We start from the raw sequence: 137,383 nt of genomic DNA on the forward strand, positions 1-137,383 counted from the left end.
TAATACTTTGTGGCCATGCAGAAGACATGGGCTTGATTCCTTCTCCTGGGCTTTCATGCCCCCAAGGTGGGACTGACACAGCACACGCATGCCAGTGGGGTGTCAGGAGTGTTTTGGGTCTCACCCATGCTGCTGAAAACCCAGTAATGTATCCATTCAGGAGTCCCCCTGCAAAGTTGCCTAAACCAGGAACCAGCTTTCCCATATCCTCCAATGGTACCAACCAGACCAGTACAGAATTCTTGGAATGGAGTCCGAAGTGGAGTGTCAGCTTGAACACATTTCCATGCCGGGCCAGGAATCACAGAGTGAAGAAAGGATGAGTTATGGTGAGACACAGAGAAATAATTCCATGAAAGGAGTTCTAAGGACATTATGAACCCCTGGAGCAGAGCTTGACTCACTAGAAGGCCCAGTGATGGAATGACAGAGTAAATAATGGCAGGGGCCACCCAGAGACAGAGGGAAATAATGCCACTGACAGGCGGTGAGCAATTGAGCTACAGTTCCCAGAATGAACCTGGAATTGACAACTAGGATTGTGTTATCTGATTGACAGAGTATGACCATTTTCCCTCCACAATTCTCAATGGTTTCTTTTTCCTCATGCATCTCAGTGTGGTGAAGGCTGGAGCCACAGCATGGCACCAAGGACAGCTGCATTAGAGCCCAAAGGAGAAGTCTGTGTTGGAAGCTTAATGAAGCCAGGTTAGGGGATGACAGGGTTGGGACTCCCTTATGCTGATGGCAAGCACAGGATCACTGGCACCAATTACTTGGCATGTGTGTAGTATTCAGATGTGCCAAAGGCGTTTATAATCTGGGGAGGGCTTGGCACCAAATAACCCCCCACCAGGGGGCTGACTTTAACCCTCCCTCCTTCCTCCAGCACTGTCTGTCTGTCCATGTGACAAAAGACCAAAGCAAGAGTCTGGTGGTTCTCTCCTATCCAAGAAACACAAGGACTCATGGCACCTTCCCTAGTACTGTCCCGTCTTCCCTGGGACAGTGAGGTGTGTAAGCCCCACCCTCTTTCTTTCTCTTTCTCACACACACTTCCCAATGGAGATCTCAGGGGAGAAATCTCAGGCCCTGATTCCTAGATTAAAATGGTGCAGATGCTGGTGAGGTGAGTCCCAGTTGTTATCACACAGGTGTGTTCCCCTATTGGGAAGAAACCCTACATGTGTATTCCCAGCAGAGATTCTGGTGGGTTGTGGGGAGAGCTCCCACTGATCTTATGAGGGTTGTTTGGCATTTTTAGCCTCTCTCCATTGGGATTTTCATGACCTGCTAAAACTGCCCCCTAAAGGGAAAAGAACTGGAGCAGGTAACCTCTTTCCAAGAGCCATAATAATAGGCGCATGCTAGATGCAGTGTCGCTGTATCCCACAGACTTTGCTGAACTGAGCATGTCTTCTTTAGTCCGTGAGGTTCATCATTAGGCTAACAAGAGCCTGTGTGAGGGATACAGGAATCTCCATGGAGAAGAGGAACAGCCTGAGGGAGGGGGAAGGGGTCGTCTCCTGGTCCCACTGGGAGGTAGCCACAGCTGAGAAACACTGGCCTGATTGTTCCCCTGTCTGCGGCTAATACCAACCTGGGATGGGGGAAGGGCAAAGCAGGATACAATAAGATGGGGCATTTGTTTCCCATCCCTCCAGGTGCAGGTTCCTGCTGACCTCAGGAGACAGAGAGAATGGGGAAGGGATGTTTTTTCCCAGGAGTGGGATTACAAGGTCCTGGTGGCCAAGTGGTAGGGAATAAGGAATCCAAGGATTGAAGCGCCTGCTCTAAGAGAACCCCACTTAAATCTGGGGTGGGGGGAAGGTGGGACTGGAGATCCCACCTCTTCAATGCTTATGTGTCCCCAGGGATTTGAGGGTGGAGAGCGTACTCTGACCTTTCCTAGTGTTGGGACAAAGAGACAAAACCAGAATGAAGCAGTTCTTTTAAAGCATGAAATTGTGGACCATCACTTTGTTTGTTTGTTTGTTTATGTTGCAGTAGCACATAGGGGCCCTTGTCACAGACCAGAACTCCAGTATGCCAGGTGCTGTACAAACACATGACAAAAGGACAGTTACTGCCCCCTTATGTTGCGGTAACACCTAGGGGCCTCAGTCAAGGATCAGTGCACAATTACACTAGTCACTGTATAAACACATCCCCAAAAGCTGGTCCCTGCCCAAGGAGAGTTTACCATCTAGGTAGTTTCTGCTGAAATGTCATGTCAATGGCACCTCCTATTAAACTGGGAAAGGAATTTTTCTTCTTTCTTCCTCTCTCCCTTCCCCTCCTTTTTCTCTTTCTTTGCCCCATCTCTCTTGGTCCATCCTTCTTTTTCTTTACTTCTGTGTCTTGATTTCCCCTCTCTTCTTTTTCCTTTTGCTCTTGTGATTGGTTTCCAGTTCCCGCTGTGTTCCTCAAAGGCTGGAGGGCAGCACAGGTTTTGCAGCCTAATTTCCTGTCCTGGTAACTTTTCCTATTGTACCAAGGCAGCATGGTGGGAAGTAGCCAAGGGGATTTTCCCTCGGTCACTGTAGCTGATGCTGTGGTACGATTTCTCCAGTGGAGACGAGAGGACGCAGAGTGAGAGAAGAACAGCGACCGTCTCTCTGCGAGGAGTTGTGGGTGACACTTTTCTATCTACAGATGAAAGTTGTTGCCTCTCTGAGGAGCTCTGGAAGGGTATGTCTAGACTGCAGCTGCAAGGTGTAATTTCCAGCAGGAGCAGAGATACTCACTCTAACTCTGATCGAGCTAGCATGCGAAGAACAGACGTGTAGCTGCTACAGTGTGAGCAGCGGGATGGGCTGTCAGCCCTGACTATGATCCCATCCAAGACCATACGTAGCGGCTAACCCCTCCGACTGTTTACATTGCCACGGTGACACTTCTATTTTTAGCACTCTAGCTTGATCAAAGCTAGCACGGGTTTCTATTCAAGCTGGAAATTACACCTTTGAGCTCCCGTGTAGACCTACTGTATGGCTGAGAAGCCGCCCACCACATCCAATGTATTTCAGCACTGATCTTCTTTCTAAGGATAAGGGTCCCCTGGGTTCTGCACTGGGTACCTATGGTACTCAGGCAACAATCTCTTCCATCCCTTTTTCCCAGTTAAATTAAATTTTTTTCATTATCTCTGTAAAGCTACGATCTCCGGGTCCCAACTTCTGGTTTTAGACTAGGAAGGATAGTCCAATGGTTAGGCCACTAGCCTGGGACTCAGGGGACCCTGCTGTGCCACACACTTCCTGTGTAACCTTGGATAAGTCACTTAGTCTCTCTGTGCCTCAGTTTCCCATCTGCAAAATGACGATAATAGCACTTCCCTGCCTCACAGAGGTGTTGTGAGGATGAATACTTTAAGACTGTGAGGCCCTCAAGTACTACAGTAATAGGGGCCATATAAGTACCTTAGATAGATCCCAACTGAGAGGGTTTCCAAATCCTCCCATATAATGACACATAAAGCCAGTGGTTCCTCTGCTTAATCCTTTAAGTCTGAGGTCCCCCAGAGCCAGTACTTGGCACCCATCCAGTTATACCTCTTTAATAATATCTCAACACACACACACACATCCCATTGTGACGCTTAGGTTGAATAAATGGATGCTGTTTGTTTGGGGGCTCCTCTTGATAACCTCCAGTAGGGTGCAGCTGTGACAGCATGACAACTCCAGGACTTAAAGATGTGACAGTCAATGACACCCTCGCTCTGTGATCTGGGCTGGTTGTGTGTTTCATGCTCCTTACTGTTACATACAATTCTCTAAATAATATAGGACTGGCCTGTCTAGGGGACCTTCAACCACTATATGTCCCATCGCTGCACTTAGGATTGTCAGGGTAGGAATTACTGGCTGACCTGCAGTACAATCTCAAAGAGGGAGACTGGCAGGTAGGCAAATGTCCATCAAGAGCCCATGGCTTTGAATTGCTCTCCCATGGGCTATGACTCTGTCTATTATTTTAAAGTGCTCCCCCGTTCCTCTTTTTTTCATCCTGCCAAGCTCTCCATGCAGGAGGAGGCTCCACGGGTGAATTGCATAGCACTCCAAGCTCTTATTACCTTCCATTCCCACTGCAAGGGAGTAAGGTTAGGCACCAATGTGGGATCCTGCTTTTAGCCAAGCATTAAGGGTCGAGACAGGAAGAATAGGTGAGCCACTGGCAAGCCAGCAGGAAGGGTGAACGTTCCCAGGAGCAATCTGAAGGCAGGATCCAGGCTCAGTGTAACTGTGAGGAGTTACAGTGCAGTAATACATCAGTGAGATACCAAGAGGCCAATTCATCTCTGGGACAACTCCATGGAAGTCACTAGGGACGAATTTGGCCCAAAGAGTCTATATGGTGTGTGACTGGGAAAGGAAGGTCAAGAGTTCCATTGGGGTGTGACTCAGGAAGGAGGAAGAGTCTGTCTGAAGGAGGGGATGGGAAGAGAGAGTCTCCTTGCAGAAAGGAGGTGAGGGGAAGAAGAGCAACAAGTCTGGGGATGCCCTCTGTTTTGAAGAAAGCTTTGGGTGCCCCAGGGCCGCACTTATTCTTAACTGACCTCTAATTCGAGCTCCAGAGCGAGCTTGTGCGTGTGATCACATACGCACCACAAATACCTGAGCTGCTTCACCCCAGCAGCAATCTGGGTAAAACAGACAGTGGCTGCTTTTGTGCCATGTCCCTTCTCGGGGGCACAGGACTGGTATTGTCCTGGGACCGCATGGGAAAATGGGAGGGGCTCACAATGAAATCTTTCCATACAGTAAAACAGCGTCAGAGTGGGGGGAACAGACACTGGAAAACACAGACACACAACAGCCAAACAATAACGCCAGTGTGCCGAGGGAAAGGGAGACCCATGAATTGGAAGTTTGATAAGGGTTCTCTCTTTCTCTCTCAACAACCCCTTCAGTTTCCCTCTACACCCCCCTCCCTCCCTTGCCTGCTTTCTTGTTTGGGCCTTTAACAGTGCGCTGTCTTTGTTTGAGATACAGGTGAATGACAATCATGTGATTAACACACACACACATAAAAAGCTTTTTAAAAGCGTCCAGCTTGCCTCAGACCCAAACAGGAGAGAGGAGACAGGGCTAGCCGGAGCAGAGAGAGCAACAGCCGGACTGCAGGGCAGGGCAGTGCTCTTTTGCTGGGAACCAACTCCTCTTTGAAATGCCCAGACCCGGTCCTGCAGCCGTCGTTTGGTGCGTTCCCTCTGGGATTGAGGACACATGCTGCTTTTATGCGAAAGAGGTGGGGAAGCAGGAAGAAGAGTTGGAGAATGTAGGGTGGGGTGGGTTTTTATCTTGCTGGGTCCCTCTCTTGTTATTTTTGTTCTCCTTCCCCCACGCTACCCTCCCCCACGTCCCATTGGCAGGGGCAGTGGATTGGCATGGATTTTGGCTGGCTACCTCTCTCTCTCCAGTGATATCAGGAAGCCTCGATGGAGCTAAAATGAGGGACCTTCCCAGTGCCGTATTGGGGGGGATAGCAGAGACAGCTGAAGGTTTGTCCTTTCCTTATGTTGCTAATCTGGTTGAGGGGGACCTGGGGAAACAAAGGTGGTAAGGGCTCCCCCCCGTTGCCTCTCAGGGGACAGCAGTGCCTCCCTCCTGTTTCCCCCTTTGCCTATCCAAGCTTCAGTAATACTCATGACCTGCCCCAGATGCCACCGAACACATCGGCTCTGCCTTCACAGGTGTGCGATGTGCCGCCTTCTGACATGACAGAAGCAGGTGTGGAGAATTCCACCTCTTCCACGGTGCCAGGTGTATGGGGGGAAGGGGAATCATTCTCACTGGAAAGAGGGGAGAGTGGAGGGGATATAAGTCCAGTAATCATGGGTGGGAGGAGGATTGAGAGGTGGATTCCTTCTGTCTTGTGCCCCACTGGGGAGAGAGCAAGGGGTGGATGGCTGGAGGGAAGATCCTAGACAGAGAGGACGTCAGACATACCCTGGATATCCCATTGCCTCAGACAGAAACAGAGCATCCAATATACATAGTGAGAAGTGAGAACTGTTTCTCCCTTCCGGTGTGAAGATGTCACAGGGCAGTGCCGTGATATCATACCACATCATTATGGAAATGGCTGTGAAGTCAACTACACTGCTCTGTGACATCACTGGAGGAAAAGGAGGCCAGAGAGAGGAGTATAGAAAGAGAGCCAGAAAGGTTTCAGTGACACACAAATAGCTGCATAATCATGAAGGCAGTCAAAGGGGAATGCCAGGAAGGAACCCAACAGATTAGCAGGGTCTCAGTAAAATATGCTCTTTGTTTAAAGCTGGTCTGAGAGTGACACTCAGAGAGAGGGAGGGAGAGGGGAGGAAAAGAGTCTCTTCTTTATTATTCTTGTAAAATGACACTGTCAAATCTATGGATCTGATTCTGCTCTCATACCAGTTTGACACCAGTGTAACGCTATTGACTTCAGTGAAGTTACTCTCGATTTACACCCAGGTGAGATCAGAATCAGGCCCTATCCATTTATAGAGCCCATCACCACAGTATCTAAAAACAGCCTCTTGCCACTGCCCCACCACCATCTTCTTCCGGATCCCTCCCTGAGCAACGGCCACAACCCCTCAGAACATTCACACACTGGTTCTGATTTTCAAAAGTCCTTCCCAATCACAGCAGAATTTATAGCATCCCCATGTTTATGTTGGTCTCCAGGATGATGCAAACATTGCCGTGTTGTGAGGTGAGTCTTCTGTTCCAATGGACAGTTCCAGAGTGGTAGCCAGCCTGGAGTCTGATCAACCACAGTTTGTGACAGAATCAAAGATATTTTTTACCTGACATTGGGGTCCCTGCAGATGCAAGGCAGCTGTAAAAGTGACAGACAAATTCTGGTTTGTTTCATTCCAAATAATTTTTGGCAGAACCCACTGGTGCCAGTCCCAGAGCTTCTCAAAGGCACCATTCAGTTCTCCCTCAGCCACTGGCCAAGCGTCAGTAGTCTCAGAGGATTCACCACAGGAGAGTCACCCAAGCAGGCAACAGTAGAGGGGAAAAAACAAAATCCTTGACCTGGCCACAACCACTCACTCTATAACAATTTCTGGTTGTTGGCTCCATGTGGCTGAACTGCAGCTGTCTGTGGCATTCCCTCAAGGGAATTGCAGTAACTGTTGTCATGGGGAATCAGGGGCAAACTAAAGGCATCTTAGGCATGGAGGTTGTTTACCATGCAATGGGTTAGTTATTTCCTTCTATTAGAAACAGCCCCCTTCGTGCAGCAGGCCCAGTGGCTGAGGGAGAACCAGATTGCATTCCCCATTTGAGTCTCTCACTTTCTGAAGCACCACAGGGTCTGGGAGGTCAGTGGTTCCTGGGCCCAGTTAGCAGTTTGCACTGCCCCACTGATCAATCAGGTTCAGGCCCCAGTTCCATTCTCTCACTAATCTGGGGCGGGCTGGCACTGGGAATGCTATGGAGTCTTTTCCCCAAGGACTCATGAGGATTGAGGGTGAGGTACAGAGCCTTTTTACCTTTAGGTTACTGATTCCAATCTAGCCCCGGGTTATTAGAAACGGAAAAATGTTCATCATTTCGGATTGTTCACTCAACCGTGTGGAATGAATAGGGGAGGAAAGGGGCAGGGGGTCTCAGCTCAGTTGCTACCAAGACAGGTGTCCCCATCACAAAAGCATCTTGACCAGTGACACTAGTTGTTCTCTTTGTTAGAAGTCCCACCAGACCAGCCAAAGATGGAATGGGCCACAAAGGCAAAGCCGCCCTCCTAGGCAGGGCTGAGGGACATTGGTGGGGCCGGATGGGCAGGAAGCTGGCACGGCTGCTGCCAGTGCTGTACCTGCTGTTTTGGGATAAACAGAATACTTGATTCTCCAGTGCTTGCAAACTGAAGGGGTGGGTTGCTGAGCAAAATACTTCAGAGAGGAGCTGTAGGGGACCCCGCTAGAATGGGAAACAAAAATCAGTCTGGGGATCACCATACAGACCCCAGGCTCTATATCCATCACCTTGGTTATTCTAATATTGTTTTGTGGGTTGGTGGAGGTTTTACAATTGCTAAATAGGACAATTTTCCTGCATTGCTAGGGTCTGGGAAGATCAAAGAGGGAGCCGGGCAGAGCACGTCTGACTGCTACCTGCTTTGACAGGTGGCTCTCTCCGCCTTTCATTCGCTTGCTATTAACCCCCTCATGTCCTAACACAGAGATGTGGTTTCCAGGTATTGGTCAAAATGAAGCACTACAAGGGTAGGGGTTGGGGAGAGAATCACCAGTTTTGCTGCTGCACTAGCTGCAGCTGGGTTTTCCGTATCCAAACTGATCTACCAGAGAGAACTTAGGGGTTCTTGGAGGTGGTATTTCTGTGCAACTCAGGGAATTCTTGGAAGGGGGAAGAAGGGGGTTATCTGGTAATGGATATAACATAGACAGTGGGACCCCTCCTGTCTGAGCCTCTTGTTGCAGTGTCATTTGGTGAGCACAGGGGGTTCTATTAAAGGAGAATGATGCGGTACTGGGGTGATCTCTCTCCCACTCTCTGATTTCTCTGCTGGCCCTCTGGCTACAGGGAGACTCCTAGGAAGTCAGGGGAAGGGTTAAGTCGGGAACTCTTCAATCTGCTGCCTTGGCCCCTGTAATTCCTCAAGGAGAGTAGGAATGGGAGAACAAGGAGCCCATTCTGTATGCAGGAATTAATAGCGAAGAGTCATCTGGGGTGTCATTCAAGCCCTGATCAGCTCCCGGAGGAATGTGAGGGAGAGAGCGAGAAAGAGAGCAAGGCCTGAGGCTGAGACGTCAAAGCAAGGGCAGAAACAGTTCTATTGGTAACCAGAGCTACCAACTGGCATTCAGACAGTGGGACATTCCTTCTTTTAACCCCCAACCTCCAGAGTCCCCTCTGCCCCACAGGGAAGGGGGCTATTTCCAGTCCTTTTGCCCAAAGCGTCACCACACCAGAAAGGGGCTGTTTACATACTGTAAGTCCCCAGTTTTCTGTCTGTTTCATGTGAGGAGGGGGATGTCTCCATACCATGCATCCAGACTCTCCTCTGCCTTAGGCTAGGAGGGGCTGTGTCTCTCTCTGACTTGAACCAGCAGTGCGATACCAAAGGGGATCTTAATACACACCAGAATCCCTTCTGTCCCTTCTCTTTGCTTGAACCACAGTATGAAGACCAAAGGGGATCTCATATACAAGTGATCTCCTATCACCCCAAACTCAAGCATCCAGTTGGAAGGGTGGGCTTGTTTCCTTCACCCCAGACTCACATGGGATTTAAATTCAAGGTTGTTAACGGAGAAGGTCCTCTAGACTTTAACTCTCAATTATATTCATCAGAAATATTTCCAGCCTGGGACACGGGATAGCTATGGGAACTGAGAACGCAATACGGAGTATTTCACCTCTTGGGCATTTGTTCCAAACTGACGTCAGGCAAGGGCCAGGCTTGCTACCGAGCTGAAGGTATTATTATTTTTCAGGATAATCTCAGTTTTGATGCAACTATTCCACATCCTACAGGATCCTCTTAAAAGATGATTAAAAGGTCAAGAAGAAAAATTCAGGCCACCAAATCAACGTATCAGGTCTTCACAACGTTGCACCAGAACCTCACGAGATGGCATTGTGATGTTGCATGGGGACACAACAAGCTTTGGCTGAAGTGGTAACCATAACGGATGAGAGGGCAGAAGAGATACTGAATCAGAGAATCATAGCACTGTAAGGCTGGAAGGGACTTTGAGAGGTCATCAAGACCAGCCTTTTATGCTGTGGCAGGACCAAATAAATCTGACAGGTGTTTGTCCAACATCTTCTTAAAAACCTCCAGTGATGGAGAGTCCACAAAGTCCCTTGGAAGCCTGTTCCAGAGCTTAACTATCCTTATAGTTAGAAAGTTTTTCTAATATCTAACCTAAATCTTCCTTGCTGCCGATGAAGCTGATTATTCCTTGTCCTACCTTCAATGGACATGGAATACATTGATCACCATCCTCCTTATAGCAGCCCTTAACATATTTGTAGACTGTTATCAGGGCTCCCCTCAGTCATCTTTTCTCAAGACTAAACATGCCCATTGTTTTTTAATCCTTCTTCATAAGGTCAGGTTTTCTAAACCTTTTAACGTTTTTGTTGCTCTCCTCTGGACTCTCTCCGGTTTGTCCACATCTTTCCTAAAGTGTGGCGTCCAGAACTGCACATGATACTCCAGCTGAGGCCTCACCAGTGCTAAGTAGAGTGGGACAATTACCTCAGGTGTCTTACATACAACATTCCTATTAATACACACCAGAATGATTTTAGACTTTTTTGCAACTGCATCATGTTATTGACTCATATTCAATTTGTGATCCACTATAACCCCTAAATCCTTTTCAGCGTATTACTGCCTAGCCAGTTATTACCCATTTTGGAGTTATGCATTTGATTTTTTCTTCATAAGTCTAGTACTTTGTATTTGTCTTTATTGAATTTCAAGTTGTTGATTTCAGACCAATTTTCCAATTTGTCAAGGTTGGTTTGGATTTGAATCCTGTCCCCAAAAGTGCTTGCAACCCCTTCCAGCTTGGTGTTCATCTGCAGATTTTATAAGCATACTCTCCACTCCATTATCCAAATAATTAATGAAAATATTGAATTGTACTGAACCCAGGACAGACCCCTGCAGGACCTCATTAGATATGTCCTCCCCGTTTGACAGCAACCCATTCATTTCTACTATCTGAGTATGGCCTTTCAACCAGTTTCCCGCCCACCTTATAGTAATTTCATTTATACCACATTTTTTTTTGTTTGCTTATAAAAATGTTGTATTAGACTGTGTCAAAAGTCTTATTGAAATCAAGATATATCACGTCCACATCTTCCCCCCTCTCCACTAGGCTAGCAACCCTGTCAAAGAATGAAATTAGGTTGGTTTGGCACAATTTGTTCTTGACAAATCCCGGCTGGCTATTACTAATAACCCTATTATCTTCTAGGTGCTTACAAATTGATTGTTTAATAATTTGTTCCAGTTTCTTTCCAGGTATCAAAGTTAGGATGACTGGTCTATAATTCCCAGGCTTCTCTTTATTCTCCTTTTTAAAGATAGGTACTATATTCTGCTTTTACCTCTAGCTCACTGGTTCCACTCTATCCCATGCTGGTAGTGAACAAAATGTCCATCTAATAGTTGGTGGATCAAACATTCAGTGGCGTGTGTGAAGTGAGATTATTTAATCTATCTACTATCCAGGTATTCCTGATTCATAGATTTCAAGGCCAGAAGGGACCATTATGATAATCTAATCTGATCTGCTGCATAACACAGGCCACAGAATTTTACCCAGTAATTCCTGCATCAAGTCCATACCTTGTGCCAAGGCTCAGCACTTCAGTACATAATGCAATCATCATAACTTAGTATCTGGGCACCAATAACCCATCTGATACCCAACCCAGTTCCTAGCAGATGTCCACATCAGAAAAATGTGATAAAAAATGGCTACTAATTGGCCTCTTTATTGGCAGTTCCAGCAGAAAGGGCAAGAATTGACTGAGAAATGAAGACCAAATTTCACTTTCACCATTAGAGGAGCTCCATTAAAGTATCCCTGAAAGCACATTGGCAGGACAGTGTTAGAGAAAGCTCACTCATTGCCTTTGCTAGTGCTGCACCGGTTCTATGACCAAACTGTAGTCTCTAGGGCTATTTATCGGGCACCTTCACCAGCACCAAATTCACTTAAAACTACAGCTTATCATCAGTTAATACTGACTATCAACATATGTTCGAGTGAAGAGAGACGTCTACAATATAATATGTATATTCCCTCTCCTCAGAGCAAATACTGTATAAACCCAACACTGCCACCACGATAAGGGTCCATTGTCAAGGAAGGGTTAATAAATGATGCAAGGAAAGAGCCCTTTAAGACATGATGAACTTTGACCTTTCATAAATCACACTGGCTGGGTTGTGAGTGTGTGGGGGGCTATATGCAGCTGCGCGCGACGTTGACATTGTTCCCACCATCTCTAAGTGCAACAAATCCCTCTATTGTGTTCCTGGTTTATCTGGTTCCTCTTGTTTATTAGCAGAGGTTGTTTGGCACTGGTTCCAGCCCTGGGCGGGTGGAAAGAGTGCTGGCACGCACCAAAGGAGGGCGGGGGGACGGGGGATGAGAGGAGTGCATCAATGGCTTTATTGTCCCCTCTTTTTTGTTTCTCCTGTAATGATATGTTCAAAAAAGGGTATTAAAAAAGAGAGTGAGAGAGAAAGAAAACTGCCCAGCGGACTTGGTAAGAATTGTTGTCTGGGCCCGAAGCGGATGCTGCTGCAGCTGGGGAGGATGGGCCAGGACGGAGCCGCGACGGGGCTGCAATGCGCCTTTATGTTGCTCATTCAGGTTCTGATCTGTGAGCCCAGTTTCAGAGGCTCGAATCCACAGGTGCCAGAGCTATTCATGGGTGGGTGGGTAGGTCTGTGCACATGCGAGGGGGGGAGAGGGCAATGGTTCTCTATCCTGACCTTCATCTAGTCTGAACCTGAGATTGTGAGAGGTACGGCTCCTCCTCAAAGCACTAGGGGCTCTTTAATTCATTCCAAACCCCATCATGAGCAGTATCGGGGGTTCCTTCTCACATTAGTGAGGCCGTTTACACCTAAGCCGTGTATATGCTGGGATTTTTGCCCCTAAATTTCCCACCATTTCTTGCACTGATGCAGCTCCACTGGTGTTACCAATGGTGGGAGTGGTAACATAGGCAAAGTGCTGGTAGCCACTGGCATTTTCCCCACCATCTTGGCTAGACCTGCTGTGTGCAGCGTTAGACAACAATGTGGTAGAAACTCCAGTGGCCACAGGAGCCTTGTCTGCATTAGTGTTCCCACCATTACTACCACTGGTACAGCTGAACCAGTGGGAGCAATGGTAAGAAATATTCAGCCAAAAACCTAGTATAGACACAGTCATAGCAAAGTATTGCGGATTTCCTTCTCAGACTACCAGGGCACATCTACCTAATCAGAAACCCTCCACAGTTACCCCTCATGAGAGGTACCAGTGTAATATAAAGAGCGGACCTGTAGAAAGAGGGTCAGGTTCCAGGAGGCACCGCATTCAACCTGGCACCTGGGGACTCAGGAATGCGAGATGAGTCCAAACTTCTAACTCTCAAACTCTAAAGCCCATGCACATAACACTGGCCACTCAGTCTCATCTTACTTAATAAAGATCTCTTTCCTGCAACTCTGCCTGAGGCCTCTCTGTCACATCACTTATTGCTAGTGAAGATTTCCAGGTATTCTTGCACCCAGGCTAAACCCATCTCTCATTGCTTGCTCTCCTGCACCTTAGTAGGATATACACAAAATACTGGAGTCTCATATCTGGAGTCTGATTCCCCCTTATCCCACCTCGCCATGAGTGGTATCAGGGGTTCCTTCTCAAACTACTGGAGGCACTTTCATCAGTGTATCCCACCCAGACCCCAACACTATTGGGAGTGGAGCTTAGCTCTGACATAATACCAGCCCTGGTACAGAAGAATTTCGGCTAAAGTTAATGTAACTCTGCCTCATGCATTCATGGCGCTGTTTCTTGGGGAGCATGTGAAAAGTTTTGATACTGGGGCTCTACCACTGTGATGCTTCAGGGGATTCAGGGTTGGTATCATAGGGGACCCCCTTCATACAGACACGTTATTATAAAGCTCTGGAATATGAAATAAGTAATATTTAATAAATGTTGCTTACTTGATTAAAATTAAACAGATTCTCCTCCCCAGTGTAACCTTAACATGGAACAATGAATAGTCCAGGTGGGAACAACGAGATGATCCAAATGGTGACAATGGAAGAGTCCAGTAGTGATTAGCTCTGTAACCTGAGGCACGCTCCCTCGATTCTCGGATTGGAACATTCAGGTCAGCCCCATGACCCACCTCTCCCACCCCATACTGGCTGCTTTTGTCACAGTACTTGTCTGTTCTGCTTCTCCCCATTAGGAGACTCCACCTGAATATGACACTGGCTTCCTCCTGCAGTGACTCCTGTGTGTTCAGCTGGCCCTCTGTCATCAGCTTGACCTCACAGACATGAGGGAGGTTAGGATGGGCAGAGAGTGAACAACTCATGTCTCCTACCCCTATGCTGCCTTCTCATATAGACATCCAAGGGAAATTGCCCTTACCCCCCTCCAACTCAGTGACAGAAGGTTAATGGGGGATTTCAGAGTTCTGATTCTGCGGAGTTGTGGTGTTTTCCAAGGAAGTGTCTGGTTTTGTGGGGAATTTAACAGCAACCTTGAAACAGAGTGGGATTTGGATGGGTGGAGCAGCAAAGGGAGGTGTTGGATGGATAAGCTGGAACCAATGAAAATCCCTTATTACAAATCAATCAATAACCAAAGAGGAAAATTAATGCTCAATATGCACATGAAGGCGGAACACCTTTCTCTGCCCAGATAAAATGTGAAAGACCCTCTCTCAGTCCCTTGGCTCGCAAAATTATTTGGGATGGGTTCAACTCTAGCCTTTCCTACTATAGTCTTTTGGAGCAGAAGCAGGGTTGAAGAAGACTCCAGGAACTTTCTGATGGAGAGATATTTAACCTCTCTGTTTGGCCAAGTTTTCTCTGTCTCTGTGGTGATGTTTCCTCTGCTTTTCAAAGTGTTTGTCCCGCCACAAGTTCCTGTTACACACAAAAGAGAAAATCAACAGAAGGTTCCTTCTAGTGCTCAGGAATTCACCAATGAACCACCCTGGGAGCACCAAACTCAACAGGTCCTAGCAGCTACGGTGAGTAATCATTGGTAGGTCCTCCCTGGGGAATGCTTTGTCGAGCCATGCTGTGTCTGAATTTTTCCAGAGCCTATGGCACTGACACAACTTTGACAACTTTCAAGTGTCCCACTCCTATCACTAGGTTTTGCTCTCTAAATCTAAGGGAAGTTCACTTCGTTGCCAGCATTGATCCGGCAGTCCTTAAATCACTATTGGCACCAGGCTGTAAATTCTTAACCAGAGACTGCCTGAGAATTCCTAGTCACTGATCACACCATCCTGGACATTTTAAATCAAAGACAGCACTGGCCTTGAAGCTCTTTCCTGGAGACAGTGCAGACCTCAGAGTTCTTAACCAGAGACCGCATCAGCATCAAGAGAACGCATGACTAATGGGGATTAACCCCTAAAGCTGTTTAACTTGAGGAAGTTTTGAGGGGAGTCACCCCTCATAAAGACCCGGTCCCCATGCTTGTTACACACAGTGACTAGAAGACCAAAGAGAATTAGCTCAAGGATTTCATTGCTGGTGGGCAGCATGCACTTGAGAAACTCAGCTTGAAAGTGGTACAACTGGACTGACCCATTGCAGGTGCAGGACTCCAAGCAGAGGAGGCAACAGGCTGCTATTGAACTACATTCCTTCTAGGTCTTCAGGAAGAATATCTCCGTATTAAGTTTGGTTTGTGCTCCCCATCATCTCTCCCCACAGGGGCCACCCTGCATTTATGATTATTTGGTCACCCCACAGGCCCAAAGACAGGGGTCCTATCACCCACTCCCCCTGTTCATCATCTGTTCACTTTCAGTTTGAATGGACACATGAACATTTCCTTCTTTCACACAATCCACTCTCTCCCCCCGCCCCCCCCCCCCCCAAGCAAAATCTCCCTCCTTCCCCCTCTTCTCTCTCTGGAACTTCCCTGCAGCTGCAGAGCTGGCCAGACAATCGGGTGTTTTAGAGAAATACATTTTTGGGCTAATTTGCCATGCATAAGTGTTTCTCTTACCCTTTAAAGGCAGGGAACAAAGAGCACATTCTCCAAGCGCTCTGCCCTGTTGTGAGCAGCCCTGCAGCTGTACAGCCTGTGCTATCCTCCGCTCTCCTGCTCCAGTCTCTGCTAGCTTTGTAAGGAGATGGGGCACTGCTTTTACCAGTCCCACCAAAGACCATGCCATCCCCTACCCGCTGTTGTGTATTTCTTTTTGTTTGGAAAGCCAAACAGAGCAGGTGGGGAAGGAAGGAGTGTGATAGCATCATCTCCCCGCGTAGGGTGACCGCATAAACCTTTATTTTAAAGTGAAATCCCTTATTTTAAGAGAGATCCTTTATTTGAAGGCATATCTCTTACTAGTGTCTAATGTCCCACATCCTGTACCAGGTTAATGTTAGATGCAGTTTGCCTCATGTCTGTCAACAACAATCATGCAAAGGATCATATATAGGCATGCAAATGGACGATATTATGCTGTGTATGATTTTGTATCACCAGTGAGTCATGGTGAGGTACTGACCATTAAAAATCAGCTTTGTCCTATATTTTTCAGCGTTGTCCTTTATTTCCTTAAAATGCAGGTAGGCGGTCACCCAACCCCCTACCTTGTTAGTCTGCAGGGAAGGCGAATTTTTCTTCTTCATGTTAGGATGCTGAGTGGTGACAGGAGTTGATCCAGCAGATTGGCACATGCAGAGGAAGAACAGGTTCTGGTTTGAGTGCCTCACGATTGGCTCAGCCCACAGGCTGGGAAAGGGAGAAAGTTTGGATTAGTTGGGATCTGAAGGACCAAATTCTAGATCCAAACCTATTATCAATATTTTTGGGGTTCATTTCAGAACTTCATATCCCTAGAGAGCAGCTTCTGACAAATGCACTCTGACCCAACTGGGCTGGTTTGATATGAGCCAAATGAGCCTCACTTTACCCCAGATACAGCCAAGCCAGCACAATCCAGTTCAACCTCATTGTCCCCAATCCAACTGTGATCCATTCCAGCCCATTCCAGTCCAACCTACATGCACTCAATCCAACCTAAGCCAATTTCAATTCAATCCAAGCTGGACCAGTCCAACCCAGTTTAATCCACCCTGACCAAACTGTGCCCAATGCAAGCTGTTCTGATTCATTCTAAGGGCCTCATCCAAAGCCCATTGAAGTTAAAATATACCCGAGTTAACTGGATCAAACTCCGTCTAATCCAGTCCAAAGCAACTGTGCCTAAAGAATTCCAACGCAGGTCATTGATCCTACCTAGTGTAATGCATTCCAACCCCGTCCTATCCAATCAATGCATTCCAACCCCATCCTATCCAACCAAGTCCAACTCAAAAGTCTAATCCAATAAAAGTATGAACTGTGGTGATTGCCCTGGTTGAAGGACTAAAGCCAAGACAGGTTCAAACTCTGAGATGCTTTAATGTATGTTTATTTATTAAAGTAACCACTTCCATCAGAACCAGGATCTGTCCTGCAGGACTGGATCAGCACGACCGTTACAACATAAGAGATCTAGAGGCTTTCCTCTCTCCCTGATATGTTCAAACACATCAATATGGATCCTCCAAACCCTTCTGGTTACTGTGCTGATACAGCACCCACCACTCCATCTGTAATCCTCTCTGATACATTGGGACTATTATTTCTTTATGGTTTGCAGAAGAGCTCATAGACTCAAATCAGGAGCGGGGCCACATTGTGCTGGGCACCATCCAAACACACAGGAAATGTAGCCCTTGCTCCAGAAAGTTTACAAATTAATTTAAGAGGAGTTGCAAGCAGTGAGTGCAAGAAACAAATGGAATAAATGGGGGAGGACAACAAAGGTAACAGCAATAAAACCAGGGGTCTACATAGGCTGGCAATCTGCACAACTTGGTGTTTTATTTAAAATTATTTAATTATTTCCGCCATGTTGTCCTTGATTGGTTCTGGCACAGCATCACAGAGCTTTCCCGTTTCCCTCCTATTATCTTGGTACAGCGCAAAGGAACTGTCAATCCCTCTCTGATAGCCTTTAGCACAAAGCCCATCTATCTCTCCCCAATCAGTTGTGGTACAGACCCACAAAGCCCGCCAATCCTCCCCAGTTGGTACTGTCACAGCGTAAGGCATCTCATCAATTCCTCCCCTAACGACTCTAGCCTCGTCTCATGTCTCGTGCTGTAGACATTAACCCTTTACATTATATATGTATTTGGAAGAGAGCTTATTTTGAACATAGTTAATAAATGGGAGGTAATCACTTAGCTGCCTCCGGTTTTATAGAGCATATGGCCTCACTGAGAGACTGAGGGGGGAGCGTCTGAATCAGGGGGATCTTTTAGGGAAACTGTTGCTGGATTGCAACCCAGAAGGTTCATCTGGGTTCAGTTCCCACTTTTCCTCCTCGCTCACTGGATGGCTGTATCTGGGCAGCCAGCACTGAATTATGTCTATATGAGACTTTGATCTACCAGAATCTCAGAGTCATGACTTATCCCAATTCCTGCCCCATCAAACTCCTTTCTAGCCCTCCGGCTCCAGGGGGATCCCTCCACCCTGTTCTGTCTGTTATAAGGTGGCAGTTGAATACTGCTCTCCTCTTGCTGGAGAGGTGAGTGGGATAGTAACTTGGTCCTCTGTCATGTAACCTGTGTAACCGTGACCCAAGTCATGTGACTGGGAACAGGAAATAAAGTTCAGCAGCTCCCATGTGTGTTTCAGATCTTTCTCTCATCTCCAGAGTTCCTTCTGTTCTTCATCTTCTTTTACCCACCTGGTCTCAGTGGCTTCTTCTTCTCCCCTCTCCCATCTGACTGTACCTAATTTCTAGTAGAGGAAGCCAAGTGTCGATGTACTCTGTCATTGACACAAACAGATCCATGAGTGAGTTGTCGATGCTGGTTGTGGATCCCTAGAGTCCAATGCTTTGTGTGTAGTTTCCAATTCCAACACCTCTGAACTCAGTAGGGTTGCCTGGTTGGAGGCATCTAATAACTTTGTGACCCTGGGGTCCCATTTCCTAGCGGTCCCTCAGTGGAGACAGGGCTTAAAGTCAGTCTTCTGGGTGACCCCTGTACGTGTAGGGAGCACCATTGTGGGCTTGTCCTGGTACACGGGACCTGGATTTTAGTGATCTGAGGATCCTGCCTTAATCTGCCACTGTGAATAGGTTTGATGAGGGGGTCTTTGGGCTGCTGGAGATGCACTGGGCCACAACATTTCTTTGTTTCCTAACCTGGATCCCAGAAGACTGGTGGCGCAAAGAGTGGAATTTAGTGGCCTTGTAAATGACTCAGTCAGGTGTAAACAGGTAGGTGTAAACAAGCAGTGCCAAGAGAAGGCTGATCTCTGCAAGGGTCATAGAGGCAATCCCCATCAAACAAAGATTTACCAAATTCAGCATCCAAGGTGGGGTACAGTGGACAGGAGCACCTGATATCACTCTCTGACTCACCAGAGCATCATGGATTCCAGAAAGTCATTGAACAGTGTCCTCTTTGTGGCTGCAGGTGTTGACAGGTTCTGAAAGGGAAATTCTGCCTCATCCTCCTAGGGACAGCAGCCAGAAGGCATAATGTAAAAGTGTAGGAAGGGAGATCTTCAGGGCTTCAACGAGGTTTTCAAGGTGGGAGTGGAGAGGGAAACGATGCAGCCCAGGTGGTCAGAGTGGCACAGGTAGGGCTGATGCCAGCTGAGATGTGCCAACAAAAACACCCCAAGGCCCGGTACTAAGTTAGTAAGAGCAGAATGCCATTTCAGCCTCTGTGGTTAGAGTCACGGAAAAAAAGAGAGACAAAGCAGATCATGGGTAGGGCAGAGGCTAGGGCAGGGAGAGGGAGCCTGCATATTTATGTTTCCACATGATTTCCTTGGCTGTTTTCAAAGAGTTGCTATAACATGCTCATACACACACAGAAGTCCCATGTGATCTCTCATTTACGAAAGCAGTCTTAATGTAGTGCGCAGCCTGCGTCCTCTCATCATCCCACCTGACCTACATGTTTCAGGGACACACACTGCAACGCTACAGTCGACTCTGCTGAGGTACTGATGCCCAGGAGGGGAACAGTCTGTACTGTCACATGGTGGGATCTATATGCAGTACCCTGCCTGGCCTGTTGCTCTCCTAGGACTGGCAGGGCATAGAGGTTCTGGTAGGCAAGAAGCTATTGCTCTGCACTGTCATGTGGGAAATGAGGTTTTATTTCTCATCTGGTTGTCTCACTTCCTGTAAGGGGCATACACCCAGGAGTCAGGCTTGCCCTGCTTTCCTAGGGCGTAGTGCTCAGCAGTGTCACATGACCCAGGTTCCTTTCTCTGTCACTCCCCAGGGCTGGGAGTGTTCTTTCTGATCCTGTGCTCGTGGCCCCAACCATGTCTCCCAGTGTCCACATGTGGGATATCAATATGACTTCAGCTTACTCTGATTTGCTTTTTGGATTGTAGGTCTCCCCCCTAGAACAGCATGTGATCAATAACACCTAATGAAAGAGGAAGCTTTGTTGGAAAGGGGTATTGTGGGGTTAATCCACTAGCCTCTCACTTCTGAAGATCTGGTCCTACCAGGGAGTCACTGGTGGAATGAGTGGTTTTGGCTTTCAGTCTAGTTCCAATTTATGCGTATCACAAACGCACAACACTTGGTGAAATTGGTCATCTCAGCTAACAAGAGGTCCAGGACATGCATAGCAGGAGGTGCTGTGTGTCAGAACTGAGGTGCATTAGCAGAACTGTCTGGGAGCTCAGGACTGGAATAATGGCGATTGGAATGGGACCGATTATCATAGAAATGTAGGATTAGAAGGGACCTCGATAGGTCATCTAGCACTAACTCAGTCCTCTGCACTGAGGCAGGACTAAATATTATATAGACCATCCCTGACAGGTGTTTGTCTAACCTGTTCTTAAAGACCTCCAGTGACAGAGATCCCACAACCTCCCTAGGTAAATTGATCCAGTGTTTAACTAGTGTTACCATTAGGAAGTTTTTCCTAATGTCTAACCTAAACCTCCCTTGCTGCAGTTTAAGCCCATTGCTTCTTGTCCTGTCCTCAGTGCTTAAGAAGCACAATTTATCACCCTACTCTTTACAACAACCTTTTATGTACTTGAAGACTGTTATCCTGGCCCCTCTCAGTCTTCTCTTCTCCAGACTAAACAAATGCAATTTTTTTTAATGTTTCGTCGTAGGTCATGTTTTCCAGACCTTTAATCATTTTTGTTGCTCTTCTTCGAACTTCCTCCAATTTGTCCACATCTTTTGTCTTATTGGCAGAGCTGTTTTTCTCTGAGAAGGCCAGGACTTAGGGTGACCAGCGAGCAACTGTGAAAAAAGGGGACGAGGGTGGGGGGGTAATAGGCGCCTGTATAAGAAAAAGTCCCAAAAAACGGGACTATCCCTATAAAAACAGGACATCTGGTCACCCTACCACGACTCCATCATCCTCAGAAAGCCTATCCCGAGGTGGGAAAATTGAGACACTCCCCACACTGCCAAGATGTCTCCAGTCACCTTGCGAAGACTTCAGATGGAAACCTTCCTAAAGAGAATGGCTATCGCACATTTTCAACCTTGCTGTGGTCAGACCACCCAACCTCCTCCCCACCTCCCTTTCTGAAATAACTAATCCTGTCTTTAAAGGGCTGAAAAAATGGCACTGCTGCCCTCCGTAAAATTCTCCTCCCGCTGCAATGCCTGGCCTGCCCCCGCAGTGAGTCACCTCCATGAAGGGTTAATTCAGCCAGGGCCTTTCACTCCAAGTTGTTTTCCAAGAGGCTGAGATAATAGTTCTCTTGTTACAAACATGGCTTCTGGGCATTTGGTGATGCTTTCCCTTTTTTCTCTGTAAACCACAAAGGAATCTTTTGTTCCTTTCTGAGTCTCTCTTACTCCCCCCACCCTGCTCCCGCCTTTTCCCCCATTGGCTGCCAAGTGACTAAGGAATGGCAAAAAATGACCATAGCGCAGTCATGGAGAATATTTCTCCAGCTCTCACTTGATTGGTGCATTAAGGAGCTCCGAGAAGGGCCCTACACCTTCCACTAGGCTTCTCCCAGTGATGCGGGTGGGGGAGTCAGACACACCAAGGTAGGTGATAGGTTGAGTCAGTCCAACATGCTTACAGGAATTTCATATATATAGTCATGGTGCCTGTCTGAGAAGAATCAAACGACAGGGACTAAGAACTGGCAAGAGTCCAGTAGTGGCCACATAGAGTTTAGATTTCTACAGGAACTTTGCATTTATTAAAACATACTGAATGCATAGAAAAGTCACTTTCTTTGTTCCATGCTTATTGTTCAGCTGTTTGGAAACAGGAGCTGCCATGCTTTGTTAAATGGATTGAAATGTCATCTCGTTCTCTCAGAACTCCCATCGGCATCTTTGAATCCCTGGTTGCAAAGCTATTGTGTACAAGAAGTCCCTACAGTGAAACCCTCAGTTTATGCTTTAGTATCCCTACAGATATCTCTTGCTCCTGCCTCAGGGTTAGCTCTTCCATGGCTTCTTACAGATACAGCACCACCTCCCAAGTGGATAATGCCTCAGTGACTTCCCAAAGTTATCCTTCCGCCTCCCACATCAATAATACCTCAGTAACTCATCATGGAGATCCCTCTGCCTCCCACAGTGATAATGCCTCAGTGACTCCCAAGATATATCCCTCCACATCGGATGGCAATCTCAGTGATTCCACACAGATATTCCTCCATCTTCCACAGTGATAACACCTCAGTCATTCCTTAGTTATATCCTTCCCCTTCTCTTGGAGATAGTGCCATAGTGACTCTCCATATATATTGCTCCACCTCATATAGTGACCATGTCTTTGTCACTCCCCACAGACATCCATCTGCCTCCCACAAAGATAACACCGAAAGGTATGTCCACACTACAGAGCCTATGCTGGCAAAGCTATGCTGGCAAAGCTGCCTAGTGGAGATACAGCTACACTGACAGAACTGGTTTTTCCAAACCCCACCTCTCTGAATGACGTTAACTATGCAGACAGAAGCACTCTTCTGTTGACACAGGGCTTGGCTACACTTAAAAGGCTGCAGTGATGCAGCTGTGTCACTGTAGCGCTCCAGTGAAGATGCGACAGGTAGGTAATCCATCACCCCAAGAGGCGGTAGCTATGTTGGTGGGAGAAGCACTGTCAACATAGCACTGTCTAGACCGGGAGTTTGGTCGGTATCACTGCATTGCTCAGAGGTGTGGATTTTCCACACCCCATAGCGACGTAGTTATAGCAACATAAGTTGCTAGTGTAGACCAAGCCATAACTGTTGTATTTTGTTGGCATAGTTATGTCGGTCAGGAAATGTGTTTTTTTCCTTCACTGTTATTGTCTCCCATATAAAAGTCAAGCTCCTCATTCTTACCCTAAACTACTTTGCTTCTTCCTACCACACTGCTCTTTTTGCCTTTCCCTCCCCCAGTTGCTCTCTTCACTCATCTGACTCCCCCGTATCTCATGCCCTCCTCTGTGCCTTCTGTCAGGTAGTTAAATCAGTACAAAAACTGCATGTCACATCACTCATTGTAAAGCACCATGCCCCTCTATATAAGTAATTAATAATGAATAAATAATAAGCCTCTTCCCTGATCTGCCTTGATACTGTCTGAATGAATGGCCTCCCAGATAGAGCTAGAATTCTCTATATTACAGGGATGCCTCAAGGACCCAACACAGGGTGCTAGACGCTGTACAAACACAAAGCAAGAGGCAGGCCTTGCCAGGAGCATATCAGCTAAATAGATGAAGGAGTATTCTCTCCATTTTATGGATGGGGAAGAGAGGCACAAAAAGATGAAGTCATTTGCCTGAGATCACACAGGGAGCCTGTGGCAAACCCAGATCTCCTGAGTCCCAGTCTAGTACCTTAACTGTAAGACCATCCTTCCGCTCTAAGCTATGCCCTTCATCTCCATTGCCCGGTTCCTCATTGAATCTTCTTAGCTATCCCTCTGTCTAGGGATGGTGAAGCACGGAGAGTATTTTCTCCCTGGGTTTAATTCTCCTCTCACTTACACGGGTGTAAACCAGGGGTGACTCCCATGAAGTCAAAGGGGTGACTCAGTGAGAGGCTAATTAGGCCCTCTGTTCATGCTGGAGTGCCTGGGCTGTGCTCTATAAGGCTGCTCTCTGCTCCTCAGGGAGACCGTTAGGTAGGACTGTTCAAGTCACTTTCAGAAGATAATCTGCCATCATTTCATTTCCAGAGGAGGTGGATTATTGATTCCTATTTAGATAATTTTAGATGAATCAAGAAGTGGGGGGGTTGGGGGGGTCTAAATAAAGCCAATGAGATCACATGTTCCGTCTTTTTATTTGCTGTTCTTATTCCGCTTTCGGATAACAAGGCCTCCTTTCATACGGAACGGGAAGGGGATAGGGAGGGCGGGGAGAGGGGGGTGTCACAGTCACCCCAATGGCCCCCGGTCACTTCTCCACACTCCTTAATGTGATGTTCCCACTGTTGGAGAGAGAGAGAGAGAAAACAGTGATCTCATGATTCCAAAACTGACTCATGCAAACAACATCGGGGGGATGGGATGAGGGAGACAGGAAAGGAGCGTCATGTGGGTTGAAGGGATGAGTGTGCAGGGAAAGGGGCAAAGGGGATAGACATCTAGAGGTGAGAGGGATGGGGAGGGAAAGGGCAGAGGTGATGAGGGACAGAGGCAGAGAGACTGGAAGGAGATGGAATGGGGAAGGAGAGACAGGAAGAAGGGGCTGGGAGGACTGGGGTGGATGTGGTTTGAGACAGGGGGTCAGAAGATGAGGGAGGAGGGATGGAAGGACTGTGGGGACAGGGTAAGCCAGAAGAAACTGGGAGACGGAGACAAGGCAGATGGGGCAGAAGCACTGGTGGCACAGGGTTAGAAATGACATCATGTAGAGGAGTTGAGGGCAGGGACAAAGATAAGGAATTGAGTGGTTAGGGATGGAGGGAAGAAGGCATCAGGACCTGGGAGGCACAGAAACAAAGGGTAGGAGGAGATAGGGTATAGGGATGAGGCATGGGTGGGGTGAGGAGAAGTAGATGTGGAACTGTAGGGACAGGAGCAGAAGGGGTAGATGAAATCAGGCTGTTATTTCCTTCTCTCCATTAGCACTACAACATGTAATTAAAATCAGCAAGAGAACAAATTTGCCTCATTCCCTCAGGGCTGGTGAAGCCTGGGAACATTATGAAGACTAGGACTTATTATTACCTTAGGGGGCTTCACATTGTCCTGTGGGGGGCAGGGGTTCTGGATTCCATTCCAATTTACATAATCTCACTCTGGCTGGTGGGAACTGTTTGAGCCTTCATTAGGTACAGTCAAGAACTGTGGTGTGTAGCCCAACCCAACCCAACCCTCCCCCTCCCCCCCCCCCCCCCCGGCACAACTGTCTCCTTCCTTGCTTTTGCAGAAAGAAAATGGGGAAATGGAGCTAGGTAGAGTCAGCAAAAGATGCCCTGGCTCCTGTACTTAGAATCATAGAATACCGGGGTTGGAAGGGACCTCAGGAGGTCATCTAGTCCAACCCCCTGCTCAAAGCAGGACCAATCCCCAATTTTTGCCCCAGATCCCAAATGGCCCCCTCAAGGATTGAACTCACAACCCTGGGTTTAGCAGGCCAATGCTCAAACCACTGAGCTATCCCTCCCCCCACCTGCCACCTTTGCCAGCTCCCATCTGGGAATACTTCCTGCCACCTTTGCCAGCTCCCATCTGGGAATCTGCCACCCAGCAGAGCTCATCCTGCGCACTGAGCGATCACAGCACAGCCTGTGCATTTCATCCCACATTGCGGGGTCAGTGCCTAATGACGCCATGTCACAAGGCCCATCTGGGGACTGTTTCTTTGTCCCCCAGAGCTGAGACTGGCTGCGCACTGGAATCCACCCATGAAAACCTGAGAACGTCCTACGGATTGTGGGACAGAGGTGAGCCCAGCTCAGCAGGGAACAATGGCTGAAAGAAAACAAGGTCCTCCTGAGCAACTACCTTTGGTGCCTGGCACGTCCATGAAGAGTATCCCCATTGGAGTCCAAACTGGCGGGGGGCACCCCACCCCTTTAAGTCGCAGCTGGTCAGGCCTTTGATATCTTCATTTCTTCAAGGACAGAGGTGTAGGGGTGCGGAATTACTCAAAAACGAAACTCCCATCAGGGAGGAAATCCCTGAGCCTCCGCAGTCGCGGCCTATTAAAGGAATTCATTACACTGCAGCCTCCTCCCCGCCACCCCCTACAAGGCAGCTAATAGGTGACCCACTGACAGTCTCTGTCCATCACTCAACTCTGTGCACAATGGGGTAATTAAACCCTGACCCTTTGCTCTTTTTATCCGCTTCCTCTGTATGGAGGAGGAGAGGGGCAGGGGGCTCATGCTAAACCCTCCATCTGTAATGAGGATGTAAAGCTCAGGAAGGCATTGCTTTAAAACGAGACTGAGAGCAATGAGGAGAGACTCAAAGCAGTGCCTGGAATGAAGCAGAGAACAGACTTTCCAAGCCCACAGCTCTGCTGGGGCACCCCAAGCCCAGCCCTCAACACTCCCTGCTATCCCCCACCCGCACCTCTGACAATGCTTCTCAATCTGGGCCATCAGCACCACTGGCTATTCTAGGCTTAGTTCTCCCCCACCCCCATGCAGTTCTGCCAGTGTAGATCATTCTTGGCTCAGCATATTACACAGCTCCGGCAATGCACCTGGATCCTGTCCTCAAGGACCCCTTGTTCTGCCTCATGAAACCTGGAAAGAGGCAGAGAAGGGAGGGATGAGACTTCCCTGCCAGGATGCTGGGGTGTGCACGGCCATTTTGACTTGTCTCCACTGGGAAGCCTTGGGTGGTTGGGGTGCGGGGAGAGAGAGGTTCACATTCTGAAGCCCGGATGAACGAGGATGTAATCTCGGGCATAAGTGATGCTTGAGATGCCAGAAAATGAGGTTCTGGGCCACCCCCTGAAATCACTAGAAATGAACTAGAAACTGCCACAGCTTGACAAATGGGCTGAAATGACATGGAAATAAAAGAGACTGGTTTCCTTCCTACCCTGAGTGGAGAAGCCACCTCCCTCCCACGCACGAGCCAGAGGGGCCGGGGCCACCAGGAGAAGGGCATGATGGGTAGAGCAATGCCCCTGAACAATTGAGCACTGTCCCCAAGCACTGCACACCCCAGCCCTTTGAACAAAAGGCTCACACACAAGAGACCTGACTGTGAAGCTTCCATCCGCTTTCATCACTGACCCCCGGGGCAGCCAGGTCATGGGGTCAACCCACTTAAACGCCAAACTCAGCCAGAAATAGAGGCGGGAAATGGGCAGGGGTGGCCAAGTGCAGGGGTCCCAGGCATTTGAGGGGTTTTTTGACTAAGCCATTTAATTTGCTTTTTGTCAAAGACACATTTCCTCTGTAATAAAAATGGAGGGGAGGTCGCGGTGAATTACGACCCACGCTCAACAAGAGTCTTTTACAGTCTGGAGGTGAAAAAGGGCTGGAGTAATCGGACAAGTTAGAACAGACATAAGGAGGGCAAGCACTCTGCCTGCTTCCCCCCCCACCCCCCAGCTCTGCCAGGGCACGAGTCCTGACCTGCAGTACCCCTCACTATTCCAGTTCTGGGATTGACAGACAACTCTGCCAGTGCCACTCAACCCTGTCCAACAGCACTCCCTGCTATCCCAGTCCTGGACTCCCACACAGCTCTTCCAATGCACCTCCTTCTTGGTCCGCAGATACTCCAGTTCTGAGGCTTCTCCTGAGCCATGCCATACAGTGCAATGGTTTAGTGAGCTACACACATGGAGTGGCTATGTTGACAATTACTTTTGTAACTCAAGCCAGGGCCTGGATTTTCCACCTGCAAGATTTGAGTAACTCCAGTTACATTTGGGCCCCTGGTTTCTCAAGATGATGGGTCAATGTACTAACGTGCTTCATCACGCCCGTCCCTACTACATCACTTTTTCCTTCTCCCCTCTGCCAAAAAAAAAAAAAACCCAAATACCTACAGAACAATTTGTAATACACAAATCCTTGCCATTCAGGAGAGAGACAGGTGCTCTAGATGTGAAGGAAAACAGCAGTGGGTTGGTATGATCATTTAGATAGCTTCCTTGTTAGTAGATGAGTGTGTAGATATCTGTACCTAGTTACACTACTTATGTGGATTTGCTGTCCATGTGATAAACTGCAGACATGTAGATAAAATACATCTATCATGCATCTTGTCCACTTCACCTGCGCTCTGCCCATTAATCCATTTCCTCTGGAAAAGCTTCTGACATTCAAAACCCCTGGGCGGCTTCACAGAGATGAAACTTAAAACAACAAAAGATCACACTGCCACCAAAATACTCACTTTTCCCTGACAAATGTGAAATTTGCTCCCCCTCCCCCCATCCCAAAAACTACACTGGTCTGAAGCTGAGGACAGCAATATTAAGTTCTGATTGATCTTGTGACTACAGAGGGCTAGAAATGGGAGCATCACATGGTTAGAAAGGGGGAATTCCTAGCTTGCAAATGGGACACACAGAACTTGCTTCTAACCTTGGAAGGTCTTGAGATATCAGTCTCTGAAGTCACAAGATGTATATGTTTAGGAAAGATTGTTTAGATCATTTTTAGAGGTGGTTTAAATGTATTTTTTTCTCCTTTCTGAGATGGACTCATAAGCCTACTTTATACACCACATTCTACACTGAAAAGGTCAATGCCACCTTGTCACTGGCTGATTCTTCTCTACACCCTGTAGAGGCTTCTCCATGCATCTGGGGCACACTGGTGGGGAGATGCAGAGACTGGGCTGGAGGAATGAGTGGGTTAGGGCCAAAGAGGATGCTCATCATCTCCTCTCCAGCCCCAGAGAAAATCCCCCAAGAGGATAATACAGCCTCAGAGTTGAGAATTTAGGTGCATAAGTGAGCTCAAATTTGGCAACGCTGACTTTGAGCTGACAGTCTAGGGTGACCAGATGTCCTGATTTGATAGGGACAGTCCTGATATTTGAGGCTTTGTCTTATATAGGCGTCTACTATATAAGACCCCCCACCCCGTCCCGATTTTTCACACTTTCTATCTGGTCACCCTATGACAGCCATCCATCCAAGACTGAGGTATCGGAAAGGCAAAAAGAAATGTGAGACCCAACAGAGAGGGATGGGTCCACTGCAGAGAGAGCGAGAGAGAAATTTGGGGGGCATCAGGATAACTAGTCTAAGGACATAATTTGCTTGCAGAACCTTTATTACTGGTGATTAAGTGCAAGCAGAAAAGAAGCCAGCTTGACTCTCAGAACCCAGCGTGAGTTTGCAGAGCTGACAGCTTGGGAGCATGTGGAAACCGCTTTATTTGTAACCTAACCTGAGCCCATTTGATCTGGAAGCTATAGAGAGACAGTAAAAATGGAGCAGAGCTGCACTTTAAGTCTCTGTCCCTATAGTTAATAATCAGGCCCAGCCTTAAGCACAAGCAATACAAATGGTCACTTTTTGGGACTCATTATCCCATGCAAATTCTGCAACTTGTCTTCCCTCTTAGTAGCAGGACAGAGGAGGAGGGAACATCACACTGCTATCTTTCCAACCCCTTACTCTAGCAGCGAAACCAGGTTGGGAGGGAATTTGTGCTCTGATCTCCTCTTCTGTCAGTTTGGTGCCCTGCCAGTCATAAGGCCTGCTGCGCTAAACATCCAGTAATGCCACACAAAATGATTTTCACCAATGCATTGTGCAAGGGATATTATTCCTCTTGCAATACAATAACAGTCATAAACCCACAATCAGCAAACCATATTTCTTTGATAATGCACACTCGTTTGTCTTCATGGCACCGGGAGTTCTCAGGAGTGTCCACAAGATGGAACTGTTCCCATAGAAATGAAACACCAACCTCCCAGGGGAGGTGGCCTGTCAGTCACCTTTTTCTCTCTGTTATTTGGCTATGTTTCATGGAGCAAGAAGCAACAAGGATCTTGTGTATGTAATAACTTCCCAGTTCACTTCTCTGTAAATCAGGAAGTGTCAAGAAAAGTTCTAACCCATCTTTTTGAATGCATACTTTTTTCTTTTTGCAAAGGTTGCAATTCAGATCCCCTCCAGTCTTCCTTATAGCCCTAAATTTACCTCTAGCCTTCAGATGCCAAAAAAGTTCCCTGCAGTGAGCTTATTGACTAAAGAAAATGGCTTTTAGAAAACACGTTTGCATTACTAGAAGCTAATCCTACACCCTTGCAAGCTATGTGCTCTATTATTTTAAGAAAAATTCAATGTTGCATTTCTATAACTCCTTCTATCCTTGTATCTCAAAGCACTTTACAAGCATGATTCAATTAACCCTGCCAATGCCCCGGTGAGGTAAGGAAGTACTGTTTGCCCCATTGTACAGAAGTGAAAAGAAACAGACAAAGAGAGGTGAAGTGACTTGCTTGGTCGTTGACCTAAGATTGAACAGCAATTCAGTGACAAAGCTGGTAATAGTATCCAGATCTCTTGAGTGTTGTAACAGGTGTGATCATACGTACTACTAGGCAGCCACTTCTCTGGGAAAGGTGTGATTCAGTGTTTCTGAGGGGGACTGGGAACTACGTGGTTCTAATGGTATCATGAAATAAAGCATGATCCAATGAATCGGGCACTGGACTGGGACTCAGGAGATCTGGATTCTATTCCTGTTTCTGCCAATGACTTGCTGTGTGACCTTGCACATGTCATTTTACCCCTCTGTTTCCCATTTTCCTGTCTATTTGACTGTAAACTCTTTGGAGTTGTTAGGTGGTGTGTCTTCTTATGTATTTCTACAGTGCCCAGCCAGGAAAACCCTAGTCGCAGATGGGGTCTCTCTTTGTAACAGTAATATAAATAACTACAATAACACAATTAGCCCCACTGGTCCTACTGGGGTTACTCTCAAGTTAAAAAAAAATCAAGTACATTGTTAAACTTCATTAAACGTGATCAGTTATTTTAACCTAAGAACTGAAAGGAATTTGAGTGGTGAGATTTTAATAAGAAAATGCTTTCCCAAGTAGAAAAGATTCCTCTCATGGGGCCATAGTTTCAGCTGGAGAGCATTGAAATCCATGGAGCTATGCAGCTTTATATCAGTTGAGCATTTCACCTTCAGATTCTAGGGGTGAAATCTTGGACTCATTTAAGTCAATGGTAAAATGCCCATTGATTTTAGTAGGATCAGGATTTCACTCTAGTTATTTCTGAGATGAGAGGAGATTCTGGTCAGAAGTGTGGAGCATCTGCTCATTCTGGTTAACTTGGAAACCAAATCACTTCTCTTACACCCAGGACAGAAAACTCATTCTTAACCTATACTTATTGTCACACATTTACTGCAGCAGTGTGAATGGCTACACCTTCAAGTGTTTTGATCAGTATGGTTACCAGGTTCAAGTAACTGCAAGAAAGACATTATACACTCAGGAAGGGAGAGGTAATTATCATCAAGTCCTTGTTCCTGGTCAGAGAGGAATTTTCAGATCAAAGACTCTTTCTTCTTTGCTTTGTGTCACAAAGTCAGATTTGGTGTCAGAGTCTTCTAGTTCTTCAGAAGTTGGTCAATGGCTGGAAGAAATGACATATGATGCAACAAGCTACTGTAGTCTACAAAATCAAAGAATTCTTTCAATTACTGAACCCTCTCTGCAGAGGTAGATAACTCATTGAAACATCTGACTGTTAAATCCTTCTGCATCCTAGAGAAGAACCTTGTATGAAAACTTGACAATTGCCATTCTACACATGAAAGTTGCAGTAATTTTGCATACAGCTGTGCTGACTGGCTTTCAACACATTTCTCTCCATAGGTCACTGCTGCACTGTCAGCAGCAGACACCATTGTATTAACCAGTTTCAAAGACGTCTCTCCCAGTTTTACACTGACTCTGTGGAGAGATGGCATCTGCACTTTCATCTGCATTATCAATCCAGATTTTTTTCACAATCACTATATCTTTTGGAAAATACCTCCCTGTTAAAGGGAACCATTTTAAATTACCTTTATTTGACATGCCTTGCAAGTGAAAATGGATTGCTCTCTAGCTATTAAAGACCACATCAGAAGTATTGAAAATCATTTGCCACAATGTTCTCACACATTGTGTATCCCCAGTGAATTTCCTTATTGATTTTGGATTCCACAGATGCTTTGGTGAAAGTGCAGTCCATTGATAAATAACTGTGGTAGCAAAACACTAAATGGTGGAAATATGCAGCTTGAGCTGCTGCTATTTTGTCCTCTTTTGTGGAATCTTCAATAGAGATGTAGTTAGCAATATTTTCTTTTGTTTTTATTTAACGGCAGTTGACTGCTTATGTTTATCTGATTTCACGGGGGAGGGGGGTAGGTTAATTAGAAAAGCTCTCCACTCCCAACCAACAAAAATACTCCTAGACATGCCAATACCATCACACCGAGTTATCCATTATTTGAATTCTGATTCCAACATCCACTGCTCTCTGCACATGCTAACAATCCCTGCTACCGTCTTCTTCTGGGACAGCAACATGAAAAATGTTAGGTCACTTTTCCATTTTCTTGAGCTTCCAGCGATCCCTCATACAAATATCTTCTACAACTTAATAAAGACTGAACCCCAATCAATGGAATGATACAGCAGGTTTTCAAAGTAATTTCCACCGAAACCCATTTAATTTCTAAAGCATATTATTTAATTTGAATAGACTGTCCTGTGACAGTGCTAAAAATATAACCTGAATCACTTTCTTCTAACACTGAACAGGAAAGTGCATTAGAAATAAGGAAAGCAGCATTATCCCTACAGCTACTCTGCCTCTGTTCTTCACTGTCCAGCTTCTGTCTAGAGCCTTCCTTAGCCCCTTCTTGCTTGTTATAGATTTAAAGAAACAGTACACATACCCACATGTAAAACTCGATCGTTTTTAACCCTACTCAATGCTATAGCATGTTTTCATAATGGAGTGCAGCTGGGAAACCTGACCACCAAGTGCTTGTGTTGAGCAGAAAGAGGCCAGTCCCAGTTCTGCCATAGTCACTCTTTAGTGGAAGGAGAAGGGCAAGGGTGGAACCAGCTTAAGGATGGGCTCAAGCACCACCTCTTCCCTTATTCCAATGAGGAGCAGCAAGGAGGTTAGAGGTGGGAGCCTGCTTCCTTGAGCTCTCAGCAGCCATGCTTGCATGCTCTCCAGTTGTATTGAGGTTAAACTCTTCAGTGTTACCTGTACTGTGTGAGAGAACAGGGCAGAATATGGCCAACTGGCCAAATCCGCCCAGATTAATCTGTCACTGACTGTGACACAGTCAGACCAGACAGCTGCAGCAGGGTCTGGGAAACAGGTGTTAGCCCTAGAATGCTAACGGCCCTTTTTCCTACAAGCTGGGAAGGAGTTACTTCAGGTCAGTTAGGGACACCTGAGTCCAATTAAGAGCTGCCTGAAACCTGTTAAAATTGCTGGGGGCAGGGAGACAAACTGCTGCAAGGCTAGAGACAGAAGGGAGATAGGCTTCTCCAGTATGAGACTGCACCCTTCCCCCCATAGGGGAGACACCCAAAACCCAGTGGCTGTTTAGGGGAAGGACTGATACACTGGGACCAGTGACAGAATAATACCTGCCTCAGGGAGAGGGCCAGGGAAAGGTATTCCCTTTTTGTTTTGGTGCTTTATAGACTTTTTCCCCTTTGTTTGGCAGAGGAACACTTCTCAGACCTGCCCCAAAGCCTACTGGGAAGGCTCTGAGAAAGAAACCCCGAAAAGGGAAGACAGACATGCTCCAGAGTGGGGGCTGACTTACCCCAGGCCCTGTCCCTGCCAGAGGAGGGAGCGCTAAGCCTGGCAAGGCAGACAGGGTGCCTTGCCACATGACCTACTTGGAAGTATATTTTACTGCATGCAGAAACATGGTTTACCTGATATTAATTTCCTTATATTTTAAAGGAGTAGGAAGTGATAGAAGTAACTTCTCCTGCACAAGGGATATTTTAGCATCCCACCAAGATCAGTCAGGGACAAGGGACATTGCCCTAAAATTTGACAATGGCAGTCCTGCAAAATTTGCGATGGCTGGCAACTCTAGTCTGTATATAATACAGGGACATCATTCCTTCAACTAACTGGCGTAGCTAAGACAGACATAGGGAAGACTTGTGTTGTGTAGCTGAACTTGTTTCACTTATTAGACCAGTACTTCCCAAACTTCTAAAACCTGCCCCTCCTTCAGGAAACAGAAAACCCTCCTCCACTCTGCAATCCTGACACCTATTGTTAAAAAGCCCACATCTTAATTTATACACTTTCTGTGCCGTTGCAGCTAATCTTTTGTTCTCCCAGTCCGTACACATGTTTTGGAAAAGGCTAATGTACAGCTTTGATACTACTACTTTCTTACATGCTTTGCTGAACAGGGTGAAATGTGATTTCAATCAAGAAGTGGAAAATCTTGACTTAAATAATGGATTTTAATCAACTTTTCCATTTGTACTTCAATTATTTTCTAAAGAAAAGTGCATTTTCATTGGTTGCTATAACCATCAAAACATTGATTTACAACTAAATAGAGCCTTTACACTAGAGTTAGTACATCTTTTTGCTATTTAGGAGCGTACACTATATACATTTATTTAAGCAATTTTATAGCTTAATATTTTCAGATTCTTAATTGTACATTTTTAGTATGCTAGAAAATGGCAAATGATACATAATTCTTTGCTCATGATTTGTGTCAAGCTGCATTATGAGTAACTAGAATGTAATTAAACACAATAGTATATAACATGGATTTTTATTAAATAAAACAACCTTGTATGTTTTGGATACATAAACTTCTCTGATCAAAGCAGATTCACATTATCAACTAAATGATTTATTAAGGCAAGAGAGGTATTAACTGTAGACTGTGAATTAAACTGATTATTTCAGGTCAGCCTGGGAAAATTTTCAAATATCCTTAAGTGAAAGTGACTGACTGGAGCTTAGGTTCCTACTCGCGCCTGAGGCTTCAGCTACACTAGAGTTTACAGCAGCGCAGCTGCATCACTGTAAGCTCTCTAAAGTAGCCGCTCTAAGACGACGAGAGAGAGTTCTCCCATCAGCTTATCTACTCCAGCTCTCAGAGTGGCGGTATGCTTATTCACACCCCTGAGTGACATAAATTATGCCAATATAAGCTGCAGTGTAGACATAACCGTAGTCTCTTGAAAACAAGACAAGACTAGGTTATTTAGGCTGTCCTTAAGACTTTTAAAACTAATAGATCCTATCCCTTCCCTCTTCCATTTCTATACATAGATTAGAAGACAGAGACAAGTTTTCCTGCTTTTTCAACTCCCAACTGAACTTCTCAACTTTGAATGATTTATTACAAATGTAAAAAATATTCTTTGTGCCTGCAGAAGAGGCTACTGGTGTTGAAAACTGGTTTAGCACTTCACCACACAGGTTCCAGGTGCTTAGCTAGTGATTTCCACAAGTTCAGTGGTGTGACTTTCTTTAAAATATCAGCAAACAAGTACTAATTGAATGGTTCACTTCCAGCCCGGAAATTTATTATGGTTGTGTTGACTGATGCATGATTATTAGTCATAGCAGCAGCATTTTCAGCAGTTAGACATCTACCTTGGTACTTTGGGTTGAGAACATGACAAGAAAATGAGGTAGAGTAAATGCTTGATCCATCTGATTCTTTACTGCCTGCAATTTAACTTTGTTGCTGGGTATTTTTCTTCAATGTCTCTTGACGTTCTTTCCAAATTTCAACAGCACCAGCAATATAGCAGCAATTTTTAGGTAGTTTGTCCAAGGCTATGGAACGAGGTTTCAGTATATCTTCTTCATTTCTCTTTAGTCCAGTGTTGACTATTTTATCATTTATTAGCACAGTAAAACATGGCAGGTAGTCCATAAGAATAGTGCAAAAATAAATGTACTAACCAGCTGATCCAGATTGTTCAGACATGTCAACATCATCCTCTTCAAAGTCATTTACCTTCTGAGGAGCACTTTTCATGTTTCATTTTGACAGCCAGGCTTTGTCTCTCTTTGCTGCATGGTTTACAGTAGTTGGCACAAGTTCCTTTTTTACCCAGAGGTACAGGAATTTCTTGAAAATATTCCCAGATAGGGTCTTTAAGACCTGCAGCCATGGCAGGTTTTTTTTTTTTCCAGAGCCCCAGTGTTGAAATCAACACCAGAGACTGCCCTTTGAAGAATACTGATCCCTTCTTCACACAGTGTCCTGCGTTGATTCCAGCATTGCTTTCTGGTTGCACACACTGCTCCTTCTCCCTTGTTCCATAACTCCCCACCCCTACACCTAGGAAAAACAACAACTATCCAACACTTCTGCTCCTGTAACCCACCTGCCATTTGCACTGCAGTATGTTGTTTGTTTAGAGGGAGGGAGAGAGTTAAGATACAAAAAGAGAAATCCATTAATTTCTCGTCTGTGTACACATGCAAGGAGACAGAGCGAGGCCATTTACTTGAAGTGCTGAGAAGCAAGGGCTGGTAGATACTGGGCAGATCAGTTTTTTCCGTGAGCTGCAGAGTAAATTTCCACGATGGTGGAGTCATAAATATTCATAATTTGAGAACTGAGCCAAACCAAGCTCAAGCAGGGAGAAGCTATAAAACAGGAGTATGAGACCACCAGGAGGCTCAGTGGATGATCCTGATGAATATATCCGTTCCCAAACTTTTTTCCACCAAGGACCCCATTGCCATCTAAGTGTCCTAGAGCCCTTGTATTTTCTGTACATAAACTTCATGTTGTTCTAGGGTCTATACACTTCACTTTATTTGTAGTTCTTCCCCTCCTAAATGAAGGTATTACTTTCCTACCTTGTAGAAGTGTTGTAAGTCTTGACATATGTGGCAGAAAAAGTACTCCTAAACCCTCACAGGGAGGGTGTAGTCCTGAATGGGCAAGTACTGGTACTAAGAGAACACTCCCACCAGTGTGGGAACACCCCCATAAGCATGGCCTCTCATCACGGTGTGTGAGGTCATGCTGTGTGGAGGATGTCATTTTGAGAACAAAATGGGTGTCCATCATAAAGCAAAAGTGCAGGAAAGCTGTTCCAGCGTGTTCCAGTCCTGGCTTAAGGGATGGACCCCAGCACAAAGGTCTGGGGACCCCACTTTGGAAACCACTGAGATACATGATAGTGTCTCCTGGAGTCCAATGCTGGGTCCCAATGCCTGTGATAACTTTGCCAGTTTCTTGCACTCAGTAGCACAGGCTCTGGGTGTCACAGAGTGTAGGGGAGTCCGGTCCCTGCACCCCTCTTCCTGAGATTCACTGTGACTCTCAGCCAGCCAGTAAAATGGAAAGTTTATTGGACAACAGGAACGCAGCCTAAAACAGAGCTTGTGGGTACAACCATAGAATATCAGGGTTGGAAGGAACCTCAGGAGATTATCTAGTCCAACCCCCTGCTCAAAGCAGGACCAATCCCCAAGTTTTGCCTTAGATCCCTAAATGGCCCCCTCAAGGATTGAACTCTCAACCCTGAGTGTAGCAGGCCAATGCTCAAACCACTGAGTCAAGTCCTTCTGGGTTTTGTCCCTTTCCTGGGCCAGGAGTTCACCTGATTCCTTTGTTCTCCAACCCTTTAGCTATTACCTTGCAGGGGGGAAGGGCCCAGACTATCAGTTGCCAGGAGACAGCGTTGGCCATTTATGTACACTGGCCCTTTGCTCTGCAACAATTACACCCCCTTATCCCACCACCTAGAGACTTAAGAAATGCATAGGGGAAACTGAGGCACCCCTACAGTATTCAGAGGAAACATTAACAGTCCCACTTCGTCACACTGGGTAACCCACAGAATCAAGCCCTTAATACAGTACATGACCTACTGTGCCATAGTTACAAAGCTTGACCTCAAAAGTTAGAAATCAGGGGGAAAACATCTTTCTTTACATAGAAAAGAAGCCTTTAACGCTACATTTTTTAGTAGAGGCTCATGGATTCAGCATATTTTTTTATTGAAAAGTTTTGTGATAGGTTTTGTATAAATTTGGATTTCATTTTAAACAGGTTTATTTTTCATATTCATTTTTATAATTTAAATGAAATAAAAAAATCTGATTAAAATTTTTTTTTAATCATCAATTTTTATTCACCCTGCAGTGAAATAGTCATCAATGTTGAAACTAACAGTATAATCACTTGCATCCAAGTTAGCAACATTGAAATGGATAGACCAGTTCACACTTCAAAGCTGTTGTTTCAGGATCTCTGAAAACATCTCTGCACCGGTTACCCTTGTATCACACTTTGAAGGTTTTCTTTGCAAATGTAACAGCTAGAGCAGAGGTTCTCAAACTGTGATCCACGAGCGTGCCTGGGCAGCTGCACACAAGAGAATGAAGGGCCACCCACCAAAATCAGTGGAGTTGTGCAGGCATGGCTCCACTAATTAGGTGCCTGGACCCTGGAGAAGACACACATGTAAGGTGAGGTGGTGGCCTTGGGGGGGGGGGGGAGAATAGGCAGTAGGTGGGAGGAGGCAGTGGGGTGAAAAGAGGGGGTGGGAGGAATTTGAGACATGCAGGGCAGTGGTGGCCAGAGAAGGAGGTGACTTTCCCCAGCTCCAGGGCTGCAGTTGCCAGGGAGAGATGGCCCTCCTTCCCAGCCTAAGCTCTGTGATAGGGGAGAGACCCCCACTTCCCAGCCCAAGCTTGGGGGCTGCCATGGCAGGGGAGAGCGGGCACATCCATCACATTAGAAAGGTAAGACTACTGATATTAAAATGAGGTGTGCTTTTATTTGTAGAACAAAGTTTATCATTAAGGTTTTTTTATATATTTGTGTGTGTGTGTATATATATATATATACACATATATACAGCACATTTATCCAAAGCGCTTTGCAATAGTTAGCTAACAGTACAAACCACATTCGGAGATATTAAGTGGTCCGTTGAGACCCTCAGCAATTTTCAAGTGGTCCATAGGAGGGGGGAAAAAAAAAGTTTGAGAACCACTGAGCTCAAGACTTACTCTTTTTTTAAAATGAAAGTTGAGATTCTAGAGACCTGTCTGTACCCTCCTGCCACAGCAGACAGTCCTTTGTACAACGCACATTTTGGGAAAACACTGCATTAGACTAAGAGCACAAAATGTTCCTAGAATAAGACAGTAAGGCCCAGATTGCCAATAGTATTTAGGTGACTAACTTCCATTGATTTCAGTGGCACTTAGGATCCTAAATACCTTTGAGGAGCTAGGCTTAAATGTCCATCTAACTTTCAACATAACCTCAAGCAAATATTCTGGGTCTCATTAGCCTGATCAGGTGTTACGAATTACACCTGGTAGGACATGCATACAACTGCTGCGAATTATACCCTGTAGGACACGTACACAAATGCTGTGAATTACACCTGATAGGACATGCACACCAATGCTACGAATTACACCTGATAGGACACACACAGTTCGAATCTAGGCTGAGGCACAGAAACAAAGTCCACAACTGCAGAGTTCCCAAAAGACACTAAGTTTATTACGCTCGAGCGTGGTGCCCCCCTGCTAGCCGGGGGGGGACCTTGAATACAGATTATACAAAGGTTATATACTTTTTAGCAAAGCATGTTGCCCTCGTGCATCAGAAACCTTAGCCAATAAACAAACCCTTGTCTTATCTACCACCTATCCCTGCTTGGTGCATTCCTCGTGCTATACCAGTATGTTAATTACACAGCATGGTCCTAAAGCCATGCATCAGTAACTTTTATTATCAGAATGGGAGGCCTCACATCAAGGCCAAGAGACAGGGAGTTAGAGACTGACAAAAAACAGATACTGGGAATCAAGGCAGGCTGGAGACAAGGAGGAGGATTTTCACAGGGATTCACTATCTAAGGATCACTCCTCCTGGTGTATGATGTGCTGGCATTTAAACAATGGTGGGCCCCAAACCAAAAGGGAGTCACATGTGCTAACTTTTCCTTAACACAGGTCTACTTTGGTAAGTGACCAAAACTCATAGCACCATAAAATGTATCCAATGGAGGAATGCTGTAGTCTACCTTCAGTGTAGAACAGGGTTCAACAAAGTATAGAAAGAGGAGGATTTACCTTCTCCCAGAGGGGAGTTTTGGAAATGTATCTTTTCCTGAGTTTTGTTGAAGATCAGTTTATATCATCGTCATGAGTAAAGCATTCCACCTGAAAGTTTACCAAGGACCAGCAAACCCACATGGCCATGAAGGCTTTGGCAATCCAATAGGAAACTATGTCAACAAGAAAATACCAATGATTTCAGCAAAAGCAGTGGAGTGGGAGGAAACCCAAACCACCACCAACAGCAACCCAGCAAAACAGTCTACTGTGCACGGCCCCCCCCCCCATAGACCCGGACTGAGATTCAGGCCAAAGATTTTACATACGCCAAGCTACCGCCTAAGGGAGATTGTCTATTTTAGACATTTCTGATGAGGCTGAGGGTGGATCCTGGTCGAGGGGAGGGGCTGATTCTTCTGTTGAGATGTTTTTGGATGGCTCGGCCAACCTCCATCTTTGCTATTGAACATTCGGCATTTCCATGGTTCTCATCAATGTGGGAGCCGAGAGCCTTGTAACCTAGCTTCACAAGCAGGCCTGGGGAGGCGGGGAACCATCCCCTCCCCGGCCCCGTCACAGCCGGAGAACCGAGGAACAGGACCGAGGGAATGACTTGCCCACGGTCGCCCAGGGCTGACGGAGTGACTCGCCCCCGGTTGCACGGCCCGCGGCACAGCTGGGAAAGGAGCCCAGGGCTGCCCAGGCCCAGGCCCGAGCCGGCGCCACCCTTCCTCCCGCCATAGCAGAGGACGAGACTCGCCCCGTGCAGCCCGGGGGCCAGACGGGCGCGCGCTGGCGTTAGCCGGTCGCCCGACGGCTTCTAGCCGGGCTGGGGGCCGCGCGCCCCGCCCCGCCCCGCTGCAGGGGCCCAGGCAGGGGATGGGACGGGACGCGGGGTGTCGGCAGAGCCGGCCCAGAGGTGGCAAGGGAGCCGGAGCCCCGGCCTAACCGCCCCTTCCTCCGCCTCGCCTCAGTGCCTCCCCCAACATGGGGGCGGGTCAGAGCTGGGCCCCGCCCCTTCCTCCATTGGTTGTCCCGAGAGCAGTCGAGCACACTCCGTCTCTATGGCAACCCGCTCTCCTGTCCCCCCTCCTCTGTCTCAAAGATCCGGCACGTCTTATCGCGAGAGGAGAGCGTGGGGGCAGCGGGCAGGTCTCTCGACAGCTGCTCGCCCCGGCACGCGAAGCGGGGGTGAGAGGGAAGGAGAGGTTGGGTAGGAGGCTTCCGGCCCGGAAGTGACGCGGGGGAGCGGTGTTCTGACAGGTAGAGGCGGCAGGTGGATGCAGATACCCAGCTCGAGCCAGCCGTTTCCGGTGAGTGACTGACCCCCTCCCTCATTTCAGCTTTGCCAGCCCCCAAGGGGCGAGTCTGAGGGGTCCCCATTAGCTCCCTGTCGCCCTGGCCCTGCTCTCCCCCCCCACCCCGGGAGCTGCTCCTGCCCCCGTGCCAGCCTGGCCCCCTGCACCTCGCCTGCTGTGTCACCTCACCCCGAGCACCAGAGAGGGATCCCTCAATGGTTGGCAGCCCTCCCACCCCCATGCCGAGCAGCCACCGACCCCCTTGGTTCCCCAGGCCCCGGCAGCACCGAATCTGGCAGGTGGCCCCACAGCATGGGCACCTTTTCACAGACCCACCCCGTGGGGCGCAGAGCACAGGCAGGCTCCCCGTATCAGGTGCCAGCCACCCCAACGGCGTGACGGAAACTGGGAGACTTAGAACATGGTACAAACCCGGAGAAGAACCGCTGTGCGGTTACTGTGACAGAGGAGAGAGTGAATCAGAGAGACGTTTGCTACACTCCTGTCTGAAATCTGAGGGAGCTGGAGAAAGATACATCTTCAAACCATCAGACATTAGAAGACTTCCTGTGAAAAAGCAGTGAGGGGAAATTGTGCGCCCCAGAATAACTGAAATAGTAAATGGATGAAGGGGATAAGACTCCAGATCCATTCAAAAGTGTTGTGCAAGCAGATACAACACACAAATAATCAAGTTTCCAAAGTGGACTGTGTTCTGTCCTAAGCATTGCCAGTACTTGAATAGCTTGTGAAACAATAAAAACCAGCACCGTTATCCCCATCCCTAACCCAGAGTGGAGAATCAGAAGGGTCTGAAATATCTTTCCTCCCCAAGGCAGGAGAGGGATTGACAGCTCCATGCCCGTTGGAAGAGAGAGAGAAAGGGGCTGACAAAGGGCATAGTTTGAGTCTTCAGATTTAGCTGCTGAGCGTAAATGAATTCAGATAATTAACTTTACTGGGTTTTGTTCTTTTTTTTCCCTCTTCCCAGGTACTTTGGTGTAAACAGAGTCTCAGGTCAAAAGACTCCAGCCAGCCAGAGCGATGTTTGGAGACTTGGACTATGACATTGAGGAGGATAAACTGTGAGTGCTTCACTTCCCTTTCCCAACACCTGAATATCACTAAGAATATGTCTACACTACAGTGGGACAGCTGCAGTGCTGCAGCTATGCTGTGGTAGTGTAGACACATATTACAGCGACAGAAGGGTATTTTCATCACTGTAGTAAATCCACCCCTTTAAGAGGCAGTAGCTAAGGTGGATGGAAGAGTTCTTCTGTCAGCCTAACGCTGTCTACAGGTCGACCTAACTGTTTTGCATGGGACATGAAATTCTTCATAGCCCTGAGCGATATAGCTAGGTCAACCTAAGTTTTAAGTGTAGAAGATGCCTAAGGAGCTGCAACCCAGACCTGCTCAAAGCAGGCAGAGTTGTTCGCTCCTGGTGATGTGTGTTGGAGATCTAGGTTCATTGTTCAGTTTTGATGTCTTACTCCCTATGGCTAGTGGGGATGGAGCCTTGCAGTGGTGGTGAGCAGAGGGGAAAGCTTTTTATTGCTCTACAATGACTCTTCCTAATTTGCTGATTGCACAACAGTGTTAATGTGTTCTCAAGGTGCGCGCTCTGCTGGAATGGTAGAGAGGGAAGTAGGAAGAAATGGTGGGAGAGTGTATCATCCTTAAGGCTGTGAGTTTGTCACAGAAGTCACGGATTCCATGACTTTCCATGACTTCTGTAGTGGCCGGTGCGCCTGGTTCAGGGGCAGCTCAGGCAAACCTTGAACCAGGCACACTGGCTGCTGCTGGGGCAGTCTTGGGCCCCTGCGCCCCCGCACCTCCCCCAGCAGCAGAGTCTGGGTGTGGGAGGGCTAGGGGGTTGGGACACTGGGGTGAGGCGGGCTCTGGGCGGTGCTTACCTGGGGGGGTTCCCCGGAAGCGGTGACATCCCCCTCGCTCAGTTGATAGGTGGAGGGGTGGCCAGGCAACTCTGTGGGCTGCCTCCGCCCAGAGCGCTGGCTTCACAGCTCCCATTGGCTGGGAACTGCGGCCAATGGGAGTGGCAGGAGCAGTGCCTGCAGGCAGAGGCAGCAAGCAGAGCTGCCTGGCCATGCCTCCACCTATCAACTGAGCGAGGGGGATGTCACCACTTCTGGGGAGCCCCCCAGGTAAGCGCCACTCAGATCCCGCCTCACGCAGTCCTGTGCCACAACCCCCTGCCCTTTCCCACACCCAAACTCTGCTGCTGGGGCGAGGGGAAGGTACAGAGCCAGGTAGGGAGGCTGTCAGCCCTGCCAACCCCCCTGCCTCCAGCACCCAGTGAGCATCCCAGGCTGCGTGTTGCTGCCTGCGTGCTCTCCTACCCCCCAGCAGGGGTCCTGAGCCATGCGCTGCAGCCCACCCGCCCTTCCCTCCCCCAGCAGCCAGGCCCGCCGTCCCCCCCCCCCCCCCCGCACCCACGGGGCCCCCAGGCAGCCCCCCTCCAAGTTTTATTCACTGGTATTTTTAGTAACAGTCACGGACAAGTCACAGGCCATGAATTTTTGTTTACTGCCTGTGACCTGTCCGTGACTTTTTCTAAATATACCTGTAACTAAAATGTAGCCTTAATAATCCATAGGTCTATGACAGGCATGTGGAGCTCCCCAGCATGACCGCACTAGAATTTTATTTGGAAATAAAAGGGGTTTTTTTGCAGGGTAAATAGAGGGACTCTTTATTTTGAGAGTAGTCTTCGCTGTCAGTCATATCTCATCCCCGCATATTTGTGTTTTGCATTTATTCACCTAAGTCTTGCATAGAGATTGAAAAAAATAGCCACCAAAATATTTGAGGGTCTTAAGTATGCTTCACAGTGTATCATGGAGTGTCTTTTCTATCTCTATTCTCCTCACATACACTCTGAAAAAGATACCTTGGGAGTTCTCTCTCTCCATTCACAGTGACAGAAGACAGAGGTGCCTAGTTTTGACCGCAACACTGGATTTGCTCGCTAGGCTACTTCCATTATCACATATGTAATCATTAGCCTCTTGTTCAATTTAGTGATTTCAAATAAACATATCTAAATCATGTTTGGGCAAGGTCCTTCCAATCTGGGCTGGAAGGCTAAACAGCAGCGGTAATATGATTAGTTCAGATGAGAAGTATCTGGTATATTTTCAGATTATACGTTTTAGCTCTTGCATGCAGATACTGCTATACCAACCTGTGTCCGTGATCATTTCTCTCTCTATATTGTTATAGTGGGATCCCCACCGTTCCTGGCACAGTAACCTTGAAGAAGGACTCTCAGAATCTGATTGGGATCAGCATTGGGGGAGGAGCACAGTACTGTCCCTGTCTCTATATTGTTCAGGTGGGCACTGATGGAAGAGGAAAATATAATGATTGTCCTTGTGAAGCGATGTTAAACTTGACAGACGGAAGCTATGGGGGGCATGGAGAACCTTATATTTTCTGCTTTTGTCAGAGTGCGAAGCATCCTCTTTCTTTGCCAGCAAACGGAAGTTTCTCACACTAGCTGGGAATAGTTCTGGAAGGATAGAGTTAAGGCTCCTAAATTCACCACGTCCTCCTGAGAATCAGCAGAGTGCTGGGAGCATATTAAAATTCAAAGGGGTTGGAGGGGGGGAGTGCCATATGTGATGTACTTGATCAGTGGTTCTCAACCAGGGGTATGTGTACTCCTGGGGGTACTTAGAGGTCTTCCAGGAGGTACATCAACTCATCTGGATATTTGCCTACTTTTACAACAAGCTACATACAAAGCACTAGCTAAATAAGTACAAACTAAAATTTCATACAGACAATGACTTGTTTATACTGCTCTATATGATATACACTGAAATGTAAGTACAATATTTATATTCCAATTGATTTATTTTATAATTATATGGTAAAAATGAGAACATAAGCAATTTTTCAGTAATAGTGTGCTGTGACACTTTCGTATTCTTATGTCTGATTTTTGTAAGCAAGTAGTTTTTAAGTGAGGCGAAACTTGGGGACAAATGAGACTCCCAAAAGGGGCTCAGTAGTCTGGAAAGTTGAGAACTACTGTACTAGACTTCAAGAAATCCTGCCGTAGATGATGCACAAAGTAGAGGTGACAGGCCCCAGAAGGAACTGGGTGCTCAACTCTCCTCACATCTATGTGGGGTATCTAAGTGTTGTGGGTTGGGCAGGGAAGCAAAATAGAGATTGGCCCATAAATAAGACTAATTGCACTTCTTTCTAGCTCCATATTTCCTCTAGTCTTCCTCTTCTCTCTTAGGTGTTTGATAACACTCCGGCAGCCCTGGATGGAACTGTGGCGGCTGGCGATGAAATCACAGGAGTGAATGGGAAGTCAGTAAAAGGGAAAACCAAAGTGGAGGTGGCCAAAATGATACAGGTAGTAAAGGTAAGAAGTAGGAACAGTCCAGTGGAACAGGTCGGGTCACAGATTATAAACTGTTGTCCTTCAATAGAGGCGGTCCCTGCTGCTCAATTCCAGAACAACAGCTCTGGCTTTGCTATTCCACCCAGGGAGAAGTGACGATTCACTACAACAAACTCCAAGCTGACCCAAAGCAGGGCAAGTCCTTGGATATCGGTAAGACATGCTGGTTTCTCTCTCTCCCTTGATATGCAAGGTTGGAGGAGGGTGGTGAGGAGATCCCAGCCAAAATCAAAATCAAACTTTGTTTCAGTATTTGCTGTTATTTTGTCTCTTTTAAATGGACACAAGCTAAAACTTGGGTGTTTTGGGGGTTTTTTTAAGTCCTTCCCTGTGTTACTAATACCTGACTATTTAAAATTAAATTAACTTTATCAGTTTTGCTGTTGCTTGCTTTCTGCATTGTGTTCAGTTTGGACAGTGAAACTCAACTAGTCAGTTTCACATACTGTTTTTCATTCAGTCTGCCGTTGCTGATGTTTTTAGATTTCTGACAGTGCCTGGAAAGATTTCAGTCCGAAACTCCTGTCTTCAGTTAATCTTATTTTAGATAATCATTATGTCATTTCTCTCCATATGGGGTTTTTTAAAACTTTTTTTTTTTAACAAAACCTACATTTTGAGTTTAACCTACCTGAGTGTCTCCTTTAAACATGACACACTCTGGAAAAGCTGAACAGGGCATATAGTAAAGGGCAGCCCCTCTTATTTATTTCTTTGGATTTTCTTTTGTTTTCATTGTCCCCTGTCAGTGAAGATGCTGACAAACAAAAGGAAGCTCAGACAAGAGCAGCCAAAAATGCACAGGGGCTGGGAAATGGATTTCTGAGGAAAAATAAGAGCAAAGTGCCTGATTTATCAGAGGTGCCAAGTATCCACAACTTCAGCTGACATCATTGGGAGCGGCAGGCATTCAGCACTTCTGAAAAATCAGGCCCTAAATACATGTAGAGTAGTCATAGGATTACAAAAAGGGAATAATTATCTTCAGGAATCTGAAGGGTATGATCACCAAACAGAGAGGAAATGTTAAGGATGGTACAAAGACTTTTAACTAAGAGTCATGAGATAAAATTAAGCAAAGAGAAAATTTTGGCAAGCACTAAATCCTACTTGGCCTTACACTCACACTATTCTGTTAACTTCTTTGGAATAAATCAGTTGAGTAAAGTAAGCAAGATATGGTCTTGAATGTCAAGGCATATTTCCTGTGGTGAGATCTATTAGGCTGTGTCTTCCAAAGGAAGTTGTGGAAGCCACATTGCCTGGGGTGTATAGGACTTGAATAGAGCACATATTGTAGGAAACATACCTGCATTGGCCCAGGTTCAGATCTTCCCTACATCTAATTTCTGTGGCATTCTCTTTCGGTTCTCTGCACAGTCTCCTCTGAGCTCGGCTGAGTTAGGCTCAGTCTAGCCAGTTTGGTACCTGAAACTTGAGTTTTGTTAATTGTGTTCTTTGTGACTGTGGAAATTACCGTGATCCTGAGTTTTGACACGTTTTTGGGGGGTGTAGTGTTGAAGAAAGTGAAGCACCGATTGGTGGAGAACATGAGCTCGGGTACCGCAGATGCCTTGGGACTAAGCCGAGCCATCCTTTGCAACGGTAAGCAGCTTGCAAACGGTACCTTCCTGTTTGGCTATTGGCAATGTCAGTTAAGCTGGTATCCAATAATGCCATGGGGGGCAATGTTAAGCTGGAGCCCAGTGGTACTATGGGGGCAAGGGGTTTGACTAGGGCAGGCACCTCTCTTGATACTTGAATGAGACACAGTCTCATGTACTTAGATCGCAGGACAGTGAGAGATTCCTGAGTGTTTTTTGTTGTGCAGCGTTGCAGTGTTATGACTGCATGGCAATGCAACCTCGCAGCATTTTGATTCAGTGACACAACAATCATTTTGCAAGGTCAAAATAATTATACCAAGCAACAGCCCTCATATCTGCTAGTGTCCTTCCTATCATTTCTTTAACTGTATTCTGCAGGCATTTGTTTCAGTTTTGTTGTGTCATGTCACACCTTATAGTGACCCTGTGTGAAACACACTGCCTGCAAGTGTGCCAGGTGCATAATAAACCTGGACTCAAAAAAGTCTCCCTGGCTGAATGGATATGTCCCTCATAATGGTGTCAGTCACACCCAGAAAATGCAGTTCCCTCTGCAGTCCCAAATGGATATGGCAGTTCTGTACTTCCTGTGCTAAACGGCAGGGTAGTGTGCTGTTATACAGCTGCCACCTTCCACTCTGGATGTAGCTGCATTTCAGTGGTGAATGAAGTGATTCTCCATTAACCCTTTCATGTGTGTTAAGAATGGAGCTTTTGGTCACATTTTAAACCTGGTTACAAGTGTAGGGAAAACAACTTTTCCAATTACTTGTGGCCCAGACTTCAACTTCTAATAGTCAAGGAGTTCACGACTGTCCATTTGTTCAATCCCAATTCCCAAATAATAAATTAATATGTTAGGCACTGTGTGGGATGTCTGGATAAAAGGTGTTGTATTAGTGTCTGTCAGGCACTTCTTCATGTACAACCTCTTCTGTCTTAGAATAGTGGTAGAGCAGAGGTGGGCAAACTATGGCCCGTGGGCCACATCCGGCCCACAGGACCCTCCTGCCTGGCCCCTGAGCTCCTGGCCCGGGAGGCTAGCCCCCGGCCTCTCTCCTGCTCTTCCCCCTCCCCCGCAGCCTCAGCTCGCCGTGCCACCGGCGCAATGCAATCCACCGGTGCTCCAGGCCACTCAGTAAGGGAGCAGGGGGAGTTGGATAAAGGGCAGGGGAGTTCAAGGGGGTGGTCAGGGGGCGGGGCTGTGGATAGGGGCGGGGCAGTCAGAGGGCGGGGAATAGGGGGTTTGAATGGAAGTAACGGTTCTAGGGGGGCAGTCAGGAAGGAGAGGGGGGGGTTGGATGGGGCGGCAGGGGCAGTTTGGATTTATTTATAAAGTTTTACCTGTTGGGTAAGGAACCAGACTTTTGAGGAGGTGGAGAGAGAGTATTTTCAACCATTAATATAAAATAAATGCCCTCACATCCCTATGTTCCCCTGGACTTCAGCATCATAACCACCTGTTCTCTGGTTCTTTGCTCCCCTCTAGATGGATTAGTAAAGAGGCTGGAGGAGCTGGAGAGAACTGCAGAGCTGTACAAAGGTAAATTGCCCTCTTTTGTCAGACATCTGGATTGGAATTGGAGGAGGGAGGAAATACTCTGTGTCAGTGGGATGATTTGTATGTTCTCTCTCTTTTCCCCAACACAGGCATGACAGAGCACACCAAGAGTCTCCTTAGAGCTTTCTTTGAACTCTCCCAGACACACAGAGGTAAACAGACTGGAAGGAATTCAGTCATCAAAATTGTAGCAGGCTGACCGCCCTAAGATGGGGGAGTGGATGGTTATGATATTATCAGATCTCCGAAGCATCAGGCCTAATCAGTACTTGAAACATGACCCCCAATGAAAACTAGGTACTGTAGGAATGAGTGAGGAAGTGGTACACTTCCTTCTGAGTCAGTTCAGAAACAATTCCCTAGCATTGCGTTAATGGGCACTGTGCCGCCATACGTACCATCTTCCACGTGAGACATAAGTGAGTCGCTGACTATTTGTGGTCTTTAAGGAACCTGTGGCATTCTGCAAGAATAGGATTGTTACACTGCTCCTGGCCAAATTCTAGCTTGTGGGAATGGTCTTTAATATCAGACATGGAGGCTTCTCTCCAGATAAACCCCGTCTCCATCTGTATATATTTTTTTAATTTGCTCAGCATTTGGAGACGTTTTCTCGGTCATTGGTGTACGGGAACCACAGCCAGCTGCCAGTGAAGCCTTTGTGAAATTTGCAGATGCCCATCGCAGCATCGAGAAATTTGGGATCCGCCTACTGAAAACTATCAAACCGGTAAAGAATCAAAGCACAGGAGAGGGGATTGGCATCAGCATACAGGAGAAAGGAGCAAAGGGGGGAGAGGAAACCAGAAATGGAGGAGTTTGAGGGTACTTTGAGGGTCTTAAAAATTGTGATGGGAAAAATTAGAAACTTTCTTTAAAGGAACTGTCTAGACAGTTAAGACAGAGTAGAAGTTGTAAATGTATCTATAGTTTGCAGAGTTATTTGAACATGGTTGTTCAAACTTCCCCCTCGGGTCACCTGCCAACTAGGCTGTCGCACTTGCATGCACACTCTCCAGTATGCCTATCCTCCTCTTGGAGCTCCACATCTGTTGATAATGTACTTACATCTACACAGTTCCTTCCGACCTTGAGTTCTCTGCTAAGACTGTCAACAAAAGGGAACAAATAGTACCAATCGTGCTGGTGACTTCTGTGCCATGGACACCTGCCCTGCTGTGAACAAGACTGAGTACCCTAGCTCATTGCACGCAGGCCATCAAGTCCTTTTAGCTCCCTTTTAATGCTCCTTTTCCTCTTGAGCCCTGTAACTTTACTAACATGTTTTCTCTGCAGATGCTGACTGACCTCAACACGTACCTGAACAAAGCCATTCCTGACACAAGACTGACCATCAAAAAATACCTGGATGTCAAGTTTGAGTACTTGGTGAGCTGTTCTTTCTTTTTGTTTTTGTTTTTAAACATCTGGTAGAGATTAGGTTTTATAGAATCATAGCACATGGACACAGAGAAGACCTTAGGGAGGGACAGAATCTTCCTGTATGTCTATCCAGAGTCCAGGATGTTTTGGGTGCTACTGTAGTATAAATAACAAGCCCCTTCCCCTTCCTGCCTGCCTGTCTGCTTCCCCTTTCTCCAAACGGGGTTCATTCTCCATCTGAGATATTGCATCTGGTCCAGCTGTGCTTCTCTTAGTGTCCATGGCCACACCATTTGAGAAGGTCTTGAAAAGCAGGGACAACCCCCTACACTTCTGATAGCCTGGAAACTAGGTAACACACTACTTTGTGTGGTGAAGACTTTTTTTTTTTTTAAACCCTTGGTGTTTTCTGTTCTTTAACCCTTCCTTTGTAGTCTTACTGCCTGAAAGTGAAGGAGATGGATGATGAGGAATACAGCTGCATTGTGAGTACTGAGGCTGCAACAATGAGGATTGCAGGTTGTATTTCTATAGCATTTTGTCCTCCCTCACATGCAACCACAGAAACACACATGTGCCTGCATACAGCCATATAATGGCTCTAGCCCTGCTAATAATACATTATAATTGTTGAAGCATTCAAACCTGAAGGTCTTTGACTTCTATGCAGAAAATATAACTGATACCTTTTATGAAACAGATCCCATCATCACAAACCATTGGGACCAGTCATCACCTCTGTTGCATGCTCACTGAATTGTGTCCTACTCTTCTAGTAATACTAGTATGTGTTAAGGATAACTATACAGTGTTATCCTAATAGATTCCACCTGAGTATAATGTGCAGGTTATCTTAAGAACTGTATTAGATACTCTGCATCCCACACTAATGCAAATTTGTTTGTAAGTTGCATTTGTAGTTGTTTAAGGAAAATTGATTTCAGGAGAATCTCTCCTAGTGACAATGTACTTAAACAAATATTTGTAATTATAATTGGAAGACTTCCAAAAATTCAGTAAAATCCTCAAACTGGCATGGAAAATAATTCCTAGCATTGAATATAGCCTTGTGAATCTTCAAAGTGCTGTACAAATCTTAATCCTTACCAACAACTTATCTGGTAAATAAAGACGCCCTGTGTATGCCTCAGTTTCCCTAACTATAAAAAGGGGATGTGGACTTGTCCAAGGTCAGAGATGGAGTCAGTATCAGAGCTGAGATTAGAACTCTGCATTCCTTGGTGCCCAGTTCTTTGCTCAGAGGACCAGACAATGCTTCCTCCTTAGTAACTAGTAAAACTTGAGTAACCCAACACCCCGTGATGATGATATACATCCTGCTAAATGGGAGAGGAAAATCTCTGCCCCGGCCCAGCAGGGTGCCATTGTTGTGCCTTTGTACACATGAATGAAGAGTACATTCCAGACCCACAGCACAATCAAGTAAGTACTTCCTCCCTACACACAATCTGCTGTGCCCTGTGCTGATAGACCTCATCATTTTCCTCTCAAAAACGTGCTGTTGGACAATCAGTAGTGCCACCCTTACTGACTTCCAGTGCCATGACTAGAGGTAGGCAACACATGGACCCCTGGGTAGACTTGCACTATATTATTCAAGGGTTTTATATATTTGAAAAGAAACCTTGATGCTTGCTTATGAGGCAACATGTAAATAGTGAAGCTTGCAGGAGGGTTTACCTATCCCACCTGCATTTTCTCAAGCACATGCTTGCATGTACAATAGTTACACCTCTGGCATCAGTCTTGTTGGGTACTGGTGCCTCTCTCAATAACTCAGCTCAGAAATCCAGTACCAGCTGGCCACCTGTTCTCACCTTCCCAGGTTGAAAGGGACTATAAGTCCCATTCCCTTGTGTCATGGAAATGCTCATTTCTTTATCCCTGCAATCATATGTTTGGCCTTTCAAATGGCTGTTTTAACAGTAGATTTGGATGCCCAGAGCTCTGGGCTCCAGCTCATAGCTTGCCTAGGACTAGCTCCATGTTCCTCATCATCAGTGGTTCCTGTGCTGAGTTTCAGTGGTCCCAAGAAGGCTGCAGCAGGATCACATGGTGACCTGAGGTTCATAGGGTCACATCAGTAAGCCTCTGGCACTGTGGACTTTTTGGGAGTCTCTAAAATAGTGTGGTGTTCTTGGCAGGCACTGGGTGAGCCCCTCTACAGGGTCAGCACTGGGAACTATGAGTACCGCCTAGTCCTACGCTGCCGCCAGGAGGCACGCACACGCTTTGCCAAGATGAGGAAGGATGTGCTGGAGAAGATTGAACTGCTGGACCAGAAACATGGTGAGTGTCACTGCACTCCTTCATGGCCCCTATGAGCTTCATCCAGACAGGGGTTCTTTGCCCTTGTGGTCCCTCCTCATCTTAGCCCAGAAACCCTTGCTGCCAGCATCTCACTGACCTCATCCAATCTGGTTCCCTTGTCCTCATGGACCTTTCTGTTACAATGCTTGAGAGACAGCGGTGCACAGAGCATGAATATGACTGCTGCATAGGAATAATCTTGGGGAGGGAGGCTTGGTCACAGCCTGGAGGGTGAGGGGAGGGATAGTCCTGCTGTGGGTTCTGAAATCCGTGCGTAACAGATTAGTTGCAAGTAGCCTGATCACATTCTGGGGTACACACCCCCCTCAAATCCAGGGTAACAGGGTGTGGACATGATGGTTGGTCACTGAAAAAGCAAGAGTGCACATGAGAGGGGGAACACCTGCTATATTCCCCACTGACACACTCCCAACCCATCCCCTCTGCAGTACAGGACATCGTGTTTCAGCTCCAGCGCTTTGTCTCCACCATGTCCAAGTACAATGATGACTGCTATGCCGTGCTCCGGGACGCAGATGTCTTTCCCATTGAAGTGGATCTAGCACGCACAACCCTGAGCTATGGTCAGAAGGACATCTTCTCAGATGGGGCAGAGGAGGAGGAGGAAGTAGGAGAGCGAGAGGCCAGGAGGAAGGAGGAAGCAAATGGCGAAAAGCTTATTGATGATGCCTGAATATGCTGACACGGCGGGCGGGAAAGACTTTAGAGACTGATAAAATCTGTTTCACATGGTGATTCGTCCTCAGTGATTTTCTGTATAAGCTCAGCCAGGGATTCCTCCTCTGCTTCGGATGGGGGCAGTTGGGATGACTTGGGTGCAAAGTCGGCACTCTTTCCAGCCTCCACTTTCTCCTTCCCTCCCTCTTTGCCTGGATGGCTTTCCCCAGTGTTCCACTGCCCAACTCAGAGGCTGAGGTAGGGGGTTACTGTGGGGAACCCTTTGAGGAATTCCCTCCCCCCACCATATGATTCCACCTGCGAAGGGGACCCTTCTGAGTGTGAAAGGCACATTGCTCCTCTTCTGCTGCCTGTGTCAGCTAAAAAAAGCACCTGAAGAGGGATGACTGTGGACAGCAAGAACAGCTGCTCCTGATCTGCCCTCACTAGATGGAAAAATGCTGAAGTCAGCAGGACCACTTGCTCCACTGCTGACTACCCTGGGACCAGAGGGTTTTGCCTCTCTACTCTCCCACTTCAAATGTTGTATACAATTTTACTGCCCCTGATGGCTCTAGGTAGGTGTGAGGATGCTAGAGGAATCTGCCCCCTCTCCACCTGCTTTAGCTACTGTTTCCTATGGAAGAGAAAGAGAACCAAGGCAAGCTGAGATGTAGAACTAGTGGTAGATGTAAACAAGTCATCAGCCAACAGGGAACCCTTCCCATGTGTAGCATCACCCTCCCCAAAGAAAAAGAAGGGAACTGGTCTTTATCAGAGAGAAACCATCTTCATCAGTACATGGGCAAAAGGTGAACCTTCTACTAGTCAAAGAGAGGAGGTCTGTGAAATTCACACTGGCTCAAGCTCACTCTGGTCCATGTGTTCCCTTGGTCATTTCCCCTCTCACATTTTGCTCCGGGTTGGCCTTAACCAGATTTGCTCCTTGAGGATGCACAGCTTGTCATGTACACCCCTCCCTGTGCCAAGAGGTGTGATCATTACAAAACTGGGGAGGAGGTACTATGGCCTTCTATCAGAGGGCGTGTTGAACAACAGACAGTCTTAGCGGGAGGGGAAAACAGTGCCTGCAGATGGAGATTATTTTAGACCCATGATGTAAGGAGTATGGAGTATTAAATCACCCACCCCCACCCTACAGCTCTCCCTGTTGCTATATGACTGTTCAGTTTGCCATTTTCTGCTGCCTTTGCACCAGAAAGTCCTGCTGGAACTCATAGCTAAGGCTCCTAACGCAAGGGAAGAGGAAAAGGAAAAATCAGGGGAACTAAGGATTCCTCCCAACCCCTCATCTCTTTCTCTCTCCTCTTTGGAGTCCCAGTTCTATATAGTGGCTTTTGGTTTGTGGCAGTGATCCGTTGGGAATGAAGGTTTTAACTGCTCCCAACTCCATAAGGATGACTTGTACCAGTTGGCAGTGAGCAAGGCTATTAAGGGCATTAATTTATGATTTACATGTTTTTTACTTGTTTTGTTTCTGGACTCTGTTGTTGTCTTCTCCGTGGGTGCCACAAGAAGGCCAGCTAGGGCTAGGCTCCTCTGGAAGACTTGAATGGGCTTTAATATGCTGATGGATGCCTCTAATAAAGAAAAACTTAATATTTCTATTTTCCGTTCCCTTTTCACTGGCTTTTTCATGCTCTGTTCACGCCTCCTCATCCCTCTATTTTGGACCCGAGGTGGGACATGAAGGTTGTGCATAAAGCTACATTCCTTTTGTCTTAAGGGGGATATTAATTCCTTGAACAGAATTACGGTGGCCATCATTGCACTTCGCTTTGCAGATGAAAAGTGTGATGTACATTCTGCATCAGGCTCTATACACAGCGGTGTCCTGTGTTCCTAGCTGTGCTGTGGCTTAGCGTAGAAGGTGAACGCGTCCTTGCAGACCACAGTCGTCCACCTCAATCCTGTCCTGCAGCGTCCCTTCCTAGGCCAGAGCTAGCTTCTAGCCACAAGCTCAGCTGCTGCACCTCAAGCCTGAGCTGACAGTAAGTCCTGCCCTTCTTGCGAGCAGAGGCTGCCTGCTGTGTCAAACAGGTAGCTTCTAGGAATGGAAAATAATGTCAGTGATGGAGCCTGATGGAGACCCAGCAAACCACAGTTCACTAGCTCTGGCTACACCTTCTCTCCCTAAGCTCTCAAGTCTGACTGGCAGAGATCACAGGGCAGGCTGCCTGGCATCCCCTTTGGAATGTTATAATGCAATACGGTGGCACCACCATTTCTTTGTGCTGCTGAGGGATGCCGGAGCCCAGGGGGACGCTGTTTGAATGGGAGCTGGACAAGAGCACCACAGTAATCAAGGAACTGGAGGGACCAAATGTGTATGGGAAAACTCTGTCAGAGAAGGAGGATTGAGTGCAGTTCAGGTCCTGAGCTACGGTAAGCCATGTTCAGTGCAACTTGGAAAGGGGCATGGCAAAGGTGGCGCTATACCCATGGCCCCTTTTGGGGTTGGGGCGGGGGGGAGGAGACCTGGTCTGCTCCTGAGACTTAGCGTAGCCTGAAGGCTCTTGTAAGTTACAACAAGCTGCCCACATCCACCTGGAGGTGCTCTAGCTGCAACCTCTTTCCCTGGCCAGGCCCCTAGGCTGAAGCCAGCGTGGAGTACCTATCCCTCCTGCTGAATTCCCATTACAAAAGAGGAATTGCCAGCTACTGCTTTGTGCTGCCTATGCTGGGAGAGAGAATCTGACCCTGGGGTTGTATAACACTTCATGAGATGAAACTGAATAAAGGAAAATGTTGCCTGGATAGCGGGAATCCCTTGCCACCAGTGAGGGCCGTGTAGACTGAATTAGTTTCCCAGAAGATGAGATGGAGGCTCCTTCTCTTACGTCACTTAAAAGTGCTAATGAACTAACTAACCTTGATGCTCCAAAAATGGTCAGATTTGTTTGTGAGTTTTTTAAATACATTTTAATGTGAATACAGTGCTGGTTACAAGCTGAGTCTCCTACACAGACAGAGGGGGTAGCTACAGTGCTCTTTGTGTCGTCGTCATCCCCGAGTCTGTCTCAGCTGAGTTCTGGATGGAGGGGCCCAATCGTGGTTGCAAGCCCCCTGGCTCATTCAGGTCTTGTCTCTCTTTGAAAACTCCTTATTGCAACAAATCAATACTGCTTGTGTAGTAGCAGCTGGAGTGTGACCTTCTCTCTCTCTCCCCACCAAATTTGGTTTAGCTGGGCTATCGGCTGGTAATGTCTCTACCCCCTAGTTCATATTTGAGCCAGTGACCTGAAGTGAAATGCCTGTTCTGCAGCCCTTGAGATCCCTGCCATACAGCCCTCTGGCTTCTGATCCCTTGGTGTTGTAATAGGTCCCTTGAGGTGCTGCCATGGGGTGTTTGAGGTGAAGTAATTCAGGAAACTGGAAGGAAGGGCTTTGGCTAGGAGTGTCATAGTAGACCAATTCTAAAGCAGATTAAGTGTGGTTTAAGCATGGAAGGGAAGGTTGTTCTCTTAGAATCCAGAAATCCATCTCTTAATCCTGATTTACTATTTGCTCAAACACCCTCATTCATTGCATCCTCTGGTTGCTGCTTGTTCTTCTGCCTGAACATTGATTCCTTTATATAAGGAGTTTTCTTTTAGTTAAACACACTCCCCCAACCCTCTTGTAACCATTGCTGCCACATGGATCATCCCTTGGGACATGGTGTGTTTTTACCTGGCCCCGAAGAGAAACTCTTCCTACTCCCTGTTGTTCCCTCACATGTCATCTACTCTCGCCTTGCAGATTCAGCCTATGGGGAAGAGTCATAAAGAGCCCCTAATGCTTAGGGTGATAGTGCAGAGGAAAAAGTAAAGTTCTCTGGCTGCCTCTGCTGCTGTTTAAAAATATTTCCCGTAGACAGTTTGTAGGGGAGGCTGGTTTTCAGGGTCTCTGGGCCTGTGTCGAATACACCAGTGTATTTGCAGTATACCGTGACACGGACATTATATATATATATAAAAATTCTGTCTCTTGTTCCTTGCAGCTCCCCCACCCCAGCACAGCTTCTTCCCCAGCACAATCTCCCCCTCCAACCCATATTCCGTCCCCCATTTACTTGTCTCCAAACCAGGCCAGTCATACACTTTAGCATTATCTCTTAGTCCTGGTTTTTCTCTTGCTAAAAACTCTCTCTCTCCACTGTCGGGCCAGAGTTGCATTCACCTGGGACTGGTACTGCCCCCTCACCTGCAGGCTGCTCAACCCCATCTGCACTACGGTCCTCTGCTACATGGTTCACCGCATCGCTGTCCATGACGACAGCAGTGTTGGTGCTGTGGGACAGATGGTGGTTGTCACCAGCATGGTCCTCCACATCTGACTCTGCCTCTTCAGTGTCACTGCCACCCCCTACCGAAGGGGTTTTCTCTGGCTGGGGTGTCTTCTTCCCCTGATTCAGGCAGCAGTAGGTGGCCATGCCCAGGAAGAGGGAGGAGAGTACAACCTCTGAGCCAGCCAAGTAGAAGATGATTGCGTAGTTCTTGAATGCATCCACCAAGTGTCCTGATAGTCAAATGAGAAATAATTAGGGTTAGACTGTCAGCAAGTTTTTTCCAATGATATGGAAGTCACTGAGATCAGCGCCTCAATGAGCTGTGCTGGCTGAGAAAAAAAGAAGGGATGTGATCCAAGAGGTTAATCTGTGACACTGCTTGTAGCTACAAATTTGCCTTTGTAATCATGACACCGTGCTGATGTGGTCTGACACTACTCCATTCCATCTTCCCAACATCACAGTGTGACGACTCAGAAGAGGCAATGGAATCACATGCAATGCTGCAGCATAATGCTTGAAACCCTTTGGGGGCCCTTTGAATTGTCCCACAAATTAGGGCTTATGGAATAACTCTGTGAAAGTCAGGATTGTCCTGTGTGTGTGGTGGGACCCTATATGTGACTCCAGGCCGGGTAAAGAGTAGGGAATAGTAGGGGGCAAATCTTAACACACAGCAAGCCCTGTCATCCCCTCGAACCTGCAGACCAAGCAGCAGCTAAGTAGGGTTATGCCAAGCAAAGTGACACTGTTACTTTCTTCCCATTCAGTTTCTGCTCCCTTAAGTCAGATCAACTGCGTTTACCAACAGACTCAAGCTTCCCCCACCATCAGGCCCCTACAGCTGCCAGACACTATCGGCTAGATTCTGTTCGGCTTGGCATAGGCTGAACACATAAGCTTAGCCACAGTTCCATTCTACCAAGGTTATGGTGACAGCTATTCCCTTGTTATCCTATTTTACAAACTGCTCTCAATGTATAAAGATGGTCCCAGCTTCATTGCTGCAGCACCCTAAGTCCCTCTCTCATCCCACTATAGTCCTTGTCCCTCTTCACCATTCTGTATTGACTTACCCAAATAACCATAACCCTCTTTGAATCACAACTGGATGCCTTCCCAGAAGATGTTTGACTAAAGCATACGTTATTGCTCTCAGTGCAGGGGTAACTGGGTGAGGATAGCAGGCCAGTGTTATACAGGTCAGATTAGACCTGTCCCTTCTGGCGTTAAACTCTGTGCATAAATGGAGAGAAGATAAAGCATCTCTCCCTCTCCAGACTGTTCAGATCCCCTCATGGTCTCCTCCTTCCCTTTTCTTTCTATTGCCATTTCTTCAATGTTCCTTCCTTGAAAGGAGATGCTCTGGTGCTGCACGCAATATTCAATAAAGGCCTGTTTCTCCACCCTTTGCATTTTTGGCTGTTGTGTCACCAAGCTCTGGACACTGACAGGCCCATCAGCAATGCTGAGCTAATGTCCCCTTCCCCTGCCACCACAGCTGCTTCATTAAGCCCCATGAATCATTACCTCTGTCTCACAATGTATTTCAGAAATCTCCCTGAAGTGGGCCAGTATCAGCCTGTTTGGGCCTGCTACCCACCCTGGGAACTAAGCGTGTTCCTGTTTGGATCAGAGAAGAAAAGCCTCTCTGAAAACAGAAGAAAAACTGTTGTTGTTAGTGAGGGTTCTCACAGTGACCCAAATTAAGCCATAGGTCTGGTCCTCTCCTCCCCACAATCATAGATATCATAGAAGTGTAGGACTGGAAGGAACCACAAGAGGTCTTTAGTCCAGTCCCTTGCTCTGAGGCAGGACTAAGTATTATCTAGACCATCCCTGACAGGTGTTTGTCCAACCTGCTCTTAAAAACCTCCTGTGACAGAGATTCCACAACCTCCCTAGGTAATTTGATTCAGTGCTTAACCACCCTGACAGAAAGTTTTTCCTAATGTCTAACCTAAATCTCCCTTGCTTTTGCCTTCAGAGGCTCTAGTGCAGTGGTTCTGAAATGACCCCTTTGGCATCTTACTTAGTGTCCCGGACCCCTATCGTTTCTGGTATGACTGGAACACCCCTGCCAGCGTGAACTCTCATACATGGTGTGTGAGAGGCCACACTGTGCGGAGGATGCCATCTGGAGAACAAAATGGTATCCTCCATGCAGCAAAAATGCTGGAATGCTGTTCCGGCATTTTTCTGACCCTGGCTCAAGGGATGGACCCCCCCCCCATGTAACCCACAGAGGCTGGAGACCCCACTTTGGGAGCCTCTGTGCTAGTGGAGGGTTTGATTTAACATGGCAATGGGATGGTTGGCACAGCAGGGGGAAGAGCTCAATCACGCTGTGTTTCATGCACTGTCATGTCATGGCTAGAGATTGGGTTCAAATTTTGGCTTAAGGAAAGGAGCAGAGGGGTGTCAATCTGGGTCCTGGTAGGCATTTGCCTACAATACAGCAGAAAAACCTCAGTGAATAATGTATTCAGTAAATTTGTCCTTGTTTTCCTGTTTGCAAGTTATCCACTAATAGACTCTGACAAGGACTGGTCACGTTCATCGAACACTTTATGCAAGCTACTCCCTCCCAAGGGAACAAACTATTCACTATTAGTTACAAAGAGTGAGTGATGAACTCACCTTAGTCACAGGCATATTATTGCCATTCCATAGGTGCTGGAACTAGGGGTGCTGCCGCACCCCCTGGCTTGAAGTGGTTTCCACCATATCCACGGTTTACCATTTAGCTTTCAGCACCCACACTGTACAAATTGTTCTAGCACCCCTGTGCCAGTCCCTTATTGATTGAAAGACTTTGAATCTTCTCTCTAAAAAAAGATTTTGAGATGGCCCTGTGCACAATTCTGGCAGGGATGCATTGCTACAAACATTCATGAGACTTGTGCTTTCCGCAAACAAAAATAGTCACGCTTATGAATATGCACAGCAACAAAGCAGAAGGGCTGTGACTACTAATGAGAAGTTGCTGGTTTTTAGACACATTAATGTTCACAAATGCTTTTTGCAGTATTTGCCAGGCTTTAACAACAACATAACCTTCTCTTCTTACCCACGCAAAGCAATAGCAGGGGGTGCTGTTGGTCAGGATTAAGGAACACTGGGGGTAGATCCCACTATAGGTAGCCCTAACTAAATGCTCCTAGTTTCTAATTTTTTATGAGCAAAATAATAGAATTCACAAAAAGAATCTCTCAGCACACCGGTTATATCAGTTTTGTTGTGCATTGGGTTGGACTCAGATTCTTCATTTCAGATGGTCTTTTTTTATAGGGACAATTGAAATGAAAAACCAGGTAAGTATTTTACTGTTAAAGTATACTTTATGAAAAATTTATTAAAAAAAGAGAAGTGTATGTACTCGCATACACACATCATAAAGCAGGGGCACCTTTTTCCCCCACTTGTGCAAACAGAGGCAATGAAATAGTCCCTCATTCATTCCTCTCTAAAGATAGGAGTTGAACTATTCAACTCCCTTCAGTAATCTGCTTAGATGTCCTCTCCCTCAAGGAATTAAAGAGGTGCAGCCTCATGAACCCTTCAGATGCCAGGTACTGAAGCCACCCCACCCTGCTCTGATATCTAGGATGCCTTTGGATGACTATGGATACCATTCCACCAATCAAAAATTAGGGCTAGAAATATGCAGTTAAAATGCCTGGATGCTTCCAAATTCTTGAGAGAACTTAACCATTAGTGTTACCCTGTTGGTCAAGAGTCCCAGTGTCAGGCCGGGAGGGCAGTTGGGTGACCGACAGCTCTCTCAAGCACAAACATACCTGCTGAGGGTGGCCCAATGAGCACAGCAAAGGCTTCAATGAGCAGGACCAGCCCAATGGCACTGGAGAACTTCTGGGATCCAACAATGGCCATGAGCACCTCAAACTGCAATGCACCCACCATGCCGTAGGAGATGCCAAAGAAGACACAGAAGATGACCAGCCCCGTGTACGTGTTAGCCCTGGCACTGCAGATGTCTGTCAGGCCATTGAAGAGCATAGCAAAGCTGAATAAGTAGGCGACATGGGGACGTATCCACTTCAGCCCGGCCAGCATCCCACAGGAAGGGCGGGCAAAGATGTCTATGAAGCCAATGATGGACAGCAGGAAGGCAGCTTCTGTGTCTGGCACTCCTATGTCTTTGGCATAGTTGACCAGCAATATGGGGGGCACAAAGAGACCCAAGACCATGATGAACTTAGCAATGGAGTAAATGACAAACCCCCGGTTGGAGAAGATAGAAAAATCCAATAGCTTCTTCCCTTTCCTGGGCTGCTGCTTCTTCTTGGTTTTCTTTGACTTTTTGACTCCATCAATGGTGCTTATGGCCTCCTCTGCCCTTTCCCCAATGGGCAGCATCTCCTTGGCTTCATATTTGTCCTGAACTCTCTCCATCTTCCGCTTCATCCCTGCCTCGAGGGGTCTCATGACTGCTCCACAGGTGCAGCAATTGAGCAGCAAACCCCCCATGATGAGGAATCCCCCTCGCCAGCCAAACTTCTCGAGCAAGACCTGCCCCAACGGAGAGAGGGCAGAGAGGAAGACAGGGCTCCCAGCTGCAGCAAGCCCATTGGCCAGAGGTCTACGTTTGTCAAAGTAGGTGCCAAGCATGATCAGGGAGGGCTGGAAGTTCAGAGCCATACCTAGACCTGTGTGCAGGGGTAGGGGAAGGAGGAGATGGAGAGAGTAATGGGTGAGATACCACAGAGACAAGAGGACCACAACAAATGCAACCTCTCAGAGATTCTGCATGCACACACCTAGCCCAAAGACCCTGTCATGTAGTTTAATTCTCTTCCCAAGTCTTAGACTCTCCCACATGACTTACTGTATGAAACTCATAGGCAGAGGCAGGACCAGATCCCAAAGAGCTTATATTGCACTGGGACCCACCCACTGTCACCTGCCTTTGCTACCCCATTCTAACTGGCAGGCCTTCCCTGAGGGCCTGCATCAGGACTTCTCCATCACCACTTTACTTGGGCTATTACCCGTTAAACTCTTGATCAGTCCCACTGTGACCCCACCTCAGGCTGTTCCATTGTCAGATTGCATCCAGAAGAGAAAATATTAATGGACCAGCGTTTGGGTTTTTTTTTCCTGTTACTATGGGTTCTTCTTCCTCCTGGTGCGTGTGTCTCTTCCCTTCTCAGAGCTCAGTGGTTTCCCCCCACTCCATACCCTAGTGACTCTGCCTCTGTATGAAGACGGCTGTGTGGAGTTCCTTCTCTAGCCCATCCAATCTTGCTAAATCAATTGATGAGCCAGACTTAAGGTGTTTCTCCTGCCAGCCCCTGAGTGCTGAGCCGATCGTCCTCACAGTGCTCTCAGCCTTTGCCAGCCAGAGAACGAGGGTCTTGGACACTGAGGTCCTTCGGCCAGGTCTGATTCCATCTATGCAGCTCCAGATGGAGGCAGGCAGGAGTCTCGGTCACAGCCCAGACCCCTCCTCTTGCCTCCTCCAGCCTCAAGAGCCAGTGCCATAAAGCTGCTGCCATGGCAGGCTGTCCTCCCAACAGCCACGCCAGCTCCCTGAGCACATCCACAGTAAGGAGAAAATCCTCTTCCCTCAGCAACCAAACTTTGTTTCTCCAGAGCAAAGGGGGGGAAAAAAAACACGTCATGAAGCTGTGTGTTTCTCGCTCAGTCTCCACTTCTCTCCCCTATGGCCATGTAATCCTACCATTGACTTAGACCCCTTTATTTCTCCATCATCCCTGCCAGTGTTCCTCACAAGTCCTCACTCTGCCTTGTCTCCCTCAGGTAGCAGCTTGCCAGCCTGAACTGCATTTAAGCATGTGTCTTGCTCACACAGATCCAGTGGAAGCACAGACAGGGCCTCTCTATCATCCCCTGCCCATCTCTCCCTCCCCTCTCTGCCTTCACATATTTATACATCTCCAGTCACCATGGTAGTTAAACATCATCTATGTCCCTTCTGTCTCTATCCCTGCCTATGTCATTCTCCCACCCCCGGCCCCAAGCTGCTGGGATCCGACAGGTGCACTCCCCCAGCTGCAGCGCTCCCCCTCCGTAGGGCTCTCACCTGTCAGCATGCCAGCCGTCAGGTACAGCTCAATAATGTTGGTCGTGAAGGAGGCTAGGATCATACCAGAAGATGCCAGGAGCCCACCGACAAGCATCACAGGCCGGCACCCAAACTGGTTCACCATGATGCTGCTCACAGGCCCTGAATGGAAGCAGAGAAGCCAGAGTGAGAACCGGAGAAAACAAGGAGTTAGGGCAGCTATGACCAAGTGACTTCTCCACACGCCTGCAGCATGTGAATGCAGAATGCTCAGACCAAAGGAAATCTCCCTCCCTCACCATCAGCTCTGCTCTGGAGGTACAGCGTCAGCTCTAGGGTCCACACAGAGTAGCCCTGGCTCCACACTGCCACAAGGGTGACCTGGCTTTGATTCCTTCTTTCCATGGCGCAAGAAGAGACTTGGTGTAACATGGAGACAGCTATACTCTGCTTCAGTGAGGGCAGCAAAAGGGAAGAGAGGGACCCCCTCCGGCTGACCAAGGAATGGAGCTGATGAGCAGGCAAAGAGAACTTCAGGGTGCCAATGGAGACATAGGGGATGTCTGAGGCATGGGGGACGAGGGGGCATAGATCAGGACATTGCATGCTTATCCCCCTTTTGGGAGGGGTGTTGGGGACAGAGGTCTCTCACCCTGCCCCAACTCCCATTTGGTTTTAGTGCAGAGGCGGGTTGGGAAGCATAAAGAGAAGGTTAAAGACCCAAAGGAGACGTCCGCTCTGTGCCGTGTCCGTGTCTGAGTGGGGGAGGGCTAAAGTGGGGGTTTGTTGGAAGGGGGACGGGGCTCACACTAGCGTTCTCACCTGTGCCATACAGCATGGCCAGCATGATGGACGAGATCCAAGCTGTGTCGCTGTAGCCCACATGGAAGTCGTGCATCAGCTCCTTGAAGTAGACACTCACTGCCTTAGGGAAGGCGTAGGAGAAGCCGGTGATCACAAAGCAGCCCAGCAGCACTATCCAGCCCCAGCCACCATCTGGGGGCTTCACCGAAGCTGGCAGCTGGCCCTCCTCTGGGTCAGACCTCCCCATTTTCTAATTTGGGGGAGGGGACCCAATGCCAAGCGGGGGAGAGCGTGCAGTAGACACGGATCTCCAAGAGCTGCAGGATGAGAAGAGCATGCAGGACACACGGTTACAATGGCAGCTCCAGCCTTCCGCCCGGCAGTCCACCACTGCCTGTTGAAGTGCTTACATTCACTTGTGCCAGTATTTGTTCCCACCTTCTCTGACCTCTGCCCCCTCGTCACATGGAGCTGCAGCATGGTCTAATGGCTAGGGCACTGGAGTGGGAGTCAGGAGACCTGGTGCTATTCTGAACTCTTTGCCACTGACCTGCTGTGTGGCCTTGGGCATGTCCCCTCACCTCGCCTCCTTGTGCCTGGTTCCCCTCCCATGCTTTGGCTGCCTTGTCTAGTTAGGCTGGAAGCTCTTCAGGGGCTGTTTCTCAAGCAGTGTTTGCACAGCGCCTAGCACAACAGGACTCTGGTTTGGGTTGGGGCCTAGACATGCTATAAACCACCACTTGTGCTCCCTGCAAGCACACTACAGACAGCCCCCCCACACACACACACCCTCTTTCTGAGCTGCCGAGGAGACAGATTTTTGAAAGGGGAGGCAAGCTAGAGCTGTAGGGTATTTACATGCCAGAGGGATTAGGGCTCTGTACCTATATAACTTACTTTGCCAGAACAAAGGCAGGGTGAGTTGGGGGTGGGGGGTTGTCTTGTGAGTTTCTCTCAGAAGCCTTAAGCTGGACAAGAATTTTGCTCCCACTGGCCAGTCTGGGTTTGTTTTTCTCACTTCCACAGTCCATGCCAGGGCGCCCGTTGGGCCCTTCCCAATGCTGAGCATGGTGGACCCTGGGAGCACACAACAGCAATACAGGGAGGCCACAGCCTCTCTCCTTGTCACCCAATAGCTTTCCCGTGTCTCTGCAGGAACACACCCTATGCTTTGGCTATAACTGCTAACACACAGCACTTTCTCACTGCTGGTCAGAGCGTGGATTGCACATGGTATGACAGGTTCCAGAGAATCCAGGTGGATTTCCCCAGGCTTAGCTCACAGCTTGCCATGACACTTTCCTCTCCTGGCAACGCAGGTTTCCCCTCTCCTTCCGAAACGCCTCTCCCCACCCCATTGCCACTGGCTGCAGTACTTTGAGCGGACAGGTCACTCTTTGATGATGTCTCCATTCCCTGCCTCAGCCAGTCCTGGGAAGTCCCAGCCTTCACTCTGATCTGGGACTGCCATGAGCCAAGGAGGCTCTCACAGACAAGGCACAGGATGGGGAAGCAGGAGATCTAAGCTCTATCCCCAGCTCTGCTGCAGACTCTGTGTGTGTGACCTTGAGCTAGTCATCTCCCCTCTCTGTACCACCTGCATAACAGAGAGTCTATTTCAGCCCCCTCACCACAGAGGTGCTCATGTTTATAAAGTGCTTTGAGATCCTCAGATGGCAGGGCAGAGTAGCATTATTCAGGCTAAACAACCTTCATGGGGCAAGAGTCAAATTTGGAGAGCAGCCCCTTCTTCCCCAGCACCAGCCAGCCTCAGTAGTTTTGTGAGATTGCTAACTCCTCACAGGGGGTGAAGGGTGTTTCACAACCAAACTGGTTATGGTGTAGGCTGTTGGCAGGTCAATATGGCACAACTAAAAATAAAAATAGGGCTGGGTGTTTCCAGGGGGTGTCTGCAAGGGGGTGAGCAAGGACTATGTAGCACCGCACCAGCTGAAATGGGGAGATTGCCTGTGGGCCTACAGTAAGGGACGCTGTTATACCCACAATGCACTGCAGGGCTGATTTGCATGAGAAGGCGCCATTGGCTTTGGGCCAGTTGTCACTAATCAGGTTTCTGAGCCAGGCTCAGCACGTAGAGGTAGGCATAGGGCTGGTGACCCCAGATGCCCTCAGCAGAGTCTCCCTTCCCCGCACCAGGAGGAACCTTCTTCTGGAAAAACGTGGTCAGTTGTCCAACCACAACACACTGCTATGGGCAAGTGCCGTGGGCCAAGCTCCATTGAAGCGAAGCTGGAAAGGCTATTTCTGGTATTTCTCCCACAAGGCCTAGTCCAGTGCCGCCTAGTCAACAGTCACTGGGAACCTGTCCCACAGGAAATCAATGGCCAGAGGGATCTTGCTGTGAGGGTGGATTTAAGCTGTCTTTCCTTTGGACGGTTCTAGCCAAATGCTCCTCACATGCAGAACCAGCATGTGCTGCGAGCTTCCGAAATCAGGCAGGCAAGGGGCCAGCAAGCTCTGCCCAGTGTTTCAGCCCATTTATAAAGGGCTCCAGCTCCCCCCACACACACGCCGGCTCAAGCATTCTCTACCTGCAGCCAAGCAGCACCAAGAAACTCATTCCAGACATAAGACTTGGCGCTCGTACAGCACCTTAAGCGTTCAAAGTGCGGCATGTACATTACCCCCCATTAATATTCATACACACACACACACACACACACACACGTGTGTTACAGATGGGGAAACTCAGGCACAGAGATGATAAATTACTCGCCCAAGGCCACCCAGGGAGCCAGCAGCAGAGTCAGGATTAGAACTCAGGAGCTGTGACTCCCCCCATGCTGTGTTTATTTATCTAGCCCCTACTGCCAAAAAGAATCTCAGCCTTACAACCAAGTCTCCCTGATTCAATGCAAATGAGTGACAGCAGTAGGAACGGGCTGTGGGAAAGGCATTTCCACGCTAAGTATTCACCGGTCGGGGTGAGGATAAACCCAGATTCTGCTGTCAACCACCAATAGTTCTAACCTTTTACTGCTCCAAATGATCACGTCAAACAGTGGCACCCCGGCAGGTTGATTTAGCAACACTCCACTCTCCGCTCCGCCCAAAACCCCTCTCCAACTTACTAGCAAGCAAGTTACTATTGTATTACAGAGCACGTGCTCTAATGGAACAAAGATTCCCAGATCAGTCTTGGACCTGGACCACTGGCATCATCTGATGCATGCAGCTGTGCTGGAGGAGTGTCTGCTGCCAAACGCACACACCCAGGCAGACACATGGACACCTGCCCCAGATTCTTGCTGTTCATTCCTCTGCTCATCCTTACGTTTGTCAAGCTGGTTGAAACCTCTGTGCTCAGCACCATGATCAGAGGTTTATTGGGAAGTGGGGAGGCATAAGCAACATGTGTCCTAGCTTGAAATGTTCAATAGCTTCTAGGCAAGGGCATTGATTTGACCCTCTGGCACACACCTCCTCATTTGCAAAACATGGTCTGATGTGCCATTTACTCCAGGCTCTGAAAAACAATATGGGGAGCGTAGGTTTCCCGCTCAGAAGTTCACAACAAATGCACTGGCTGTTCTGATCATTGCTACGGGGGTTGTATGCACTGATGTACACTGTGTCTGGTCCTTGCACACCACTGCTCACTACTATTTTCTCCAGTGCTGGGAAGGTTTGTTTGGATATTTAAAAAACTCAATTCGCAGTTTAAATACACACTAAAGTAGATGGATCATTGGCACACAGAGGCTCCTCCCCGAACACTAATGCCCAACGCATCACACCTGCATTCTCAGCGGTCTCCATAGCACCCGTCACCTTTGTAGCTCAGTGTGCTGATGCCTCTGTTATGGCAGGGCGAGATTTACCACCAGTGCTAGAAAACCCACGTGCAAGGGCAGCGCACTAATGGTGAGAGTCAGACCCTCAGCCTTTGTGTGCGGGGTGGGCTACACCCCGGGAGCTAGCACTGAGAATCGTCCTCCATGCACAGCAGGATCCCACCACTAGGGAGCTGTCCCAGACCCAACCGCTGAACAAAGTGGGATTCACAACTCGAGCACGCTGGCACTGGGAGTCAATGGGATCCACTCACTAGTGCCAGCATTCTCCTCCAGTGTCCCAGCTCAGTGGGGTCCCTGCTCCGGGTGATGGGCCAGGGCTCACACTCCCAGCCTCCAAGGGCAGCGGATCCATGTCACAGAGGGAGCATGGAGAGCGCATCCAGAGAGAATTAGATAAGCTTTCCCTGGCACAGGCTGACCTATTAATAGGCTATGCCCTGAGACCAGCATTAGCCTGGGCGGCAACCAGGAGAACAGCCTGCACACACCACTAACCTACCAAATGAATCAATGGTCGTCAAAGTGCATCTGGATACAAACCTCGCAGGACGGCGGCTGCCTGTTCACCCTCCGAGTTCCGGGGGGCCGATCTGCGTGGCGCTTCTTGGCTCCAGGAGGAGCACGTTAGCTTAGATGGTGTCTTTCGGGGTTAGCTCCATGGCAGATGCCTGGCAGCAGCCTGCTTTGTTCTGCTGAACAGCAAAGTCCCCCCTTCAATCTGGATTGCAGAAAATCCTGCACTGCTTCCTGTCCTCTCCTGAACCACCTGCTGCTGGCGGGGTCATGCAGTGATCTCCAACTGCTGCAGAGACCCCCCCCCACTCCCGCCAAGTCCTGTCCGCTGGGAGTCCCTGGGTGCAGCACAGCTTGCAGCTTGAGCCCCAAGGTGTTTACACTGTGGATGTGGGTCAGCAGCTGCTTATGTTTTAAAGTCGGCAAAGCATCAGAGGTGCTGATCTAGCAGAAACCACCTCTCCATTTTTAAGAAGCTTTTCCAGCCAATGGGAAGGAGCAGCCTGCATGCCTGGGCCAGAATTCCCCGGTAATCCCATGGCTCAGCACAGAGAGACAGCTGGGAGCCTGGCCAAAGATTCCTTATGGCTTCCCCTCTGCACTCACTTTCCTTAGCAGGGAGACTCTTAACATTTGTCTCTTGGCTTATCAGGATGGAGCAGCCTAAGCAACAACATCAAGGAGCTTTACAAAGCTGGAGCGTGAATGCGCAGTTCAATCAGTGGGATGTGCTGAAGAGGCGGGGCAGGGAAGGTGCAGTCCTGGAGCAGGGGGAGCAGAAGGATGGGGCAGGGGGTGCAGTGGTTAAGGAGGGGGATAGGGTGTGGTGACGGAGCAGGGAATGCAGTGACAGGATGCAGGTGTTTACAGTGAATGGTGCAGAGGATGCAGGGACAGAGCAGGGCATGGGGTGGAGGTGCAGTGACAGGACAAGGGTGCAGTGCTGGAGTATGGAGGTGCTGCAGTGGAGACAGGGTACAATGATGGAGCAAAGGAAGCAGAGCCGAGAGTGGCCCTGCAGGGAATGCTCTGAAGTAGCAAGCAGGTGCTTGGATTCAGTGCTGATGAGGGCCACATATGCTAGTAGATAGACAGGGGAGGAACATGGAGGCCTTCCTGAACAGCCTCCTTACCACTTGCCTGGGGTAAATTCTCCTTTTAAGAAGTGTGGAAAATCTCATGAGTTATTCCCATCTCCTCGTGGCATAAAGCTGGAGGGCTAGTAAGAGTTCACCATGGTTTGAACAGGGTTCCCTTCTGTTGCAGGCTCCACAAAAAAGCCAAGTGAATGGAGGGCAGGGCTGGCGGTCTAGCACACTCCAAACGGCACTCACCCAGAGCAGGCAGAGCCGTTGGCGTTAGGATGGTGGGGTGCTCTGGGGCGATCAGTGCGCATAGAGCGCCAGGAGGAATGCTACCAGGAGGAACACAGTCACCAACCATAAAAAAAGCAAACCCGTTGGGGTGGGGTGCAGAATTCAGGCAGCCTCTGCAGCTGACTGGAGGGGGAGTGAGGGCGGGTTAAGTCACCATAATAAAACCAGAAGTCTGCTTTCCACCTGAGACCGGCAAGACTCATTCCAGGTGTGGCCAAAGGATTTAAGACATGCACACCCTGGTCCCCAGAAGTGAAAGGCTTGCTGTTTAATCCATTAAGCTTCTTAGCTTCCTTCCCCCTCCTCCATCTCTAAATTCCTGCAGGGGGGCAGGGGTAACAGAGCAGGGAGGGAAGGGAGCCGGAGGGGCTTTGGGGAGCTGCGGGGGGGTGGTGGTGGTGGTGGTGGTGGTGAATGTCTATTAATAAGGCTAATTGGCTAAAGCAGCTGCAGCAGGTCTCTCCCCACCCTCCCCCCAGGAGAGCTCGAAACAACAATGCTGGGTTTGTGTGCAGGCCTCGTGAAGCACCGAGTGTGGGGAAGAACTCCACACACACACACACACACACACACAGCAGTGACCCAGCCGGAGACAGGGAGGCCAGGCGTATCTTCATTAAAGCCGGTTTAAAAGGTGACTCTCAAACTCAACACCAGAGCAAGGGGCTGACGCCACCGATTCTCCCGGGGAACCACACTCTGTGCAGGGGTAACGGGGGGAAGCGAGGGGGGTGCCACATTCCAGTGCGGAGAGGTGGATGGGGAGAGGGTTAGTAGGACCCCTGTTCCTGCAGCTCTAGATATCCCCCGGTGCCAATGGTCTGTAGGGGAGAGCTCACGCCTCCTTGCCATTCTCTGGGCACCACTCACTCAACTCTCCAGACACATCACCCTCCTCAGTACTCTGACTGGCTTCTCTAGGAACACCCACCACCCTGCCTCCCAGAGACCCCCAGGCCTTCTCTCAGCAGGGCGGCGCCCTGTGCTCAGCAAGGAAAAGGGAACACAGGACTTTGCTGCCCCCTAATGGCCGGAAATTACAGGTACTCAGTGTGAGGTTAGAAGATCACCCACCTCTTACTCTACTCTTGAGGGCCAACTTGCATGGAAGGAGCAGAATGTCCAGGGTGAGTGGGCAAGGAGGATGTACAAGTTAAAACCACAGCTCTAATACAGCTGCAGGCCTGCCTGTCTGTCTGTCTCTCTCTCACACACTCTCTACAGCTTTCCTCCGGGCAGTGGCTTTCACAAGAACTCTGGCTCAAAACACACCACAGTGTTCGGTGCTGCTGTGAAGCTGAATTCAAATGAAGGAAAGGAGACATTAGTGAGGCTGCAGCACAGGAGAAGCGAGATTGTAAACGAGATGGAGAGGCCAAGAGAAGCAGACAGGTGGCTCCCGATAGCAAGAGCATTGGAGACCCTTTCCTCCGTTTTACCCGGCACCAAGGGGCCACAGCAAGGCTGAGGAGCAAACTCCCGGTCCCTTAGGCAGGTGGAGGCAGAAGACTCAGAGATTTGTCGAGGTGGTTTAACCACTCGAGCCACACGTATTAGCAAGGCTTAGGCACCATAGGGTATGTCTACACAGCCTGCAGCAGCGAGATTCAGAGCCTAGGTCAACAGCCTGGGGCTCTCGCCATGGCGCTAAAAACAGCCAGGTTGCTATTGCGCCTCGGGCTCTGAAGCCAACCCACCTGCCTAGGCTTCCACACCAAGCCTGAAGGTCTACAGAGCTATTTTTAGAGCCGTAGTGCGAGCCCCCCAAGCCCAAGGCTGTAGATGCAGGTTCCGAGACTGCCACAAGCTGCCGCTTACTGTGTGGACCTACCCAAGGCTAAGCTTTCCCAAATCTTAGTTTCCCTGGTGGACACCTGCCCCTGGCATCCCCCCGGGGAGGCAGACAGGAAGGACGGTCAGAGGAACCAGGACACACAGGGAGGTTGTGTCTTCCATTTTATTTAAAAAATATATTATTGTTATTATGTACAGAATCAAACAAGGCTGCGCAGCTGGGTTTCCCCTCCCATCTTAATCCAACCCTGGGGCTACCAAGCAAGAGGGTGGAGGAGAGGGCACTGCGAACGGGCAGGCAGCCTCCCCACAAAGCTCTTGGAAATGCAGTGGCCAGTTGCCCAAGGCCCTGGGGCCGAGAGGAGAAGACCCCTGCCATGCAGTTATCCGCTGATCCATCGAGCAGGGACCTAACCCCAAACGTAGGTCAGGAATCTGCTCAGTGGCCAAATAACCGTCAGTGCTTTACAACAAAGAGAGTAGGGGCTGGGTAGGGTTCTCCTTTTCCCCTGCCAATAGCACCCCTTGCAACGCAGGTGCACAGACCAATGAGAGACGTGCCCTCCTCCAGTTCCCAGTGCTTAGGTATAAGCAACCCCCTGCCCATGCTACCAGCACCGGTATCCCGGGGACGCCTTCCACTCAGCATGACCAGCATCACACACATCACTCCAAAGAGAGCGCCAAAGAAAACCAGGGAATCTATTTACTGCTGGAGAGCGCAGGACACAGGGGGCAAGACAGAGACGCTCCACCGCTGGGGCCGTGCCCTGAGAAACTGCACTAGGTTAGCGCCAACCCGAGGTCACGGTGGCCCAGGAACGGGAAAGGACTGTGTGTTTCTAGCACTTCTGCTTCTGTCAACCCCCCAGAATCTGCTGCTCTCCACCGCCTCCTTTCACTGGATGATGGGTGCAGACCGGTCGTTGGTGACGGTGGGGCGCAGCTTTACTGTGGCAAATGGATTGGTGCCGCTGTAAGGAGAAAGGCAAGAGGAGAAATAAAGGCTCAGGAAAGCCTGTTTCAGTACCGCCGGCCATGGGGCCCTGGCAGAGGCCCCGTCACAGAGAATGTTATGGGGACCCGCTGCAGGGACAGTGGAAAGCTTCCCTGCTGAGAGTGAGAAACAGTCTCATTCGGATGGGGGCCCACTAGGTGCAAGTTACCAATGCCATTAATTATAATACATCCCCATACTCTCTCCTGGTAACCTTCCTCCTCATGCCCCCTGACAGGTCCATTCCCCTTCCTTCCCTGCATGGGACTGCCCCCCCAACCTCCTACTGACAGGACCATTCCCTCCCTCTCCTCTTCACCCCCTCCTGGTAGAGCCACTCCCCTCCCTCTCCCTGGACAGGAACCCCTCCTCCACCCTGGCATGGCCATTCCCCCCTAGCCTTGGCACAGTTCACAAGATGAGCAATTAGACAGTGAAGGAGGAGGAGTTGGGAGAGGGAGCAATGGTTCAAATAAGAGAGAATAGGAAGGTGACTTGGGCATGTGGCTCCTCCTCTCCCCCTGCCCTTTGGCTGGGGCAAGCAAGAGGTCCCCCTGCTGTTTCAATCCGCCTTGACCATTGGGCAGCATTTCCAAGAGTCGCCTCCTGCCCTGCCAGTCGCCCATCCCATCCCCCACTAGAGAGCTCACCCCACTTTGTATTCTCAGAAAGGTTCAGAGGACGGAGAGGAGATGGCGAAAGCCTGTCAGATCCACCTTGTCATCTCCCTGGGGCTGGTGCAGCTTGCTCACTATGGTACATTTGTTAGTGCCCGTCCAGAATAGTTTTAGTGTCCCTCATGATGGGGCTTCCATACCACTTCCCTTGGGAGACTAAGTGATGATCCAGCAGCTTTCACTGGCCTGACTTTCCTGTCCTAATTTGCTCTTAGTTACTCCCTCCCTTTGGACCCTTCCAAATGGGCAGTTCTGAGGGACCCAATTCATCATCTCCTCAACCTGAGAGCTCTTATTCCAGTTCCTCCAGGAGAGGACAGAGAGGAGCCTGGGGGGCCTTTCTAGAGCCTGAGTGTTTTTTCCTTCCTCTCATTCATTGTTCTATGATTTTAACAGCAATAGGAGTTAGTCAACAGGGCAGTAATTGTCATGATCATCCTTCCTTCCTTTTTTGGAAGACTGGTACCACACTTCCTTTTCCCCAGGCACCTCCCCAGTTCTCCAGGACTTTCCAAACAATAAGATAAAACCACCAGGGATCCCAGACTTCACTTACCGGGGGAAGAGCTCTGGGGGCTGCTCCTGCATAGCTGACTTCTGCAACAAAACGAGATAAAGGGTCAAAATCTGAGAGCAAGCACATTGTGCAGGTTAGAGAGAGGCACAAAGGGTGGAGGAGGGAAAGACACACACACACACAAACACACAGTGGGATTTTCAAAAGCACCTAAACAATTAAAAAGCCCAAGTCCCACTAACGGGATGATAGACTCCATATCCCAGTCTCCAATTCCCATTTATTGGACTTGGGCTCCTAAATAGCTTAGGTGCTTTTGAAAAATCCCACTAAAGCAGAATTGCAGAGAACAAATATCCCCCTTTCTGTGCAAGGGGAAGAGGGGATTTTGTCCCTCCACACACAGGCTCCCAGCCCCCCCTCTCTTTCTCAGGGAGGAGGGTGCATTTCTGATCATGGGAGTTCAGGATCCGCAGAGCACAGCAAAGAGCAAACAAATGAAACTGGCACTAGAATTCACAGGCCAGCATGGCCAGAGATGCCCCCTCTGATCACAGGAGGGCCTGGGATACCATCTCCTGCCCCCTGCATGCTTCCTACAGCCTCATATATAGGGCCCTACCAAATTCACGGCCATGAAAAACAGGTCACAGACTGTGAAATCTGGTCTCCCCACCTGTGAAATCTGGTCTTTTATGTGCTTTTACCCAATAGTATACAGATTTCACAGGGGAGACCAGCGTATCTCAAACTGGGGGTCCTGACCCAAAAGGGAGTTGCAGGGGTTCATGATATTGCCACCCTTATGGTCAGCCAGAGAGCAGTGGCTGTTGGCCAGGCACCCAGCTCTGAAGGCAGCACCCTGCCAACAGCAGCACAGAAGTAAGGGTGGCAATGCCATAGCATGTCACCCTCCACCACCAGCAGGGCAGAAGGAAGGATGGCAAGGTATGGTATTGACACCCTTCCTTCTGCCCTGCTGCTGGCGGCGGCGCTGCCTTCAGAGCTGGGCTCCCGGCCGGCAGCCGCCGCTCTCCAGCTGCCGGGCTCTGAAGGCAGCGCTGCCGCCAGCAGCAGCACAGAAGTAAGAGTAGCAGCATTGCAACCCCCCCTACAATGACCTTGCGACCCCCCCACAATGCCTCTTTGGATCAGGACCCTTGCAATTATAACACCCTGAAATTTCAGATTTAAATAGCTGAACTCATGACATTTGCTATTTTTAAACCCTGTGACTGTGAAATTGACCAAAATGGGCCATGAATTTGGTAGGGCCCTACTCATAGAATATACAGATACAGCAAGATCCCAACATTCACAGCCCTAAACGGCCTCTGGGCTGCCCTGGAGGGACCAACCCGGAGAGGAGAGTTCAGTTGCCACAGCCCATTTCATCCCGGTACCTGCCGAGCCCCCGAAGGGAGTGATAACAACTGGCGATAGTGGGACTTGTGATGCAAATATCTGCCCCACTAGGCGCTGGATTAAGACCCCAACTCATTTCACACAGCTTGCTCCACAGTCATCAGCTGGGATTGACTTTCATTGACTGCTGACCTGCGGCTGGCTCAGAGCCAGAGGAGAAAAGCTCCCACTCCTCGATCACCTGAGCTGTCCAGTTTCCCAGCCTGGGTCTGGATTGGAACTAGTGACTTTTAGGGGGTACGTTACATGTCTGCATCCCAATCCCGCAAGCTGGGCAGACTGGGGCTTCACCAGAACCACAGACCCAGAGGTGAAAAGCTACATATTCCATTTCTCAATCCCTTGAACCATCCAGGTCCCTCCAGCCTGGGATTGGAACCAATCACCTAGAGAGGACAGGCTCCAAATCCCATCCCCCAATCCCCTGTGCCATCCAAACACACTTCTGCCCTTCACCCTGCCTTCCTGCCCCATTCTGGGTCCAAATTGGGTGAAAGCCTCTGTATTCTATCCCCCACCTTGCTGAGACCCAAATGCAGGACCTCTGCTCCCAGGCTTTTATTCACCCTTCCCCATCCTCAGCTGCCTTTAGAAGAGGCACACAAAAGAGCTATTGCCTTATCAGGGCAAGGAGGACGGCATCTCTGTCAGCTGGTCTCCAGCCCAGCTCCATCACTCATGGTCCTACTTTTAGCAGAAAGAGCTGCCACCCCGGAGCCACCAGAAACCAGGCTGGGATGTCGTGGAGAAGAGGAGTGAACTGAAGGGCCCCTGCTGCGTAATAAAGGGAAGAAGTGAGAGGAGCCCAGGGGCCAGGGCTCTTCCACGGGATAGAGCACAGAGTTTGCTAGGGACGGATGGACAGGAGCTGTGCTGAAGACGACTTCATCTTGCAGGGAGGTGCAAAGGGATGGACAGGAGTAGCTGCAAAGCAGCCCATGCCCAGCAGAGTAGCTGAGATCAGCTAGGGTGGATTCATGGATGACCAGCAGCAGCACTAAAGAGGCCCAGAAGCATGGGAGAGATGGATGACATCTGTGATTCAGTGAGGTCAGGATGACCCTTCCCTTCCCGCTAAGCGTGGTTGGAGCGGGTGTGTATCATGGCATCCCAGAAATGTAGGGCTGGAAGGGACCTCAAGAGGTCACCAAGTCCAGCTCCCTGCACTGAGGCACTGACTAAACCTAGACCATCCCTGACAGGTGTTTGTCCACCCTGTTCTTAAAACCCTCCCGTGATGGGGGTTTCCACAGCCTCCCTTGGTAACCAGTTAACTATCCTCATAATTAGAAAGGATGTGAAAGCGAAGGTCAGTGTTGGTTGAGGGACACACCCTAACCCACAGATCCCTTCTCACTGCCTTAGCTCAGGTTAGAATAGCGCCGCGCCCACTCACCTTGGAATCCGAAGGAGCAGCAGCGCTAACCAAGCTGCTCCGGCGGCTGCCAGCACCACGTGAGGCTGGAGAAGGGGTTGGTGACTGGGGCGGGGCAGCGTCGTGTCGGTAATTCCCTGCTGATGGGACACTGGGGCAATCCAGGCCATCCACGCTGTGACTGCTCCGCAGCGGGAAGGACCTGAACAAGAGCGGAAAGGAGAGATCCCAAGAAGAAAAGGAAGAAGAAAAGGCCAGAATCCAGCTCTGGGGAAGAGTGCTCTGGGGTCTCTCCATACAGCAAATGTGGTCTGGGTCCTCCCCCTTCCCAGGATCTCTCCAGAGGGAATATTTCGGTTTCCACACGGAATATGTACCCCTAGGATTTACCTAACTAGAGATTTAAAGGCCTCTGGAAATATTGTGCCCTTATTGAGAGAGCCGTAATGAGAGCAACATGTCACAGTTTAATCGAGAAAAGCCATGTCCAAGAGTGCCAATGGCCCTCAGACAAGTTCTTGAGCGTGCTCAAGAGCCGTAGCCTTGATGGGCAGCACCACACAGGACATTGCATCACACACTTGCGTGAAAGACGTACAAACATGCCCTTCAGCAGCTCCCATTACCTGCTGGGCGGTTCCTCCGGGTCTCTTACTCCCTCCAGGGGCTTTACGAAAGCTTTGGGGAACCAGCCACTCCTAAGGCCCCGGAGACAGAGGGGACAATGAGCCTTTGCAGCAACACGTTTCTTAGCATTCCCTTTCCCTTACGTCGTGGAGTCTGGCCAGGGCACAGGGGCAAACATGCCCATTGCGTGGAGGGCCATGATGAGATCTTAAAATGGCCACCAGTCACCGAGCCTTTGCCTTGTGTCTGAGCTGAAAGAACAGTACTTCCAGCAGCACGTGGACCCCCTCTAGCACCAGGTCAAGGCCTTCGTTCAGGGACGACTTAGAGGAAAGAGCACCATTTACTAAGCCACCAGCACCTGGGTTTTCCTGGAAGAGCTCCCCCTGCACCGTTGGGAGGGGGCTCATTTTGGGCACTTTTTTGGACAGAGACAAGGCCAACTCCAGAAAGTGAGGACAGTTTTGGAGACTCCCCTGGGACTCTCTTCTGGAAACTCCCCTTCTCCAAAGGCAGACACAGCTGGGACTAATGAACCTCAAACAGAAAGGCAGCATCTGGGTAAGAACTATATGGCGAGCAGGTGCCCCACAAATTCCAACCCCCACCCTGCCCCAGGTTGCCAGTAACCCATGCCCCATATCGGATGCCAGGCCAGGGATGGCACCTGTCGTGCCATTCGGTAACTGTTCCATGTGGTGCCAAGCACTGTGCCGGAGCAGTAGCTGCTGCCCACGTAAGTGAGAAACCCCTTGGCTAGACCACGACCGGCATTGCCTCTTTTAAGCAGAAAGGCTTGAGGGCAGGGCATTAACCCTTGGAGCCCAGCTCTTCACAGCTGGCTTGCTGCCTTCGCCAAGATCCCCCCTCCAGCCCAGCACCACGGAGACAGGCCGAGCGCACTTACGTGGATGATCCCTCTAGCTTGCCGTACAGCCAGCCGTTCTGCGCCTCTGGGATCAGCACCATGATGATGTCCCCGAGGTTGAACCCCAGCAAGGTGCGGTTGGTGCCAGCAGAGTGGGGCACAATTGTCTGGACTCTAAACACGTTGCTGCCTCCTCCTGCCCGCTCACCGAAGGAGCTGGAGCGCGAGCGCTGGCTGGCGGAGAGTGAGCCTGCCAAGAGCCACCAAGGCGTGAGAGGATTCAAAGGGCTTCTTTCAACCCCAGACTCCCCCTGCAAGACCCCAGCCTGGCTAGGAGGGACCCACCACTGAAGGAGTGAGAAACCTCCATTGTCCATTAGGACCTGGGCTTCCCTATCCCACTCACACAGCTTCCCTAAAGGGGCCCTGCCCCTGCCCGTTTGGCTCCCTGTTCATTCACTTGTGGCCTTCACCCCCACCCTCCATATACCCTGCCCTCTCGTCCTTGCATACAACAGGTGCCCAAGTGCACCCTGGGACAAATGCATTATGGACAGATTTGTCCCTCCCAAATCCAGCCTGTACCTGCTCAAATAAGGTACAACCAGCCTCACACCACTACCCCCATCTACCCAGTCTTACCAGCAGATGAAGTCTTCTGCAGACCTCTCCTGGTTGGCTCTGGCTGAGGAGAGGGTCTAAGAAGTTCTGCAGGCTCCTGGGGGAAGGGGCTTGAACTACGTCCAGTCATGGCTGAGCCAAAATCTCCCAGAGGCCTCTGAGGCTGTTGGAAGGAAATGAAGGTGAGCGTGAGCACCACATAGAGGAGATCTCTCTTCAAGAGAAGCCTGGTCCCTAAAGGATTGTATCCTTCCCCACCCCCAACACTCCTACACACACAAGCTTTCCCCACCCACCCCCCACACCTCGTCTTGTATAGCTAATGCTACCAAGGGAGGAAAATCAGGTGAGGCCTGGAGGTATAGATTAATGGGGACACAGGGGATTGCCTCCCACCCCTCAAAAAATAACAGACCCTGGGAAAAAGCTGGGCTGACCCTCTGTTCTGGGATCTCTGCCCTGGGAGGGGCCATCCCAGGCACCCCCCCATTACTGGACAGATCGTTTGATGGCATTTTTCTCACCATGTCGAGGCAGCTGGGAGTCAGGCGGCCTGACGTGTACCCCTGGCCATGGGAGGCACTGAGCAGGCTCGGGGAGTGTCTGCTGCTTGGATTGCGGCTGGCCTCCAACTGCTCCTTCCACTTTGGCACCTTGCTCTGGATGATGCCCCAGGCCTGGGGAAAGATTGAGAGGAGAGATCAGGGGGAGAATGGGAGCAGATCAGCTGTGAGGTGGAAAGGGGAAATTAAAGAGTGAGGACCCAAAACAAGCTACAACCTGTACCTAAGTGCATTGCCATCAGCAGGTTGAGGCAGGTGAGACACCCTCGCCACTCTACGAGCCCCTCAATCCTGATTGGCAGAGGGCCGACTGTTCTGTAATTCCCATCAGGCCTGACATACTCACTACCCCTAACACACTGCTGTCACGGCATTTATCTGTGACAAGTGTTGCGTGAAGTATCAGCTCAAAGCTGGTGACACACCGGTCATCAATATCATCGTGTGATGGACGGTGCTTAAAGAGCTATGTACATGCGCCAGAAATGCACTATGCTTTGGGGGCAGACCTCATGAACAAGTTTGTCCTAGACAAAGGAATGTTGATTTGCCTGCTTGCCTCGGTCTATGATGTCAATTGAGCATGATGATGCCAGAGACAATTTGCCTCGGAGATAAACACCAGTTATCAGGAGGATGGGGCAATAGCATGACATCGGCACACTGCAGGATACCGCAGTCTGAACCCTGGCGGGTCATCCTAACTCTTAAGGAAAAGACAATGAACTTTGAGGGGTATAAAGAGAAGCAGAAGGGCCCCTTGTGAACCATCACTTAGTGGACAAAGAGGCAGCTCTCTCTGTATCTTCGAACGGTGGATCCCCCACCATGTGGGTCGGTGATGCAGAAAAGCTGCTTTAGGTTAGAAACTTTTCTTAGACAAGAATTGTAAGCTACACATCCCCACATAGAATCATAGAAATGTAGGACTGGAAGGGACCTCAAGAGGTCTTCTAGTCCAGTCCCCTACACTCAGGGCAGGACAAAGGGGCTATGGCTATGTCCCTCCCCCCAACCTCAGGTCAAGCCCCCTCCTTACCCTGCTGTACACCTGGAGGAAGGTGCTGGAGAGCAGCTGGTGCTTTTCAGCCAGGAAGCGGTAGCGGCGCTTCTCCTCCAGCGCGGCAGCCCGCTGGCTCTCAGAGACAAATGCCTGCATCTCTGACTGCAAGCGCCTCACATTCTCCTGGGTGGACAAGCAGAGGAGGGATTGATGTCAGTGCAGCACCCTGAGTCTGCACAGAGCAGTATTTGGGGGCATACACCCGGGGTTCCCCTCACATGACTGGGTCATCAGCCTTTACAACCCCTTTGTTATGCTGAAGCAGCATACAACATTTATAGGGATCTGGCCCCTAATCTTATTTTAGTCTTTCCACGCAGTTTGCCTCAGAAACATTCTGCAGGAGGGAGTTCCACAGATTAACGGTACCCTGTGTGAAAAAGTATGTCTCCTATCTGTATGTCAGCTTGCTGCCTTTTGCATCTAAGGGAGCACCCCCTTCCATTCTAAGGAAGGGAGAGACAAGCTAGAAGCTATCTAGGACTCTGGAGGCATCATCAGCATCTGCTTGTGATGACCACTCTCCTCATTCCAGACTCGCCTGAGTCTCAGGGCCATCCTTACCTCCCCTTCATTTCCCACCTTCATTTCCCAGGTGTTTTTGTCTCGAGTCCTCTCCATCCTCCACAGCTCCGACATGCACTTCTCCAGGTTGGCAGCCCTGTGCTGATACTCCAGTTCGTACTGCTGATGGCTGTCCTGCCGAGAGCACAGAAGGAGACCAGAAACTATGAGGAACATTTTCTAAAGCGGGGAGGGGACTTAGGAGTCTAAATCTCATTGAAAGTCAATGGGTGTAAATTCCTTTTGAAAATGGGACTTAGGAGCCCAGTGAATCCTAGCAACTCCAAAGGAGAGCTGGCCAAGTCAGGCCATGAGGACATGGCAGCTAGGCAAAAGGAAAGTCTCTCTTTCTCCAGTTGGCACGAGACACTCCCCAACCTCTGCCCCAGGGAAAGCCTGGAATATCCTTGAAAACGCCTCAGGGATGAAACAATGATCTAAACCAGCGAGAGGGTGAAAGCCTGAGCTGCGCTAAGGGACTCAAAGGAGGGAGGGGCACAGTGAGGGTGTGGGGAGAGAGCTCCAGCACCCTGCTTAGGGGTGAGGGAGGGGGAAGCCTGCAAACAGCTCAGAAGGGACAGGGAAGGACTGCGGCTCACCTTGATAAACTGCATGTCCAGCTTGGTGTTTTTCTCTATATGCTGCAGCAGGTCTTTGTGGAACGTCTGAGCCTAGACGTGACAGAGAAGTTGTTACAAACTGCCCCTAGCAACTGGTGTTACTGGGCACTGCTGACAGCTGGGGGGTGGGAGGACCCGAAACGGGAGAGTTAGGGAGTGCCCAGGAGAAACCCCACTCCTCTGCCTCCTGATGGACATGCTTAGCCAGGCATCTGCAGACAGAGAGTCGATACCACTTTTCCTCCCACGTTTTGTCTTGTCTATCCAGACGGAAAGCTCTCAAGGGCGAAGGCTGTCTCTCCATGTAGGTTGGGACCTCTAGACACTGCTGTCATATCAATAACCACACAGCTGGGAAAGGGTTAACATCCTTGTTTTACACAAGTCCTCCCCTTTCTACCCCCACCCCCAACAGCACTACCAGGGAGGGAGATGGAAATATTGGCACATCAGAACTGGATGCTGCTTAGATTACATCCCCCTCCTAGGGTTGACAGGTGTCTGGTTTTTGACTAGAACACCTGGTCGAAAAGGGACCCTGGCGACTCTGGTCAGCACTGCTGACCGGACTGTTAAAAGTCCAGTCAGCAGCACAGGGGGGCTAAGGCAGGCTCCCTACCTGCTGTGGCTCCACACAGCTCCCAGAAGCAGCAGCATGACCCACCTCCGGCTCCTGTGCACCGGCTCTGCAGCTCCCATTGGCCGGGAACTGCAGCTGTGGGGGCAGCACCTGCGGACGGGGCAGCACGCAGAGCTGCCTGGCTGCGCCTCTATGTAGGAGCCGGAGGGGGGACATGCCGCTGCTTCTGGGAGCTGCTTGAGGTAAGCGCCACCTGGAGCCTGCACCCCTGATCCCCTCCCACGCCTCAACCCCCTATCCCAGCCCTGATCCTCCTTCTGCCCTCAGTCCCATCCCGGAGCACCCTCCTGCACTCCAAACCCCTCATCCACAACCCCACCCCAGAGCCCACACCCCCAGCCACAGCCTGCACCTCCTCCCACATTGCAACCCCTGCCCCAGCCCGGATCCCACTCCCACCTTCTGAACCCCTCAATCCCAGCCCAGAGCACCCTCCTGCATCCCAAACCCCTCATACCCAGCCCCACCTCAGAGTCTTCAACCTCAGCCAGAATCCTCACCCATCCTCATGCCCCAACCCCCTGCCCCAGCCCTGATCCCCCTGTCACCCTTCAAACACCTCAGTCCCAGTCTGGAGCCCCCTCCTACACCCCAAATCCCGCATCCCCAGGCCCATACCAGAGCTCGCACCCTCAGCCGGAACCCTCACACTCCACCCCCAGCACCCAACCCCCTGCCCCAGCCTGGTGAAAATGAGTGAATGAGTGAGGGTGGGAAGACTGAGCGACAGAGGGAGGGGGGGATGGAGTGAAAAGGGGCAGGGCCTCAAAGGAGGGGCGGGGAAAGAGTGTTCGGTTTTGTGCGAGTAGAAAGTTGGCAACCCTACCCCCTCCCCCAGTTCTGTTCACCACAAACTGGGAGCAACCCACCCGAAACTCGGTATGGAAACAACAGGTGGCATCTGGCCACCGCAGCTCCATAAAACACAGCTCCATTAGGCCCAGCATACGGCTACCGGCTGCTCCCAGTAGAGATGGGCCATGTCAAGATACTCACCACTACTTCCAGGTCAGAGTTCATAATTCTGTGGGTGTCAGACATCTGTATCAAAATTTGGCCTTCAAGAAAAGAGATCAAAGTATCATAATCAGACCTTCCTCCTTGTGTGCATCATTCTCCCCCAGAGTTAGAACAAAGGGGCCATTAGCACTAATCGCCACTGTTAGATGACTGGGCGCAGCGTTATCTTGGTGCAAAAGTCCAACTACTATTGCTATGCATAAGCTGTCTGCTGGGGCTGGGTCCAAGGTGTGAGGAGAGGGTTTCAGCCAATTCGCTTCATTCTATAACAGCTGCTCAATCCCTTTCTATGATTTCACTGATTACCCTCAGAATCTGCATGTTATAAACCACACCCGAGGGCTAGTAGCTTAGTGTGCCATGGGAAACCGTGGTACCAGCTCCCGGTCTCCCAGTCTTTTGCATAGTGGAGTTAGCAAGGGGTTGGAAGGCTGGGATCTGTGCCCCAGGGCAAGCCATTGTGTACTTCACAGCAAGCCACATCGACAGTCTGCCCCAAGGACCCTGGTTTCTGCATGACACTGTGGCAGCAGGCTGAAAATTTGGTGACAGCTTCATCTGCATTAAATATCCTGTTTGTAAAGAATGCAGAATTAAATATGCTAGCACACTTAGTGGTGCCCGCCCTACGTGGCTTGTTTTGATAGTACAGTCCATTTAGTTTACACTGTCCCTATGTTTTCCGTTTGAGATGTGCCACAAATTTTTGTATGAATAAGTTGCGACGGATGGGGGTAGTTAGAGTGACGGGTTGCTGAGTAGGAAGCAACTGGGGATCTGAGGAAGGCATGGGAGGCAGTTGGGGACTGGGAGATAACCACGTTTAGCTGGATCTTTTTGCTAACGTGATCAGCAGTGAAATAGTTAAATTGCCATCTTTAGGTTTCAGAGCTAACCCACACAGGTGAACGGGGGCTGCCTCCCGTCTCGCCGAGTTCTCGATTCAGGCTGGCTGCAGACTCACGAAGGCAGCACAGCGTCGTTACGGTTGGTTCATGTATTCAGAGTTTCCCTCAGCGCCGGGAGGATGCGGAACATGGTTTGTGTGACATGACAGCTGGGACGCTTGGATCAGAATGCTGCAGCCAGGGCTGTGCGATCCCCAGGGCTCCGTGCGCTGCTCTACCATGGAGAGCAGGAGGCCTGGGCTTCCGTCTCTGAAGCGGGTGGGACATGGGGAGGCTGGGCCTAGTGCTCTGCGGGGGTTAGTGCTCTGCAAGGCCACGCACAAAGCCCGGCTTTCAGGCCTCGGGATCAGTGGGGGCTGGGAGTGCTGCACGCACCGGGCCTAGCGCATCGGGGGTTGTCATGCAGGAGACTCAGGCTCCTTTCCCAGTGCGGTCCTTCGTTCCTCATGCCGCTCGGTGCAATGGGAGCACTGGGGCGGGGATGGGATGGGCTGGAGAGGAGGGCAACATTTCAAATTGACCTACCTCCTAGAGACGGTCATTGGAGAAACTTACCCAGCATTTGCGAGGTGGAGCTCTGCAGGGCTTGCTCCCCAATCTTCTGTATTGCCTTAAAATAGACTTCAGCCGCCTTAGAGAGTGCTGCAGAAATACAAGGAGAGAGGGCAGCTGGATTAAAGCTTCCCTAAATGACCCTGCTCCATCCTTGTCCTCTGCCCCCTTTTTCCTCAACTCTTCCCTTCTTTGCCACCTCCCTTCCTCATCACCTATTCTCCTGCCTACCCACAAGATCAGAACAGCCCCAGGAGCACAGACTGACGCCCCCCACCTGCCAACTGAGGGCGATGCCCATGGACACAATCCCAGCTGTCCCCCCACTAGGCACAGATGGGAGACGAGACAGCACTCACCGTGGAAAGTGCGTAAGTAGTTGTTGCCCAGGTAGACCAGGTTCTCCAGGGCAGGGTTAAACTGCTCCAAGATGTTCTGTCATCCATCCGAGTTAGGGAGAGGGGTGAAAGAACACAACAGGTTAATGCGATCCTCCTGCATGCCCATGGGATGAAAGAGGCCTGTGCCCTCCTTATGTGATTCATCCCACAGAGCTGCGGCCTACCCCTCCCACCAATCTCTGGTTTCAGGCTCAGGCACCCTCCTCATTGGGGAGGTCCAGTGCTTGCATCTTCTCTTCTAGCTGAGAGCAAACATCGGGGTGGAGTGATCAGGAGCTCACCCTTCCCTCTGAACTTTCCCAAATGCTACTACCGTCACCCAGAATCTAGTGGGTTTCTTTCCTACCTCAGGGATGGGCATCACTTCCTGGCAACCATGTCATGAGCATCAGGGCCCCATAGGTTGATAAGAGTCAAATAATGGGGCAGTCCTAACCCAGCCTCATAGGTCCATTTACTGTATTAATAAGGTGGGCAGTGTGCACAGCACCCCTTATTGCATGCCACGCAGGGGCAGAAGTCTGGAAATTCAGATGTGGGATTTAAGCACTGCACAAAATTGAGGAGACAAGCCCAGCACAGAAAGGAAGCACCCTCACTTGTACATTCTAACCCAGCTGGGCATGGTTGTGTGTAGGGTTCTTTTAGAAAGAGCTCCAATCCTGGCAGCATCTTTACCAAAAAGGTGCATTGTATAATTTGATCTGTACATCGGAGACCAGTGAGATCAGTCTGGTCACTAGGGCAAGGAGCTGCACAGCCACTAATCTACCCTCAACCTGAGGTCAGAGAAACTAGTGTCTGGGCATGTTTGATTCTCCAGAGAGTTTTAACACTTGTCTACGTTCACTGGCACTCTCTACTGTTGAAAGGATTTTTTTTCTCTTCCCTCAAAATTCACTGTAAGATGCCAATTATAAGCAGGGCCCATGCTGTGTGCGCACAGGTGGATGTACACCTGTAACTAGAAAAACACCTGTAACAACATGCATTCACGGAGGGACACAGTAATTGGCCTGGACATATATCAGTACTCACTAATCCTTGGTGTCTCTTCAGACACACACAGATTTTCACACCAGTCATGCAAAGCACACACAGGGGAGCTCTCTGGCCAATTTCTATCACATAAAGAAAAGGAGTACTTGTGGCACCTTAGAGACTAGTCTCTAAGGTGCCACAAGTACTCCTTTTCTTTTTGCGAATACAGATTAACACGGCTGTTACTCTGAAACCTTTCTATCACATGCCGCCCCTGGACACCTTCAATACAGCCCCCCCACACACACAGAACACAGGTGTTAGAGATAGGTCTTTCCTATTAAGTAACACATAATTTACCCCTCCATTGGCAAGGCAGAATTACTCCCCACTGTGTATTCTCCAGGGCTTTGATCAGTCTAGTTTTATAGGTCCCAAGCAATGGGGCTTCCACCATTTCCCTGGGAGAATATTCCACAGTCCAGTAGATCCTCACTGTCTAGAAAGGATTCCTAAAATAAGCCAAAATGTTTCTCAGTTTCAACCTGTTTCTTTCCTGCTCTACCCTCTTGGCTCACTTCAAACAATCTCCCTCCCTCCCTTCTGGGACAGCCCCCCAGCTGAACCGCTCTAGCTCTCCCATAGCAGGGATTCACTGGGAAAGGTGCTCTGCCTTAATACACCAGAATGCCCAGAGGTTAGCCCCAGCACCGCTGGGTTCCGCGCTGAATTACACCACACACCCTGTCGGCCATTAGTCTGTTCTCACACCAGACCAGGATTCATAGAGCCTTGGAACTACACCAGTTTACACCAGCTGAGGATCTGGCCCACAGATTTTCAAAGCAAATTAAATCAATTAATCTTAATTTAATCTTCTCCATAGAACATTGTGTTTCTCTTGTGCTTTTAAATCCTTTATGAAGGATCCCCGAACCCCCATGCATCTCTCGCCAATTGGGAACAGCCCTTTCACTCCACAGCCTGCAGGGAGGTAACAGCTCACCTTATAGATGGAGATTGTGGATCTGTAGGACTGCTCCATCTCACCAGCCTTTTGCAGGGAGGCGAGGGGCTCCCAGAGATCGAGAAGTTGGTGGGCAGAGGACGTGTTGTCCTCAAAACTCTCCTGAGAATCCAATTGCAAGGACCTAGATGGGTTGAGACTGTCTCTGCCTGGCACAGCAGGACACCAGGAAGAAACATGTCCAACGTGAAGGGATGAGAATGCCACAAGGACGTTTAATAATTCACCAGTCAGGATGTTAGAACTTGATCCTTGAATGTAACCAGACACCGAGGAGAGAGGAACCCTGTGACAGCCATGAGGGTCATGTGACCTTCTCCTTTAATTATTTATTGCAGGTTTCAATATACAGCTTGCCCCCCATACCATCACATACTGGTCCAGCCGTCTTCACTATGCCTCACCACTGTGACACAGATGCCAATTGGTGCCAATGGGGAAAGGGTTCCCTATTCTTTACGAGCACCTCCTGTCTCAGACCTCACAAACTCACTACACCTAATACACCGCTTTCATGGTCTTTATCCATAAAGGGTAGAATGTGAGATCTCTACTGAATGTTTGTAACTTATCAATACTCATAATCATTGTGAGATGTGTGTATGAGTGATGTTTAAGGAATAATGTAGTTATATAGAAAAACACACCCTTATGGCCTTGGATTGAAAGTGAATCACCAGGAAATAATGTGTCTCAGTGATGGCCCATTCAAGTGGGAGGAAGTTGTCACCCTGTATTGCTCAGTTGTCCACCTTTGCACCAACCCAGAAGTCAATGGAAAACCAGCGAAGTATAAACATTGGAAAAAACTTGGCACTGGCAGTGGAAAGGATGGCAGGATGGCAAGGGGATCGTCCTGTCTGTGAATAAAGACAAGAGACTTATTCAGGAGATCACAGGGTGGAGAAACACTCTGCACCCATTCACTGAGGAGGTAACTCGATGAGTGGGGGTGCTTTATGGAAGACTGGATCTTAGCTCCTTGGGGGCAGCAAATGCCTGAACTTTGGGCTGAGCATCTATTTGACTAGATGGGGAAGGTAACTGTGAATAAGTGTAGGCCCTACTTCACATTTCATGATTTTGTTTTGTATGGTGCCATTTGTTTCCATCACAAACTTGTTTCTGTTGAATCTCTATTTGTTCTTAAATAAATTGTCCTCTTGTTTTACTATAATTCCTCCCTTGGGAATGGAGATTTCTGGGGGTATCCAGTGATAAGGGACTGGACACCACAGGAGGACACTTTGAAGGCTCAGAGGCTGGGGAGCCTTCATAGTCAACCTGCAGGGCAAAGGCAGGGCCCGTGCAGCCCAGGGGAGAGCGCCTGAGTGGCTGACAGGCTGATTGTGTTAGAAGCTAATACCCAGCTGGCACAGGCAAGACGCGCTCGAGCTGGAGACTGCTGGCAACAGCCCTGTGTGCTCCAAGAAGAGTCATAACCACACCCCTTCCCAACTCTTAGAGAAACAAAATTTGCTCAACCTGCACCACCAAGCCTGACTAGTGGCCTTCGTTTAACTCCCTCATGCTTGCAACCTGGTCTGACTGGCATCCCTACTCCAAGACACCATACCTCTGCCCACAACATATCAAACAGACCCCAGGCCCAGCACAGCTCTCTGAGGTGGGGGAAGCACCTCTCTTTACAGGTGCCAACAATCATCTTTTGGATGAAATGCAGGAGAATTAACACCCTAATGCCTCAAGATCATTAGATTCCAATGCACTTTGGTGTATCCTCTATTCTCCTGACCCAGATCCAACTGGGTCATTACAGACTGCTTGCCCGAAACACCTGGACAGCTGTGGGATGTTGCTGTGCATTCTTAAACAGCCATTACATTCCACCCAAGAAGAGGCTGCACTTCACTGGTGATTGATCCCTTCATACAGATAGAGGGCAGGATTCTGCTCATATACACATTGGTGTAAATCAAGAGTGATTTTGCTGCAATCAGTGGAATTACACTGGTGTAAAATGACAGGTTTCAGAGTAGCAGCCGGGTTAGTCTGTATTTGCAAACAGAAAAGGAGGACTTGTGGCACCTTAGAGACTAACACATTTATTTGAGCATAAGCTTTCATGAGCTACAGCTCACTTCATCGGCTGCACTGGTGTAAATAGGATTAGAATCAGACCCAAAGCCCTTTGGGATCTTGCAGGACAGAAGACATTACAGAAATACAAAGCTTATGATGATAAAATGGACTTCAAACCTCCCTTTATTTCACACCTTGTAAGTTTCACACTGAACCCTCTCTTTGCAACACCACCACAACTGGTTAGTTTGTTTTGCAAGGCAAAAACAATGTGAGATTTAAAAGAGAGAGAGAGAGAGAGAGAGAAAGAACGTGGGAGATGACCCGATGAACTCCAAACTGGTTCCTACAGGCAAATAAATTCACTTCTATCAAAAACTAAACAAAACGCAGAAACAATGAGTGCCTTTTAAGAGCGCACTGGAATTCCCAACACAGGAGGAAAAGCTGGGGAGGGGGAGAATGAAATAGCAGAAATCCATCTAGTCCCAGGGGTCAGATTCCTCAGCGGGAAATGATCACAGAGAATACAGTATTTAAATCATCGTTATCTTTTTATTCAGTGTTATCAGCCAATAAATGGCCCCCAATAAATTTGGTTTAATCTTTGTTCCATGGCTGAAGCAAGAATTTTGCTCCTCATCATGTGACCCCTGGAAGGGAAGGCAGGGGGAGGAGTTTCCACATCTCAGCCCATGCGTGAGGACTATCAGCACAGGCCAGGCAGCAGGAAACATTCATTGAAAACCCGGAAGCCTCATCCCCTTCCCCCCAGCTCTGCTCATACCACCCTAGTGGCCAGAAGCTGCTGGGAACTGGGAGGGACACTGGAAGGAGAGATGGGAGGGGGTGGAAAGAGCACTAAAGCAATAGAAAGGGAAAGGGCAGCAGTCACAGGCTATAACAGATCAAGGGAAGATCTTCCCCCATCCCTCACCCCAAGAATGATAACGGATCACAAAAGAACAATCACAATACTTTGGGTCCAAAACTACTGCAGAGACTACCCTATTCCTAGCCCCTTCTCCATCCAGACCACATGGGGTAGCGACTCCAGTTCCCTCCACAACACACATACATTTGCAAGAGTGGATAAAGTAACCCTCAAAAGTTTGTCTTTGCCTCACTTTCATTGTGCTATCCAGGGTGGGAAGGGCCAGCACCAGAGATATTCTAGGGGAAGGGAGATCTGTTCTCAGGGTTACCTTCCAGAAGGTCTGCTCAGGAGGTAGGAAGCAGTGTGAGGTCTGCCCTTGCTCTGTCAGATAGATTCAGGGCAGGGTGATTTAGGGAATATGCCCATACCTGGGGGGTACCAGAGACTGCACTCTGAGGACAGGGGACTCAGGCCTCCATACCAGTTGTAAATTCCCAGCTGCCACCGCATGTGTGCATGGGGCCGGGGTACTGCTTCATATTTAATATCGCTGATCCCTGAATTCTTCCCACCAATGTCTTGGTCTGACGGCGAGGACAACCCCTAGTCTGGCTCTTCTACAAAGGCTGTTACTCCTTGCCCGCTTCCTAAGTCACTACTGTCAGGATTGGGCACTGGTGCCTTCAAGTCTTCCAGAAAGTCATCGGGTGAGGAGCTCCTGCACCAGCTGCTTGAACTGCTCCTGCTGTTGGCAGATGTAGAGCTGAGTATCCCAGAGTGCGTTCACTAGGATCGCGTCATTCACCTCATCCAGCATCACGTCCGAGTGCAGCAGTGGGCTGAACCTGTGGATATTGAGATGTCACCAGGTGGGACTGGGGAAGACAGGGGGGCAGCAACACAAGAAGGGACAGGCAGGGATGGGGACACAAGCATCAAATGCAGCACCACATGATGCCTGGGGAGGGGGACACATGCCACACTCAGGTTCTGAGAGAGGGGGAGAACAATGGGAAGAGAGACAACCATACAGATAGCCCAGCACAGAAAGAGTGGAAGGGCACCAGCCAAGAAAAGCTCATACCGGAAATAGAGGGTGTCTGTCATCTCACACCAAGCCCTGGCACGGTCCACGGCTGGGCCATCCGCGTCAGTGCACTGCAGGGGGAAACATGCCAACTCTTAGGTCACTGAAACCAACCTAAATGCTTGTATCCCTCTGCTTGTAAAGTCAGGCTCCCTTGGCACTGAGTCCCAGTGTACAGGCCTCCGAGGGAGAGAAAACTACATTTTGGAAACTTACCCACCAAATGATGTAGGGGAGCCTTTCTACAGGCCCTGCCGCAGCTCCCCATGGGGCTGAGCACACTCTTCTAATCCTTTTGGTGTCCCAGGCCTCCACAGTTTTGTGTGCAGACAAAAGTGCAAAAACGGGCCTTGGTGGTGATTCTAGTTGGAGGCTCTGGGTTCTGAGCAGCGAAATCTCTCGGATTCTGTTTGTACCCTGGCTTCTGCTCCAGGAGCAGGATGCCAGCAGGGGTTGCATTCACTACGAGCCCTATGAGTTATACTGGGGCACCTTTCAGATGAGACCTGAAATGCAGAGCTCATGGCAAATACAAACTCCACAGAGGTTTTCTGGTCTGTAGGTATAAGACTGAGAAGGGGTCAAAGTTAAGGTTATTTGGGGAACCTTAACTCCAAATTTTCCTTTCAAGCATTCAGCTTTTGTGAACAAAAATATTCCACGCTTTGTTGTTGTTTAAGGGGTGCTTGTTTGTGTGAGAGACATATCCAATCTTCTCTCTACTACAATGGTTTTTATTTAGGAATTTCCTCAATTTGTTTAATGTTTACGAATGATCATGAGGGCAATACAGAAGGTTTTTCTAAAAGCAAAATACCCCGCTTTTCAGGGCTTAGTTTTTAAACCAGGCCTCCAATTCTGCAACTGGCATTTTGCACCCATAAGTAAATGGTACCCATTTTTGCATGCAAAAAATTGTGGAGCCCCACTTTGAAAATTAGGTCCTCTGTGTCCGATCACTTGGAGAGGCTCACCTGGTCAACCACAAACTTTCTACACACAAGATCACCTCTGCCAATAGACCGTCCATATAAAATTTCAGGCAGAAAGCAGCTTGTTTGACAAGATTATGGTGGCTGGTGTCAAAAAATCAGGTTTACAAAGAAGGGTTTTATACTCTCAGCTATGGTGTCATTAACCCAGCTCCACACCTGTCACACAAACGCTCTGCAGGATTAACCGACAGACTGTGTTTGATACTTACACCACTCTGCCCCCTGCTGGTTATCCTACCCTCTCATTTGCTCCCAGAGGTAATCCACCTAACCCCTTTGCAAATCTACATGTATTTGAAGGATACAAGTGCCAAATCGGAAGAATTCTTTCAGCTGGGCCACTTCAGACGATCTCACCCCCTAACATTCCAGCTTTTCTGGGACCCCCTCAATAACAGCTGGCAGAGGACCACCCATACTGTAACTCTCATCAGGCCTGACATTACTCGTTGCCCCAGTACACTGTCATAATATGTATGTAAAAGGTGTCATGGAAGGTATATGTAAACTGGTGACAAACAGGTCCCGATAGTCACCACATGATGTATGTACAGGATGTACATACATCATGTTGTTACAGATGTGTGCTGGAAATACGGTCTTGAAATGTGTTTGGGGGGCAGTGTATAAACTCAGCCTGCCTTAGACAAAGGAATATGCATTTACCCACATGACAAGCATGGTTAGAGGCAAAGGACAATGCAAGTATGTTTATATATAAGGTAAACAAAGCCATCAAGCTAAACAAGTAAGGAGAAGATCATTTAACAATCACGCCGGGGGACAGAAACCCCAGGAAGCCTTCCTGGTTCTCAAGGCAGAGACAATGGACTTTGGGTAATATAAGGGGAGCAGAGAGACCTTTTTAGTGATCAATCAGTGAGGGGACCTACGTTACAGCACCCTTCAAGGCTGTAAAAGTTGGAGGGCCAATACTTGATAACTTGATGTAAGTAACGTGTAATTCCTGGTAACTTGATGTAAGAAAGAAAATGGCATAGGCAAAGACTGCAGCTTGTGTGGGTTTTCTTTTTTTTGTTTGGAACCACCCATCTCTCTTTCTTTTGCTTTGTATTATTTAAATCTCTTCTTGGTTAATAAATTTCTTCTTGTTTTATTAAGAAGTCATCTCAGTCCTGTGTGGATTAAAGAGAAATGTGAGTCTACAGCTAATCTAACAGGCTGATGTGTGCTCTGTGCCCATGGAAGGAGTGAATTTAGTAACTTCTGTGAGTGTCCAGTGAGAGGGGCGGACACTGCAGGGAGACGGCTCTGGGGAACTCGGGTTCACTGACTGTTACCTGCAAGGAAAGGTTTTGACTAGTAGAGTTTAGAAGAGTTTGCTGGCCAGGCAGTCAGGCTGGTGTGTCAGGGAGCTGACACACATAGAGCTTAGCAGCACCAAAGCTCTCGCCCTTGATAAGGCAGAGGGGTAACACGGTGGCTCACAGTTCTAGGTGTCACAAGCACGGCGTAACAATTCCCATGTCACTACTCAACCCGCTTTCTAAAGTGTGGGAGAGGTTTTTGCTGCAGTAATTTGGACTCACCAAAGTTTAGAGAACAAGGGATTTAAGGAGGTTCCAAGAGGGAGAATGATGGCAGCTGGGATGGAAAGTGATTGTAGACACCTTGCTAGGGAGTAAGACCCTTGTTATTGAGTGCTGTATGATGGGGAGTGGTCCATGGAGCTCTCTGAATAGATGTCACAGGTGATCCCCACATCCTCGCTGGAATTTAAAGGGTAACAGCCTGGTAAGTCCCAACTGAGCATCTTTTCTTTTTAAAAATAGTACGATTTAGCATCAGAAACCACCTCAGGTGTCCCCCCCCGCGCCACTCCACAGCTTCATCCCATCCACCCCACTCCCCATTACTCACACAATCCACCACCATCTTGCCCAGCTCTTTGGCCCCAAAGACAGTCTTGGCCAGCTCCCAGGGGTTGGAGGGGCGGAAGACATCCACGGAGCTCACGGGGACCTGTGGAGGCCTCCCCGTCCCAAGGGAGACCACCACTCCCAATTTCCGCACCTTCTGGCTCTGCCCCTTTGAAGGATGGAGAAACAAATTTTTGTTGGCGTGAATCCACAGTATTACCCCCCCAAAAAAATACACAAACAGGATGGGGGGGGGGGAATTCATAAATTGCTGTCCCCATTTCATTGCCCAGATCTTTGAGCTGATAATACTGGGGACCTGTATGGCTCAAGAGATTGAGGATTACATAAGATTTCCCCACAGCCCCCACACCTCCTGCACAATAACTCAGACACACGCCTCTCCCACCCTGAACCAGAACCCTCTCCAAGTCTTCACTGCCAATCCAACCCCATGTCAGAAGTGATGGACAGTCATCAACCTCTGTTAAACATCCCACGTGGAAATAACTGGGGGGAATCCCAGCCTTTTGCCTAGAGCACAGCCACCAGCATCACGCAAAAAGCCATCACCACATTAGCACTAACTGGCCCCGTCTGTTGCCTCCTCAGAGAGGCTAAGAGCTGAAAAAGCCATGGACAGAGAATGAGCCGATCCTCCTACAACAGCCAGGTTGGAGCACTGTGCTGGGGAGATCTGGGGAGCTTGCAGCGCCGTTGCCTAGGACGCACTACCTGCTCGGTGGCCAAACACAGGACCCTGGTCTCAGAGAGCCGCCAGCTACAGCCCCCTTCCCAGGGAGGAGTCATTTACAAACCAAACCCCCTTGTAAAGTCATGCTGGAGAAATCCCCCAGGTAGCGATTAAAGCCCTAGGATTTATCCTCACCTTCTGGCTTAGGGACTTGTTGTACTCATGGATCTCCGTCATGGCATCCAGGGTGGGGTTATTGGCCAGCAGCCCACCATCCAAAAAACGCCCGATTGGTCGGAAGTACGTTGGGGCCGCACCACTACAGCGGGCAGCTCGCCACACAAGCTGGTCTGTGGGAACATGAGACAGAGCGTACGACTGACTGACTTCTTGTGTCACCACGGACAGACACACACGCTGCTGAATGGTGAAGCAAGACAGAGTAGATTTTGGGAGGAGGGGGAAGGGGAGAGATCTGTAACTTCAGAGGCCCCCTCCGCCAGTTAGCGCTGCCCTCTTTCTTCGTAACACTGTGGGCTTTGCCTGGATTCACGGGAGAATAACTGCTTATGTAAATGACGACCCAGCAATATTCTCCCACCCATCTCCCCTCCCACCACCACTCAAGACTCCTTTAAAGATAATGGGCCAAATTCATCTCTGCTGGGACTCCACTGAAGCCAGCAGAGTTATGTTGGGGATGAATTTGCCCATTGTATGTAATAGATTCATTCACTAGCCCAGGAGGGATGGAGATGTCCCTTTGGAACCCATCCCTATAGACAGAAGCGATGTATAACTGTTGATAGTGGGGTGGGCCACAATTTAAAGTTTCTGTGGGGTGAGGGGAGGCATGTGACCTCCCCATGCATCACCTCTGGATCTAGAAGCTGTTTCTAAATGGAAGGCAGGGCAAGCCCCACTGCTGTGTATGGAGAGCAGCTTCCCCTGGGCAGAGCCCGTTATAGGAGTGGGAGAGTGGCCTCTGCCCTGGGAACAGGCCCGGAGCGTTCGCACAGGGCAGTCTGCAAAGCAGGCAGGGGGAAGCGCTGGGACTCCAGCAGCAAGGAAAGAGAAGCAGCCCTATGTAGTGGGGGGGCAGGGCGGAGGGAGAGGCTCAGCCCACAGCCCCACACCCTGCTGCTTCCTCCCTCCCTGCACTGCACGGACACGTGGTGAGTGTCACCACCAGGGGGAGCCTCTGCCTCCTCCCTGCTGGGTGTCCCCACAATAGGCAGCCCAGGCCTTGCCCAGCCCCAATGCCCTGTGGGGCAGAGTCTGCAGCAGCCCCTCTGGATGTTGCTAAATGGAAGGCAGAAATCTGTGGAGACACATTCCCTGTGTGCCCCCGTGTCTGCACATAGATTCAGGAAGGTGCATCCTCCTGACCCCTTTCCAAAAATTTGGCGGCCCTTCTGCACCACTCTTCTCCCACAGAACCAGGGAGAGTGGCTGCTGAATTTGCGGCTCTGCAGAGTGGCAGAACATATGCCCAGGTGATTAGGCCAGTGTGCTACAGCTTATTGCTGCAGAAAGCATGAACAGTCAAGGCAGGACAGGTGAGAGGGGAGACTAAGGCTATGTCTACACTACAGTGGTAAGTCGACCTAAATTACGCAACTCCTGCTAGGTGAATAACATAGCCGGAGTCGACGTACCTTAGGTTGAGTTACCACAAGTTCTACACCGTGGGGGGGTTGACAGGAGAAACTCTGACGTCAACTTTTCTCGTCTGGGATAGTACAGGAGTCGACTGGAGAGCGATCTGCTGTTGATTTGGTGGGTCTTCACTAGACCTGCTAAATCGACCACCAATGGATCGATCTCAGAGCGTAGATCCCGGTTGTAGTGTAGACATAGCCTGCGAAACGTCCACTAGGACGGAGCAAGCTCCAAGGATTGTTAAAGTAGAGACTAACCCACTGCCAGGACATACCTCTCCCCACCTCCCCCCTTTTCTCCCCTCTCCCCGCAGTGGACTCTGGTGCGTGAAAGCATTTACCTTCTGGATTGGTCAGTGGTCTGAAGGGGTCAGTTGTCTTCACATCAGGCTTGTTTTTCATCGCTGGTGCCTTGTAATTCCGAAAGAGGTGGAGCTCGGCAGGTTGCCGGTCACACAGGGTCCCTGTTACTATGACCCTGTGGGAAATGAAATGAGAAACAAAGATTGGTGTTGAAACAAATCTGGGTAGTCATTGTCAGCCTCTGAATCAACCTCCTCCTCCTGATCTGGTTCGTGGCCTGGCTGAACGCCTCACCCCGGAGCCTGCTGAAAGGAGGGGAGTGAACAATCTCAACAGAGATTATTAGTAAGCGCAGCCCCAGCTGTGACCCACTTCGGTTTCTGGACATCTGTCATTTTGGTGTGCTCTCCAAATTCCCTCTTCAGGAACTCATCCAGGGGCTCTGACTCGTACGGCCGCGACCCTCGGAACACCTCATCCTTCATGCGAAAGTACAGGCAGCGCAGGTAGTCCACCGGCTTCCCTGAGACACAAAACGGAACTAGCTGTAACAGGCAGTGGGAGGCAGACAGAAAAGCAGAACCAGCCAGACCCAGGGGAATCAGAGCTTGAATTCCACAGGGTCGGGGGGGATGTGGCAGCATCACACTCAGCCCCTGCAGTGTCTACCCAGAGCAGGAGCTCTGTCTATCAGAAAGCCTCTGAGGTAGGAGGGCAAGTTCAGAGCTCACTCCTCAGGATTCTCCAGACAATAACAAAGAGCTAAGGAACCTGGGCATAGACCCTTGGTGGGGAGAAGACCAGGAACACCTGGTTGCCAAAAACACTGCTGTTCGCTGTGTGACTTCTCAAATTCACAACAGCAGGTCAGATCATTTCCAAGGAGGAACAAACACCGACCAGAGTTCTGGCATTTGTTCCTTAAAAAATCCCATTTCCCTTTCAGCTGGTAGCAACCTCCCAGAGCCACAGGATCACAGAGCTGCAGCCCCCGCCTCTCCTGCCTGCCCTGTTCTCCACATGCCGAGAAACCGTTCTGACCCAGGCTTAGCAACGGCTGTGCCTGTGGGTCGTTGCTGCCACCCCACTCGTCCCTTACCGTGTACAACAGCCAGTGCCAGGATCCCTCCTGTGCTGGTCCCTGCGATCCAGTCAAAGAGTTCCCTGATTGGTCGGCCAGCAGCCTTCTCAATAGCGATGAGAAGCTGGATGAGCACCAGGCCCCGGATGCCCCCTCCATCCAGACACAGGAGGCGATCGTACCTTGAGAGGGACCAGGAGAACAGGAAGATGCGGGCTAAGTTATGTATTAGAACATAGGGTATGCTCAGTGCAGCAGACAGGAATGACATTCCTCTATAAACTGGCCTCCTCTCAAGCATCCTGAACCCCCTCCCTGATGCCCCAACCTCTCTCCCAGCACCTCCCTGCAGCCCCTCAAGTGTCCCAGCTCTCCTCCCAATTGCTAAACCCTCCTGCAACCCCAAAAGCACCCAACTGATTTCTCAGCTGCCAAACCATCCTCAAACATCCTCCTTTCCCTTTCAGGTGCCAAAGCAGCCATCCACCACCATGATCAGCTCCCAGACCTCACCTATCGCCTGTTTTCAGATACCATCCCCTGGGAAATCAGGGAGAGTTGCCCAGGCTAAACAAGGTCTTTCTATGAGGTCTGAGATCAGCAGCCTCACACAGACAAAAGAAAGAAAAGAAACTCTCTCTGTGGAGAGCTGCCTTCCCGTCTCCAGATGTAACACTGTCTTATATCGCAAAAGAAAGCATCACTGCCCTGTCAACGTTGTGAACTATTTCATGAGCGATCATTTTAGCAGAAACGCCCAGCTAATGTGTCCTCCCCACAATCTCAAACTCATCTACCAGGCACTAAAATCTCTATCTATCCCAGCCACCAAAACCTCTACTTTCCCCCTGCAACATCCCCCACAATGCAGTTACATGTTGCCATGACAAACAAAAGATAGCAGCACCTTGGTAGCAAAAGGACTGATCTCCAGATGGTGTAAACTGGTGTCACCCCACCCACTTCAATGATCAGCAGCTATGTGTTGTTAGGGACAACAGTGCATTCTGGTGGGGCACAGGATGTCATCCCTTTCAATGGAGCTGTGCCGATTTACAACAGCTGGGGATCTGGCCCTTTACATTTAAATGCATTGTAAAATAGAGGGAATTTAATATTCAAATAAATTACACTGGGGGCCCACTGTCTTAATCCCGTTCCTATTTAATTCAACAATCCCTCCGCTCTCACACACTTACCAGAAGCTACCACACAATTCTCAATCTGCTGCCCCAGAGTGCCATGGAAACCCAGGGGCCTTGCTACAGAATTTAGGGCCAGAGTCCTCAGGGCTTGGCGATATGAAATCCATGCACATCTCAGAAGAACCGGGAGGAGGAGAAGGCCTTCGGCCCCTCAAGACAGACAGGGATCTGCTCCTCTCCTCTGGCCTCTGAGAGGACTGGGCATACAGTGTAATTTCTCCCGATGCCCAGAGTTATGGCTCCCAAGTTGGGCAGGACTCTGGTATAACCCATCCCTTGGTGGGAGCTATTTCCCTTGAAGACTGGGATTCATTGATGACATTCTTTCTGCCGTGTGTGTTTTAGTACAGGTTTTGGAACAAACGGGTATAGCTCCCAAGCCTGCCATTGTCCTTCCACAGCTGTGACTGTCACCAGCCATTCAGATTCCTTCTCTCTGACACGACTTGTTTTAATATTCCTTTCAAAACAACAAAGCATACACAGAACCGACCACCCCTTTGATTTGCTGAGGACAGTTTCCTTATTCCCCTCCCCCAACCAGGACCCTGCTGCTTGCCCTTCAATCACACACCTCCCCCCGCAGCAAGAGTGTTCCATCAACACTCCCCCTGCATTTCATGCAATCTCTGTGCATCCCCTCCCTACCCCACACAAGACAGATGCATCACATGCATCAAGATGCTGCCAAAATGGTGCAGAAATTGGCACAGAGCTTTGCAGCCATCAAGTCAGTGTGCTGGGCTGGGCCAAAGCCTGCACTAGCTGCTCAACAGCATTAAATGGGTGATGGTGAGTGCAGAGGTGGCAGATTTTAATCACCCAGATTGGGTTCCATTGGGGGTGTAGGCCAATGCGTGACTCTGGGCACTAGCAGGGGGAGAGGGGTCTCACATGGGCATGCCATGCATGGGACTTTAGTCAATGATAATGAGAGCAGAGAACCTCACATGCGCATGAGCCCCTGCATGGCACTCTGGTTTGTTCCAGGAGTGAGGGTGCCATGCATAATGGGGGGAGGAGAAATTCACTCCCTCCCATCCCCGTATTCAAGCCATGCAGTTGTCCCATGAGATCCACTCCTAGCTTACGTTCTCGTTGCATCACTGGTAGAGTCCACGACATCCGGCGTCTTCAGCAAGTGGCCAAGTGCTGTGGAAATATGGATGATGCTGTCGTAACCTAGAGAGGCACAGACAGACAGCAGGAGAGAGTCGTAGAGGAATATGCATAAACAGTGCCTTTGCTCCACCTGGGGTGAGAAGATTTCCTCCGGGGTCCCCTGCATCCCTAGAGCTCCCCCACTGCCCTCTAATCTTCTACCCTATCCCTCTAGTTCCCTTTCCCACCCTTCTGCCCTCATCTCAAAGAGCTCGGCGGCAGAAAAGACCTTTCATGCCTGTCCCTTCCCTGCCAGCGAAGACCTGCTCCCTGCAGTACAATCTCCAGTGCTTCAACGTCCCAAGCAACGACGCTTCCACCACTTCCCTTGGGAAACTCTTTCGCGCTTACACAGACCTCACCACCAGGAAATACTTCACAACAGCCAACCAAAGTTTTATGGTTTTATCCAAGCGACATCTCCTTGCTATTTAGACCCTTCTAGCACTCCTGAGGGACAGATATTTGTCATATCGCCTCAAGTCACTATTTAGCAAAGTTATAGTTAGTGGGCTCTCTATCACAATAAGCCAAGTCCTTAATCATCGCTCTGCCATCTCTCTTCTGTCCCCCGGTAGCTGGTTACTGGTACGGACACATTCCACCCCTCCAGCAAAGGCCTTGCACCATGTTATATCAACACTAAGAACGTCAAGTTCCCACCCCTATCAAACAAGTTCTTTGCCCCTCCTCCCTTGAGCAGACAAGCCACTGCATGCAGTGCCACCAATTCACCCCTTCCTTAGACTCCAAGCCAAATAGGATCAGAAATCAAATCCCGGAGAGCAGGCAGGCAGAGAGCTTTCAAACAAAGATGCAGAGGAGCAGATGGACCAGAGTAAGACAGAGAGGAGGCAGGTCCCAGCAGCCACAGGAAATGAGAAAGAAACCTAAATCTAATCCTGGGAGATAACCAGACATGGAGGTCTGGGAGCTTCCTTACTACCCATCTGCAGCTGTATCCCAGGCCACAACCTGGGATGGCGGGGGGGGGGGGGGGGGCGCAGGGGCAACCTGGCCCAGATGAGGTGCCAGCCTGTGAAACCAAAAGAAAAACAGGGGAGGAGAAAAAATACATTATTGCCAGCGACCAGAAGGAAGCAGTGGATCTTTGGAGGAATCTCAGCACTGGATGAGATTTCTCAGCACACACTCAGGTCCCTGATAAAAACAGCCCTGTTCTGTCAATATATCAGAAGCCTAATCCTGGAAGGACACACCTAGACCTCCACCACTCTTGAGAGAAGAGGGGAATTCAGCCCTGGATTTCCCTCCTTGTATTACTCCAGCAGTGGAACCCTGGGAGGTACAGACACACCTGCTGGGGTGAGATGAATCCATTTTCTCTGGAGAAACCACACAGGAATGGTACTAAGCTTGGAGTGAGAATCCTGGATGGCCATTTCTTCAGAGCAGCAGAACTACAGGTAAGTACTTCCTCTTTTTCTGTCCTTCTACCACATCCATTGCTCCATCTTATCAACGAGACCCTATCACTGCCTAGAGAGACGCCCCTCTGCTGGGGTGAGAAGGGAATTCATTTTCCACATTCATCTATCCCTAGGCCTCAGCCTTTCCCTCCACTAGCTTTCAGACTTCAGGATCTGGGCCCCAGACACTCCCATGTCTCATTCCTCCCCACCTCTCCCCCACACCCAGGATGCCCCATCACCAACCGAGAATGGAAAACTCAAGACAAATTTCAGCTGAGCTCTTTTCTGCCTTTCCAGATGGATGGGGGAGGGTGTCACAGGGTATGGGGATGGACATCGGTCCCAGATCTATTCCAGGGGTGTGTGGCCAGTCACCCCAAAATTCTCCTCCTCGGGCTGGTGCACTGCAGGGGTGTACCCAAGAATCCAAACAGATCTATAGAGAGTTTTACTGGGGAAAATAAGAGAAGGGTAGACCTGATCCTGGGAAGAATGGAAGCAGGCTGACAGCTACTAAAGACAATGAGAGCTGGGAGAGGGGACAGAACCCCAAAAGTGCAGGACAATCCAGAGAGAAGCTCTCAGAGAAGACTGCAAAGAGAGAGGAGAGAGTGAGAGACAGGGCCAGAGAAGGCTTTACCTAAACTGTGGCCGTTGTTCCGTGGGAGCGGTGGTCTTTCCGGGGAGGTGGACAGCGGTAGTGATGCTGTGGATGCCATGTGGGGGGATTCGGGGCTAGGTGGGTGGCAGCGTTCCGTCCCTACCATTTGCAGCAGGCCTAAGAGCACCTTCCGGTTAGGACCTTGCAAGGTGGGGGAGTCGCACATATTAAAAAGAAAAATCAATACACAAATCACAGGGTCATTCCATACACCCTAGAAAGCCAGTCCCGTGTGTGTACAATAACTGAGGGATGGGAAGTGAGGTAGCGATCATACTTTGTGCATCCTTCTACAACCAGATTTTAGGGCTTGTGTTTTGTTGGGATCCCTGACCCTGCATTTCACAGCTGCTTTATGGGGTAGACACTGTGTACACAGTGTGCTCGGGGATGGGACTGCACCTTGGTGGTTCAGTTGCCCTGCCTCTCCCCATCGTGCCCCTGCAGCATCTGACAGCGTGGCTTGGAGAGGGGCAGTGTCTGGCTTTCCACTTCTACCTCCTGCTCCCTTCTTCCCCTCTTCTGCCCAGAGCTCACCTTTGCTGGTCCTGGCAGCCACCAGCCCTGGTGTCTCTCCAAACTCATTGGAGATCTCAACATCTGCTCCAAACACAATGAGGGCCTTGATCGTCTCCAGGTGGTCTTGCTGTAAGAAGGAAGAAATCTCGTCATAGGCAACGCTCCCTTCATCCGCTTGCCGCTGCCTTTGCTGGGCCCTGTCGCTCTCGTCCTTGGGTGCTCCCGCTAATTAAGAGCATCCTGATGAATTCATCTCCTTCCCACCACTTGAGGGCCAGGGCCTGTGATGTTCCTGGTGTAGGCACCAGCACAGCTGGACCAATTAAACCCAGCTAGAAGCATAGAAGAGAGCAGTTGTGCATACTAACCCCTTTCTCATAAAAAGGAATGGTGGGGCGGCTCCATGGTGTTCTTTTCATGCCCTGGCCTGGCAGAAAAGGTCTCCGTCAGATCCCCTGGGAAGTGAAAACCTGTGGCCTGGGAGAAACTCACCTTCATGGCCAGGTGCAGCGGGGTGTTGCCATCCTTCCCCTTGGCATTAGCAAGAGCCCCGTGCGTCAGCAGCACCATTGCGCTGTCAAAACGCCCCCGCTTGACCATGATGTGCAAAGCCATGTCTGCTGTCTTGCTGACAGAATTCACGTCACAGCCATACTCAATCAGCATCCGGGTCATCTGTGCCCCAAAGGCATAGGAAGAAAGGGAGAGAAAGCAACAAGGAAGCGTGATAGCTTCAGAACAACAGCATGGGCGGGCAAACTAGCCTGTTCTTCCTTAGGTAGAAGATGCCAGGCAGTGAGTGCTTGAGAAGCTGATGATAGCAATGGGGGAAGAAACAAAGACTAGTGTAGACAAGGCTTAACAGTTAAGTGTCAGCTACAAAGCCCTGGGCATCTGTATTGTGACAAGGAGGATCTTGTGAGGTTTCTCTAAATACTTGATACCAAAACAGCTCTTCACTTTAACGACCTTACCTATGCTTCTGAATGTCTCGCTTGTGTCTTACAACAAAACACAGGAATGGGGCCAAGCAGAGCCAGAGCTAAATGAAAAATGTGATCCCATTTGGATTAAAATCCTTGGCACATTTGAGGGAAGATTTTGTGTAGATTTTGCTAAAATCCCCCTGTTTATTTCCACTGTCCCACCTTATGAGCCTGGCAGTTTCAAGCCTGTTCAGTTCTTGACTGGGAGACATCCAAGGAGAACCTAAATGCTGGAGGAAGGAGTGCTGGCAATGCAACAAGAGGCAGTCTCCTCTCTAAACTAGGCCTGAATCAGTGCCCTAGTATGGCACCAGGGGGGCGTTATGCCAGCTCCCCTGGCATTTTTCACAAGAATTCTGGGAATTGGCAGGCCAATTTCCACTCTGGGTGATTATAACTTGTCTAGCTAAAATTCCCCTGCAGTGAGAAGTTATTCTTCTGTTTCCCATCTTAGAAACTGCTATGTAATGTTGATGGCACAGAATAGCTGCCATGTTCCACCCTAGAGGTGGCTTTAGCACTATTACTCCATCAGAAAGAGAGTGAAGGGGAACAAGCTGGCAGTCCAATAACCAAGGGTACCCAGTACCAAGATCTGCCCATTTCACTGTGAGGGTCCACAGCTCTCTCCCCCTACTGTTGATGGCACTGATTCTCTCAACCAGTACCATGGGAAGCGGCCTGGGGAAAGAGGCTGCTCTACCTGAGAATCTGAGTCGTGGGTGACCAGCGACTGTCTTTTAGGTGGCTTGCTAGGTTACTGTGCTCTAAACAGAATCACACATGCAGCAACCTGCAGGAAGGTGAACGTTTCCAGCTGGAGGAATTAACAGGGGGGAGGGGAGCAGAATTTCATATGAGAAGAAGTAGTCCAGTGTGACTGAGTGGCATGCTGGCATGCCTGTCAGTTTGCCCCTCTGCCTGGCATCAGCTCTGCTTACCTCAGCATTTTTGGCCCAGTGGAGCACAGCTGCTCCGTAGTGGGGGTCCTTGAACTGAACTTGATTGACATCCACTTCAAGAAGGGCTCGCACACACCTTCAGGAGGAAATGAGATGGAGGCATGGAAAGGGAACGGTCATGGATGGGGACAAAGACCCCAGCCTGCCAACAATGTGCAGGGGTCATCACATCCTTGAGAGCCCACACTGAGGAACTGTGGGTTAACAGCCCTCTGTCTCTCCACCCCACCTGGGATGCTCTGTGACCTGGGCAGGCCCCTGAACAGCAAAGCATCCAGTGCTCCCTGTTCTTAGACTGAGGAGGAGCTAAGAGTCAATGGGCCACACTAGCAGAGAGGATCCTATTCGGATCCAGGAAGTGGGTGGGCAGAAGTCCACGCACTGCTAAAGGACCTCCCCCCAGCCTAAGGGGAGGATCCACAGGACCTGGAAGCCAAATGATTCCGGGGGACAACTAATGAGATAACAGGGACAGGAGTGAGGTCAAAGGATCAAACGAAGGGAACCTGATGGAGACACCGAGCAGAGAACCCTGGACAGCGCCCACTGCTCCTCAAAGGCATCAACAGCAGAGAGGATAGAGGCACTGGGAAAAGATACCTGCAATCTAGGCCGTTGGGTCATGCCCTGCTAGCAAGACAAACTGAACCTGGGAGGTAACAGAACATTAGTGCTAGCGGGTGACATTCTGGGGCTGGCCCATCCTCAAAGGCAAACCCACAATGATAGTGGGCACACAGGATCTGAGCCAGCATGTGGCGTCTTAAGAGTGCCCATTCTCAGGGAGGCAAGTGAGCACTAGGAAGGGGCATGCTAGCCAGGCATCAACCATGGAGTTCCATTCCAAGCAAGGCGAACGGGTACTAGGCAGATTCTCAGCCAGTGAGCACTATCCTGCTGTTACTCCTATCCCGACAAGATAGGCAAGCACTGGGAAGGGGCAGGCAAGTCTATGCCAGTCAGTGATACCCAGATATAGTTCTCAGCAGGGAGGAGCACGCACCCAGGGAGGAGCACATGGGCTCCAAGCCTGTAGGCAGGACCCTTCCAACAAGACAGGTGAACACTTACCCCTTATGGGAGTACTTCACAGCAGTGTGAATAGGGTAGCCCAGTGTCCCCATGATGTTGCACTTCGCATGGCATTTCAGTAGAGCCAGAACCACATCCTCTTTGCCCAGCTGGCAGGCTAGGTGCAGAGGCGTCTGCCCCTGATTGCTCAGGTGGTTCAAGCCAACAGATGGCTTTTTGCCCAGGAGCTGAAAAGAAATTAAACAGCAAAATCTCTCTCTCTCTCTCTCCAGGCTCTGAGGACTGCTGCTGGGGACAGCATTTGACTCATCATAAATGGTATAGCTTATCCCCCTCTTCATCCCCTACCCTAGAACCACCCCACAAGTCTATCCTGGTGGTTATTTAAACTCTCCTTGTTTGTCCAACTGGGAAGTCTATTACTCCACCTTGTGCTCTCCCCTTTGGCTCAAGCTTAGGTTAGAACGTGAATCCAGATCCTGCTTAAAGTATCAACAAAATAGAAATGTTTTCAAGACTTTGGTTTTGGAAATTTCAAACAAAACGGTGTTGTTGGTCTGTTTGTTAACCTGACACTCCCTCCCACACACTCCTACCCCCACTGCAGGAAACCCAAACCCACTGGAGAGGCAGGAAGTGAATCTGGACAGTTTAATTTCCCTGTTCTTTGCTGATGCAAAGGGTAAACAGCATCCTGGGGGAGGTCAATCCCGTTTAAAATCTCAGGGCAAACCCATTAAGCTGCTGTTATTACGGTAACATGGAGAGGCTGCCCCGTTAAATCAGGATTGTTTTTAGGGTCCCTTAAAAGTCCAACACCCTAGATGTGGCGAGGCCTCCTCCTCATCCCACCTTCCTTGTCACAAGTCAAGAAAGCCCCCATGGTCTGTCCCAAAACTCTCCTGGACTCCTCCAAAGTCCAAGACTAACTTCTAGAAAACTACCCAATTCAAAAGCCAAGAAGTAGGAGAAATGGTGAAGTGCTGCAAGGTTATCTGGCTATAGCCATAGAAATACCAGCACTGAAGCACCTTCTCTCACCCCACACAGATCACCAATGACCTGCCATAGGAAAAAAAAAAAAAAAAAAGCCAGGAGGAAGAAAACTCAAGTGGTGCTGGCATGGACTGCAATCAGATACAGCCAGACTTGGCCCTGAGGAATTTCTACAAACCTACGTCAGGGCTGTGAAGGCGGCAGAGCTCCTCCCTCTCCTCTGCGACAGAGGCAGCAAAGTCAAGCCCAGCAGAAAATTTCTGGACTGCAAATCACACTGAGAACTCAGTCTGCCCTCACTCGACTCCAGAACCTCTTCTCACAAAACCCATCTCAAAGTAACCACAGACCAGAAACACACATTCCTCCATCCAAGGGTTCGGCCACCTGTAACTCTGAGCCCTGCCCTTCCTGGATGGTATAAGAATAGGGAACAGCCAGCAAAAAAAGTCTCCAATGCCACCTGTCAGTGTCCTGTCTCCTTTTCCATCAAGATTCAGGCTCTGGCACAGTGCAGAGAGCACTTGTCTATGGACAGCAATCAGTCATCTCACAGAGCAACAACAGAAGCACATCTGTAGCCCTCAGGTCTATACTCAGACCAAATCCAGAGGGTAGTTATGGGCACCACCAAAACCTCAGGACCACAATCCTTAATCTTAGCCTGTGTAAACGCACTGTTCTCACTAACCCATCAGACTAGCAGGAAGGAACCACATTGACTCAGTCCATAAGGGTCTGCATTTTCAAGCCAGTCTGGCCAACATACCATAGTAATTAAAAAAGGACCCAGAGAAATGATGGTTTGGTCAGACTCTGTCCACACACAGCTCCGACTGTCATGTCACCTGAATAAAGGGGAGGCAGGTTTAAGGACAGACTCTGCAGACTTTGAAAAATGACAGGAATGGTTCAAGCTAGGCTTTAACCCTCAGCCACCATGAAAGGCCATGTGAAACTTGATTTGGTCTTCTGTTGCTATAGGCACCATGGAAGCAAGAAAGGGAACTCTTGGCCTAAGGCCAGAAGTAGATGCAAATCGTCTTTTCTGGTGCACTCATTTTGCACCTCGTCCTGTTTTACTCCTGTCCCAGAGCACTCTGGGCTTTAGAGTTCAGTCCTGGAGAACTCTGCAGCCATGCAGTCATCAAAGTCCCTGAAGAGGGAGGAAGCCGGGGGGGCTGAGATCAAGCCAAAGATTTGCACCCTCCTGTCCTCCTGCAGCAGCAGATTTATCTGGCTTTTTCTCCCCCAAATGTGGAAAGCCTTGTTTCTATCTCCTCCAGACGTACAGCACTGGGTTCCTTTCTTTCACCCCCGCCCTGTGGTAGGAAGAGTACGCAGCAGCCCGCTGTAAAGCCCCCTGCTTCGCCCTCACCTTTATGATCTCAGGGTTACTTCCTCGGACAGCATAGTGAAAGACTGTCTCCCCATTTTTGTCAGTGACATCCAGCCGGGCATGGCACTCCACCAGCTCACACAGACACTCCATGTTTCCCTTCCGGCAGGCAAGCTGCAGTGGGGTACAGCCATCCTCACACTCTGTGCTGTTCACACAGCTGCAACAAAAGAGAGTAAATAGGTGGGCCCCTGCCCTGAGAGAGGACATTCAGTACAACATCCTACCAGAGGTTTGCATCAGATTCCCTAAATTACTGTGTTAGAACTAATTGTTTCATGTACTTGGTGAAAGCAAGGGGCTGACAGCCCATGGCAGAGCATGGGGAAGTGGTGTGCAAGCTTCCTCCACTCACAGCCCTGCCAAAGCACTCATTCCTGCCATCTAGCACCTCCTGCTATTCCAGGACTGGAACCACCACATAGCACGGCTAACACTCCTCCTCCTGATGTGCCGCATCCTCTGCTAGATTGTACCCAATGACCAAGAGGAGAAAGCTCCTGCATTAACCCCTCAGTCCCTGAGCTATCCAGTTCCTAATTCCCCTTGCCCACACTGAACATTTTGCCAGATCAATGCTGAAAGGGAATGGGGCATCTAGCTCAGAGATGGGCAAACTACGGCCCACGGGACCATCCTGCCCGGCCCCTGAGCTCCCGGATGGGGAGGCTAGTCCTGGCCCCTCCCCGCTGTCCCCCCTCCCCCGCAGCCTCAGCTCGCAGCCAGAGCAGCAGCATGGCTGGCTCCCGCCAGGCTGCCAGCTCCTGCTGCTCTGAGCAGCATGGTAAGGGGTCAGGGAGCAGGAGGGTTGGATAAGGGGCTGGGAGTCCGGGGGAGCAGTCGGGGACAGGGGGCAGTTGGATGGGGCAGAAGATCGGGGGGGGGGGGGGGCGGTCAGGGGATGGGGAACAGAGGGGGTTGGATAGGCATGGGAGTCCTGGGGGGCCTGTCAGGGGGCAGGGGTGTGGATAGGGGTCGGGGCAGTCAGGGGACAGGGGGTGGGATCCTAGGGGTACAGGGGGTCCCGGGAGGGGGCGGTCAGGGGACAAGGAGTGGCGGGGGTGTGGATGGGTTGGGGGTCCTGAGGGGGGCAGTCGGGGGCAGGAAGTGGGAGGGGGCAGTTAGGGGATGGGGGCCAGGCTGTTTGGGGAGGCACAGCCTTCCCTATCTGGCCCTCTGTACAGTTTGGCCCGAGGGCCACACTGGGGTTGCGAAAACGTTTGCCCACCCATGATCTAGGCCAAAGTGATTTCCAGCCTAGGAAGGCTTTATGATCCAGGAAGACAATTCCTCTCCTTTCTTGTTGCTTATGTAACATGACACAGCGTACCACAACCCCCTCTAGTGGCTGGTCCACATAGATTATATAACAGCCTTACTACTGCTACCGGCTAGTGGATTTATTCCTTCAGCTCAAATGCAGGAGGTTGGTGTTGACAGTAATGAGCTCAAAGCCCACTAGCAACTCCCATGGTGAGTGTTAGATTTATACCCTTCAATAATGGGTAAGCAGCAGACTTAAAACAAACAAAAGGAAGTATTTCTTCACACAACGCGGAACTCTTTGCCAGAGGATGTTGTGAAGGCCAAGACTATAACAGGGTTCAAAAAAGATATAGATAAGTTCATGGAAGATAGGTCCATCAATAGCTATTAGCCAGGATGGGCAGGGATGGTGTCCCTAGCCTCTGTTTGCCAGAAGCTGGGAATGGGCGACAGGGGATGGATCACTTGATAAACCTGTTGTATTCATTCCCTCTGGGGCATCTGTCATTGGCCACTGTTGGAAGACAGGACACAGGTTTAGATGGACCTCTGGTCTGACCCAGTATGGCTGTTCTTATGTAAGCAGTTATCACACCCATCATTTGGCCAAGCTAGGCATTTAGGCCACTATCTGCCAATGCAAGGTCCATGGAAGTTGCAGGACCCAAGCTCTTCCAAGAAGCAGCCCACTTTTATTTATTTAGGGGCTGGAATATGGATTTAGGTGCTTGACCTTGAAAGCATGGGCCTGAACTGCATTCCTGCCCTGAGCTAACTCCAAGTGATACTCCTTCAGGAGAACTCCTCAGCCCTTGCCTTAGGATGCGATTGTGTCGGAAACTCCCCAGAAGCTCTGTCTCCACTGCCACATGCGCCAGGGACCAGTGGGGGTGGTTACGGAAACAGTCACTTAGTTTCTGGAGGACCTCTAACTGCAGGGGTTGTGGCGAGCTCTCGTAGAAGGGGCGCAGCCGCCTGGCATACTGCTCAAAGCGCTCAACAGCTTCCGTCTCATTGTCTAACCGGAAGAGCCTGGAGAAGAGTAAAGGGAATGAGAATACAGCCCAGCTCCCCTCAATACAGGCCAAAAGCCAATCCTCCTAGCACTAGGGAGACATATTGATTCTCCACACCCTAATGCTAGGCATTTCTCCTCCCGTCTGCATTCACTCTTAAGGACTCCTCACCCGGTTGGCATCCTGTCCCCAGTGACAGCACCTGTAGCCAGAAAGATGTTTCCATTGCCCATGCTACCACTTTCCCTGTTCTCAGAAAATCTCCACTCTGGCTCCAAAACGTGTCCAGAAGAGGAAAGGGTCATCTGTCACTCACCGAAAGGCGACCAGCTTACTCTGGGGGTTCACCAGCAGGCAGTCCCAGTAGTGAGCGTTTTTGTTCTTATACAGGATCACCCTGTTTTCCTCTCTCAGAAGTGTGTGAGCCACATACTCTGCCAGGGGCACCTCCTTCACCCGGTAAGGGTTTGAAAACAGGTTGCTGACATTGTTGATGGTGTTTACAAGTCGGCCAAAAAACTGCATCTTTTGGGGAAATCAACTGTCTGCTTTCCCTCACCCTGGAAGAAATCAGAGTTCAAGTTCAGCCTAGGTCAGTACCTTCCCCCACTGCCCGTACCCAGCAAAGCCCCAAGACTTCCATTCAGTGACCTTAATCCCAGCTCCCCACTCCCTACCCACAACGCATTGTCTCAGTAGGAGTCCATTGACTCTTCATGTATTCCATTAGACAAGATATGCCATCGCTATCCTCCCTCAGAAATGTGTGCAATGCGGAGTGAGGGTTGAAGAGTTGGTACCCACATATCAGCTGAACAGATTTCTAGCAGGCACTGCCTGGCCCTGAAATTTCAGCCTCAGTCAGGGTCCCACTGTGTTGGGTGCTGTACTACGAGATGGGCCCTGTCCCAAAGAGCTTACCATCTGCACAGACAAGACAGACAAGGAGTGGGAGAAAGGCCAGGCCTATTACCTCCATTTTACAGATGGGGAACTGAGCTGCAGACAAGTTTAAGTGACTTACCCAAGGTCACACAGGGTTTCTGTGGCAGAGCCAGGAATCAAATCCAGACCTCCTGAGTCCCATTTCAGTGCTTTAAACATAATACAACCATAAGACGAGTCAGGAAGCCCTTAGCTAAGTCCTCAGCCAGCCCTTGCAAACTACGGCCATGATTTTGCCTTATTCACATTACCTCACCAACATCACTTCTGTCGCCTCCCTCAACCTCCACACTAAAACCCCAATCCTGCAAAGATAAGGGCTTAACTTTATTACCAGTGGGACTACCCACGGCAGTAAATTGTTTGCTATCAGGGCCTAAAGATGCAACTTTTAACTTGGACCACATGGAGTGGTATGAAACAGATGTTTGGAGTATAAAATTAGTGTGTAGAAGTAGATGGCTATGGGCATGGCCTAGACTTGAAGTTGATGGTTGACATGTGTCCTGTTGTATGATTGTTAATGGAGAGAATTATTTGGCTTTTTTAAGTGCAAGCTGTTTGTACAGTGTTCATCATTTTGGGAAGTTACTGTCTAACCTCTTTAGTAGACTTAATTTAGGCGACGAAATGAGGAAGCCTGTCCGCTGATGTGTTGTAACAGCTGCTTGTGAAGGGAGTTAAAAGTTGCATTTGCCTCCTCCAACTTCCTCCTCTGCACAAAACATGCATCATATTGCAGGTGAGGCAGAGGAGAAAAGGTGAAATCATGGCTGTAGGTCGCATGAGATAGCTGAGGACTTAACTAAGGATTTACTGGCTTTTTTATGGTTATATTTGTGGAAGTCACTTGAACCACCTTAACTGGTTTTTAAGAAAGTTGCCAGGTTTTTAAAGTCTACATCAAAGCTGATAGACAGCTGTCCGCCTTGATACATCCCCTTCCAGAGCCCTGATGCCCCCGCACTGTCCTGAGTCAGTTGCCCCAGTGGCCCCTACAGCTGCAGTCCACCATAACCATGTTACCCATTCTCTCCATGCATGGCCCAGCTACTCTCCCTGCTATACATAGCCTTGCTCCTCCACCCACAGCCCTGATTATAAAACAGCCCTGGTCCCCACCAAGCTCCCTAATCTTTCACCACATGCCGCTTTGAAATATTGGTATGTATTGACATGGGCACATAGTGTCTGTTAAATCTTTAATTTAAATCTCTGAAGTAGGGAGGAGAGAGAGTCAGTATGGACCTACTGAGACAATACGTTACGTGGGCAAAAGTTTCTTCTGTAAGTAAACTTAGGCCAGGTCTACATTACTGATAGATATCGGTATAATGACATCACTCAGGGATGTGAAAAATCTTCAGCCCTGAGTGACACTATGCCAACTTAACCCCCACATGTAGACACAACTATATCAGCGGGAGAGCTTGTCCCACCAACATAGCTACTGCCTCTCAGAGAGGTGGATTAACTCCACCAACGAGATAAGCTCTCCCATCAGTGTAAGAGCGTCTTCACTAAAGCACTGCAGCTGCACCGCCGTAAATGAAGACAAGCCCTTACTTTTTTTCCTTTCCAGATCCTGCTTCCTCACACATCCACTTGAAGAGAACTGAGGCGTGCTCCTTACTGAAGAGAGACTGAAACACTCCTCTCCTGTGCGCAGCCTTCAATCTGATCACAAATCGGTATCAAGAATACAGCACTTAGAAGAGGTATGAGTCAGGCTCTAGGTAGCAGCCTTCCAGCTCAACAGTAGCTGCTAGATTCCAGCAGAAGGGGTATTAAGTCCTTTTGGTACAGAAGGAATTCAGCAAGGACATAGTCTGAGAACTTTTCAGAGTAACAGCCGTGTTAGTCTGTATTCACAAAAAGAAAAGGAGTACTTGTGGCACCTTAGAGACTAACCAATTTATTTGAGCATAAGCTTTCGTGAGCTACAGCTCACTGAATCTGGTCTGCTTAGCTCACTTCTAGATTGAAAGGAATGGCCACCCACCCACCCACCCTCAATCTTGAGGATTTCCTAAAAGACTTTGCCCTGACAATGACTTAACAATGGCCCCTCTTCACATCCACTGTATCCAGCCAAGCTAAACCCAGAAGGTCACAGGATTTTGGAAGAATATTGGCATAGAAACTACCTGATTTAAAACAAAATGAGACCACCACGCTTGTGTTTGGGAGGCTGGCTTAGGACTACTTCATCCTTCTGAAAATTTGTATAAGGATGCCATCAAAGCCTGCAGTTCTGAAACTTTCTTCACAGATGTTATAGCCATAAAATGACAGATGCAAGAAAAAGTAAGTTTCTGTGAGGCTCACAAGGACCTTAGGAGGATGAAAATTCATGGGATTGAACTCTAAGTTTGATTTGAAGATGCAGATTCATCAACTCTTTAATATACTGTTCCCTAAAGGATGACAAGGGACTGAGGCTTGTTGCACCAGCATATGGAAAGCAGAGACAACAGCCAAGTGAGTTTTGTTTACATCCCAGGAGAACCTGAAATCAATCCAGGGCAAAACCAATTCTAAAATAACTGGCAAAGGGACAAGAATGGAGTTTCACAGGCCCCTTCTCAGACAAAAAGCATCCGGGATCTGAGGAGGCCTCATCTCTCTTGCATTATACAGACTGTGGCTATCCACCATGTAATTTGTCAGGGAAGGGATCCCTTACATCTTCCTCCATCTACCAAAACAGAGAGAACTGAATGGTCAGAAAAAATCCAAACCTAAAAGCAAGAAAAGAGATCAACTAGTTTCTACTATGTATATAATTTAGACTAAGAACACCCTAACCCCAATACAAATGCCAGCTCAGGGAGAAAATTGGGTTCCACAACCTCGCAGCCTGGCAGAAAGAACAGCTGAAAGGAGTGATGGAGGATTTTATGGCCTTGGTTGGAGAATATCCAGAGCAGGTGGAATTGACAGAGTGCTTACAATGGAGGTAGCACATCTACACTAGGGCTCCTAATGTTGCTAATACAGGCGGAGCTAAACTGGTGTTAGCAATGAAGGGACATATTTAAAAACTTCCTTAGTGTAGACAGGGACCCAGATCTCTGCTGTAACCGTTAGACAATGGTCCTCCCTTTCCAGCAAGAGGGGGAAGTTAGCCAGGTGAGTTCAGATACTGAACAGCTTCTGTGTACATAATTTTTGGGGACACCTAACAGCCTAAAAACAGGATCTACAGACCAAATCATAGAAGATCAGGGTTGGAAGGGCCCTCAGGAGGCCATCTAGTCCAACCCCCTGCTCAAAGCAGGACCAATCCCCAATTTTTGCCCCAGATCCCTAAATGGCCCCCTCAAGGATTGAACTCAGAGCCCTGGGTTTAGCAGGCCAATGTTAAATAGCAGTACAAGGAAAATTTGAAACAGAGTATCTAACACAGCATTTCACCTCATTCCCAAAAGAAATCTGAAACAAACCCCAGCCACTTCCAAGTTGGAGAAAAACCAGAGACAGATGAGAAGCGGGGAAAATTTCTGCTAGTCAGATTTCTTTTTTGGATTCACTTCTAGAAAAGAGGAAAAATGCTGACTGTAGAGAAGGAAACAGAGTGTAAGCACAAGATAAACAACCTGCACAAGGTAGTCTCTTTTATCCCCACCCATCCTATGAAAAAAGATATAGGAAATTAACTACATGCAAAAAGAGGAACAGAAAACCAGTTCCCACACATACACCCCAAAGAGGAAAGCAAACATGAAGCTGTGGCTCTTTTGTTCCTTTACTAACAGCGCACTTCCCTCTAGTCTGTCGTTCACACCAGGAAGGGCATGTGGGGTTTTCGCTGTGCCCCACAGACACCCACTGGCCTCGCTGCAGTCTGACCCCTTGTGTCGAGGCCCCGCCCTGCACCGGCGCCATCCTTCCAGCGGAGGCTGGAAATCCCCCCTTTCCAGGGCCACGCCTGCCCCGGCCAGAGCGGGGGGGGGGGGGGGGGGGGGAGCGCTTCATTCCCATCCCCCAGGCAGGGAAGGGGGCAGCACCCCGTGGGGCCCACAGGGAGCCACGGAGCAGGGGCTGTGGCGTCGTGCCACGGGCTGGGGTGGCCGGGGAGCCGCCCGCCTGGCAGCGCCAACTCCGGAGAAGCAGCGCCAGGGCGCAGGCCCGGGGGGAGGGGGTGCAATGGGGGCGGGGGGGGGAGGGCGCTGAGCCCAGCTCCCCGCACGGCAGCACTGACTGGCGCCCCCGCCCCCGCAGGCTTTGGAGGGCGGGCGCGCCCCCGCCGGCGGAACCGACGGACCTCGAGCCCAGACCTCTCGCGTGCCACAGCTCAGAGTGGCGCCGCCGCTGCCCCGCGGCTGCACCTCGGACCCCCACAATCCTTAGCGGGAAGCCCAGGCCCCGCCCCCAGACTCGCTTCGCAGCCGAGTCACTCACCCAGCGCTCGCTGCTACCCGCCCGTCAGCCGTCACCACAAAGCACTGCAACGCCACGTGATCCCCTCTTCGCCAACCACAGCGCTCGCTCCTCCACTCTCTCGCCCCGCCCCGCCCCGCCCCGCCCTCTGGCCAATCACAGGGGCCATCCGATCTTTGGCCGGCGGAGGTGGCAGGAGCTGGGGCCCGGGTGATTTTCGTTCCGCCGGCGGCCATGTTTGGGCGGGGCGGAAGTAAGGGGAAAGAATGATGGTAGCGTGACGGGCATCTTTGTCAGGGGCAGAGGACGTCCTCACACCTACACACCCCCATTAAAGAGACAGGTTTCAGAGTAGCAGCCGTGTTAGTCTGTATTCGCAAAAAGAAAAGGAGGACTTGTGGCACCTTGGAGACTAACCAATTTATTTGAGCATGAGCTTTCGTGAGCTACAGCTCACTTCATCGGATGCATACCGTGGAAACTGCAGAAGACATTATATACACAGAGACCATGAAACAATATCTCCTCCCACCCCACTCTCCTGCTGGTAATAGCTTATCTAAAGTGATCACTCTCCTTACAATAAAAAGAAAAGGAGTACTTGTGGCACCTTAGAGACTAACCAATTTATTTGAGCATAAGCTTTCGTGAGCTGCAGCTCACTTCATCGGTTGCATTCCTACATCCAGTGAAGTGAGCTGTAGCTCACGAAAGCTTATGCTCAAATAAATTGGTTAGTCTCTAAGGTGCCACAAGTACTCCTTTTCTTTTTGCGAATACAGACTAACACGGCTGTTCCTCTGAAACCTCTCCTTACAATGTGTATGATAATCAAGTTGGGCCATTTCCAGCAGAAATCCAGGTTTTCTCACCCTCCACCCCCCCCCCCCCCAAACTCACTCTCCTGCTGGTAATAGCCCATCCAAAGTGAGCACTCTCTGTACAATGTGTATGATGGATCAAGGTGGGCCATTTCCAGCACAAATCCAGATTTTCTTCCCCCCCCCCCCCTTTTTCAAAAACCACACACACAAACTCACTCTCCTGCTGGTAATAGCTTACCCAAAGTGACCACTCTCCTCACAATGTGTATGAAAATCAAGGACGGCTGTTACTCTGAAACTTGTGTATATAATGTCTTCTGCAGTTTCTACAATATGCATCTGATGAAGTGAGCTGTAGCTCACGAAAGCTTATGCTCAAATAAATTGCTTAGTCTCTAAGGTGCCACAAGTCCTCCTTTTTATTAAAGAGACAGTGACCTAAAAACCTTCCCCCATTTTCATAGAGCCTTCATGACTCTCCCGTTCAGTGGCAGGGGGAGGGCTCTAGATTCTGTGATGGGGAGACCAACCTCCTGCCACCCCTGATTTCTCTGATGGGACAAGAGTCATTGCATGGCAATGGGGGCTGCACAGCGCCCCCAGCCCTGCACCCTGATGTGCAAAACGTCCGGGGGAGAATTAATTGTCCTTTCCCACCCAGCTCGAAGCACCGAGACTGGCCTCCTTGCCAGTCTCATGCTTTGAGCTGGGCAGGGCCGGGAAAGGACAATTAATTCTCCCCCGGACGTTTTGCAAATCTGTTTTTTACTTCCTTACAATTTTCTGTGAAAATGTTTCAGTTTTGGGTAAAAAAAATGTCCAGTGTCAGAAAATGTTTCCATCTTAAAACACCCAGAACCGGAAAAACAGGCCCCCTTCCTACCACAGATAGACCTTTCCACTGAACATCTTTCAGGTTTTGTATTTTGTCAACCACAATTAAAATGCTTGTTCTGAGACAAAAGCCCCTGCTCTTTAAAAAAAAAGGGGGAGGAGCAGTTAACTAAAATATTTCAATTACCTTTCCTAAAGTCATAGATTTTAAGGCCAGAAGAGGGGTCATTAGATCATCTAGTCCAGGGGTGGGCAAACTTTTTGGCCTGAGGGCCACATCAGGGTTGCAAAACTGTATGGAGGGCTGGGTAGGGAAGGCTGTGTCTCCCCAAACAGACTGGCCCCCACCCCCTATCCGCCCCCTCCCATTTCCCACCCCCTGACTGCCCCCCTCAGAACCCCCGACCCATCCAACCCCCCCTGCTCCTTGTCCCCTGACCGCCCCCTCCCGGGACCTCCATCCCTAACTGCCCCCCAGGACCCCACCCCCTATCCAACCCCCCCTCCAGCTCCCTGTCCCCCCTCTCCTGGGACCCCCCGACCCCCCGGGACCTTACCCCCATCCAACGCCCCCCTGCTCCATCTCCTGACCGCTCCTCCCCCGAACCTCCGCCCCATCCAACCGCCCCCTGTCCCCTGACTGCCACCCCAGGACCTCCTGCCCCTTATTTAACCACCCCTCCCCCCACCCCCTTACCATGCCGGCGGCAGGACAAGCTTATTGGAAAGCTTGAGAGGTGGGTAGGCACAAGCTGCGTTGCCCGTATGGCGGCGTGTCTCGGGAGAGGGGGGACAGCAGAGGAGGGGCTGGGGACGAGCCACCCCATCCGGGAGCTCAGGGGCCGGGCAGGATGGTCCTGCGTGCCGGAAGTGGCCCACAGGCCGTAGTTTGCCCACCTCTAATCAAGTCTGACCTCTTGTAGATCACAGGCCATAAAATTTCACCCACTCACCCCTGTTCTGAGCCTAGTAACAGGTGTCTGACTAACGTATATCTTCCGGAAGGGCATCCAGTCTTGATTTGAAGATAACAAGAGATGAAGAGCTCTAGTCACTGTGCAACAACATGATGTCCTGGCTGAAGTCAAAAAGACCCTTTTTACAGAGTTGCCAACTCCCATGATTTTGTCATGAGTCTCAGGATAATTACAGTTTTCCTTAAAGCCCCAGATCCTGTAGTCAGGTGACTATGTGATGATTTCAGCCTTCATTCTAAAAGAAAAAGTAAATGTCTAGCCCTCATGGCTGTGGAGAAAGCTTCAAAATGTGACTCCAGTGCCCCCTAAAGCAGCGGTTCTCAACTAGGGATACGGGTACCCCTGAGGATACACAGAGGTCTCCCAGGGCTACATCAACTCCTCTAGATATTTGCCTAGTTTTACAACAGGCTACATAAAAATCACTAACGAAGTCAGTACAAACTAAAATTTCATACAGTGACTTGTATATACTGATCTGTATACGATACACTGAAATGGAAGTCCAGTATTTATATTCCAATTGATTTATTTTATAATTATAGGGTAAAAATGAGAAAGTGAAAATTTTTTCAGTAATAGTGGCTGTGATACTTTTGTATTTTTATGTCTGGTTTTGTAAGCAAGTACTTTTTAAGAGAGGTGAAACTTGGTGTATGCAAGACAAATCAGACTCCTGAAGAGGGGTACAGTCGTCTGGAAGATTGAGAGCCACTGCCCTAAAGGCTCAAAAAGCAGAAGGCGAATAAAAACAACACCAAATCTGTTATTGTTACATAATTTCATGATTTTAAAACCAACCTCATGATTTTTGGTGAGCCTGACTCACGATTTTTGAACATTTGGAGTTGGCAAAACTGGACCCATGAACGACAGGACTGGCCTAAAATGAGTGGAAGGATGGCAAATGTTGTCCCTCTTTTTTCCTCAAGGACTGATACCTGCATGAACGCAAAGGAGTCTCAGCAAATGCTATGTCCTGGGGCACAGAAATCACTAGCTATGTAACCCATATGATTGAGTTTCTGGACAAGATGATAGGAAGCTGTGCCCGCAAGGGCTGGGGGGGAAGATACCAGCGAAAGGAGGACACTCAGGCCTAAGAATAGTAAACTATGCTTTATTGAAGGAAGGAAGAACTTATGCTCCAATCTGCGCGGGGAGCCCCTAGGACGCATGGAGGGGTTGCAGGGGACTCTGGCCATTCGGGACAGCTGACCAGGCAGGACTTCGCTGGGGGGGGAGTCCTCTGCGGCGCTATATTCTCCATGCTTATTTCGGGGTTACATGAGCTCAACAGCCGGTTACATTCTTACATATATAATTTATGCTTATTACATAAACTGACTTGTTTACAGGCAAAAATATGCTGAGCTATGCTACAATATCTTTTGGCAGGGTCTGTCGGACAAAGTTCATTGAAACTGCCTGCATCCTCCGCTTACATCCAGTCACATACTCAGTCCACCACTTAGCTCCTCGCCAATCTTCCGCAACCTTGCCCCTACAGAAGCCCTGGTAAAAAAAAAAACACAATACTACCCTGCAGTCCTGGCCTAACGCTTCAGTAACATCATTGTCATCATTGAATCATTACTACAGGTTAATTTTGTAAAGGAGAGAAAAGCTAAACCATGATGTTCTGATGGCTGAAATTAGCCAGGAATCATCCCCTTTACAGTTCCTTCCTTTCTGTATTTGTCCATGCAGAACTAAATGCTGTGTTGCAATGTTTATCCCCACCCAATGTAACATGACAAGACCCCAAATAAATGCCAAAAGATTCATTCATTGTCCTCTAAACTTGGAGGCAGCAGGCCAGATGTTGGAAAATTGCGACTGCTCAGTAAATTTCAGGCAAGTCGTGTGACCAGATAATCTCAGTACCCCATGACTGGTGCACTAAATGGTAGAAGGAAGGCGTGCTGTTAGAGGCAGTAGGAAATTCCTTTTTATAGTAATCTTAGACATGTCATCCCTATATGATGTGTCTTTCAACACACACAACATATTGATATAACAACTCCAGAAGGGATGGGTGAACCCTTCCATTTTTTGGTATGGATTACGCCTGCCTCTAATTAAAAATACTTTCCTGTCATTATGCAAGGCACTGACTTTAGCCGTATGGAATGGAAATCCACCAACTTCATGAAAAAACTCGTACAGATACAGACAGACATCATCTTCCTTTCCAAATGCAAACAGATGGACATCATACCAAAAGGACTAAAGGTAAAAAATCCATTACAATCTACATATCACATAGACTATGCTGAGAGATTGTGCCACATACTTTCAAAGAAACTGCAAAACCACCTGATCAACATCCTATACAGCAAACAGGGAAAGATTAAGAATGAGCTCTCAAAACTGGATACTCTCATAAAAAAACAACCTTCCACACAAACTTCCTCATGGATAGATTTTACAAAAGATAGACAAGCCATTTACAACACAAACTTTGCTTCTCTACAAAGGAAAAAGGACACTAAACTATCTAAACTGCTACATGCCACCAGGAGCCACTACAGTAGTTCCCTTAACCCACCCAACAATATTGTTAATCGTTCCAGCTATACTCTTAGCCCGGCAGAAGAGTCAGTCCTATCTCGGGGCCTCTCCTTTTGTCCCTCCAGGCCCACGAATATGATTCAGTTCTGTGGTGACTTAGAATTCTACTTTCGACATCTCTGACTCAAAGAATATTTCCAACACACCTCTGAACAACATACTAACCCACAGAATCCTTCCTACCAACACTACAAAAAGAAGGATTCTGTGTGGACTCCTCCTGAAGGTAGAAACAACAGACTGAATTTCTACATAGAGTGCTTCCGTCGACGTGCACAGACTGAAATTGTGGAAAAGCAGCATCACTTGCCCCATAACCTCAGCCGCGCTGAACACAACACCATCAACAGCCTCAGGAACAACTCTGACATCATAATAAAAAAGGGTGACAAAGAAGGTGCTGTCGTCATTATGAAATAAGTTGGTATATGAACACGAGGCTGCTAGGCAGCTCTCTAACTCCACATTCTACAGGCCATTATCCTCTGAGCCCACTGTGGATTACCAAAAGAAACCACACCATCTGCTCAAGAAACTCCCTGAAAAAGCACAGGAACAGATCTTTGCAGACACATGCCTAGAACCGACCAGGGGTATTCTATCTGCTACCAAAGATCCATAAATCTGGAAATTCTGGATGCCCCATCATCTCAGGCATTGGCACCCTAACAGCAGGATTGTCTGGCTATGTGGACTCTCTCCTCAGGCCCTACGCTACCAGCACTCCCAGCTATCTTCTAGACACCACTGACTTCCTGAGGAAACTACAATCCACTGGTGATCTTCCAGAAAACACCATCCTAGCCACTATGGATGTAGAAGCCCTCTACACCAACATTCCACACAAAGATGGACTACAAGCTATCACGAACAGTATCCCTGATAATGTCACGGCTAACCTGGTGGCTGACCTTTGTGACTTTGTCCTCACCCACAACTATTTCACATTTGGGGACAATATATACCTTCAAGTCAGCGGCACTGCTATGGGTACCCGCATGGCCCCGCAGTATGCCAACATTTTTATGGCTGACTTAGCACAACACTTCCTTAGTTCTCGTCCCCTAACACCCCTAGTCTACTTGCGCTACATTGATGACATCTTCATCATCTGGACCCATGGAAAAGAAGCCCTTGAGGAATTCCACATTGATTTCAACAATTTCCATCCCACCATCAACCTCAGCCTAGACCAATCCACACAAGAGGTCCATTTCCTGGACACTACTGTGCTAATAAGCGATGGTCACATAAACACCACCCTATACCGGAAACGTACTGACCATTATTCTTACTTACATGTCTCCAGCTTCCATCCAGGACACACCACAAGATCCATTGTCTACAGCCAAGCTCTAAGATACAACCGCATTTGCTCCAATCCCTCAGACAGAGACAAACACCTACAAGATCTCTATCAAGCATTCTTAAAACTACAATACTCACCTGCTGAAGTGAAAAAACAGATTGACAGAGCCAGAAGAGTATCCAGAAGTCACCTATTACAGGGCAGGCCCAACAAAGAAAAGAACAGAACACCACTAGCCGTCACCTTCAGCCCCCAACTAAAACCTCTCCAGCGCATCATCAAAGATTTACAACCTATCCTAAAAAATGATCCCTCACTCTCACAGATCTTGGGAGACAGACCAGTCCTTGCTTACAGACAGCCCCCCAACCTGAAGCAAATACTCTCCAGCAACCACACACCACACAATAAAAACACTAACCCAGGAACCTATCCTTGCAACAAAGCCTGATGCCAACTCTGACCACATATTTATTCAAGTGACACCATCACAGGACCTAATCACATTAGCCACATCATCAGGGGCTCATTCACCTGCACATCTACCAATGTGATTATGCCATCATGTACCAGCAATGCCCCTCTGCCATGTACATTGGCCAAACCGGACAGTCTCTACTCAAAAGAATAAATGGACACAAATCTGACATCAGAAATCATAACATTCAAAAACTGGTAGGAGAACACTTCAACCTCTCTGGCCACTCAGTAAAAGACTTAAAGGTGGCAATTTTGCAACAGAAAAGCTTCAAAACCAGACTCCAACGAGAAACTGCTGAGCTTGAATTAATATGCAAACTAGATACGATTAACTTGGGTTTGAATAGAGACTGGAGTGGCTGGGTCATTACACATATTGAATCTATTTCCCCATGTTAAGTATCCTCACACCTTCTTGTCAACTGTCTAAATGGGCCATCTTGATTATCACTACAAAAGTTTTTTGTCTTCTTCTGCTGATAATAGCTCATCTTAATTAATTAGCCTCTTACAGTTTGCATAGCAACTTCTACCTTCTCTGGATGTATATATGTATCTTCTTACTATATGTTCCATTCTATGCACCCGATGAAGTGGGCTGTAGCCCACGAAAGCTTATGCTCTAATAAATTTGTTAGTCTCTAAGGTGCCACAAGTACTCCTGTTCTTTTTTCTTAAAAAAAAACAAAACAAAACAAAACCCCCCACCACCAAGCAACAATGGTTCCCCTTCTTCTCCACTTTTAATATATACTCATCCAACATTTTAAAAGAAGCCATTTAAAATTCATTCCTAATCTTGAGCGCTTTGAAGTCCTCAGATGCAAGACACTGTTAATAACACAATAATAATAATGCCCACTGCTACAGTGCTTTCCACCCAAGGAGATCAATGCACTTTGTACAGGTTAATTAATTTAGCCTTACAAGAAGTCTGGGTGGCAGGGGGAACTATCAATATCCCCAGTTCACAAAGGGGAAACGTGAGAGGCTAAATGGTTTGCCCAAGTGCGACAAGGTGGGTTTGCCCAAGTGCGACAAGGTGAGGTAATGCTGTTAAGTTTCACTTTTTTTTTTCTTCATGTTGTGGAATTTCCATTTTGGATGGTAACATTCGATATCTTCCATTGTTGTATGCAGTGCAGTGCAGCCCTGCTGGTGCCAGGCTATTAGAAAGACAAGGCGGCTGAGGTAATATTGCCCAAACGACAAAGTCAGGACTACCACCTGCATCTTCTGATTCTCAGTGCTATGCTTTAACAACAACAAAATCATCTCTCCCTAGAAAAGTACACATATCATTATTAATTATTAATGCCAAAAGTCATAATGGTTATTGATACGCAGAAGAACAAAGGGACTTGGCCCTTTAAGATTAATGCCCAGCACCAAGATGGCCGCTTCTTGTCGCTTCCAACGCTTGTGCTGTGCCCTTCGCTAAGATGGGGAGAGAGGGAGGGGAAACAATGATGTCATCGCATGACTGTGTTTTTATGAATGAAAAGAATCCTGTGAGTGAGTAATTCCAGGAAACTCACATTACAACTCAGCAGATCTCAGCCCAGAGCCCAGCTCCTCGCCAGACAACAACTTCAAACAAGCAGGTTACAGAGCAAAACCATAAAGAAAAAGGATCTCCAAGGGGATAAAGAAGGGAGGAGAGCACCAACAAAGACTCGAACCAACGCACACACGCAGTAAGTGAGAACTCTGCTTATCTCTTTCCCAGCCCTCCATAGGAGGGATGTTTACAGTCTTCAAAGAGCTTGGGGTGGTGTGTTTATGTTCCTGGCTGTGTATGTGTGCATCCCACCAGTGTGGGCTTTTTGTTTTCCTTGTGCCCAGAGAAGGATAAAAAGCCTGAATGATACAGCTCTTCTCTGTGGCGCGTTTATTTTAGGAGTGCGTGTGTACAGCTAAAGGGAGGGTTGATGTCAGCTGAAATCAAGGCGGGCGAAAGTGTGGCTGGTGAAGGACATAGTTTTATCAGGTTGGGATATTAGGGGTTTATCTTCAGAGAAGCATGTGGGGAGAGGTGCACTGGAGAGGATCAGAGTGCTCAAAATGCTCAAAAGCACAGAGTGTCTCTGTGAGTGTGCATTCATGTCTGTTTTATACACACCCATTGCTGAGCTTAGACAGCTGTGAAGGCAGGAAATCTCTCAATAACAGAGAAGTTACTCATGGCGCAAATTAACTGTGTGTGGGGCATGTATGTGTGTGAGTGAAAGAGAGGTACAACTGAGGCCCTGATCTATTGAGAATCCGCTGGCACATTTAATAAGACTAGAGATGTTAGCCCTTCTACCCTGGCCAAATCTAGGATTGCCGTCTGTCCAGGTTTTCACAGGATGATCCCTTTTTTAAGGTAGTTGTCCTGGGAAATCGGTATGGGTGCTCAGTACACACTGCCCACTGTCCAGTTTTATGGGCTCAGGATCATCCCAGATATCCCATTTTTTTGTACCTCAGAGATACACAATCACAGCCAAATGCCACCTGGGGTAAACCACAAGGACCCCATCTTGTGTTCTTTGCTTCGTCTTGAGCTCCCATTGACTTCAGTGGTAGTGTTAGCTATGCAACAGTTGCAAAATTTAGCCCCTAAATTCCCTTTGAGGTTTCGGTTGGATAGATATTGTTCTTCGTTTGCCTTCTGTCCTGAATTATTGTGTAGTACTGCTGTGCACTGTTGAGCAGCTGCTGTGTTTGGGCCCAGAGGTGACTGCATTTCAGTGGCAGGCGGAGTGATCATCCCTGTGTAAACAGCATAGCTTGGAAATGAATTTACAGAGCACTTTGAATTCTTGGGATAAAAGGCGCTAGTTACATTTGCCAGCAGATGCCATACAAGTACCAGGCTTATTTCTTATTCTAAGGATATCTAGGGGGGAAATGACACTGTCACACATGCCAACATGTGATGACTTGTGGGCAAATGCTGCCTTTTTAATGACTACCACTGAGTATACATTAAGCACAGGTCATACTTGTGTGGATATGTGTGTACTGTTTCTTTAAATCTCTAGCAGGAAGCCAGGCAGGAAGGGCAGGGGAAAGTTCGAGGCAGAAATTCTATAGGGAAGCAGAGAGAGTAGCTTAGGGTTAATACTTACTTCATGTTCAATGTTAGAATTAAGCGACTCATTATCACATGACAACTATTATATCAGATCCCACACAAATACTTGGAGGTAAGGTTGCTAGGCTGTGAATCCTGCTAATACAAGCCATAAAAAGCAAGGAAATAGCAGTCACACCCTCCCACTTCACTACACTCATTAGTTCCTCTTCTGAACCTCACGTACCCCCTTCTACCACCCACAGGTCATACACTGGTATCTCCATCCTCCTCCAGTGTTTGGGACGCCGCTTAGCGCCCAACATAATCAACATTGCTGGGATCTGCCTCGACTGAGGTAGGTTGGGGAGGGATTCCCTTTGGAATTCTCCCTCTCCCACAACACTGAATGGAGGTTTCTCCAGGCAGATGCCTCCCTTCAGGTGCAGCTATTGCTCACCCTTCAAAACCTGGTGCAGAGTGAGGGGAAAAGGTCCAGTTTTCCCCTACTAGGACAGCCTAGTGCACCGTCCCAATGGGGAATCACTGCTAGAATTAGATGCTACTCGCAATAGTTTTACCCCATCCCCACACATTTGCCACCATTGCCACCTCCTCCCACGCAGTGTCAACCAGCTTATCTGCCTACTTTTAGTACATCCATCACAATGGTATCGAGGCACCTTTAGGTGCCAGGTCTCTTCTCTCCCCATCAAATCACAGAATTACAACCCTCCTGCCACCTCCAGATGGTAGTAAGGGAAGAGAAGACAGTACCTAGGAAACCTCCTTTTCTCTGGGGGGGGACCTTTTTTATTTTTATTTTTTATTGCCTTATCCTAAGACCAGTGGAGCTACATGCGACAATGCTGGGCATGAATCAACAAAGTGAGCCCAGTCTTGTACCCAATGGAGTCAATGGAAGTTTTGCCCCTGAGTTCAATGGGAGCAGCGTCCAGCTAAGTGGGGTTGCTGCTGGAACCATGAATATTGAAGCATGGGAGTTTAGCAGCTAACTACCTTGGAGGACTAGGCCTGAATTCCCTGTCCCTTGTGTGTGTTAAATCACGCCCCTAAAGCAGGGCGGACAGGAGATAATTTATAGTCATTCCAAGATGTGGGAAAAGTCAGGGACTGAAAAACACTGATCAGCTAAACATGGTGTTTAATGTTCTGCGTTAGCGTGTGAGGCACAATGTAGCTGAGTTAATGCCACTGGGGTACCCAGATAATTGAATTTCCTGACATTTGTGCACGAGGTATCTTAGCTTTAACACCTCACCCAAGCTTCTTAAAGTAGCAGAAGACTGACTCTGGACAGACTCTGATATCCACGAGTGGGGGCCTGCTCCTAGTCTCTGATTCCATCTTCGCCGGATCAGGGAAGTTCTACACCTGTCTCCAACTCCACAGTCTCCTGTCTCTGACAGTGGGCATCTCAAGTTGCGCGTCTCAAGTGACTATTCTTGTGAATCTGAACTAAAGTCCTTTCACTTGTGACAATGGCAGACTGAGCCCGGACGAGCATTTCCGTACTCAGCTGCAATGAACTCAGGTTACATGAGGCTCTGATTTTTTTGTCTTAGTTACTGTAACCTCTTACAGTTTGGCCTCTGCCTCTAACAGTGCCTGCCCCCTCCAGACAATCAAATATTGCACTGTCCACCTCTCCTGTTGCTCTGACCATGTCACCCCATCCATGACCCCCATTTTTAGTGTGTCTCTTATTGTATCTGATGCCAGCTCCTCACCCACATGTCTAGGGGCCCTGCATACTCCACCCCCTGCTTCCAACTCTGCTCTTATTTCCCCTTCGTTCTCCCTCACTCCCTATACTTCTCCCAACCCTCTCTTCCTTAGGGCTCCTTCTCATGCTCTTGTCTCTCCACCTTCCCTTGTTCTGCTCCCTGCGGTTGGAGCAGTCTGCCTCTTCTCAACCATCAGGCAGCCTCTCTCTGCCTTCAAGGCCACCTCTTCCAACACCACCTCCTCTTTCTCTTATCACTAGCCCTCACACCCTTGCTTACCTGGTCTGTCGCCCCTGTCCTGTCTAGCTTACACTGGAAGCTCATTGGGACAGAGAACATGTCTTGCTGGGTGAATTCACAGCGCTGTATGGCTGCTGTTTCATGATAATCATGGTCACATTTCAGCCTTGCAATCCTTCCCCTCCCTTCCACCCTGCCGCAGGGGGAGAATTACGAGAAGGGGGCATGTATAGCCTTGGTGACCTTGCTGCTCTCTATGCTGAATCACAGTGAGATGGCTTTTCTCCCTCCCACACTCCTGCTGCCTCCCTCACTCCTGCTCCTCCTCCTCTGGGACTCTCCAGACATGTGATTCACTCAGACACAGAGCAGAGGAGTCTTTGCCACCTACCTGTTCTGCGCCAGCCTCCAGCATGGGAGGGTGGGGCACAAAGCATGGGGTGTCCATGAAATGAGGTGGTTCCTGGCTCTGACACTGTTTCGTTTCTTTCCGTGTGTGTTTGAGGATGGGCTTTGTCAGAGCCCCGGGCTTCATGGCTCTGCTCACGTTTCACAGGCAGGGCAGGTGGCAAACTTGCGCATGATTGTGCAGGTACATCTGGGCACATCCTTGTTCTGTATTAGACTCGTGCATGTAGGTGGGACAAAAAAAGTGTCCGTATTTCTAGTGCCTTCTATCCCAAATGCTTTCTAGATAGGGCTCGCTCTGCCCCGCCCCCCGAGATGGAAGGTGGCTACTCTGCGGCAGTTTAGGGCAGGTAAAGAGAATGATACCGCTCAGCCAGGTGGAAATCTGGATGGTGTTTCTACATGCAGGCCTACGTGAGTGCCTGTATTTGTATCCTCATGGGGGTGGGGGGGTGTCACAGTCTCACTCTGGTCCCCAGAAGAGGTCCCTGCCTGCCACAGGGCAGTCAGAGCAGCCCCTGAGGGAGCTGTCCCATTCCTGATGTGCCCTGGCAGTTGTTCCTAGCTCAGAACTGCCTCCTCCATTCCTTGTGGCATCTACATGAACCCCTGGGGTGACGTCCTGCTTGCTGCCAGGGCTCCGGTTGGCATTCAGGAGTGAAAGGGACGTGCCTCAGTCCCCTACCACCTCCAGTGCTGGGCCCTTGTGGAGAGTGTTCTCCATGAGCCTGGTTTGCCCAGGTCGTGGGCTCAGTCGAGTATCATGTCTGGGCATGTCTCAGCAGAACAAAGTGAGTGACTCCTTCCCTCTATGGCTGGCCTGTCCGTGGGAAAGACCCGTGGCTCACCTCTGCCAGCTCAGTCCCCAGAGGGTGGGGGAAGACGGCTCAGAAAGACACGTGCACCCTGAATGGCTCTTGAGGGGTACTGGGGAGGCTGAAAGAGCCCTTTGCGCTGCTTGTGACAGGGACTCCTCTGAAATCCTCTAACTCTAGGGCACAGGACTGGGGTATTTCAGACAAGTTTGTAAGTTTTGAATGGCCGCCTGGTCTCCCCCACTCCTCCTGGCCAGACTCAAACACTGATTTTGGGTCCCCGGCTTGGGTCCCCTGGTGCTTGATCTTTTAGTGGGGCTGCCCTTCAGTTTTGTGGGGGCCTGTGCCACAGCAACACGCACAGCTCCCCCAGTGGATCCCTTCTCTTATGCCTGCCCCCGACCCCCAAACCTGCCTTCATCCATCTGCCTCTTGCCTTTGCCCCTGGCCCTCCCTCTCCTACACTCGTCTGTGGGGCTCTGTCAATCTGTCAGCAAAGGTCTCCTTCCCAACTCAAGATCCAGGGAGGGAGTTTAATCTCTTCCAGGGCCCACTGAGCCAGTCAGGGCAGGCCAGGTGCCTACAGGTGAGAGGGGGGCCTGGAAGAACAGAGTCCCCAGGCAGTTTTATGGGTTATGCCACAACCCTACCAGCCAAACACCCCTTTCCCCGGCCTCCCTGCTGATCTCTGGTCCTGCTGCCTGTGTTGCTTTTACTTTCCCTTTAGCCCTCCTTTCCAGGCAGGGACATTTCAATGACACTCCCACCAGCTGCCTCCCTACCACGTTTCCTGTCAGTCAGGAAACTTCTTGCCCTCCTGCAGTTTCTGGTGAAGGCAGGGCCCATCTATTTCATGGACGGATGGCGTGGGGCAGAGGGGAACCTGTCTATAACCTGCATTGGTGGGTGGGTGGGGGCTCTCAGAGGGAGCCCTGGGTTCTGGTTGCTGCTGGTCATTTGGGGGAAATAAGGGAGAGGAAGGAATTTTGGAATGTTTTGCTTTTAAAATGAAATAACTGATTAATTCAGTGCTGAGTCTCTGCGGTTCCCTAACCCCCATCTCTCTAGCGGGACAGAGGATGCACCCACACCCCCGTGAACATGTCCTTGGGGAAGGGACCAAGTGATTTATGTTCCAGGCTTGTGGGGCTGGGGCAAGAAATGCTGGGGAGCAAAGAAAGGATGTGGGAGGAATTTGTAGGGCCAGGCTGTCTTCTCCCCTCCCCCTACTAACGGAGCCTGAGGCATGAAATGAACAGGGATGGAGGGAAGTGACATGTTGCCTCTGGCTTGTTTGCAGGGTCCTCGTTTGGGGAGCACGACTGCAGGAGACAATGTCTACAGACAGTTTATCGAGCAAGGCCCTGAAGGTACGAGTGAGTTCGCACCAAAGAGCACAGCCAGCATCACCTCCTCTCTCCCTGCTCCCTCATCCCCATTCCCTCCATTCCTCTCTCCTACCCTCAGGAGCAGAGGAAGGGCCCTAAAAGTAGGGGGGACACTGGCACCTGAACCATGGCCCCAACCCCCACGCCACCCCTTCCCTGAGGCCCTGCCCCCATGCCGCCCCTTCTCCCCGAAGCCCTGCCCATGCCCCACCCCTTTTCCCTGAAGCCCCACCCTCACCTTGCCCCTTCTTCCCGAGACCCCGCCCTCACGCCGCCCCTTCTCCTCGAGCCCCTGCCCTCATGCCGCCTCTTCTCCCCAAAGCCCTGCCCGCACACTGCGACTTCCCCCAAGGCCTCCTGCGCTGCCTCTCTTCCCCCCCAAGACCTCAGCCCCCTGTTCGCTCCTCTCTGCCCCTCCCCCCATCACTCCCCCTTACAGCCAGTAAAAATGGGGAGGGCATAGCCCTCCCACTTTTAAAAGTGATGGGCCATGGCCCCCTTGTCCCCCCTTCCAGCACCCCTGCCCACCTTGTGCTCTCTTCTGTTCCCCCACCCCTCCCCCTCTCTCCAACGCACTCTTTGCTTACCCGCTGTCCTCTCGTGGCCAGATCAAGCGCGAGCTGGGGGAGAACACACCCCACCTGTCGGACGAGGAGCTGATGGGGCTGTCAGTGCGGGAACTGAATCACCACCTGCGGGGCCTCTCCAAGGAGGAGGTGGCGCGGCTGAAGCAACGCCGGCGCACACTGAAGAACCGCGGTTACGCGGCCAGCTGCCGGGTCAAGCGGGTCTGCCAGAAGGAGGAGCTGCAGAAGCAGAAGACGGAGCTGGAGCGGGAGGTGGACAAGCTGGCCCGCGAGAACGCTGCCATGCGCCTGGAGCTGGACGCCCTGCGGGGCAAGTACGAGGCGCTGCAGGGCTTTGCCCGCACAGTCGCTGCCCATGGCTCTGCCGCCAAGGTGGCCACCGCCAGCGTCATCACCATTGTCAAATCTGGCACCAACCAGGCCACATACTCCTAGTGCCCACCCAACCCCTCCACGAACTGCGTCCTCCCTCCATGGCTGGGCCCAGCTCTTTACCCAGAATGGACAGCGGCTGCCCTGGCTTCTCCCACAATCCCTGCAGGAGACAGAATTGACTTGAAGACCTTAAAACAAGTGGTCCCTCGATTTCTCCCCACTGCTCCCATCTTCCTTGAACCAAGCAGTAGTTCAGCCCCCCCCATAACTTGGCAAGCTGGGTGAAAATGTGCCAACAGGAATCTCCTAGCTTAAATATTCCCTCCCTGACCAATTATGTACTGTTATAAAAAGTTTCCTCTTAGCTACTCCTGCTCATCGGTGCCTCCTCCCCCCGTATTTACACATGGGGCTCAGAGACTGCTCCCATTTGTTATTGGTAGGGGTACAGCTCCCACTGACGCCAAGGTCTGTGAGATTGTGCAGGGGGAGAGAATCAGGAGGCAGGCCAAGGACCTGTTCTGCTTTGTCAAGCACAGAGCAGGGGATGGGATACCCATCCAGAGAGTAGCCAGGAATTGCCAAAACCCTGCTGCCCTCTTTCCCTAACCCTGGCCCTTCTATTTCAGATTTTCTGTTGTGGCCTCCCGTGAGGGAGATAAACTGCAAGCCTCCCTGCCCCCTTGTCAGTTGCATTCCGGGGGTCTTCACTTCCCCAAGCTGCCACAGAAACCCCTGGATCTCCTCCCCACACCTTTTCAGGAAGGCCCCGAAACAACTGCTATTGAGAGCAAATCGCAAAGGCTGAGTTAAGCCTGTCCTCCAGGGATTGGGCATTAAGAGGAGCTAGGGTAGTGCTGGGGGAAAGAGAGGTTGCAGTTTAATGAGGGGGGGGGGGGGGAAGAGAGGACAAGCCTGTGCGTGATGGAGAAACAACAGGCTCTCTGTAGCACGTGTCAGGACTGGCTCAGCTCCTAGCCATTACAACTCAGCTCTGGGCTAGACATCAGGGTGATGAGCACACTAGAAATACAAAGACTCAGCTGCAGGGGTGAATTTAAGTTTAGCAGTGGGGCTAAATTTCCAAGATCTCCTGCACGGCAAGGAAGTGAGTTTTGAGAGAGAGACCAGGATGGGAAAAAAAGAGGGCGAGAGAGAGAGAGAGAGAAGGAAAGAGAGGGAGAGTAGAGACACTAGAAAGAGGAACAAAGCAAGTGAGGCAGTTGGATAGAGAAGTAGCAGCAGCACTAGGTTTGAAATACAGGAGGGAGGAGAGACTGTTTCAATCACGTTTTGTGACCGCAGCATTTAGAAGACCTGAAAAGAACAAAGGAGGCACAGCGCGTTTCGGTCCTGGTTACGTAACTGGGAGCTGGCACAATTGCCAAATGAGCTGCAGAGATAAGCAACGCAGAAGGAAGTTGTAGGATCAATCTGGTTTTTGCTGGGCGGGCTCCATTCCTACAAAAACCAGCACAGCCTGAAAAGGCAGATGGAGCCAGTAACCAGTTGAAATGGGTTGGCCGCTCACATTTGATTCTTTAGCTTTAAAGATGGAATTTTAGGGGTGGGGGGAGAGACAGGGGGAGGAGAGCAGTGTCCTTTTATCTCTGCTTACACACATGCTCACACCCTTTCCTTCCAATGGTGACATTTCCTCCATGGCATGGTGGGACTCTTCAAAAGGCCAGCAGGAAGGAAATAAACACAGCTGTAGTGGAGATAAAATTACTAGTTACATGACAGTAGCACCTGGACATCCCCACCAAGACTGGCACCTTGTTGTGCTAGGCACTGTACAAACAGAGGGGGAGCGGGCTCCTGCCCCCAAGAGCGTACCCTCGGGGGGGGGGGGAAGGGAGGGAGAAACAGAGGCACACAGGTGAAGTGACTCGTCCAACGTTACCCAGCAGGTTGGGGGCACGCCTGGGAATTGACAAGCCAAGTCTCCTGACTCCCAGTTCGGTGCCCTTTCCCCGGAACCAGGCTGGCTCAACCCCTTAGTTGAGGGAAAGCGGGAAGGTGGAGAGCCCAGGTGGTGGCTCAGGGAGCGGGGGATAGTTCCCCGCTCCCTACCAGTCACGGGCACCTTTTCCAGTATCATTCAAATAGGAGCTTGGGCACAGGAAGGAGGCGGATTCATAAATAAACACAGACAGCATAGAGGTCAGTAAAGGTAATGCCAGGCAGTCGCCATTCCGGCATCTGCTAGGTTAGGTAATTAACCCCTTCATTTCCCCCACATCGGGTTGGTGGTCCCTGCAGCTTGCCCTGCCACCCACCACAGTGCCGCAGCCAGCTCCAGAGAGGTGTGGCCAAACTTTCCCCTCCCCGCCTCAGTGTACTTTGTGAGAGGTTCCATGGTTAGCCTCTCCCTTCCCCTTCCCCACTTTTGGTTTATTTATTGCACGAATGTAAGTTATTTTCACGTCCTCTTTGCCATTCCGCCTCTCGGCACAGCCAGGATGTTGGTACAGAGCCGTACTTTATATTTTATATATGCAAATCACATTTTATCTTATACTTATATAGAGCAAAAAAAAGGTATTTATTTTCTGACGTACAGTAAGTGATCTACCCGACTCCTCTGTATTTTGTAACTTTACAAATAAAGCAAGTTTTTTTCCACAGCGAGGGTGTGAGTTTATTAAGCTGTAGAACAGATCTCTGGCCTTATCAAACTGAATAAGTATTGCCAGCTCTTGTGGTGCTCTCGGTTGGCTGTTTTTCGCAAAGCCCTGCTTGTTGGAGTCAAGAGCTTGCGTGGCAGATATCATTTTCATTAAAGAAGTTACTAGCCCTGCCAGTTGGCCAGAAAAGATTTGGTACATGAACCAGCTGCACCCAAAGTGCTCAGAACCTAGAAGGTGAATAAAAAGAACTTGGGTTCTGTGCAATCACATGATTTGGGGGTCTGAGGTCTTTTAAAACACTTGGGTTGTAGATACTAGTGAATGTGGATCCTAGTGGCAGGAGTCAGAGTGACTGGCCTCAGGGTGGACTTCACTTTTATACACAGGACAGGTCCAACATGGGAGGCAGCAACACAAATGCACACAATGCCTAAACAACATGTCTCAGCCCTAAGGTTACCACCTGGCTGGTATTCAACCAGCCTGGTCATTTTTTTTTTTTTTATGGATTTGCCATTTCCCAGAAAAATAATTTAATCTGTCCTTTTTTTTTTTTTTTTAATGTGGGTCTAAAGATTTGCATTATCATCGCAATACACTGGGATAGCTAATGTTAAAAGTTTCTGTGTCTGGCTAAAGATGCGGCAGTGTTCCCACCTCTGCAGTTTAAGTCATAACAGATCAAAACTGGTGAAAATACAGCAGCTGTCTGCCCATCAACATGCAAGCATGCCGCACGTGTGTGCGAGAGAGGGTTTGAGTCACATGAGAGTGAGGAGACTGGTATGTTATCAATCTCTCTAGACCAGCGGTTCTCAACCCGTGTAGCCCAATTAGCTCAATGCTGCGGCCCAGCTGTGTGGTGGGTCTGGGTTCCCAGCTGCCTGATCGCCCAGCGTGGCGGGGGTCCAGGGCTGCCAGCCGTCCCAGGGTGTCCAAGGTCTGGGGCTGCCGCCCGACCCTGTACAGTTTGGGGTTTGAGGTCCAGAGCTGCTGGCCAGCCCTGCTGTGTCTGGGGGCTGCCCCACGGGGTTGGGGCTGCTGGCTGGCCCTGTGGGGTCAAGGTCCAGCCTGCCACCCGGCCCCACAGAGAGGGACTGGGTCCCTGCCACCGTGCCCAGGGCTCCACTCTGGGCCCCACTCTGCGGAGGGGTCTCTGGGCGGGAGGCGCTGGGCATAGGGGTCCACCTGTGAGGGGAGGGGTGCACTGTGGTTCTCAACCTGAGGTCCAGCGGCCCACAATGTTAAATGTGTTAAGAACCACTGCTCTACACACTGTAAGTGGCAGCTGAAGCGGGATGAGGGCATGTTGCAGAGTTGCCTTGGGGATTGGGGTTGCGGTAGGCTTGCCTTTTGTGTGTGGATCGGGGGAGGGGGTGCCTTTTTTAATTTAAAAGTGGTAACCCTACTCAGCCCTGTCCTGCAGCAGCCACCCCTAGGGGCAAGACGACAATTTGGGCTCCTTGCCCCATTCAGTGCCCTTGCCTTCCTGCTGATTGTGCCAATGAAGGGGGCAATTAGTGCCAAGGGCTGCCAGGGTTCTCATCCTGCTAGGGATAGGCTGGAGCCTGATTGCAGCTAGGTAGCCTCTGGAAAATACAATCAGGTCGCAACAACTTTCAGTAGTTTTTGAGGTGGAAGGATCTGGATACTAAGACCATTGGCTGGTGTACATAGAGTCATGGGGGCTGCAGGGAGGGAAACACTGTGGGGTCCATTCTGCTGCCTACACAGGAGTCTTGCAGCCAAGAGACTACACTGCCTTACTAATTGACTAAAGGGTGGGGGGTGGGGATGGGAGAGGGCCCTTCCTGATGGGGAACCTACAAGGAGCTAGGAGGCCCCTGTGGCAGGAATGCAGCATGCAGCAGGAAAAGCAGGTCCACGATGGAATTCCAGGAATGTTACCTAGAGGTCAATGACTGCTTGGTAGTAGGTCCCACCTGCTCCACATTCCACAGAGCTGCCATCACCCCAGGAAAACAAGGATCCTCTTAACCTACATGGACAAACATGTGATGACTTTTGCTTGCCAGAGCCCAGGTGGGATGGATTACTACAGAGCTTTGCAATGTGCACAGGTAAGTTCCCAGCCTCCAGGCAATGTTGAATCCATACACCTGTTCTGCATTTGACATCCAGTCTCCCTCTGCTTTCCACTGCAGCAGCCTCTAGTTCACTCCTGCCAGAATTCATGTTCTCAGCCCCCACCAGCCTACCAGGATCCCTCCTCTAGTGTCGTCTCACTATTGGTTGGGGCTGCTCCAATAAGTAGCATCTTGTTTCTTTGGGGATGCATCCATACGAAGTAGAGAGGGGGCCCCCTGTAACCCAGCTACCACATTTATCACCAATTTCATGCTGGCTAGAAGCGCATGGCAAAAATACATCAGTAAGCCTATAACCAGAGTGCATAGGATTTTAAACTAAACTCAGTTAACCTACTGTAATATGTTGCACTTATATTTCCCTTTTCCCATAAACAGATAATCTCAAAGCGTTTTGCATTATCATCCATTGTACGAACAGGGAAATGGAGGCATAGGAAGGTTAAGAACTATGTTTCCACAGAGAAGTGTAGGACTGGAAGGGCTCTTGAGATGTCATCTAATCCAGTCCCCTGCACTCAGGGCAGGACTAGAAGTACTATCTAGAGAAACCATGATTTGAGGACTTCAATAGCTCAGACATAGGTTAGAGGTTTCTCACAGGAGTGGGTGGGTGAGATTCTGTGGCCTGCATTGTGCAGGAGGTCAGACTAGACGATCATAATGGTCCCCTCTGACCTTAAAGTCTACGATTCTATGAAGTCACCATTAAATATATTGCAAGCAACACAGAGAAACTGAGCGATTCATACCTAATCTCCTCATACTTATACACAACTAGAAAAATATTCCCATTAGGTTTGATTTGGTTTTTAATGCAGAGAAGACCTGCAGAAGGAATCAATCAGCTGTTTGTGATACCTTACAGACCATGCAGGCTAGAGATAGTATTTAATAAGGTTAATGAAAAGGGAGAGGCAGGTTAGAGCTGAAGTATTGTTACTCCTGTGAAGCCACAGTTATAGAGGATTAATTTAATAACTACACCTAATGTTGCTTGGTACCTGAATTTAATTAAGGGCCAAACTCTGCTCACAGTTATATGAGTGCATATCTGGAGTAAGTGCATGGGGATCAGTCCTTATCTACAAGGATGTGCCTGAGAGCAGACTTTGGCTGTACGTGAAAATGGCTGTAGGGATTGGACCATGTATCTGCACTAATCATATGCGTCTCAAGGGCAAAGAGAGGTCTGGCCTCTGGTATAGCATAGAAAGCTGGGTGCTGCCTAAAGATCCCACCCTTGGCATGC

The 137,383-nt window shown here is 49.3% G+C and overlaps 5 protein-coding genes across 22 annotated transcripts; 2 read left to right on the plus strand and 3 right to left on the minus strand.

Annotated features, from left to right (window-relative positions):
- The first annotated feature begins 38,366 nt into the window (after positions 1-38,366).
- Positions 38,367-54,722, plus strand: PICK1 (protein interacting with PRKCA 1). 2 transcript variants are annotated; one of them, XM_075123885.1, is made up of 13 exons: positions 38,367-38,457; positions 42,082-42,175; positions 44,337-44,448; positions 45,367-45,495; positions 45,621-45,687; positions 47,050-47,139; positions 48,631-48,684; positions 48,792-48,854; positions 49,299-49,432; positions 49,999-50,091; positions 50,520-50,570; positions 52,251-52,395; positions 52,866-54,722. In XM_075123885.1, exons 2-13 carry the CDS (start codon positions 42,135-42,137, stop codon positions 53,108-53,110), a joined length of 1,224 nt encoding a protein of 407 aa, XP_074979986.1. In that variant the 5' UTR covers positions 38,367-38,457; positions 42,082-42,134; the 3' UTR covers positions 53,111-54,722. The 2 variants fall into 2 exon arrangements, with proteins under 2 accessions (XP_074979986.1, XP_048689748.1); XM_048833791.2 differs by lacking the exon at positions 38,367-38,457 and adding an exon at positions 40,795-41,105.
- Positions 54,723-55,827: 1,105 nt separating this feature from the next.
- SLC16A8 (solute carrier family 16 member 8) lies at positions 55,828-69,066 on the minus strand. Its single transcript, XM_048833812.2, has 5 exons — positions 68,597-69,066; positions 64,257-64,555; positions 63,453-63,596; positions 61,186-62,055; positions 55,828-57,615 (listed from the first exon to the last, which is right to left on the minus strand). Exons 2-5 carry the CDS (start codon positions 64,483-64,485, stop codon positions 57,233-57,235), a joined length of 1,626 nt encoding a protein of 541 aa, XP_048689769.1. The 5' UTR covers positions 64,486-64,555; positions 68,597-69,066; the 3' UTR covers positions 55,828-57,232.
- A 2,822-nt stretch (positions 69,067-71,888) lies between these two features.
- On the minus strand, positions 71,889-86,328 carry BAIAP2L2 (BAR/IMD domain containing adaptor protein 2 like 2). Of its 3 annotated transcripts, XM_048833925.2 has the most exons (13): positions 85,136-86,324; positions 84,780-84,866; positions 83,293-83,354; positions 81,636-81,707; positions 81,055-81,171; positions 80,449-80,595; positions 79,371-79,523; positions 78,868-79,009; positions 78,265-78,475; positions 77,357-77,428; positions 76,752-76,932; positions 73,970-74,010; positions 71,889-72,713 (listed from the first exon to the last, which is right to left on the minus strand). In XM_048833925.2, the coding sequence occupies exons 2-13, from the start codon at positions 84,784-84,786 to the stop codon at positions 72,638-72,640; spliced, it is 1,281 nt and encodes a 426-aa protein (XP_048689882.2). In that variant the 5' UTR covers positions 84,787-84,866; positions 85,136-86,324; the 3' UTR covers positions 71,889-72,637. The 3 variants fall into 3 exon arrangements, with proteins under 3 accessions (XP_048689882.2, XP_074980132.1, XP_074980127.1); XM_075124031.1 differs by lacking the exons at positions 71,889-72,713; positions 73,970-74,010 and adding an exon at positions 75,368-76,126 and having other exon boundaries at positions 85,136-86,328; XM_075124026.1 differs by lacking the exons at positions 71,889-72,713; positions 73,970-74,010 and adding an exon at positions 75,368-76,129 and having other exon boundaries at positions 85,136-86,328.
- A 3,065-nt stretch (positions 86,329-89,393) lies between these two features.
- PLA2G6 (phospholipase A2 group VI) lies at positions 89,394-115,876 on the minus strand. 15 transcript variants are annotated; one of them, XM_075123958.1, is made up of 18 exons: positions 115,668-115,684; positions 114,834-114,922; positions 110,759-111,002; positions 110,243-110,458; positions 108,140-108,320; positions 105,805-105,992; positions 104,713-104,809; positions 103,278-103,460; positions 102,804-102,912; positions 102,246-102,407; positions 100,103-100,193; positions 97,825-97,988; positions 97,098-97,248; positions 96,764-96,900; positions 94,957-95,111; positions 94,069-94,236; positions 91,190-91,263; positions 89,394-90,950 (listed from the first exon to the last, which is right to left on the minus strand). In XM_075123958.1, exons 3-18 carry the CDS (start codon positions 110,965-110,967, stop codon positions 90,806-90,808), a joined length of 2,430 nt encoding a protein of 809 aa, XP_074980059.1. In that variant the 5' UTR covers positions 110,968-111,002; positions 114,834-114,922; positions 115,668-115,684; the 3' UTR covers positions 89,394-90,805. The 15 variants fall into 15 exon arrangements, 14 of the variants coding, with proteins under 14 accessions (XP_074980059.1, XP_048689841.2, XP_048689821.2 ...); XR_007354267.2 differs by lacking the exons at positions 114,834-114,922; positions 115,668-115,684 and adding exons at positions 93,738-93,917; positions 112,954-113,379 and having other exon boundaries at positions 90,932-90,950; XM_048833884.2 differs by lacking the exons at positions 114,834-114,922; positions 115,668-115,684 and adding an exon at positions 115,792-115,876.
- An 8,316-nt stretch (positions 115,877-124,192) lies between these two features.
- Positions 124,193-134,020, plus strand: MAFF (MAF bZIP transcription factor F). Its single transcript, XM_048833996.2, has 3 exons — positions 124,193-124,465; positions 130,341-130,410; positions 131,037-134,020. Exons 2-3 carry the CDS (start codon positions 130,375-130,377, stop codon positions 131,448-131,450), a joined length of 450 nt encoding a protein of 149 aa, XP_048689953.1. The 5' UTR covers positions 124,193-124,465; positions 130,341-130,374; the 3' UTR covers positions 131,451-134,020.
- The last annotated feature ends 3,363 nt before the right edge of the window (positions 134,021-137,383 follow it).

The sequence above is a fragment of the Caretta caretta genome, chromosome 1 (assembly GCF_965140235.1).
Source record: "Caretta caretta isolate rCarCar2 chromosome 1, rCarCar1.hap1, whole genome shotgun sequence".
NCBI lineage: Eukaryota > Metazoa > Chordata > Testudines > Cheloniidae > Caretta > Caretta caretta.

Bases quoted from the DNA above. Each gene is read 5' to 3' on its own strand.
- MAFF (XM_048833996.2), top strand. From the start codon at position 130,375: ATGTCTACAGACAGTTTATCGAGCAAGGCCCTGAAG. The intron at 130,411-131,036 runs GTACGAGTGAGT...TCTCGTGGCCAG, and splicing joins TATCGAGCAAGGCCCTGAAG to ATCAAGCGCGAGCTGGGGGA.
- SLC16A8 (XM_048833812.2), bottom strand. From the start codon at position 64,485: ATGGGGAGGTCTGACCCAGAGGAGGGCCAGCTGCCAGCTTCGGTGAAG. The intron at 63,597-64,256 runs GTGAGAACGCTA...GCTTCCATTCAG, and splicing joins GGCCATGCTGTATGGCACAG to GGCCTGTGAGCAGCATCATG. The intron at 57,616-61,185 runs GTATGTTTGTGC...TTTGACTATCAG, and splicing joins CATTGGGCCACCCTCAGCAG to GACACTTGGTGGATGCATTC.
- BAIAP2L2 (XM_048833925.2), bottom strand. The intron at 79,524-80,448 runs GTAAGGAGGGGG...ATCTTTCCCCAG, and splicing joins TCCTCCAGGTGTACAGCAGG to GCCTGGGGCATCATCCAGAG. The intron at 72,714-73,969 runs GTAAGTGAAGTC...TTCTCCTTACAG, and splicing joins CCCCCAGAGCTCTTCCCCCG to CGGCACCAATCCATTTGCCA.
- PLA2G6 (XM_048833884.2), bottom strand. From the start codon at position 110,967: ATGCAGTTTTTTGGCCGACTTGTAAACACCATCAACAATGTCAGCAAC. The intron at 105,993-108,139 runs GTGAGGGCGAAG...ATTTCTTTTCAG, and splicing joins GTAACCCTGAGATCATAAAG to CTCCTGGGCAAAAAGCCATC. The intron at 100,194-102,245 runs GTAAAGCCTTCT...GTGCCTCTCTAG, and splicing joins GAACAACGGCCACAGTTTAG to GTTACGACAGCATCATCCAT.
- PICK1 (XM_075123885.1), top strand. From the start codon at position 42,135: ATGTTTGGAGACTTGGACTATGACATTGAGGAGGATAAACT. The intron at 50,092-50,519 runs GTGAGCTGTTCT...CTTCCTTTGTAG, and splicing joins ATGTCAAGTTTGAGTACTTG to TCTTACTGCCTGAAAGTGAA. The intron at 52,396-52,865 runs GTGAGTGTCACT...TCCCCTCTGCAG, and splicing joins ACTGCTGGACCAGAAACATG to TACAGGACATCGTGTTTCAG.